Source organism: Abramis brama (assembly GCF_963993115.1).
Source record: "Abramis brama genome assembly, chromosome: 10".
In the NCBI taxonomy this organism is placed as follows: domain Eukaryota; kingdom Metazoa; phylum Chordata; class Actinopteri; order Cypriniformes; family Leuciscidae; genus Abramis; species Abramis brama.
Window position 1 is genome coordinate 14,299,632 of NC_139972.1, and position 144,179 is coordinate 14,443,810.

At 40.6% G+C, this 144,179-nt stretch overlaps 6 protein-coding genes across 6 annotated transcripts; 2 read left to right on the forward strand and 4 right to left on the reverse strand.

Annotated features, from left to right (window-relative positions):
• Positions 1-7,217: 7,217 nt before the first annotated feature.
• On the reverse strand, positions 7,218-30,663 carry numbl (NUMB like endocytic adaptor protein). Its single transcript, XM_084127094.1, has 9 exons — positions 30,289-30,663; positions 21,632-21,782; positions 19,610-19,684; positions 17,419-17,493; positions 13,845-13,985; positions 12,374-12,578; positions 12,024-12,290; positions 10,375-10,551; positions 7,218-8,147 (listed from the first exon to the last, which is right to left on the reverse strand). The coding sequence occupies exons 1-9, from the start codon at positions 30,327-30,329 to the stop codon at positions 7,345-7,347; spliced, it is 1,935 nt and encodes a 644-aa protein (XP_083983220.1). The 5' UTR covers positions 30,330-30,663; the 3' UTR covers positions 7,218-7,344.
• Positions 30,664-54,934: 24,271 nt separating this feature from the next.
• coq8b (coenzyme Q8B) lies at positions 54,935-63,870 on the reverse strand. Its single transcript, XM_084127095.1, has 15 exons — positions 62,857-63,870; positions 62,073-62,251; positions 61,652-61,981; positions 61,106-61,172; positions 60,675-60,746; positions 60,471-60,590; positions 60,130-60,215; positions 58,899-59,039; positions 58,715-58,796; positions 58,515-58,608; positions 58,226-58,367; positions 57,949-58,056; positions 56,543-56,608; positions 56,194-56,280; positions 54,935-56,029 (listed from the first exon to the last, which is right to left on the reverse strand). Coding segments are annotated over exons 1-15 (1,872 nt in total). The 5' UTR covers positions 62,858-63,870; the 3' UTR covers positions 54,935-55,732.
• Positions 63,871-64,931: 1,061 nt separating this feature from the next.
• Positions 64,932-75,639, forward strand: fbxo46 (F-box protein 46). The gene is made up of 2 exons (XM_084127093.1): positions 64,932-65,333; positions 72,620-75,639. Exon 2 carries the CDS (start codon positions 72,737-72,739, stop codon positions 74,738-74,740), a length of 2,004 nt encoding a protein of 667 aa, XP_083983219.1. The 5' UTR covers positions 64,932-65,333; positions 72,620-72,736; the 3' UTR covers positions 74,741-75,639.
• A 923-nt stretch (positions 75,640-76,562) lies between these two features.
• slc5a2 (solute carrier family 5 member 2) lies at positions 76,563-83,151 on the reverse strand. Its single transcript, XM_084126889.1, has 14 exons — positions 83,122-83,151; positions 82,865-82,969; positions 82,721-82,780; positions 82,509-82,613; positions 82,288-82,393; positions 81,962-82,042; positions 80,640-80,869; positions 80,420-80,555; positions 80,218-80,325; positions 79,938-80,088; positions 78,577-78,745; positions 78,256-78,471; positions 77,587-77,722; positions 76,563-76,903 (listed from the first exon to the last, which is right to left on the reverse strand). The coding sequence occupies exons 1-14, from the start codon at positions 83,134-83,136 to the stop codon at positions 76,689-76,691; spliced, it is 1,833 nt and encodes a 610-aa protein (XP_083983015.1). The 5' UTR covers positions 83,137-83,151; the 3' UTR covers positions 76,563-76,688.
• A 1,143-nt stretch (positions 83,152-84,294) lies between these two features.
• Positions 84,295-90,931, reverse strand: LOC311090163 (kelch repeat and BTB domain-containing protein 8). Its single transcript, XM_084125307.1, has 5 exons — positions 90,464-90,931; positions 89,761-89,926; positions 88,432-88,510; positions 87,839-88,066; positions 84,295-87,753 (listed from the first exon to the last, which is right to left on the reverse strand). Exons 1-5 carry the CDS (start codon positions 90,464-90,466, stop codon positions 86,229-86,231), a joined length of 2,001 nt encoding a protein of 666 aa, XP_083981433.1. The 5' UTR covers positions 90,467-90,931; the 3' UTR covers positions 84,295-86,228.
• A 914-nt stretch (positions 90,932-91,845) lies between these two features.
• sars2 (seryl-tRNA synthetase 2, mitochondrial) lies at positions 91,846-98,972 on the forward strand. The gene is made up of 16 exons (XM_084125433.1): positions 91,846-92,166; positions 92,285-92,380; positions 92,850-92,879; positions 93,091-93,231; positions 93,979-94,033; positions 94,575-94,638; positions 94,722-94,827; positions 95,083-95,130; positions 96,022-96,130; positions 96,790-96,835; positions 96,945-97,032; positions 97,212-97,324; positions 97,640-97,733; positions 97,984-98,076; positions 98,509-98,574; positions 98,655-98,972. The coding sequence occupies exons 1-16, from the start codon at positions 91,900-91,902 to the stop codon at positions 98,778-98,780; spliced, it is 1,542 nt and encodes a 513-aa protein (XP_083981559.1). The 5' UTR covers positions 91,846-91,899; the 3' UTR covers positions 98,781-98,972.
• Positions 98,973-144,179: the final 45,207 nt, after the last annotated feature.

Here is a 144,179-nt window from a genome sequence, read left to right on the forward strand (position 1 = left end):
AGATGTTAGTGCAAGTTGCTTTCAGTTATAACAGCTCGAACATGCATTTTAGTCCGGGACTAGTTTAAGCCTTGTCTGTGAAACCGGGAGAAAGGGTATCATGTGAAGAAGGGCTACTGAAGCAAATGTGTGAAAAGGTAACTATTGGGACCATGGTATTACCATATAACTAGCCAAAAATATGGGTTTTTCAATTGCTGGTACTGGTCGAGAGCAGGGCTGATAAAATGCCAAAATATAGCGTATATGTTTTATACTTACCCCGAACTTTTGAATTGAAGTGTATCAAAATATTTAGCAGCAAACTGTTTTCAACATTGATAATAATATTAATAATAGTTTGATAATATTAAGAAAATGTAATGGCACTTATTTAAATGTACATAAAATCACTGAAATTAGCTTAAGATATATATCACACATAAATGTATACACACATTTATGTATATATAAATAAGTTTATGTGTGTGTGTGTGTGTGTATGTATGTATGTATGTATATATATATATATATATATATATATATATATATATATATATATATATATATAATTATTTATAAATAAAATAAAACAAAATTTCAATATTAGATTTAAAACAAATTAAACTAAAAAGAAACTTAAAATTATTTCAGTTAGTTGCCAAGGCAACATTTCTAACATTTTTAACGTTTTAGTTTAATACCAATATTAGGCTACTAAAACCTAAAACTGAAATAAAAATAACGCTAAATAGAAATATATAAATTAAAAAAAATGAAAACTATATATATATTTTTTTAATTATATAAATAATACTAAATGAACACCATGGTGTTCCATTTCTTTTCTTTTCTTTTTTTTTTTTTTTTTTTACAAAGTTGCACTACCACACTGTAACCAGCAGAGGGAGGCAACACCACTCCCAACAAGAGACCCACTGAGACACCCGTTCAAGATTTTAGGATTTCACTTATTCTAGGGTCTTGCACATTGTACGTTTTTATTATATTTGTAACGTAGTATATATACAAAATAATAATAATAATAATATAATACAAAAAAACTGAGTGGGGAATCAAAAGTCTGTTAAATAAAAATATGACTGAACTTGACAACAGGCCTCACTCATTGCCAAAAAACAAACAAAAAAAACCCCCCTGCAATTTCTAGTTCTGGTTCATTTAAGGACAAAAGGATCAAAAGAGCCCTGTTACCTGACTCCACTGTTTAATCCATGGGTCTTTTATAATTGATATTGTTCTTGTAAAGGAAGATAAAGATTATGCACAAAGACAAAGATCTAACATAAATACTTAATCAAATTACTTTATGAAAGTCTTGTTGCACAATAAATGATGTAATGGACTGCTTATAAAACATTTCCCATCCCATACCTTCATCAAGACAGTTAAAAAAAAAAAAAAAAAATATATATAACACCCAAATTTTAAGAAAATTCAATATAGATAGATTTTTATTTTCAGATTTAATCTTCACTGGTTTCATAATTGTAGCCCATCAGATGGTGTTACAAATATACACTATACTGTTAAAAAGTTTTGGGTCTGTAAGATTTTCAACCAAAAAAAACAAAAAACATTTTTAATGTTTTATGACCTCATGAAACCACTTTAGCACTTGATTTTTAAATATATTGGGGAAACGGGGGCTATATAGTGATTTCACTTTAGTGAATTTTTCAGTGATTTTTTATTTTTTTTTGGCCAAGTTATTTAGTACATTCCACCATTTACATAGACTATTCAGTAGTATTTTGTTTGAAATCAACATAGAAAACTACTCCTAGGAAGACACACATTTATATGCCATTGAGGTCCACTGCTCTATTTGAGTCAGAATCATTACACATTTCACTGTGAGCTTTATCAGTCTCTTAAAATACATCATTTGCATGGACAGCTTATAGTCCACTGCAGGACGCCGTCATGCACTTTGTGTTTATCTCGTCCTGCAGACGCACATGCTCGGACCATGAGCTCCAGCCAGTCAGAAAAATGAGCAGCACATGCCAGTTCAACAGAAAGAATTATTGTAATTCCTTAATCCCCATTTCACACATTACTATTTCAACTGGAACCGCCCTGATAGGCTGTTTTATTTATTTTTTGCTTGAAACTTAATCTGGGCTATTGTTTTATTTGAATTCACAAATAGCCAGCTTATATAATGAAACACAAAACCTGCTGTGGATGCATCAGTGTAGAATATTGTATAGCCTACTCACCAGTGTCCTCTCTTATACTGGAAGCCTTTGCCAGTTTAATTTATATCCGGGGGCCCAGTGTTTTTCTGCTTACTGTGGCTCTTTTTGGATGATTATTAATGGCTGTTTTGCTTCCGTATCCATGGCAACTGATCCTGCACTGTCCTGTTTTCCCCCTCATCCATACAGTCACTCTGTGGGTGCAGGACAATAAGAGGAGAGTCGCCACCGCGGAAAGCATTCTCTCATTTTCTCACGCTTCCCCGGGGAAGACACGGCGCCTTGCTTGGGTCCATTTAACAATTCGGATTCTCAGCTTCTACTGTAACACAAAGAAGGCACTAATAACCGGTTCTGCCAGTTTGTGTGGTTGATGGTCTGTGACTTTTTAATTTCAAAAAGTCCATTCATAAATCTTTTCAAGGGGCTCTATTAGATTGTTATGAACAAGAGGGACCATACAGTATAGTGAACTAATGGAACGGCACATCAACAATATTCCGTTTTGTTTCATAGCCCCGGACCATACCGAAGACATTAATGTGGTGATGGAGATTAATTTGATTTATTTCTATAGAAAATGTCTATAGAAAATATTTTTTTTTTTTTTTTTTATGTCATTAAACTGAAAATAAAGTAATTAATAATAAGCATAAAGCAAATTAAAATTATAATTAATGTAAGTATGTATACATCATGGTATGCATAAATACTAAAATTAACATCACTGCATCATATATATATACACTCACCTAAAGGATTATTAGGAACACCTGTTCAATTTCTCATTAATGCAATTATCTAATCAACCAATCACATGGCAGTTGCTTCAATGCATTTAGGGGTGTGGTCCTGGTCAAGACAATCTCCTGAACTCCAAACTGAATGTCAGAATGGGAAAGAAAGGTGATTTAAGCAATTTTGAGCGTGGCATGGTTGTTGGTGCCAGACGGGCCGGTCTGAGTATTTCACAATCTGCTCAGTTACTGGGATTTTCACGCACAACCATTTCTAGGGTTTACAAAGAATGGTGTGAAAAGGGAAAAACATCCAGTATGCGGCAGTCCTGTGGGCGAAAATGCCTTGTTGATGCTAGAGGTCAGAGGAGAATAGGCCGACTGATTCAAGCTGATAGAAGAGCAACTTTGACTGAAATAACCACTCGTTACAACCGAGGTATGCAGCAAAGCATTTGTGAAGCCACAACACGCACAACCTTGAGGCGGATGGGCTACAACAGCAGAAGACCCCACCGGGTACCACTCATCTCCACTACAAATAGGAAAAAGAGGCTACAATTTGCACAAGCTCACCAAAACTGGACAGTTGAAGACTGGAAAAATGTTGCCTGGTCTGATGAGTCTCAATTTCTGTTGAGTCATTCAGATGGTAGAGTCAGAATTTGGCATAAACAGAATGAGAACATGGATCCATCATGCCTTGTTACCACTGTGCAGGCTGGTGGTGGTGGTGTAATGGTGTGGGGGATGTTTTCTTGGCACACTTTAGGCCCCTTAGTGCCAACTGGGCATTGTTTAAATGCCACGGCCTACCTGAGCATTGTTTCTTCTGACCATGTCCATCCCTTTATGACCACCATGTACCCATCCTCTGATGGCTACTTCCAGCAGGATAATGCACCATGTCACAAAGCTCGAATCATTTCAAATTGGTTTCTTGAACATGACAATGAGTTCACTGTACTAAAATGGCCCCCACAGTCACCAGATCTCAACCCAATAGAGCATCTTTGGGATGTGGTGGAACGGGAGCTTCGTGCCCTGGATGTGCATCCCACAAATCTCCATCAACTGCAAGATGCTATCCTATCAATATGGGCCAACATTTCTAAAGAATGATTTCAGCACCTTGTTGAATCAATGCCACGTAGAATTAAGGCAGTTCTGAAGGCGAAAGGGGGTCAAACACAGTATTAGTATGGTGTTCCTAATAATCCTTTAGGTTAGTGTGTGTGTATATATATATATATATATATATATATATATATATATATATATATATATATATATATATATATAATTTATATACATATATACATACACACATAGAATTTGTGTGTGTGGGTGCATGTATGTATGTATGTATAATTTCTATATGTGTGTGTACATATATATACACACATACACATGTACATACACAATTTATTCATAATTTTCATCTTCGTATGTATGTATGATGTACACGAATTAAGCCACCAACAAAAGAACCATTGTTTATATTATATTATTTATTTATCTTTTATACAATGTAATTACAATAGAAATATGTAGGTTTAAATACAAAATTCTGTAAATAAAGAATAAAAATAAACTCCACTGGTTTGTTATCACTACACTTAAGTTTACAATCAACTTTATGAGGTAATTTAGTTCCCTGGTTTTGAAAAAACCTAGATTTTGTCAAGGGGGAGAGAGTGGACAAAAAGACCAGGGCAATTGAGTAGAATTAATTCATCCATTTAACGCCATACAACATATCGCTTGGCCGAATTACAAATGCATTGTCTTTGGAAAGAGAACAATTTTTAGATTCATTGTCCCACACAATAGACCTGCTTGACCCTGTAATAAACAACTGATAAGAAAACCGGGAGGTCAATTTAAAACACATTACGGTCAAAATGGCCTTTTCGAAACAGGAGTTAAAAACATTGTGCCTGCCTTGAATGTCCACTGCTATTCCGTCTCCACAGGAAGAGTGTGTGGAGTTCACTTCATCGAGCACAGTGTGCAGTCTGACTTTGATCATCTAGCTTTGAACCTTGCAGGCTCAACACACTCCAGAAAGATCATTCAACATCTTATTCGTTCACTCTGATGAAAATAAATATACAAACATTGAGCATTTCTAAAGAGGTCATTTGATACTTTTTAATGTTTTCCCGTTCCTTTAGTGCGTAACATGTATGAGATCAGCAAAGTTACAAAGCCTCCTACAAAATGATTTATCGAATCGACCTCAATCGAATTCCAGATATTACTTCCTTGAATGTCTGTGTCACGATGTGGCATATTACCATAACGCCTGTCCACAAAGGCATACGCAAAGAAAGAAAGAAAGGCTTCAGTGAATTCTAGTGTTGTTATCATGTCGTGGAGACGCTGTGTGTTTGGATGCGAAAACAAATTCCCTTTGTTAGGCCAACAGAAAACAGATGAAATTAGGAATAAGTGGTTAAGATTTATTTATAACACACTTCCTGCACAATAAACCCTAAAGTTAGCTTGTGTACAGCGTGTTTTACGGAGGACAGCTTCTTGAACCCGGGAGAGCTCAATGCACAAAATAAATTAGAAGTATACACTTTATTTTATGCTCTCACTTCAAGGCATAAAGTTGTTACAGTGAAGATGACTAATTAAACCGTCATGACATTTTATCTGAAAAGTAAGTTGTACAAAATAATAACGTACCACTGTGAAACGTTCTGCTCAAGTCATGCTTGCTATATTGGTTATGTTCTATCTGCTCGATCAACCACATTTCCAGAATCTTACTCGTGCTCGAACTGATACTATAATACCGATGACATTAATAAATGTGTGTTTACAAGCCTTGGAAGCTGAAGCTCGCTGTTATGGTAAAGGGTGTTACATTTCTGACACATGCTTGAGGGTTTTAGCCAATCACAACGCACCATGTCAACTAGCCAATCAGATCGCTCTGAAATTTCAGAAGGAGGGGCTTTGTTGACCAGACAGACTGGGAATAGAGGTACTGCAATAATTTACAAAATGTGAAAAATAATGTGTTTTTTGAACATTACACCCAATAAACAAAATAAACTTTTAAAATAGCATCATATGACCTCTTTAAATGATAAATGTGCCTAAACGCACAATGTTGGAGAAAATATGAACCTCATGAATGAGAAGGATTTGATTTTAGAATAACTGCATGAGATCCTTTTGTGTAGAATGCTTGACATTATTCACCTGCAATTAAAGACAATTATTCCCTTTCTTAGACCAGTGAGAGTGAAACAGTGGTGATAAGAAACGAAAGCCAAGACTAATATGCATATTCAATGTTCTAACATACTGTAATATGGGATATTTTAAACATGCATGAACGGGACCATTTGACTCTGCCCCTTTAAGAGTCTGTGTAGTCGTTCCATTGCTTGCATAAACGAACACTATAACCTCCCTCTTCAACCCTTTTTAATATTTTCTAATACAGTTGCTCTTCACAACCACCCATTCTAACCCATTTTGTAATTTTAATGCCCTAGAATGGTCACAAAGTTTTTGAAATACATTCTTAGTAACTGAGAAGCCCCATGAACCCTATTTAAGGTAATGTTATTGTCGACTTAAAACATATTATAAAAAAATAAAACTATAACCCTCAGAAAAGTTTTTCCAGAAAAGGTTCCATGTCAATAAAGAAAGGTCAAGGTTATTACACTGGCATTTTGGTCAAGTTTTTCATTGCATTATGGGTGTCAATAGTTTAGTCAGGGTTGGAATGTGCCTGTTGGTGGAACTTTTCGTATCCACTTGGTTCAGAGCTGATGCTTCAATGGTCACGACTGATTCATTTTAAATGAATGAAACTAAACGGCCACAGAAGGGGCAATAAATAAAAGTAAACTGAAAGCATGCTATTTACATCACAAAGTAAACTCACTGTTCAACAAGATACTGTAGCTCAAATTATTTTTAAATCTATCATTTGGTGACTCAGTTTTCAAGTAGCCAATTTATTCCACTTGTAATTTTTCACCCTGTTCAATAAAAATAAATAAGGGAAACCCAAGAATAATTAAAATCTGATTTAAAATAACCATTATAATCAAATAAAAACAATAAATAGATTCTGACCATCCCCTAATTTCAGCATTTCCTTTAGGTAAAAGGGTCATTACTGGTGAAAGTAATGTGCAGGTTTCTCTTTTAAGCTGTCCCGTAAGTGCCGAACCATTGTGACTGTCTTTCCGTTTCTCCAAATCTTGAGTCTGACTCTCAAAATGACACAAAATGCAACCGGATGATCTTTTACAACAACCAATGCCCTCAAACAGACCAGGAGCGTAAGAAAACCCTTTCGGAGACCAAAAAAAGGGGAAGGGGAATTGGTTATGAAACAGTTCCAAACTTTCAGAGTCTCCTTACAATTATAGTTCAATCTCAAAAGTCTTTTGTAAGTCATTCGAAAAAGGGTTTTGCGCCTTCGGTTGCGATTTGGATTCCAGAGCAGCCCACTTTGCCTCAAAATGCTCTGCTTCCTGGGAACTGCCTGTGGGATTCGGATTCAGACTCTCCATCGGCCAACTAGTACCGCTTTTTATGGTACTACCGTTTTGAGTAACACTGGTGGTCACGGCCGTTGATTGGAAGGAGTTGTGCGGGTGGCCGTTGACGGTTGGAGGAGAGGCGAATGTGGTGGTTGGGAAACCTCCGGGAAGGGTGGGGAAAGCTGAATGTTGGCCACCACCAAGCGTACCTGTCTTAGGCCCCATCCCGATTCCCATCGCTGCTCCGCCCCCTGTATTGGCTGCAGAGCAGAATGCATTAGCTACCATTTGTGACGGAGTGATGCCCACCACGGGCACACTGGCATTGGGATAGGTCATGCTGTTGGCCAGAGTGGGCATATATGCCTGCATAGGTACAAAAGCCGGTTGAAGAGGCTGTTGGGCGAACATGCCAACAGGTGCGGGAGTGACGTCAAAGGCCATTGGGAATGGCTGCATTGAGGTGGGGAGGGAACCAGGCGCGATGGGAATGGTGGGCATGGGTGGAGGTTGCTGAGAGGGTGGTGGCGGAAGAGTAGGTGGAGTCTGCTGCTGGGCTTTCACCGCTTTAGCCACCTCTTCCAGCCAGCGCTCTGCTTCAGATGGGGTCCGTTTGTGGCCGCCCTGAGGCACGGGAGGAGGAGACTGGACAGCAGGCTCTGTTTGAACCCATGAGCTTGTAGCTGGGGAACAACGGGAAAGGTAAGAACGTTAAAATATGCCTGTACTATTCAAGTCAAGTCACCTTTATATAGCATTTTAAACTATCCAGATTGTTTTAACCTGTTAACAGTAAGCCCCCTTTTTTAGCATACTGTAGATGTGAAAATGTATTATGCAAACTTAAAGGGATACTCCACTTTTTTTGGAAATAGGCTCATTTTACAACTCCCCCAGAGTTAAACAGTTGAGTTTTACCGTTTTCGAATCCATTCAGCCGAACTCGGGGTCTGGCAGTACCACGTTTAGCATAGCTTAGCATAGATCATTGAATCGGACAGGACCATTAGCATCTCTCTCAAAAAAATGACCAAAGAGTTTCGATATTTTTCCTATTTAAAACTTGACTCTTCTGTAGTTACATTGTGTACTAAGACCGACGGAAAATGTAAAGTTGCGATTTTCTAGGCTGATATGGCTAGGAACTATACTCTCATTCCTGCGTAATAATCAAGAAACTTTGCTGCCGTACCATGAGTCCAGCAGGCGTAATGATATGACGCAGCGCCTGAGAAATAGTCCCCAGCTCGGTAACTTCCAACGTGACCGGGACTAAGTTTGTCTAACCTATTGGACCTATTTTCAGGCGCTGCGTCATATCATTATGCCTGCTGGACTCATGGTACGGCAGCAAAGTTTCTTGATTCTAGAATCTGTTGGCGTCTGTCGGAGCTTGATTTCGCGGATTGAACATCCTAGATTGTCTGAGATGTGACATGCTGTAATCTGATGACTGTCGGATTCTGTCAATGCAGTGTGAATTGGCCTTTAATGCTTGTAATTCATGAATGTTTTGGAATAAAGACCTACGGTTAGAAGACACTCAGCGAGTAATTGCTCAAGTAAAAGCACTTGAAAAAAAATTAAGTGTAAAAAAATTATGTTTACTGTAAAGCGAATGTAATGCACTTAACATTATATTTTATACAAAATGTATATTATTTTACAGAATAACTTAGACTCTAAAGCTGTTAGAATCAAAGCCATATGTCCAGCCGCCAAGTGTTCCAAATTTGAAGTTGATATCACAAAAATGTAGGTTCCTGTGAGATTGTTTAGGTGCTATACCAAGAAAAAGCAAATGGGTGACACCCATCCCATTGAATTTTTTGATGAATTCTCCAGTCACAAAACCGACAAAACTTCTATCGCAAAACAGTGGCCAAATATATAACATTGAGTCTCAGACCTTTTCAACGATATGTGATTTGTCAAGATTAGAAAAAGTTTTGATTACAAAATAGTGGAGTACATTTTGTAAAATTTGAAACATGAGACCGCCCATTGGGGGAGGAGCCCCTGCTTTCATGGTTACAGAATGTCCAGTTTTAAAATGGTTTCCACAGAATGAATTTTGAGTGTTTAAGCTTTTGAATGATACCTAATTTTTGATGATTACTAAAACATGTGATGGGGATAAAAGTGAATAAATATAGAGCGCACTTAGGGCCTGATTTATTAAACGGGAGTGGAAAGTTCTGCGCGTGATCTACGCAAATTAAAGAACACAGATAAAGCCGGATCATTTCCATAATGACCAACGCAATCTACCAAGAGCAAATTAGCGTCTGGTTTTTGACCGTCTGGTTTTTGACCGTCTGGTTTTTTTTGGGGCCGTAAATAATGGCGCAAATACCATTAAATCATCTAGCGCAAACCTTAGTAAATCACCTTGTATGATTCATTTAAATACTCTCCTCCCATAAATTTTGTATCTGAAAGGGAAACTCCAACAAATGCATATGCAATGAGCTCAGCCGCAAAAATAGCCCTGTCTAAGCTTTTTCTGCGCTAATTTTTCACTGCATGTCTAAATCCTGACAGTCATTTTTTAACGCCAAAAGAGGGTTTGGACTGGTGCAAGCTGTTAGTAATTCTAGCCTCTAGTGTCCCGCTACCAGGACACTGACAGTTAAGCAGCTTCACAGTAATTAACAGGAAAATAACAGAAACACAGAAATATGAGACGAACTCAGTGTTGATTCAGTTCAGTTCAAAAACAGTTTAAAGTTAATCAATTCTAAAATTTGTTTAATTCAGCTATTCAGCTCTACAAAAGACAATAGAGTCATCATCCAGCTCAATAGAGTCAGAGTAGTCAGATCGATAATATTACTGAATATCAAGTATCTTTTAAAGCCCTGTTCGCAATATATCTATATGTTTGTGTTGGGTTATGCAGTCTGTTACCTTGCAGTGGAGCAGGTGGAGGGGGAATGGCAGGTGGAGCGCTGCAAACTGGCAAGCAGTTGCTGATAGCTTTGGCACACAGGTCCTCAGATGGTTTGGTGAAAGAGTTGTTGATTTGGCTGCACAGAGCATTTATGCTGTCTGCCTCTCCTGCCAAAGACAGATCCATCTCTGGAACTAACACAAACCAATAGGGAAGCTCAATCACACTTGTGTGGCTCATATTGGTGGGCCATGCATGCAGTTTATGGGATTTTGCTAGTTACAATAACCTGGATCTATGATATAAGATACTGTTTTGAATTAAATTAATATTTTTATCCAGCAAGGATGCATTATACTGATCAAAAGTGACAGTTAAGACATTTATGATGTTACAAAAGATTTATATTTCAAATAAAGGCTGTTCTTTTGAACTTTCTATTCATCAAAGAATCCTGAAAAAGTTTTTAAGAGGTTTCCACAAAAATATTAAGCAGCAGGTTTTTTAACATTGATAATGATAATAAGAAGAAATTGAGCACCAAATCAGCATATTGAAATGCTAAAATATATATAAAGAAATTATATAAATAATATAAAAATCATGTGACAATTAAGACTGGAGTAATGATGCTAAAAATTCGACTTTGTATCACAGGAATAAATATATTAAATAGAAAACAGTTATTAAATTGTAACAACATTTCACAATATTACTATTTGTACTGATTTGAATCAAATAAATACAGCCTTGATAAAACCTCTTTCAAAAACATTTAAAAAAGAATCTTACCAACTTTTATTTATACGTATAGATTTATAATATGTGATATGATAATGCTTGAATTCTCAAATTGTTGAATAAATTCATTTGTGGTTTTTAAAACTATTAAATGTAATTTGTAGTGTGTTATAATGCTATTTTTAATACAGTATAGTAGAGAATTTTAATATCAACCATATATCGGTTATCAGTCCTAGCCTGACAATAATTATCAGATTATCAGGATCACACAGAATTTTAAAATAGGATCTCTAATTTAAAAAACAAATAGCCTAAATCAACAATGCAGTTAAAAAACGTTTTAATGGTCTGCTTTGCATTACAGTCCTCCTCATATCAAATTTGCTTGCACAACTACAAAGCAACATTTTTATGAAGAAAAACAACATACAATATGATGTCCTCAAACTTCCTACATATTTATTATTTTTATATTTATTATTCATGGATAAACCCTATCTTATATGGCATTGTTAAAAACATGACCCATAATTCCCCTTTTAGAATTTAGTCTAGGGGATTAAGCTAGAGAACAGAAACAGTAGCATAATTCTGTGCAAAACATGTTATCTATAGAGCACTACATAAAAAAGGACCAATGGAAGGATCCCTCATATAGATAACAGATCTAGGTAAATGCAGCAGTTTATGGTCTAGAATACACGCTCAAATTAATTTATGGGTACAATCAATGGAAATCGAGTTTTCTAAGATGGTCCTTTATACATATTTGTATGCAGGCTCTGCATTAGATACATTTTAAATGCCAAAGTCCACTAGTTGATGATACAGACTGCACAAAGTTAAGGCGGTAAACATTACTGGGTCAACATTACGGTTCCATTACACTTGAGTTGAGCTTGAGTACACAAAAAGAACTCACCTGGGTTCTTGGTCTGGAAGTCCGTCTTGCGCTGAAGGGTTGATGGGAGATCATTCAAGCGTAGGGAGAGCTGCCGTTTGAAAGGTGAGTTCTTCTGGCTAAGTTGAGGGAAGCCTCGGAAGGAGCCCTGCCGCACCAGCTGCTCGATAGGAGCGTGTCGGCGCGGGATGGCGTGAGGCCCGCCTGGCTCCGCCCTCTCCCCAGGTGAAGCCGCTCCTTCTGGAGGAGAAGCATTTCCAGGTGGCATTGCAGAAGTATAACACGCTTCTGCAGAGAGGGAGATTCACTAATCAGAATCATTTGTACAAAGAAAGCCTTTGGTGTTTGAGAGTTATGGAAACGAGACTGACCTTTCTTTTTGTCCTGCAGCTGTTTCATGATGTCCTCCCGGTCACTTTGCTGTCCAGCAGAGGAGATGCGGAAGGAGCCTTCCCTCACGAACGAGGTCCGGCTTGCATCGAAGGAAGCCGTGACCCCGCACTCCTTCTCTCTGCGTTGCTTCCGCTCAAGGCAAGCAGCAAAGGCGCATCCAACTGCATGACTCAAACGTTCACCCTAAAGTTGCATTAGCATTGTGGAAACACCAAACAATATTTAGAATTAGCTTTTTTGTCTTGTTCAAGAAAAAACTTGAGAAGCTAAGATAAATTTAAGATAAAAACATATTATATATAATATTAAAAATAATGTTTAATAAAACATAATACAAATACATACTTTAAAGATATTTAAAACTTCTGACAGTATATCTTAAATTAAGCAATTTTTTTCACACAAGTCTTATAATAATAATGAAAATGTTGTGGATGATGCTACATCACGGGGTAACACTTTAGTTTAGGGTCCAATTCTCACTATTAATTAGTTGCTTATTAGCATGCATAGTAAAGTGAGCCGAGCCGAGTCATACCACACAGTGGAAAAGTCCCTTTACTAGGATATTGGCTGATTATTATTACTTATAAAGCACATATTAATGCCTTATTCTGCATGATATTCTACATCCCTTAATCCTACCCAATACCTAAACTTAACAACTACCTATAAATAAGCAGTAATTAGGAATTTATTGAGGCAAAAATCATAGTTAATAGTTGGTTAATAGTGAGAATTGGACCCTGATCTAAAGTGTGACCCATCACAGCAACACTGTACACTTAAATATTTTGAAAAGCTAAGACCAATTTAAGATAAATATATATTATATATAATAATAATACTTTTTTTTAATTAAAAAACAATACAAATATATATTTAAAGATATTTAATACTTCTGACAGTATATAAGATGTGTGATACTATATCTTAAATTAAGCTTATTTTTTCCAATATTTGTAGATTTATGCTTGAAACAAGAAAAAAACTATTAGCCAATGAGGTAAAGAAAAAATAAACTTAATTCAAGAAATGAAGATATGCTTTATAAGTATGTAACTTTGTATCATGTTTTAAAGGTTGTTTAAACTTTTTAACTTTGAAATGAATGTACTGATTGGGAAAACTATATTTTACAGAGTATCTAAAATACTAACTAACTAGGTTAGTCTGTGTTCACATATCCAGTTCTGTTATTGTTTTTTATGGGGTGGACAGAAACGTGATATGGTCACAAAAGTTTGTTTTTGTCTAGAATAGTATTGGGATCCTAATCAAAACTCCATTCCATTCTAATCCTTAATGTGTTTTTCTCTGTGCCCCAAGTGCAGATAACAGTCTCTAAGCGGTTATTCCGCTTGAGATAACACTGCCATAATCCCTATCTTAATCCCACTTTGCAGGGAACAGAGGCTGAAAAATTAATCCCCGCTGGGTTCTCCTCACCGAGTCCTTCAAGGCCATGAAGCAGTGGCACATCCAGCGGCGAGTCGTTCCATCACGGCAGATGTAGGAGAATGCCTTATCGTAATTACGGTCAGGTGCGCAGAAAGACACTTTCTCAATGGTCTGGTCAACAATGAGGTCCTACAGAGAAAATAAGAAAGGGACAGATTGGGACAGGAGTATTTTGAAAGTGCCTAGTTCCATTTCATCTATATTTATTCAAAAATGTATTATTGTATTGGGTTTCATATTATTACTGTACATATTATAATTATACAGACAATGGGTCTTATTCATTTTTCATGAAAGTGATAGTTCTTTCAAAATATTAGAACCACGCGTAAATAGTGTGTAAAACATTCAAACATTTTGTGTTCTTTTAGGCAAACTGATGACATTGATAACACTATAATAATTGTTCATGAGTTTGTTTGCCACCATAGATCTTTAACTATTGAGGTTAAACGTATTTGGCTTGCTGTCCGCAGGAGAGGCTCAAGGAAGCGGCTTCAACTCAAGCTCTGAAATACCTCCAGGGACTACTACTGCTTGGAAAATATTTTTGGAAGGGTGCTTGTCGTATTTTTCTGGCCACCGAAAGTTGAAAAAAGTTCAACTTTGGGTAAAACACAGTGCTCGTCACTTCACTTTCTACCCAGCTGTCCAATCACAGTGGAGGAGGGGTGGGACAAATACCACACCAACAAAATGTCACATACTTGAACAATGACAAAACAACAATGGAGGAGAAGTATTGTTGTTATTGGTATTATTGCATTTTAATGTTCAATAATTGTTGATAAATCAAACTATCTGCAAAATCATATACTAGTAACACATTACTTCCTCGGATATTCCGTATCATAGCAACCAAAACGGCTAAAAAAACGGAACACTATGTAACTTTTTTTGTTCAAAATGTACAAAATCGTACATATGTCACTCGCCCGTGCGTGTTTAGTCATATCCGTAAATAGAGAAAAGTTGCTCCGGCTAGAAAGGTCGACATGGATCCGCTAAATTTCGAACCCGTTTTTATTACTCAACAGGCGAGTGAGGTATTTTATTCAACAGATAAATTGCTATTTGCAGGTCTCTAACAAAGTTCATTGTAAAGCATTATCTATTGTGAAGGGTCGTTTAATTATGGGTTGTTGTAGCGCTGTGCTGGAATTTGTTTTCAAGAAAGTACCATGTCAGAGCCAAAGCACAACCAAAACAATGTTCTTCCACAAAATGCATGCAGTTTTGTTTTTAAACTGCTAAAAGTTACATAGTGTACCCTTAACTATAAAATCTGAGGTTTACCAAGCGTTTGTAAATCCAGAGGAGAGTTTTTAGGAAGGTCCAATTCCTTGAAACTTTTTTTGTGGGGCATAATGCAAAAAGTGGTATAACTGTACTGAGATAGTGATAAAGTGATTTCAGTTTTAAAATATTATTTGAATTAATGTATCCAAAAGATTGGTCTTCTTTATTTATTCTTATTTGTCCATGACCCTACCACATTGTACCGTTTTAGTCCTTTTGATTGTTCTAACATGACTAAAGCTTTTTGTGTAGCCTGGACCTCCCACTGTAACAGTGGCTAGTGTTTCCTTGTTAGGGGGCCACACTAAATACATAATGCATGAGCTGAACAGTGTAGAAGTGGTAGGTGAGGGGTCAGTGAAGCAGAGGAGGACTGGGTTGAGGTGAGGGGCCCATTCACTGTTAGCCAATTACTGACCGAAGGGGCCCTGGTCAGATTTCTAAAAGCTTCATCATGGATGAATGTGTCCTGGGGGGATAACGGGGGTTTACAGTGGACGGGAAGAACTTTATGGATTCATGAATGCTGACTCATCTCAGTTGTCAGGAATAAGACTGTCTGGTCTTTACTAACAAAAACAAGTCTGGTCTTGTAATCAATAACCCTTTTACTATAATGAAAATTGACAAGTCAAGTAGGGCTGCTAATCATAATTGTTTTGGTCAATATTGTAATCACGGCTATTTAAATGATCAGGACTGGGAGATATGTCCAAGATCTTATGCATATTTTTTTTTCACAATAGTGATATATATTAAGTATATTTTTCTGGAAATAGGGTTGTTATGATATAAAAAAATGTAGATACCAAATGTAAGTTAAAAAAAAGTCCTCAAACATTCATTGAAGACAAGTCAGAAATACAATAAAAAACTAATTACAAACAATATGACAAATACAATAAAAAAGATGATTCTTAAAGATTCTTGTTCAAGCTATAAAAGTTATTTAGTCATGAACAGTGAGTGACCTCCTCTTTATCTTTTGTAGTTCTATCAACAGTAATGACAGACGGCAGTAGGTATATTAGGCTACTGTCACTTTAAGACCTAACACATGGATCCAATATACTGACACACATCTGACCTTTTAGTAACACACCCGAAGTCCAAGGTATACTTCGCTTGTTCGTGTTTCGCTCCGTCTCGAAGCGCACACACTGAAACTCACCTGGGGAAGAGTTTGAGTTTTCTTTCGCAGCTTAAGGCCTGTTCACACCAAGAACGACAACAATGAAGATAACCATATTGATAACTATATTAGCATCCACATCTATGCACGATAAAGTTCTGTTTATTATAAGCATGTGCTGCAGTAATGTCGTCTGCCACTGTATTCTGATTGGCTGTCAATCTTATTATCGTTCATCAGCTGGAAAAAATCATTTTGAAAGTGATTCCAACGATATCGTTCCTCTGCCGTTAACGCTATTGTTCTTGGTGTGAACGGGCCTTTAATATGCTCTTAATATCTCTTTAATATCAAGCATGTCCTGCAGTAGACTGCATTTTACGGCAGTCACAATGATTAGACTGATTTGGACATAAAGTTTGGGCTTTTAAAGAGGGGCAAAAGTGATGTAAAGGAATGTAATGCGCTTTATCTCAATTATAATGTTTCACTATTGTTGGAAGGCAAATTTGAAAGAAGAAATTCGATTAATCGCACAGCCCTGAAGTAAGGTTTAGCATGATAAAGGAGAAGAGGGACAGGACACACAGGTGGCGTGAGACCGCGGCAGGAAGGATTAGGTGGCAGTGCTGACTCATATGCATATGGGAGGATTACTAGAAGGGCATAATGAATGGACGTTTGAGTCTGGAGCCCTTACGAGAAACAAAAAAGAAAGCTTTGTGGCCTTCCGCCTTCAACTATGTGAGCTGAAAACTCATTATGTGAGGCCTTTGACCTTTTCTGGTTAACTTTCCGGGTTTTGTGTGAGGGAAGGATGTTACATTAATCCTCCAACTTTCAAAAGAAAAACCCAACCGTGAGAGACACGGGAACCCTTGGCCTCAAAAGTCATCTTGTGTCTGAGGCAGTCTAAGTGATGTCTCATGAAGCCGGATGGTCATGTGACGGGTCTTTTGGAGGTCTGCCAGGTTCCTCTTACTGCATGTTTTGTGTTTCCTACAGACCTACTCTCTCGCTGATAGAGTCAGCTAATTGATGGCTTGGGAGCTTTTCGGGGATGAAAGACTTTTTTGACCCTTGATTAATCACTTTCAATGGAAGCACAACAAAATTTCTATGCACACATACCTTAGTTTTATCGTCCACTACTCTCAGGCCATCAGCAGACACCCAAAGCACAGCCTTGACAGTTTTTTTCCCACTCTGAAAAGAAATATTGAAACAACATCAGCCTTTTGACACAACTGGATATTAGCACTACTGCAGAGGTTTTGATTTGCTGTGCATCAAGCATTCTAGCACAATCATTTTTGTCCATGATATATTTCCATGACAGTTTTAGCTTTTATCAGCTCAATATTTCCTACAGTGCATTAGAGAGCTGCCTGACAACATGCTGACCTGTGATACATGCGAGTTCCAGGAACAAGCCCCATTAAGGCCAGAGAAAACTTGGCAAATAAGAACATTTATTTAATATTATTATGCAATAAAAAAATTAAAAGTCTTTACTATGTCAAAAAAATCCTTTTGAACTTTCTATTCTTATCAAAGAATCATGAAAAAATTAAGTAAAAATATTTAGCAGCTCAACCATTTTCAAAATTTATAATAATAAGAAATGTTTATTCAGCACCAAATCAGCATATTAGAATGATCCAAGGAATAAATTACAATTTAAAATATATGAAAATAGAAAACAGATATTTTAAACTGTAATACTATTTCACAATATTACTATTTTTACTGTATTTTTTATCAAATAAATGCAACCTTGTAGAGCAGAAGAGACTTCTTTTAAAAGCATTAAAGACCCCAAACTTTTGAACAGTATTACGTGTGTGTGTGTGTGTGTGCCTTTGTATATTAGTTACTCGCACTGTGATCTTCCTATTTGGGGGGTCCTTGGCCCTGAGGTACATTCTTTAGGCCAAACTATTAGCATCGCATGTAGACTGAAAGCACACATCTAGTGCGCAATTAGGACAGGTTCAGTAGACTGCAAGAGCAACTCTCTAGGTTTTGGAACAGGGTTTAAATTTTTCATTGAATCTGTTGTGAGCAGATGTCTGTTTGAGAGAGTGAAGGATAGGACACAGTGAAATGCATTTAATCTGGAAAAACTGAAGGAATAAGTAAATGTGAAGAATGCAGCTAAATCAAGAAGAACTGAGGGAATCCAAATGTTGTTACAAGCAGCGCAAAAGTCACTGTCCAGCAGAACACTGAGGAAATGACACTGGCTGCAGGTAGAGAGAAGAGACCGGAAAAATAAGGAACAAGCACAGGCACAGAGCAGAATGAGATAAAGGCTTTGGGGGTTTTGGGAAGAAGAGAAAATAAATGAAGTGACTGTGTAGACAGACACAGCTGGAACTACCAACATGGGGATGAAAGAGCAGAGCGTATATGAACAGATGGAGTGGCCCCAAAGACAAGGACCACACACAGTCAGTGTCATACAAACTTTAAAAATTAAACAATTGTTTTACAAACAAAAATACATTATAAATACATAAAACGGTATTACAGTTCTGTTCTGACAATTCAGTAATGAGATTTGCAGAGTCAGGATACGGCTACTGACAGAGCAGCAATACTGAAGACAATAGCCATTGACAGAGCAGCTCCGATCTATAAAGATTGATTTTTAAAATAAATGTGACTCTGTTACTGTGAGGACTGGGCATTTAATGTACTGAGAGTCTATAAAAAGCATTTTGAACACAATGTGGAAATTTCAATTACTTTTCAAAATTAATTGACATTAGCTTTTTACTTGGTGAGCAAATGGCCTAGACATGATCTAGCAAAAACTGTTCCAAAAAGTGGGGAATAATAATAATAATAATAAACATATATATTGTTTGTTTTGTGCTGGTTACGCATTATTCAATTTGACCTACAGAAACACTGGCCACTTTATATAGAATTTGTACACTTTTCGATCAGTTAATTTCAGACTATTTCATTGATTTTTATTAATAGATATATTCACAATAGAAATGTATATTACTCAACAAAAATAATTTTTACAGTTTCCATAAATTTAATACATTTGTATTTGGATTGTAATTTCCTGATATTTTCACCTTACCTCAATAAAATAATAATAAATAATAATATAATATAATATAATATAATATAATATAATATAATATAATATAATATAATATAATATAATATAATATAATATAATACTCACATTTTTCCTATTCTGGCTGACTGTACATTTGAGCTTCTTTGGCTGCCAGTTTGCTTTTTATAGCAAGTGTATATTGTTTTATTCTGTGAGAATGGAAAGCATTACTCTACTCACCAGTTTCAGTTTTTTCACTGCATCTTCGCACACATGCATCCCTCTGGACTCCTCTACCTCCACCAGACCAAGGTACTGCGGAAAGAAGAGAGAGAGAGAGAGAGAGAGAGAGAGAGAGAGAGAGAGAGAGAGAGAGAGAGAGAGAGAGAGAGAGAGAGAGAGAGAGAGAGAGAGAATGATGACATTTTTCTTCCACAACCCCATTAATTCTCTAAATGACATGACATGCATTGTGAAAATAAAATCACTGCTCTGACATTTTTGGTGAGGTTATGTGAGAAAAACAGACAGGAACACAAATTTACTCAACCTCTTCAGGGAAAACTAGTCCTGTACAAACAGGGCTAGTGTAGATTTCAATGAGGAACCCGTTGAAAGGATATATTTGCAGAGGATATATTTGTGGAACTCTGAAGCGAGACACTTTGTCCAGCCTAAACCAATCAAAATCTCCTCACACGGGCACAATTAATAGTCATCTAGCCAGGGTTATGTGATTATGGTGGCCATGAGGACAGAGGCCATTACAGGATTACATCTCAGTCTCACAGAGATGCCTGATGCCTCAGGATGGAGAGTAAAATTAGGCTGAATTTAATTATACAAGATCCACTGCAATATATCCTCCACTTTACTTAATGATAGTCTTTAGTCTTGAAAAAGCATCTTTGCATTTCAAAAATAGGATTGTCAAATGCCTTTAATCAAAATAATTACATAATATTCTGATTAATGAATTACATTAATCACATATATCAGTACTTTGTGAGAAGTAGCCATATGAATATAAAAAATGGATTTACTTATTTGTTTTACTTTAATAGCAATACCAGCCACATTCTGGAATTCATATAGAGGTTAAATCTGTTATATCTCACAATAGATTTTCACACTGAAATAGGGTTGTGAATTTTCATTAAAATATTCACATAATTACACATTTAATGGATTTTACATGAATGAATGGTATATACTCTACTTCTTAACATCCTATTCAAGCCATGAACTTGGTGTTATTGTGTGGGGCTTTGATTGGTCGCCCTTTAAGTTCAAGTCTGTTTTTGTTCAAAGCTCTAGCCTTTGGCCCTCAGCCAAACACTGTTAGGGTGTTGCTGACTTTCAAACATTTAAAAAGTCAATCTATATCTGGACTTTCCTATTATACCTGTTTTCTTTTGCCCTCTTGCCCTAGTATTGCTTTGAATATCAGCGCCTTAGCGCGACATTTATTTCATTTGAAGTCTAAGCCATTATTAGAGTGTTAATGCTTAAATAACCAAGTCTGGAACATCATAAACTACACTACAGACATTTATGTTGGCAGAGCCTGGGTTAGATTGAATTCAAATGAAACTGACACTATTTACTTTCTTTATAAACATTCCTAGTCTTATTGTGCACTCTTAAAAAAAGCTTCAATGGGGTTAAATATAGAACCCTAGAGTTACATTTTAAAGAACATTTTATGCCAAAAGGGTTTTTATATAAGGAGAAATGTTTTAAGTGATTGCATAATACTTTCATGTTTGACAGGTTATTTAATTTTTTCTAGAGATAAAGTATGTTTAAGAAGTGCTCACTTCATCAAATTTAATAAAAATGAAAATAAAAAGAAATAAAAACAAAATTAAACAATTAAACTAAATCCATAAAATGATCCCATGATGGGAACCCCCCTAAAAGGTTCTATATATAAAGCGCTTGACAGAACCAACAGTTAATGTATTAACTAACATGAACTAACCACAAGCAATACATGTGTAACTGTATTTGTTTATCTTTGTTAACGTTAGTTAATAAAAACACAGCTGTTTATTGTTTGCTCATGTTACTTCACAGTGCATTAACTAATGTTAACAAATGCAATTTTTGATTTTAATAATGCATTAGTAAATGTTGAAATTAAAATTAACAAAGATTAATAAATGCTGTCGAAGTGCAGTTCATTATTAGCACGTTAACTAATGAAACCTTATTGTAAAGTAACAAAGACTTAAAAAGCCAGTTGACTTCTCAACTTACCCGGACAGGAAAGTTGCATTTGCCCTTCCGTACAGCCTCTTCATCTGCTTGCCATTGGTGTGGCCGGCTGGCTTCAGGCACGTAGGTGGGCTTCTTCCTGCGCAGGCTCTGACGCAGCTTATTCATCTCCACGCTCTCAAACTCTCTGTTGCTGAGGACAAGAAAGAAGACGCGTTAGCAGGAGCACAAAATCTTACTTCACCTGAGCTTCCAACTGTGAAGTCAGGACACACACTGGCTGGGTGTCAACTGAATGTTGACATATCATACAGACGGCAATGTTTCCAGTCATGCTGGATAGGCAGGATGTGATTACTCTGATTTGGATCTCAAAAAAAAAAAATGCCACCAACATTATTTTCAGATTTCTTGGTATTTTTCACTGAATGAAAATAACCACAGTCTATTGGATTAAACAGAAATTGCAGAGAATGTGTTCAACTCTGTCTTAAAAAACAATTACTTTGCTCTCAAGAGGCCTATTTATGTAACATAATTAGGTCATTCATTCTACCCTTAATTTGCATTGGTAATTTCAAATTCTGATGCACAACACAACAAAGCCAGGCCGCTCTGAAGAATGCAAATATTTGAAGCTGTTTAGTCCAAGTTATGCATGCACATCATAAAAATTCCATTGAAGAGAATTTACAGTAATACGCATACTAAAACATCAAACACTTAGATGGACAGTTCAGTGAAACAAAAGAGAAGATATTTTGAAAATTTTTACAAAAAGGTAAATGGGGACTGAGACTGTTAAAACATTTTTTTTTTTAAAATGTTATGCGCTTTTACTCATTTCAGTTCAGTTTCGAAGTCAAAATTGGTTTACTTTCTGAAATGTATATTTTATTTTATTTTTAATTAATAAAATGGTTATTATCTAATAGTTATATAGGTATTAATTTTGCCAAATATCTTTTCCACAAAAGAAAATAAATCATACGGGTTTGTAATGACATTAGGCTGAATCAATAGTTTAAAAAAAATTGCTTTAATATCCCTCTTACATTTCAACTTTTACATACTAAAATCTCATACTATAAAATTAATTATTATTACCATCTTTTCACACGGTTCGGCATATCTTCTCCTTTAAAAGCTGTGCACTTCCCACAAACTGTTGTACTGCGTTCTTCAATGTGAACCACACGCCACACAACCACTTTTGCTTTTATAGCATCACGTCAGAGGCCAAAAGCTCACATTTCCCAAAGCCATGACATGTTACGGGTAACAGGTGGCAGACATGGACTGGCGGAAGTACCACTATGTACGCCTGGCCCGAATCCTAAATACCACGTAACACACCCACATATTCAAAGGAACACATGATTGTATATGAGTGTGTTTTTTTTTAATAGCCCTGGCATCTAAGTCTCTGGAGGCTTGACTCAGCTCTGGCACGCGCCTGTTGCTGAGCTTTACAGATCGGTTAGGGGTCAGACACAGGATACGCGGGACTGGCACCTGCCGCTCGTCCGGGTAGTGAAGCGGGAATGGGCAGCTGAATCAACCACATGGCATTTTTAATGAGGCAGCAGGACATTACAGTAACATCAGTACATTCCCAACAGGAGGGTCTAGATGTTTGGCGGTTCTTGATCAAGATCAGTCAATGCTTTTGCAGGAAGAAAAAAATGGTGCTTCCGAGATTCTGCTATACTTTTGGGATTGATCTAATGGCTGAAAGGCTGCCAAACAGCAGAGAGGGAGGAGAAGACATTCGCAGACAGAGAACAGGCCAAAAGCCAATGAGAGAAAGAGAAGAGACTTTATAAGGAGAAGAAAGAAGGAGCTTGAGATGTAGAAGGGGAGGGAGACAAGTGGTAAACACACTCATTGAATCTTAATGAGGTCAGAGTTTTAAAGTGTGTCGCTCACACTGTGGAGCCAGTCACAAACGTCCTGACTGGTGCAGCATTTTGTTGATTACAAATTTGATCTAAATGTAATAATACAGAAAATGACAATGCACAATTAAAAAGTTAATATCATGAATCTCTAGTCGGAGTGTGCATGATTGACTGTTTACATTTGAATAATAACTACTTAAAACAACTTGAGCAATGAATTTGCTGAAATGAAAATTCATTTCAATTTCTTAATGTTTATGTGAATATGTAACATTTAAATAAAAAACTGTTTACTAACATAGTAGTTTCTGCAATGGCATCGCGAAATTCCACTAGATTTGGTATCGCCTACTAATATGTTGGTGTCCTGACACTCGTTAACACATACAGCAAAGAAAACAATTTGTTCTTGAGAGTTTCTTATGAGACCCGCTAGGGAAATTTCCAAAACATGCATGTGAAAGTCACACAACAGCCATAAGAGCTATCCAGGCCATTCCATGGAAATGATTTCATCACCAAATGAAAACCAGCTGGAGCAACATGGGTAGAGTGAACCAAGACTAAACCAAAACAACACTCAAGACTTCATACACAAAACATTTGGCAGAACACTTCTCTTCATGTGTATGTCTGATGGACCGACCATCTACCGCATCAGATCCAAGCAAATATCTTGGCTACTATGTATAAAGATTATACATTTATATTACGAATAATCTTGGCTTCTCTGTGAAGCATATTAACTGATTTATTTAAAAAAATCATAACATGCTCATAGCAAAATCCCACTGAAATACTTTTAAAGTAAACAATAAGAACATTTTTAAAAGGTATGACTTCAGAAGACTTGGAATTCACTGCATGAGTTGAATGGACCACTTTAATACTATATTTATTATGCTTTCGTGCCCTTTTCTGAAACTTGAAGGAGAATGAGAATAATGCATGGATTCTCATTTCTGGGTGAGCTATTCCTTTAAGGTAATGGGTTGAAAGAAAGAAACGGTGTGGGAGGGAAAATGAAAGAGAGAAAAAACAGCGCAGTGAAGGGGCTAAAACCTCACTTAGGACGCTTCGGTGAGCATACGGGCCGTAGCATCACGTGTAACTAACAAATCAAAAAGGGCTCCTATAGCAAGAGGCTCAAAATCTACAAAAGACCATCCTAAGCTCCCCTGCGGCATCTCAAGACTGTAGAGATACTGATGAGGCAAAGGCTGCAGTATGACTCTCACTACAGTGTGGAGGCGGGGGAGCAGATATAGCTTTTGTCTCATTATTGCAAAAAATCAATGCTCTCAGCGCAAGGAATCAGACCGCAGCAGCTGCCTGCGCTCATTTTAGAGACACCGTGGGTGGACAGTGTAATGGAGGCTTTTTGGGTGCTTTTGAAAAAGGGAGTAATTGTAGCATGACACTTACGGTCTCTTACGGTAGGCTGTGCTCAGGCCTCTTCAATGGCATTGAGAAGATCGGGTGGAAAATAGTCACTGGAAAATTCTGTAATTGTTTTATTCTATCCTCATTATTTACTTGGCCTTTTATTGTTTCAAACATCTGTGAAATATAAAAAGAAATTTTGAAGAATATTACTGCTGCTCAATGAAAATGAATGGTGATCAGGGACTGTCAAGCTCCATAAAGGTCATCTTATGATGCTTTTTTTATTTTTGCAGTTTGAAAGCCCCTGATCACAATATGCTTTCATTATATGGAAAACAGAAGCTCAGATATTCCTCAAAATATATCTTATTTTGTGTTCAATGGAACAAAAAAGGTCATACATGTTTGGACTGACATGAAATTTCGGTGAATTATAATAAGTTCCGTTATCATGAGACAAGCAGGGCAAAGCAATTATGGATGCCCCGATATAAATATTTGGACCAATACAATAAATCTATAATTATTTTCATTATTATGTCCGATAACTTATAAGTAGTTAACTTTTATACTAATTTGTCTAAATAAATTAACAATAATACAATGAAAAAAATTAATAATGTAAATGTGAATTTAGGTGTCACAACATTATAACATACTGTACAAATGAAACTGAATATTACATTACTGAATATTAAATTATTAAAAAATAAACTAGTTATTATTAAATTAGCGTTTTAAAAGTTACATGTAAAATAAGAGGAAATAATGCAAAATTAAATATCTATTTTTTACCGATACAATAAAAAAACTTCAAATATCGACTGATAACCGATATGTTGTCGATATATCATGCATCTCTAAATTCGATATGAGTTCAAAGGTCTGGGGTCAGTCTTTTTTTTTTTTATATATATACTTTTTATTCAGCTAAAACAGATTAATTTGATCAAAAGTGGCATTTATAATGTCCATTTCAATTCTTTTGAACTTTCTGTTCATCAAAGAGTCCTAAAAAATATTTATATCCCGTTTTCCACACACAAAAAAAAAAAAGATTTAGCAGCACAACTGTTTTCAACATTGATAACAATAAGACAAGTTTCTTGAGCAGCAAATCAGCATATTAGAATGATTTCTGAAGGATCATGTGACACTGAAGACTGGAGTAATGATGCTGAAAATTCAGCTTTGATCACAGCAATAAATTACATTTTTAAAATATATTAATATAGAAAAGTTATTTTGTAATATTTCACAATATTTACTGTATTTAACACTGTAGTGTTAAAAAAGTTATGTCATATTCCATCAAATAAGAGGCCACAGTCCAACATGAGTTGTACACATATTTCTGGAGTACATACAGAGCTGCATACAAGTGACCCAGTTTTAGACCTTATAAACCCCGTTTGCAAATATTATCTGACCCACAGAGCAAAGGCGACTTGTTTCTCTGGCCATCTGTCACAGCTCGTCTAAAGAATCCACACCATAACACACCTGCTCAGATTGAGGCTACACTCACACACATAAACATGACACCCACCCACACACACCCACATACGTCAGATCCAGACGTGAGTAATCGTGTTTGCAGATGACAGGGGAAAAGGGGTCAGACCAAATGTTTATCCCAAAAGGAACAGGCCTGTGCTAATATCATCAATACCGAAAGACACTGACACAGTGACCATTTCACACTCACAGCCAGTGTGAATATGTGGGTCATTCAGGTTTGCAGTACATGCTGTCGATTCAATCACGTAGGAGTTTTCGATCAGAATTCACTGACATAAGCTGATGAATGTTCGTAGCACACAAACTAAACCAATGTCCTAGTAAAACAATCCTCCTACAAAATGTATGTCTGTGTGCAAGTCGCTTTAAAGAGTTAGACAGCCGTGGGCTGTAATGCAGTGAGACATCTGATTCAGAGACTGCCATCAAGACGAGTCTTATGCGCTCGATTGACAGACACTCTGCCTAACCAACAAGGGCATCTGAGGCTTTTCCCAAACCAAATTTTCCCTCAATCCACCACAGGCCGAAATCAAGCTCAACTTAAGAGGCATGATTATTATTTGCCAAGGATATTTCCCTTGCTCTGCTGTTTATTTTAGGGATATGTAGCTTCTTATTAGCAGTGGTTATGAAAAGACATTCAACTCTCCTTTGGATATAAATCAACCTTACTTAGAGTTGAAACAATGAAAAACAATGAAACAGAAGTAGCGACAGATTTTCCTCCAGGTTATTCTTCAGCACATCCAAGTGTAGCAGATTATCGAAAAAGAAAAAAATGTAGGACGTGGAGCATCGGTTGTTGGTTAGATTTAGAGATGTGGGCATTGCATTCAAAAATTGAGCAAGCTTGCAGGGGTGGGGTTTATGCGGAATAAAGTACAAAGTATACTTTAGTTTTTATGCATGTGAGTCGAAAAAGAAACTGAAGAGACAGAACAACAACACTAAACTACTGGACAAACATTCATCTTTCTAGTGCGAGTATGTTCATGCACGCTATCACATAGTTAACTTTGAAAGGATATGCTTTCAACTCTAAGCAAATGCCTGTGTTCACATCCAAACTGAGGTATACTTTGGGCTTAAAAGATTGGAGAAATCCAGCAGAAAATGGAGTTATGCAACAACAACAAAATTACAAGGTCAAAACTAATTTAATCAAATGAAACATGCATTGCTGAATTAAAACTTGTGTCATTTTTCATTGAACAAAAACATTCAAAATTGATTAGATAAACAAATGAGGAGATTATCATAAGGCCTCCTACTTCCCTTTGAAGTAGGACACTTTCCGGTTCATCTTCATCCACCTTGGTCTTCCTCAACACCCCATATGTGCCCACTTGACGTCCGTAAATATTTTTTAATTGGAAACATTTTATCGCACTCCCTAGGCTCTCCCCAGGCCTACTGACCTTGACTACAGAAAGAGGCATTATTCACAAGCTTCTTCTCACAGCATTTGTAGATTAAACTTGAAACATGAGAGACAAAAAAGAGATAAAAGAGGCAATATATCTGAGTCTTCTACCAAGAGTGAGGGAAGGAGGGGCCTGTGAACGGTTGTTATCAGAGGCTTTGCATGTGAATACCTCACATCTCCATACTTAAGTCAAACCCTAACATGTATGTGACCTCCTTGAAACCTTCAGTTCATCCCCTTACATTCTTCAACAGCTAACATTCTCTAGAAGCGATTCCTTTGTCTTCCTCCTCTAATCCCTCTGTCAAAAGCATCATATATTGAGTAACAATAATGGTAGAGTGTCTGTTTTAAATACATTCAATAAAAAAAGATTAATATAGTTAAGTAAGAAAATCTCTACGTAACTCATGCAAGATTAACTAAATGAATCATATAAGCAGTGGTATTGATTGAATACACATAGGAAAATAATATTTCTCTTACATGTCTTGCTTATCTAAATGTGATATAATGTGTAGTTTTCCTTGCTGTGTTGACTGTGAAAAACAGGTTTTATTTTAGGTAGGCTATTTTAAAAACTAAATAAATGAAACACAAGCTTTTACTGAATGTGCAGACTGGGCAGACTGCAGGGAAAGAATGGCTAAAGGTCTTCTTGAGTCTTGACTTGAATTATTGATTTTGTTTATTTTTGGGTGAAGGGCAGGACATTGAAAATAGCTCTGAGGTTCCTCTTTCAACAAAATGTCAACCAAGTACATAGTCTCTCATAGATTTTTCAACATAGAGTGGGTAGATTGACATCCAGGAGGTTTCAAGAGCTGAGACTTGAACTGTCTAGACAAGCATGTGTGATGTTCTTGAAGAATAACTCAACCTTGAGATAAAATTGAACACCTTGGTTTTCCAAAGCTTTTCTGACCATTTTGAATGTTCATAAAATATATTTTTGTCAAACAAAGATCTGCATAGCGTCAGTTATCAGCTCAATCTAGCTTTAGTCCAGCTGATCCATCATCTAAATAAACTTGGACTAGGGATTAGTCACGATGGTCGACTCAATCAATTAATGAAATTCAGTGGGCAACTGGGATGTGTTCCTGGGTCCATGTTGTTTGTTCTGAAGCAACATTCCCATCAACCAATCAGATTGTAGGGTTAGGCTTAGGGAAGGGCCTGGGACTTCCTTACAATTTAAGGGTTGGTTAATTAGTTGGGGTTAGGGTCATAAATACACCCATAGGGAAAAATAAATTAACCTAAAGGAAAACTGTAAAATAATGAGATTATTTTTCTTACTCCATAAGAAATATACATATTTTATCTTAAAAATAAATGTTAAATTAAAAAACCCACACAATTCAAGATATTCTCTGTAAACTAATCCTAATAATGCACATAAACCAATTTGCTTCTGAGGTAAATATGTTTTGTCTGAATCATTTTTAGATATTTTTACTTGATTTTTTTTTAAGTGTCGAACACGTGTTTTTTCCAAGACAAACAAAAGATCATATCAAAATTCTAAGAAAATCGCTAATGGGTAAGAAAAATAGGTAACGCTTTATTTTATGGTCCAATTCTCACTATTAACTAGTTGCTCATTAGCATTACTATAATATTGGCTGTTTATTAGTACTTATAAAGCACATAGTAATGCCTTATTCTGCATGACCATATTCTACATCCCCTAATTACCCAATACCTGAATTTAACAACTACCTATTAACTAACTATTAATAAGCAGTAATTAGGAGTTTATTGAGGGAAAAGTCATAGTTAATAGTTAGTTAATAGTGAGAATTGGACCCTAATCTAAAGTAATCTAATCTAAACATATATTCTCTGAAAACAAGTCTTACTAGTTTTGTTATATGTTTTAATCTGGGGGAAAGTTGGGATTTTTTTCTTAGTGAAAATTATGATTCCTCATACACAATTGTAGTGACCTATTTTGCCTTCTGCATATCATGCATGTAACCATGGCCCTTTAAGGCCACCAGTAAGAGAAACTGATAGGTAGAGACATGAGAATCCTCTCAGTCCACTGCGTTCTCTGTAATGAAGCCCTTCCAGGAGAGGAACATCAGACATGATCAGTCTTTAATTTGTTTTCTGATCAACCAGCCTACAATGCATTTGATAACCGCAGAGAGCCACAACAACAAATAAATCGAATAATAAACAGACAGATAAGTATCAGCTGATCTATTCAGTTGGTATATCAATTTATCTATTAATCTGAGCCATATGGAGGCTCATGCAGTTACTTCCTGTAAGAGTATTAGCCAAACACAAGCCTCCAGAATAAGCTTGGTTACTAATCTGTAAGATGCACTGGTTCTAGGACCTATGTATTTATTTTAATAAACACAAATTTCACGGCACGAAACAAAACATCCATTACCCTATTCCCGTGAGGCTAATTCTTCATCTTTAAATAGAAAAAAAAAACTCACCTCCCCTCTTCCGTCTCATCCATGTCACTGCTGAAACTCATTTTAGACAGATAGCAGAAGACCAAAGCCAGGTGAAGTATCAAAATCGAACCACCGATGGTTTCGCAGTCAAAACTGACGTTTGATATAAAGCTTGAGGCAAAATGCTGTTGAATATTCAGTACTGGGATCCAAGAGAAGGAGGAAACCACACCTCCCCTTCAGAGATTAACTTGGAGAAGGCGACAATAACACATGTGCTCAGTCTCATCACCATATGTGTCCTCGCCTACAGAAACACACGCGGACGCAGGGAGACATGCGAATTTGCCAGGATGTGCTGAGCTGCAGCCTCTGAGGAACAAATCAACTTTTTGTCTTTCCACAACATAGACTGCGAGGGGAGGATGGAGAGTGAAAGATAGAGAGACAGGGAGGGGAGGGGGAGAGAAACAGAGGAGGAGCGCGGGCGGAGGTGATTAGACTGGAGATGGTGATGACACACTTTCAGTCGCCCATCTGCAGTGCCAGTTGTCTGTGTCGTTGTGTTTGTACTCTTGCTGTGTTCCTAAGCTGCACTCAGCTCTTTAGGCATAATTTCTACTCATAGAATAGCTAATGTAAAAAAGACAGTTTTGTTATTCTGATAGATTAGTTATTGAGGATAGAGCGCATGCTTCCTGTAAGCCTATTAATGCTGTAGTTATGAAGAATGACCTCAGTGCACTGTACTTGCGTAACAAAATGCCTTTCAAAATTTAAAGACATACTGCCTTTTTATTTGTATTTTTAGATTGCTTTTTTATTTCTAAGGAAAGACATTTCCTTGACATTTATAATGAATTTCGAAATATTTTTTAAATAATCTTTTTATTATTTGTTATTTTTTGAGGAACCCCTTTGAACTAAAATATGCACTTTAAGAAGTTAATATCAATGATTTTATATAATGATTTAATAAATGATTAGCTTTTTTCAACTCACAAACTCCCTGCAGTTTCCTCACAACCCCCCTTTTTTTTTAAAACCCTGAGGGTTTATTCCATATTCCATGTTTATCTATCTATTATTTCTTCTGTTTACATGTGCATGAAAGGAACCACAAAAAAAAGTAAATTGTAGGTCATGCTTAAAGGTGCAGTGTGTAATTTCTGCAATGTTAGTGGAACAAACCGAAATTGTTTTCAAACAGGTTTCCCAAAAACTGTCACATTGTTTAGGTATACAGTAAGTCCCGCCTCAAACTCACACCATTGGTTGAGCCAATTAATCTGTGTTTACTTTCAAACCTTACTTATTGTTGTCTCTGCACAATAAACTGGGATATAGAAAGTATTTTGAAAGTGTTTGCCCTTCTTTTTGTTGTACATGTGATAAACTTTTTTTTTTTTTTTTAATCTGGAAATTATGAAATCGCTCAATATGTCACTTGAACGCACATTATTAGGACTAACAAACTTATCTGTGATAATTTCACAGGACTTGAAGGCAGTATAACTGTCCCTTCAGCTGTCTTGTGCTGACTGTATAAAATCATCACTTATCTTTCAAATCATGTCGCTGCACCGGGAGTCTCTTGGCCGGTCCGACTGGTGGAGCTTCCCTCTGGTGCTGAATTGATCACGCTCTGTTGACTGAACTTGTCCTAAATTCTCATGACCCAAATGAGGGTCCACCAGCAGGACTGGATCAATGTATTCACATGGACATTTAACCAGACTAATCATGTCTAGCATTTTGTATAGTTGTTTTACCCAGAGGAAATAAACAGAGGAGTCTTGAGCTCGAAAGAAAAGTCTTGCAAAAGTATTTTGGTCCTAAAACAATTCTTAATTAATTACAAATTTTGTCACACAGTTTAATTCACAGCACTTCATTCGCCAAATGGAACCTCTTTGGGTTAGCAAACTCTCCAATTTAGATGGATTGACACATAAATACATATTTCTATGCTATCTGTTAGTTGAGATGTATGTATATCCAATCCTCTCTGATATGAAATTATAAATGCTATACAGGAGGACCTCATATGAATATAAACAGGCCTCCTGGCAAACATGCTTTCCGTTGCCAGTCTGTTAAACAAGAGTCAATCAATGTGTCCTCCTCTCTCTCTAGGGTCAGAGAAAGCGAGGTCAGATTTATGTAGTTTGACTGTATGAGCCGCATCCTAGAGAATGACAGTCACAATGATTCAGTGGCACATTGCCCTCTACCTGCACTGAGCAGCAACAGGACAAAGGCCTGCGTATCTTTCCTGAGCCGTCAGAGGGTACATGATGTAAACGAATCTGTCAGTAGGCTACAGCTGCATATATACCACGGCACAAGAGATCCACATTAAACAATCACTCAGTTAGAGTAAATTAATTCATTGTAATTTGTAATTTTATTTGAGAACGTCGTTATCAATGAATTGCAATTTTATTTCTTACAATACTGCAATATTACAATCTATTTTTACAATCAAAACTGACCCAATTTAATTTTTTAACACACATTCCTGGTCATATTGTACAAAAAATATCACCTCACACTATTCCAAAGAGGAAGATAATCTGTATGTGTAAACTTTCAACGCATTCTCATCCTAGGGCGTCATATACTGACGCTTTTGAAATTTCTTCAATATCCGACGCAAAGGGCACCCTTTAAAGCACTCAATGAATCAATATGAGACGCCGGTTATGGGTAGGTTTAGGTCTGGGGTAGGTTTAGGGTTAGACCGCTAGGAGGCGCCTCCTAGACTCATATTTATCTGCGTCTCATATTGACGCCTAAGGGTGCCCTGTGCGTCGGATATTGAAGAAATTTCAAAAGCGTCAGTATATGACGCCTTGGGATGAGAACGGGCTGAAACTTTTATCAAAATGTAATAATAAAATGTGACAAACTATAATCTTAGCCAAGACTACATTGAACATTAAATGGTTAGTTCACCCAAAAACTTAAATAATGTCATAAATTACTCACACTCATGCCATTCCAAAAGCTATAAGACTTTCAATCATCTTCGAAATACAAATTAAGATTTTTTTAATAAAACCTGAGACTTCTGTCCATCCATTGAAAGTCTATTCAGCCAAACATTTAATGCTTTAAAAAGTTCATAAAGAGATCTTAAAGTAATCCATATGAATCGAGCAGTTTAAACCATATCTTCTGAAGAGACATGATCACTTTTTACAGATTCTCGCATGTCAAGCAAATATGTTTGACCTTCCATTTACCATATTTGATGTGCACTACGTATATGTGCTGATCAATGTTTATATGTGAACAGAGCTTGACATTGACACCCACCGAACGGCCATTTCTCCATACATATCGATACTGATATCTGAAATGTTTCCAATACTCATTTTCCACAGAATAGAAATAAAGTACATAATTGTAGAAATGTTTCCAATACTCATTTTCCACAGAATAGAAATAAAGTACATAATTGTACCTTTAGGGGTACAATGGCTTGTCACTGGGGCTGTACCCTCAAGGGTACAATATTGTACCTTAACCTTTAAAAGAAACGGTACATGTACCTTTTAATGCTTTTTGACCCAATAATAAGCCCTATGGGGTACGTTAGTGTAGATTGTAGTACCTTGGGGGACAGAAATGGACTCCTACTGTACCCCTATTTCTGACAGTGCATGATACCAGCTGCGCTTGCTCACTCTCTCATCTCACCGACAGCGAGTTGACACACAAACCTGCCTCCTCTCACTCGCTCGTTTAATTTACTCCAGATGAATATTGTTGGTGTTACGGCTTGAATTTTGCCGTGGTATTGCGCATAATTTTACTCATTCCCGCAGATTTTGTGCTCACACCCAAAGCGCATGCATATAAAGCAGCCTCTTAGTACTAAACTGAGCTCTTTTTCGCTGCTTATTGCGTTTAAACAGTCAAATACACACAACATAATGTCAAAATGCCGGTCTTGGCAAGTATTCACATAAACACAGTCAGTTATGTTTTAAGTAAATATAAACAGTTGAGAAAGAAAATGCATGTGCAACAGTATAATGGATCCGTGCGTCAGGTCTTAAAGTGACAGCAGCATAATTTTCCTGCTGCCACATTTTCACACGCTTTCACCATGGTATGGATGTCAAAATTGTGGCCAGTGAAAATGCTGAGTGGCTGAAAATGAAATCGGTTAAGTGATTTTGTCTCTCAGAAACCTTGGATTTGGAAAGAAACGAGGGTGAGTAAATGATAGAATTAAAATTTTTAAGTAAATGAGTGCATGTAACCAGCAGCTTACTTCCAAAACTCCCAACAGAGGGCGCGGACTATGACTTCCCTCAGCTGCCCTGCATTCAGTCCCATCACCATGGAGGGGAGCCCCAGGCTCATGTGAACACACTGGCCCAGTCTGCTTGTTCTCAAAGCCTCAAGGTATAAAAAGCAGCCCATCTGACGCAGAAGCACTGATATCAAGCAGACGAGAGCCTCCGGCGAGGCCCAAAGAGGCGCAGAGACCAGTAGCGATGCCACTTCCTTGTTTGTTCTCTCTAACTCCACTGCATTTGATTACTAAATCTTAGTCTCAAACAACTCATTACCCCTAATGTGTTTTCTCCCTGCCCTCTCCTCTTTCTCTCTCTGCCTGTTTTCCTCCCTCGTTCTAATTTTCGCTACAGGCATGATTGCAGTCCCTGTTTGATCTGACAAGAGACCCAGAGAGCAATCACACCCAGAGGTCCGTCACGCTAAGAATCCTCACTGTTCGTCATACCTCACTCCAATCTACATCAACACCCCCCAATCACCACCTCCTTCGACTGCATGGCAACCAGCTCCCATGGCAACCACTCCTACAAGGGTTGTATGGGGTGAGTACCAAAGCCTGATGGAAGGAAGAGGCTATGGGAGAAATGAAGCATGGAAATGATGTGCTACTGCAAACACATTTTGACTAATTGTTGTCTTGACACTACTTCCTGGCACATGGTGGGGAAAATTCACAGTTTAACTACGCATAAGTGTCAGGAGAAAGTTTAACATAATGCTAATATTTATGCAAAGAATCAAGTGTTTTTGAAAAATAGCATTCACTGGTTTTCATTGGCCGAGAGCAGGGTGTTCGATGGCAACCAATATGAATATTATAGCAAATGAGACACAAAATTGTGTAAATTATTAGAAAACTTGCTAATAAATAAATGAATAAATAAATAATTGTGGAACATTTGAATGGGAATTTCTGTGCTTCTTTTACTTTGTTTGTTCTGGTTACTTAATAAAGTTGATAGTTTCAAATCAATATTAATTATAATTTGTAACCCAATTTACTTACATAATGTGACATATTTCAAAGTGAAACAAGATATTTAACAAGAAAAAAGGTATGGCACAACTTTATCCACTGGTAATTGATTGGATCATAAAAAGTAGCAATTACAAAAAGAATGGAGCCAATGTAAATGCAAATTTACTAAAAACAGTTCTTAAATAGTTATTTAATTTGTTAACATTATTCAATAGTCCATTGTGGCCAAAGTGATGACAGTGAAAAAGAAACGTCACTTCAGAGGAGGAGCGGGTCATCACTTTTATTATAGTGAGTAATAGTTACACTCAAGTTACACTTTATTTTAAGGTGACAGTTACATTGTACTTACTCAAATAAGTACTGAGTAATATTAATTAACTACATGCACTTACTATAGGGTTTGTTACTTGTAATTACGCATAATTTACTGTTACTACTATAGTAAGTACATGTAGTAATGTATAATCATACTTTTTGTATTGGAACAAAACGGAATAGAGAGCTAGCACTTCTGTTAAATGTCCAAGCAGGCATGTTTAATCAACCGATAATCTCAAAATGGCTAAATACCACACGATTAACCTGTTTTATGTATAAATCTATCAATAGGTCAGAGTTAATGTCAACAGTGCTCACTGACATGCTAATGCTTTCACTCAATTCTCCCCCACAAAGTCTACATTTCCATGAAAATGTAATTAAATGCCGTTGGGTGCACAGTTCACAGTACACCCAAGACAGAAAATAAATAGACCACAGTGGGAAAGCACAAAAAAAGCCAGTGACTGACAAATGTCAGCATGTCAGGACCTCCAACTACGTCCAAGTCCATATATTGGATAAACACAAAAACTGTTTTTAAATTTATTACCCACAATTATTAGACTGCAGGCGAATGGTGCGATGACTCAAGTATGTTTTATGGAGGTTTCCACCACACTGGTAAGAGTGAGTCAGGAAAAGTGAGTGGAAAGGAGAACAGACCCACAGATGGCCCACAGCAGGGCTGGGACATGCCACATGGTTCCTTCTTGACAGCTAGTGGCATCCAACACAGGGAGCAGAAGTGGACAACTTTGTTATGCTAATGGCGTGGGACAGCTGCCTGTGGTCATGGGGCGAACTTAGGACGTCACTGCATGAGTGGAACTAATAAAAAAATGCTAATAAACCTATCATCACAGACGACACTGGTTCCTATCCATGCCATTAAATGACAAAGGTTGTCATATAATTTTAGGGATGCACAATATATCGGAACCATAATCGTATAGTTTTACTATCTCTTTATGAACTTTTTGAAGCATCAAAGTGGTAGTTGTGTAGCTGTCAATGGAGGGACAGAAAGCTCTCAGATTTCATCAAAAAGATCTTCATTTGTGTTCCAAAGATGAGCAAAAGTCTTCCGGGTTTGGAACAACACGAGGGAGAGTAATTAATGACAGAATTTGCATTATTGGGTGAACTATCCTTTTAAAGAAAGTTTGGAGTTTCCTACTCATTCTTGCTTTGTTTTCAGAGACTTGACATCTGCATGCTGCCGTTCTATTTAAGAAAGAAAACAAAGGCATGCACTTGTCTGACCCTGTTGTGATACGCAACCAAGAGTTTTTTAAATGAAGAGAAGTAGATACCATTATGCTATCAGGCCATGCTACAAAACATTATCTCAAAATCAACCACCTAAATTGAAAATATTCCATGTTTGAAAACCTTCGATGTCCTTCAATACTCCAGAATAGCAGACGGCTGTTATTTGTGGACTACATTGATTGTGCTTTAGTAGTGCCTTGGCTATAGTCTGGACACTTCACCCAGTGCATTGGATGACCTTCGCTAGGCAGATACAGTGTATTGATTCAAACTAAAAGGCAAGAAGAGCAAAGCAGACAGAATGAAGTTAGCGCTCCATGCTAGACTGAAACAACTGTTATCTCCACCTCTCAACCAGTCAGTGAAAGTCATTTAAGCCATGGAAGCGCACCTTTCCATTAATGTTTTGTCTGGTTGTTAGAAAACAAAGCCTTGCGAGAGAAAGGACAAAAACTCTGTCTCTGTCTTGACAAAAACTCATTCAACCCAGGCTGAGATGCTTCCTGAAAATTTTCCCCACTTGATAAAAATCATGAATAGTGGTCAATTTCTATTAGAGCAGAGGAATATAATGTATTACTGTATTACTTTTTTTTTTTTTTATTAGAATTTGATGAGAAATTAGTTATTTAGTTACATATTAGCTATGTTTACATGCACCCAAATAATCAATTGATGTCTCAATCAATCCAAATGAAAAGCCTTTATGTAAACACCTCATTCGATCCGACTGAGTTCGATCTGAATGAAATTCAAATCAAATAATCCGATCAATAGGAATAATTAAGCATATAAACACTTGAATTGCACACGCTCATTTCCTCAATTTTAAATTTAGATTACCTTAGATTGCCATAAGCAAACACTCACTTTGGGTGTGTTCAGACCAAAGAAAAGAAGAAAAATTTAGTCCTGGTTCGCTTAGCATTCACATTGGCATTTTAACACCGAACCTAAAGGCATAGGGATATGTTCACAACCTGATAGTTCAGCTTTTATTACGTATATTTCGTGACGGAACTTACCGAACATCCAAAACAATGCTGTGTGCTGTGATATCTGCGCTCGTCTTATGTGCGTAGCCTGCATATAATGGTATTTTGAAGGGCTGAGAACTCGTGAAGAGCTTATAAAATGTGTAAAGGAGTCAAAATAGCAGCAGGAATCCCTCCGTCACACACACTCAAACGAAGATCTGCTTCGAGGAGACGTGGTTCTGATGTCTGAACAGAACTGTGATGTTCAACATCGCGTCTATGACGAGAAAAAACAAGTATGCTTGAGCATTCTGTCCTTCGTGGGTCGCATCTTGTGACATCATATCCCGTTTATGGTTAGTTTTCGTGTCTTTGTTCTGTGTTGCATTCATGTTTCATTCGAACCGCACCAGAGTCCGTTTGGAAGCAGAACGAGACCCATCTTTTCAGCGTTCTCAGTCCACTTGTTTGGTGCGTAGCAGTGTTTGGATGGCAGCATTCACACTTATTCAAATGAACCGCACTAACAGAGCAACCACACCAGGGTTCGTTTTAATCGAACCAAACATGCCAAGTGTGAACACACCCTTAAAGTTAATCTTCAAAAATCACTAGTCACGATGATCAATTTAACAGTTATCAGGCATAGCATGACATTATGAGCTTATTGGCCAGAATTTCAGTGTCAGAAGTTCAATATTTCAAGAGACAAATGTGAGATTTTAGTACTATGTGAGATCTTCAATATGAGATCCGACAAATTCAGTCTGGACTCTTCTAGATCTAGGTTTTTGAAAACTTTACCTAAGAGACAGACCAAAAAAAACAAAAAAACTGAGGAAGATATAAAAGGTGTGGCTTAACAATGGCTAGGATTTGAAGAGGCTGGACGGGTGTGCATACAGAGCTTAAAAGCACGGATCACAGATGGTCACCGCGTCTCATCTTTCAGCGGGCCCCAGCAAATAATTTGCAGAGGTATGCTGTGCGGCCTTTGTCAGCACGTGCGTCTGTCAAACACTAGCGTGTGTCAGGAACAATGGCTGGACTACAAAGAGACACAGCCCGGCCTCCCCGCCACCAACACAATTGCTGTGAATTGCTAGGCACGCGCAACTTGGAACAAAAGGGAATGGGACTGGTACTGGGTGGCATCAAGCCGACACAAGGCCCACCCTCAAGGTATCTGGCCAAAAAGCTTCAGCATCAGCATTCTGTCAGACCCCGTTCTGTCAGCCTTAAAAAAAAAGCGATTTTCTTTAATACTATGCAAATCACTGTTCTGTTAAATTCAGTGTGCATTTAATATTGCATTAAATTGATCAACAGTGACAGTAAAGACATTTATATACACTCCAAAATATTTCTATTTCAAATAAATGCTGTTATTAAATTGAGCTGCTTGATTAATATTGAGCAGCCCAACTGTTTTCAACACTAATAGTGATAAGAAATGTTTCTTTAGCAGCAAATCCATATATGTGACACTGAAGACTGGAGTAATGATGCTGTAAATTCAGCTTTGTCATCACAGGAATAAATTACAGTTTAAAGTATTCAAATAGAAAATTGTTCTTTTAAATTGTGATAATATTTCACAATATTACTGTTTTTACCATATTTTTTATCAAATAAATGCAGCCTTGGTGAGGATAAGAGACTTCTTTCAAAAAAGGTTCAGCATCAACATTCTGTCAAACCCTTAGAAGTTGTGCTCACAGTTTTGCAAAAGCGTGTATGCGTACGAGTCGTGAATGCATATGGAAGCGGGGTTAATTCAGTGGAAGGGAGGTCACACCAAAAGAAAGGAACATAAAAAGATCCTAACAGCTGGGACAGATCTACAGGGATACAATGGAGTCGGAGTGGGGGAGGGAGAGTGGCAGAAGAGAAATGGGACAAGGAAAAAAAAGATGGGTAGACGGGCCACCTTTCTAGAAGCCTGACAGGGGTCCTTTGTTACGGCAGCTGGTTGCAGGAAGGTCAGACCAGCTGTGCTTCCACTGACCCCCTCCCCCCGTCCCGCTCCGCTCCCTGACCAAACACAGCCAGCTGTATGAGGGAGGAGTTAGGGGGTTTCAGTGAGTTTGGGGGAGGGTGTCCACAGAGTGTCCAAATCTTAGGACCCTTACATGGCTCACTTCTAAGTGATCTGCTGCTTCTCACTGTGGGATGATTAAGTGCTTTCAAAATGGTTTACAAATGGATCCAGTGCCTCACATTAAATGGCTCTGGACCCCAAAGCATTCAGACTCTAAAGTAGAGGTAGATAGTGACAAACCAATAGAGATCATTTTGAGATTATCTGCATTGCCAACAGTGTCCGACTGCCTGAATAACAAAGGTGGTCAGTCTGGCTAGTATTTCAAAACAGCCTTGTCAAATGGATGGTACACTTTTTTGAGCAATATGTAAATTTACTGTTCTTTAAAGGATCATGTGACACTGGAGACTGGAGTAATGGCTAAAATTCAGCTTCACCATCACAGGAATATTACATTTTGAAATATTAAAATATATATATTTTTTTTTTATTGTAATAATACTTTGATATTACTGCTTTTACTATAGTTTTGATCAAAGTGATCAAATAAATGCAGCCTTGGTGAGCATAAGAGACTTCTTTCAAAAACATTAAAATAATGTTTTAGTGAATCTTCCTAAACTTTGCAAAAAAAATTACATTTAACAAATTATTTTTATAAATTATTTTCAAATTATTTTTAGTGTTTTTAAAGATCAACTTTACGTCAGTGTTAAATGACGGCAAAGGTAATCTAAACGTAAAAATAGAGCAAAGGACAATTTCAATATCCAATATTGCCTTTTAAATATCCATCAATATGATTGGTATCAATAAACAACGATGAGCCAAAACATTATGTCCACCTGCCAAATATACTGTTATACAGTGTCGACCCACCAAGAAATGGACTCTGCAAGACCCCTGAATGTGTCCTCTCGTATCCGTATTTGGCACCAAGACATTAGCAGCAGATCATTCAAGTCCTGTAGGTTACGAGATGAAGCCGGAGTGGATTGAACTTGTTGGTCAAGCACATCCCACAGATGCTAAATTGGATTGAGATCTGGGGAATTTGGAGGCCAGAGCAACACTTTAAAGTCTTCTTCGTGTTCCTCAAGCCATTCCTGTACAATGTGTGCAGTGTGCATTATCCTGCTGAAAGGTCCACTTCCACCAGGGAACACCGTTGTCATGAAGTGCTGTACTTGGTCTGCAACAATGTTTAGGTAGGTGATGTGTCAAAGTTACGTCCACAAGATTGGCAGGATCCAGGGTTGCTCCGCAGAACATTGCCCAGTGCATCACACTCCTTCCACCGGCTTGTCGTCGCCCCACAGTGCATTCTGGTGCCATCACTTCGCCAGGTAAACGGCACACATGTACACGGCCGTCCAAGTAATGTAAAAGAAAACGGGACTTGTCGGACCAGACAACCTTCTTCCACTTCTCTAGGGTCCAGTTGCAACGCTCACGTGCCCATTGTTGGAGCTTTCTATGGCGGACTGGGGTCATCACTCTGATTGGTCAGCGGCTATGTAGCCCCATACAGAGAGTGCAATACACTGTGTGTTGCGATGCATTTCTCCCATAACCATCATTAAAATTTTGTGAAACTTGTGCCACAGTAGATCTTCTTTTGGCTCGGATGAGACGAGAAAGCCTCCGTTCCCCTCGTGCATCGATGAGCCTTGGGCGCCCAACACCCTGTTGCTGGTTTGTGGTTTGTCTTTCCTGGGATCACTGTTGGTAGATTCTCACCACTACTGACCAGGAGCAACCCACAAGCCTTGCTGTTTCATACGCTGAGATACTCTGACTCAGTCGCCTTGCCATATCAATTTGGCCCTTCTCAAAGTCGCTCAGATCTTTATTCTTGCCCATTTCTCTTGCATCCAACGTGTTGATTAGAAGAACTGGTCTTTTCTTACCATCTTATCGACCCAGATCTTAATATGTGGCCTAGTTAGGTGATGATCAACAATATTCACTTAATCGCTTTACCTGTGACTGGTCATAATGTTTTGGCTCATTAGTGTATATTGTATACTATCAATCAATACCAATAAATCCAAAGAAATCTCCATTGGTCTCACTAGTGGAGAAATCTCCACTAGTCAGACAGACTCTGACACAGTCTGAATTCTAAAATAAAACAAAGAATTCACAAAACACTTCTATGAGAGAGAACACATTTGCTGTGTAAAAGTGTCATATGCTATGCATTGCCCCCCTTCTGAGACCATCTGCCTTAAATCCATAATGCATGTCACTGTATTACCTAAATGATTTTTTTATTTTAGCATTAAAAGCTGTTAAAACATTTACAAAGTGAAACTATTGATCCCAGCATCTATCCAGCCTGCTCGTAAACCTCTATGTTATGTTCACTGCTCGCAAAGGCTTTGCTCTATTGATAGACACATCTCACTTAACCATTTAAAGTCTGCAGAGGTCCTCTTATGGTCTATAAGAATCCTATAATGGAAGCTAAAGTGGCAATCCACAGAGCAGGAAGACACTGCGGTCCTGTAAAACGGCGGAGAACCATGGACAGGAATATCCACTATATTTTTCAAAAAGAGTTCCAGTAGAGCTCTTATTACACTACATCATATTTCCAGACAGCCTGCAGGCACCTTTCACAGTGGATGTATTTGCAAGTGAAGTCTGCACTGTAGATTGCTAATGAGGACTTGAGCTTGAGGTACACCTATGATATGAACAAACTGAATAAAGACCCTATTAAGAATATTTATATTTTAGACTCTGAATTTGAGGTCTGTCTATTTTTCTTTGAAACTGTTAACTGAAAGTTACTCAAGAATCTTCACTTGTTACTAAAAAGGAAGCTCAAAACTCACAAAATGCATCAAGAAAAAATTTCTTATATTCCATCAAAAAGAAAATTTGAATCACTGAAAACTTCCAATGGTTCATTTATATATCAAATATTAAAATTTATATATGATGATTTTAAAATAATTTGCGAGGACAACCAAAAATAGATACTATAGGGATTGGAATTTCAAGTACTTTTGCAGTAGAGTACTTTAAAACATAAAAAAAAGTTTTAATAAATTAATAAACCTCAACAGATTAGGTTAGATTCCACAACTATATTAAAAATATATGCACAAACCATAGACTGTAAAAAAATATATGGAACGTCGCACCTCCGCTCTCTTCCATTGTAGAAAAGTGAAGCTGCCAATGTCCCAATATGGCGCTGACATCTGATTCGGGACCCGAGTCTGCGCAGTAGTGAGCATGAAGTGGAGTATCAAGGCTCCGCACACACTCCCACAGAGTCGTTTAGTACAGTTTACTGCAGAACAACTCATGTCAGTGTGAAATAAACAGTTATCGAAATGTAGAAATTAAAATTAAAGCACCAATCTCCTCCCGAAAAAAGTCAGTTGGTGCCTCAGTGACTACTTTGCTCAGCTGTCAATCACAGTGGTCAAACATGACGTCAATTTTTATAGCATCAAATATAACTAACTAAAACCAAATTTATTTAAAAATAACGAACACTTGCATTTACATCAGCGTGATAAAAACTACATAAAATGACAAATACCATCTTTGGAAAAAAATTTATTAATTTAATTGTTTAGTTTGTCTCACGTCCCATTAAATTACATGGAGAGGGCGGGGTTTATGACCTATACTTTGACAAACCACCTGGGGGCGTTCGAGACACTTTGGCTTCACTTTTCAGGACTTGTGCGGCACGCTTGGCACAAACACACCAAAAAATAAAAATAAAGTTAAGACTACATAATGGTGAAATTTTTCATTTGCCCTCACCCTGGCATCTACACAGAAAAAAGTAAACTGCTAGCATACAGGCTAACGAAAGCGAAAAATCCAATTTAGAGGCCATATAATTCTTTTCAATTTAATTCTTTTTTCTGAAATATCTCATAACAAACAAAAAAACATATGAAAGATCTGGTAAAGGTCAACATCATAAACTCTTAGGGACATACAAAGTTTCGTTGTTACCAAGTTAAGTTAACAACATGCTTCAAATATTCTTTCCAACTTAAATTATTCCCACTCATCTTGGCTAGACTTGCCATTGAAGAACTGGCTCAGTTTTCTATCATCTGTCTTTTCCAATGCATGGGTGTGGTGTGTTTTGTTGTGCAGCATGCAAAGCAAATCAGTTTGTAAATTCTGAATACCCTGCTGAAAAGAAAACAGCTAAAACACTAGACTTCATTAATGCCTATTGTTTTTTTTTTTTAAAGAGCTTGTGACATGTGCTTCTTGCTTTTCTAGCTAGCAGGCTAACATTAGCTGTGGTTTATGGCCAGGTATGGCCTGGCAACACAGAAAGCACAGGTTTCTTGGTTGGGGTGAAAGTCAAGTAATCAGATCTATTGTCATATCTGGTGTCAAACTCAAGATGGAGTGATGGATATTAGGGCTAAATGATTAAATTGATATAAAACAGCAAGCTATTATTATTATATACTTTGCCTTAAATCCTTGATTTAGTCTATTTTACAGTGAAATAATATTTACTAGTAGTAGTAATAATAAAAATTGTGCAGCCCTACACAGCAAACCTGGAGCTTTTTTTTATTTTATAAAATAAATAATAGATTTTAATTGCATTCACAATTTTAATCAGAAAAGCTAGTAAAAAAAAAAACTAAATGGTGAAAAAAAGGTCAGGACATGCACTTTGTCACAGCACCCCAACAATCCAGCTTCTTTTCACAATACTGAACACAAGTTTTACTCATAAAAACCTCTTTATACACTACAGAAAAATGAGAAAACATATTTCATATATTTCTAAGCTCCGTAATAAGTGCACTGCACATCTTGTTCAGAAAATTCTTTGTGGAATTGAATCCGTTCATTTTCTAGCCTCACTCAAACTGAAGAAAAAGTGAAAGTGAGTGAAACCACTACACCATTATTGAGCAGATGCTGCAATAATAGATGATATGGCCTCCGCACAAGACGTATTGATCGAGGGCAGGAGGCTAAACATAAAACGTGATAGACAGATGAGACTTTAAGCAAACCATGGAAGAAATTACGGAATCCAACCTTCTCTGATTGTGCCATGTTTCAATTGCATAATAAATAGCATTTTTCTCTTTTTTTTATTTTGTAATGTAGATGTTCTAGAATTTTGGGACATTCAGGTCTTCACAGTAGGGTTGGGCGGTATTACGGTAATATCGTATACCGCGGGGTCTTAAAATAGCAACGGTATCAGTTTCAATACCGTCATTACCGGCACTTATATATAATATATAAATATAATTTATTTAATGCCTAAAAATGCTTATGTGTGGTGGTACTGACGAGGCAATTTGTAAATTGTGCAATAAAAAGGTGACCGCGACAGATGGAAACACCTCTAACCTAATGTCGCATCTCCGAAACAACCACCCACTCACTGCTGCGAGGATGCATTTTGCCCTGAGTTCATTAAATATGCGCATTAGTTCATATTTGTTAAAATATTATAATATTATTTTTTTCATCTATGTTGATAATGAAAAGTGAACAGCACGAGTAAGATGGGATGCATCGGGAGTCAGAAATTTTGACCACTTAATTAAGTTTCGTTTTGTAAAAGGCCTTTCTTTAAAGTGAATTTCGTTTTGTATAAATTGTATCTTAATTTTAATAAATTTTTCATCAACCAATTGCCTGGATTTAATAAATAAGAATCTAGCAGACAATAATGACATGATCATGCGCTGGCTCGCCGCGGTCACTTGCATTGAAATCTCATCATAAATTAACCGAAACTCAGTGTATGCCTCACAGACATGACAGATAGGCCTATATCTAAATAAAGCTTTAAATTTCATTAAACGAAACAATTCAAAACGAAAAGAAATAGGCCACTTGCTGATTATTTAATCCATGATGTGCATTTCTCTCTATGCGCGTTCATACGGAGATGGCGATCATCAAATTCACTAAACGAAATTATTCAAAACGAAAAGAAATAGGCTAGCCTACTCTCTGATTATGTAATCCATGATGTGCATTTCTCTCTATCGTTCACTATGGAGATCGTCAATTTCTTTAAACGAAACAATTCAAAACGAAAAGAAAAAGGCTAGCCTATACCTTCTGATTATGTAATCCATGATTTGCATTTCTCTCTATATATGCGCGTTCACTAGGAGATGGCGATCGTCAACTTAATCTTTGCAGCAGACGCTGACAGAAAATTTGTATTAATAAAAATCAATGGACGCGTGTCACCGGATTTACAAATGCACTTCTTGCTTGTTGCACGCACACATTTCAAAATAATGAGATATTATGTTGAAAAAAATTATTAATAATAATAAAGCACCTGCGTTAAAAAAATATTTGGCGCCGCCATATTATAACGGCCCACGTATTAAAAATAGTCAAGTCTAAATCGGGCTCGGGCTCATAATTACATTTAATGCTGTCAGCCGGGCTCGACACAACGTGCATGGGTTGGGCTTGATTTTTTGGTGTAGGCACAAGCCAACAGTTTGGTGATGCTGTCTGAGCCTTATGTCATAATTTTTAATTAGTCACGGTAATACCGTATACCCCGGTAAAATAGGGAGGAGGTTTGATCAAAATTTGGATACCGCCCAAGCCTACTTCACAGCTATACAGTCGCACTGTCTGACTCTGACTATAAAATTCTTCCCCAAGAAGTGTACATGTTCTGTGTTTACATAGAATCTAACTTTCCATAAATTCCTTCCTTCCACTTTAAGTCAACTATTTGTGGAAATGGTATAGGTGACACATGCAAGGATAATAAAATCAGTCAAAAAGAAAAAAGCGACAACAAATACAACTTGACCTCAACATCCGTCTCGTATGAACAGATCACGTGGTCAGACGAGACAGATCTCCATTTACTACTGTACACCATGACCACTTGAGTCAGATTTCATCAAAGGGAGGGTCTCTGATGCCATTGATAATGTGTAATACGTCAAACACTCAGCATTACTGTAAGCATCCCTGTTCCATGGACCACCATTCTCATTTTTATTTTCATATTTGGCCTAAAATACACAGTAAAATGTAAAAGTGACTGGGCATTTGTTTGTTTCCTCCAACTCTTCCTCCTCCACCTCATTCCAGCGGGATCCTCGGTTACAGATGAGAGGATCTGCAACATCTGTTCAACAGCTGAAGACTTCTGGCAGATGTTTGGAAAGGAGAGGATTGGAAACAGGGGAATGTCAGGATAGGCAAAGATGGAAAAGCTTCCACACCCTCCATCATTTGTCTATGTTAGCATTTGGCATGAGTCACAGTAATTACACAGGGCTGGAGCGGCACAAACCACGCCTCCTTTACCCCAGTCACAGCCATGTGATACTTTTAACCTTTCAGACGAGTATTTGTGGAAGTATCTTGGCAATCAAGGTGCATGACGTCTTTTGCTGTGATCTTGGTATATTAAAGCTGCCGTGTGTATTTTTTGATACTAAAGCACTCAATGCACATAGACATCTATAAGAATCTAAGTAGATATATTTCCACTTTGTAATAAATCATGAAAAATATGTTATTCACGAGTTCACACTCCTCCCATGCTGATTGAATAGATCATCTGAACGTGTTCCTTCTGAACTTTGTTTAAAAAAAACATATGTTTTTAAAATATATTTATTTACTCCCCAAAATTAGAGATGGTCAAATTAAACACTCCTTTAAACATTTAGCAAGATAACTTATTAGTTAAGCAGTGCTAACTGGTTTTCTTAGTGGTAAATAAAAACTAAAACTTTCTACTAAAGGCCCCCTCTACTAAATTTAATTCAATGCATTATTTGTAATTTGTAATTATTTATGCTGCTAAGCAAAACAAAACTGATAATCTTCCAAAAACTCCAATGTTCAATCAAATCAATTTATCCTCTCAGTCCCTCGTTCACATCTTAAAACTAAAGGTGACTGGGCATTTTCTTTTGACCCATTTCTAAAAAAAAGTTTTAATGGATGTATGTCCCTGGTTTAAGTACGTTATGGAAACATTATTTTTGAAGTTCCATTTGGTGCCATAAATGGTGCAAAAAATTGCACACTGCTGCCTTAATGGAATGAAATGACATCACATAAATCAGGGGGTTTTTTTACATTCAGATATAAATTTGATTGTCTAAGACTTGCATTATGAAACACAGCACAGTTAACAGCATGAATCTGTACTGTAGGGTGTGAAATTTGCTTTGCTTTTGCTTCTGGGTGTTGTGGATAGAATTAAAGGCTAACAGCAATGCATCTGCAAAAAAATCAAGCAGTTCCCTGCTGTTTCTGGCATTCGGATGTGGATGCTAAAAATAACAAAGGCATCAGACAGGAGATGCTACTTCATATTTTAAGAGTGCCTCATCACTGCAATCAGTGTGGAATTTCATTTCATTTTGTAATTGCGGTGTCCCTGACTTTGAAGTTGTGCCCACACAGGGGAGCTCTCTCAGTCACAAACAGAGAAACGCCACTACTTTTATCCATCTCCTGTTTCTCTATCCCTGTTGCTCTCGCTCTCTCACTCGCTTTCTCTTACGTAAGCACAGAGACTTGCTGCGGATGCTTTACAAGAGTACAAGACTATGAGAACACAGAGCATGAGCTCTTGTAGAGCATCCGCAGTGGTTCTGTTTATGGCTGAAGCAAGCTGCTCTATTCTTACGGTGTTCAGTTTCATCTCCTTCCTTCACGCAAGTCTGTAACCCAGTCTGTAACCACTGACTGAGATTCCCATCGTCATTTACTCATCATTTAGAAAACAGTATAAAGAAGAACAATTACTCAATTCTCCACAAATGAATAGTGATGAAGGTGCCATAGTGGTTAATGTCAACATGAAACCTACTCTGAAATGTGATCAACTCTCTGAGTCTCTACCTTTGATTTTGAGATGTTACTTCAGGTCCCACAAAAAAACTTTTGCAATCAACAACTTTATGTTAAGTAATGATGAACCGAAATTAATTTTTTACTGAAACACCGAAACCAAAATTAAAGTTTTCATTTTGCCGAAAATTTAAATGATTAATTGAATATAAAAATGTATTTAAGTTGTATAAAAACGTTTGTATTGCACATATCTGTTAAGCCACATTAAAGAGCCCCAAAACAACATTTACTGTTAACTGAAGTGTAATTCAGTTCAAATGTTCAATCAAATCAATTTCTCCTCTCAGTCCCTCGTTCACATCTTAAAACTAAAGGTGACCGGGCATTTTCTGTGGCTGCTCTATAGGCTCTGGAATAGTCTTCCCTTTCCCATAAGATCTTCCCCTTCTGTTTCTATGTGTTAATCCTCTTTAAAGACTTATTGTTTTTATTTATGTTTTAGTTCAGTTTAAGGGTGTATAATTTTCATTTATCCAATTGTTTTTTTAGATGTTTTATTATGTTTTAAGGATGTTCCTTATTTGTTGTACAGCACTTTGGTTTCAACATCTGTTGTTTTTAAATGTCCTTTATAAATTAATAAACTAAACTAAACTATTGGGTTTAAGCTTACAAAAATAACTAATGTAAAAAATAAAAAACAAAAACCTTTAAAGCGGTTCAAATGTTGACTTATATGCTAAAATGTGATAATATATAGTTTATAGGCTACTCTTTATTATATACAGAAATGGACCATGGTGAACTGAACAGTGTCAGTGTATGCGCACACTGTAGGGTTGCAGCCACTGGGCTATAATAAAATTCATATCTAGCCTATGTGAAGTGGTTGTGTATGATTTGGCAATATGGGACAGCCTATATATATTCACTGGTCAAAATCGGGCCGACTCCCCGAATTTTTTAAACATGTTGAAAAATTATGGAGAGGTTGTGAGGTGCTCATAATGTATTCGGCTCGGCCGCGACCATAGGAGCATCAATGATCTCCACGTGAATCACACTGTGTGCCTGGCTTTAGTGTTTGGTGTGCTGTCTTGGCAATACACACACTATAGGAACAAAACTGTTAAATCTATGATTTTTTTGTGGTCTCTCACATTTTAAAAATCTAAAAGATTTAAAAATCTTTTAGTGTGGGCCAACCTTTAGTGAACTTACACTCACCTAAAGGATTATTAGGAACACCTGTTCAATTTCTCATTAATGCAATTATCTAATCAACCAATCACATGGCAGTTGCTTCAATGCATTTAGGGGTGTGGTCCTGGTCAAGACAATCTCCTGAACTCCAAACTGAATGTCAGAATGGGAAAGAAAGGTGATTTAAGCAATTTTGAGCGTGGCATGGTTGTTGGTGCCAGACGGGCCGGTCTGAGTATTTCACAATCTGCTCAGTTACTGGGATTTTCACGCACAACCATTTCTAGGGTTTACAAAGAATGGTGTGAAAAGGGAAAAACATCCAGTATGCGGCAGTCCTGTGGGCGAAAATGCCTTGTTGATGCTAGAGGTCAGAGAAGAATGGGCCGACTGATTCAAGCTGATAGAAGAGCAACTTTGACTGAAATAACCACTCGTTACAACCGAGGTATGCAGCAAAGCATTTGTGAAGCCACAACACGCACAACCTTGAGGCGGATGGGCTACAACAGCAGAAGACCCCACCGGGTACCACTCATCTCCACTACAAATAGGAAAAAGAGGCTACAATTTGCACGAGCTCACCAAAACTGGACAGTTGAAGACTGGAAAAATGTTGCCTGGTCTGATGAGTCTCGATTTCTGTTGAGACATTCAGATGGTAGAGTCAGAATTTGGCGTAAACAGAATGAGAACATGGATCCATCATGCCTTGTTACCACTGTGCAGGCTGGTGGTGGTGGTGTAATGGTGTGGGGGATGTTTTCTTGGCACACTTTAGGCCCCTTAGTGCCCCTGGGCATTGTTTAAATGCCACGGCCTACCTGAGCATTGTTTCTGACCATGTCCATCCCTTTATGACCACCATGTACCCATCCTCTGATGGCTACTTCCAGCAGGATAATGCACCATGTCACAAAGCTCGAATCATTTCAAATTGGTTTCTTGAACATGACAATGAGTTCACTGTACTAAAATGGCCCCCACAGTCACCAGATCTCAACCCAATAGAGCATCTTTGGGATGTGGTGGAACGGGAGCTTCGTGCCCTGGATGTGCATCCCACAAATCTCCATCAACTGCAAGATGCTATCCTATCAATATGGGCCAACATTTCTAAAGAATGCTTTCAGCACCTTGTTGAATCAATGCCACGTAGAATTAAGGCAGTTCTGAAGGCGAAAGGGGGTCAAACACAGTATTAGTATGGTGTTCCTAATAATCCTTTAGGTGAGTGTATCTAAATATTGAAATGATCTAACTGCAAGTCTAGATCTACAGTACGTGTTACACTCTTTAATTCAATAGGAACACTTTGATCCTAAACAGATTCCTTTGCAGAATCCTGACACATTGCCAAGCATCACTAAATTACCCATTATGAGCACTCAGAAGGTAAAGTCTGGTATCACTACCAGTTGAGATCTCACTGTAAAGTCCATTTAAGTGCAGACATACATAATTTAAAAGTCATGTACTAGTGGATGTGTTATGATATTCTTAACGCAGAGAAAAATGTAAGGTCTAAAAGCAAGCGCTCAAACGCATGCATGACGTGTAAAGATCGACCTTAGAAATTGAGCTAAACTACTTTGATTTTCACAGCTGAGTGCCATGCACACTTTGATGTGATTACTTTGAATGACTCCAGGACTTTCCACACAAATGCAGAGGAAACTGGGAGTCATTTTTTCCAAAGTTATGCCAGCTAAGTTTTTCTTTTTTCCTGGCAAACGATTTCTACATTCATATAGCTACATAAGTAACTCTCATTGCAAATCAAATCCTAATAAATGAATAGTCACACACACACTCACACATACATATATATATATATATATATATATACATATATATATATATATATATATATACATATATATATATATATATATACATATATATATATATATATATATACATATATATATATATATATATATATATATATATATAGTGGTGGAGCCAGTACAAATACTGAACTAAAGATCTTGGAGCAAAGCACAAGCTTGCTGCCACTTGTGGTACCATGTGGACCAGAAGATGATCATTTCATTTGATACATTATGAAGGCCTGGTGATGAGATAAGCCACAATCCTTTGTCAAATTATGAGACATGACAATAAATAAACCAAATCACAAAGACACAAATCCCTCGACACAATTCACCCATTGCAATTGAAGAATGGCTCACCAAAAACGGAAATGGCTTTTTCAAGCAACTGCTCTCTGTATGGCGCAGAATTGTAGTCCATTGTTTTAGAAGTCACACCCTTATTATTACAAAGGAAATGACATCCTTCTCCAGTGCCACGGCTTAGCTGGCAGCCGTCTGATTGCCCTTTGCCCTTATGCTATTGTAGTTTCAGCTGCTGTGTCCTCTTGTTCATCCATCTGGATAACAATGGGGCGCAGACTTACACCACAGACACGCGGAACAGACGGTACCCACTCAGGACAGTTAAAAAAACCATTCAGCTGTTATGGACATGCAGTCCAATAGTCAGTGTGACGAGCAGCAAAGAAAAGTTGCTTACAGGGTACTTACAGTTTTTGTGTGAAGTACTTTCACACCAGCCCAAGAAGACTGTACACTAGGGGAATTAATAGAAAATAGCCTACAATGATTCATATTCTTGAACAAGATTTCTTAAAATAGCCCATATAGGCTTGCATTTTGGGTTTAGCAGCGCAATACAACCAAAAATTCAGGTGTATTTTAAGACTGAATTAGTATTTTATTTTACTAAATAAATGTATTAAGAAATAAGTTGACTATATTAGAATATATAAAGTATATGTAAAGGTCAGATAATGTAAAAAGCTCCAACAACCAGAATAAAAATAATAATTAAATACTACCTTAATTTAAGTAAAATCAAACTGGGATCAAAGACACAACCGGCAATACCGATGAAAAGAATCGAGCTGAACTTCTGAACACATGAGAAGAAATGCCAGAAATTACTGTAGCAAGTTAAATGGATGATAAAAATTATGTAAAATTGATGTAACACTGACGTCTTATGATATAACGTAGTGTGGTCAAACCACACCAGACATAAAAGATTTAAAGGGATATTTCACCAAAATGAAAATTCAGTAATCATTCTATTATGTCATTCTTCTGTGAATATATTCTAAAATATGTTTGTTTGTTTGTTTGTTTTTTTCCTCCATTAAAGCCAGAAAACTCCAATGTGGTTTTGACCTTACTGACTTGGATCGCATAGGCAAAAACAGTTCAAAACTGTTCAAAATATTTTCTTTTGTGTTCCACAGAATAACTACTTTCAAATACTTTAGTCTATACATAATTTTGATTTGCCAGCATAGGCTTGCCAATCAATTCAATTATTACTACTACATCAACTAAGAACATTATATAAAGATAATTTATTATTTGTGTATTTAATTATTCTATGCTGATTATTATGTTGCTGATAGTGATAGTCTATATAAAGCATCTGTACACTGCAGTCCTGTACTCATATTTCATTGAGGGCTCTGACAAACTCCTCACAGTGTAAGGCCTAACCATTATTGATCAAAAACAGTCATCTAATTATTGATGAGGATGGCTATGCGTTTCTAATAAAGGCATAATATCACTCTCAGGAGAGACACCTTAAGTGTTACATAATTTTACACTGGATCATGCTATTATCATCTATCATATAGGTTGTGTTTTATGATGCTGTGTGTTCAGAAACATCTGGACTCAGTCGCACTTACATTCTTGTGTATCCAGAAAAGGAAGTCTTGATGTTATTTTTTTAACCCCATCATACCTTAAAACTCTAAGGGAATAACTCCATTATTTATATCTTCACGGTTTATCATAGATGGATCTGATGAAACAGATATTAGCAGACATGCAATCCCAAACCACTTCAGCTGTATTATATGATATCCTAAAACTATAAATAATGCATGTTAAATGAGAGCACAGATTGCCATTGGGACTTACCGAATAGAAGGATACTACAATGAGTGTCCGTGCCGCCTTTTGTGTAATCCAGAGGAAATATGGGGAAATTTTTTTTTAAAGATTATTCTACATCAGAATTCCTCGCGAAACCGACGCTCTATTAGATGCACGTGGCCTGAGGCGCTTCGAGTGGTCGTAAATTTTAAACACGGTCGTGAGAAATGGACGGATTTTTGATAATCTCTGCGTTTGTTATTCAGTGAACAGCAGTCACTGGCGCATAGACTGCGCTCCTCCCGCGGCTCCACCCGCTAGCCCCGCCCAATCGACGAGCCCATTGGCGCACACGGGCGTTTATGCAAATTTTATCTTCCCGCTGATGTTCAAGAGTCTGAATGGGACCATACAAGTATCCAGACGGCAGGCATAAAACACCGTCATCTAGAGGCCAAACCACATTTTTCTGAACGTTACCGTTTCTGTATTTTCAAAAAGTTTTTTTTTTTTTTTACTGAGCGATTGTTCATAGTTACTGATTTTATAATTTTAGAACTAACAACAAAATAATTATTTGTTGAAAAATAAATAAATAAAAATATTAAAGCAATACTTACCTTTACTATATATATATATATATATATATATATATATATATATATATATATATATATATATTAGAATTGATAATAAATACATGTAATACTATTACAATTGTGTGTGTGTGTGTATATATATAATTATATATATATATATAAATCAGATCAAACAGATCAAAACATAAAGCTCTGGGAAATTCTAGAATATTACCATATTCATGTACCATTGTATTTACATTTATTCCAAGGATTTCCAAAGAATACTATTGGTACTACCATAGAACATGTGGAAAACATGGATCATATTTAGTGATTTAATAAATAAATGGATAAATAAATAAATAAATAATCAGAAAATATGCCGAATATCTGGGTGTGACCTCAGATTTATAATTTGTTCACCTTTAAAGTAATGGATAATTATCATATTTATGTATCATAGTATTTACCTCCGTTTTCACAATATACTGTATGTTAGTGGTCTTAATTCAGTGTTCTTAAAACTATCACAAAGACAGTGTAATATTTACTAAACCACTATTTACTAATATTTACTATCTGCTACACCAGTTATGTCCCATACTTTTAATGATGAGAAGAGAAATACACACATTGACTTTTCTTACTTGGTATAATTTGAAACATGATGTTGCAAATCAAACCGTGCAGTCAAATTCTTCTGTTAGATTTATATCATTCACAAGAATTCTGATTTGTAATTCACTCCACTGGAGTAAAATCGTTATATTCATTGCTTACAGTGTCATAACTTTAAAAGCTTGGCAATGATCATAACAAGGACCTTGTTAACTAATTCTAAGAATATCTACCTTTGCATTCAGTTTTTTTTTTTTTTTCAATCAAAGAAAATAAAAAGGGAAAAAAACATACTGACACAACTGAACTTTCTATGTTTACATATAAATAAACATCTGTGTGTCATGATGATCTTGAAGTTCTTGATGATCTTGAAGTTCTTGAGTGATTAAATGGTCACATATAACCCTCAAAACCTAAACCTGCATGCATCTTTCCTGTCGTTGAAGTTTGTAGGCATTGTAAATATCAAGGAACATATTTCGGCAGGAAATGTGGGCCTTTAGCTTGGAACAGATGAGGAATGAGCCAGCCATTTTGCGGTGCAGAGAGTAAGTCTCCTCTGGAGGAGGAGTGAGACGGTGTCGAAGCATGACAGGGATCAGGCTCTGGATGCGCTGTGTGGTACTCTGAGTGCCAAAGTCAAACACTTCCGTAGAAGCAAACGCTTCACCAAGGATCATCACTGCCTCCACGTGTGCGTCCTTGAAAGCCTGAAGAGAAAAAGACCATTGTTAAAGAGGACAGTCTAGAAACAATAGAGAAATTTAAATCTTTAAATCTAGGGGGAAGTAAAGGAAAAAGTGGATAGAAAATATGCAAGACAGTAAAACTATTGGGCATGAGTTTTATAAACCAACCATATAAAGCCACAAACCTTGGCTTCGAAACCGGTAAGGAACTTCAGGTCTTTAGATTTCTGCAGAACAGTTGCCCTGTCTCCGATTGACGCTGCATGAACCACCTTGAACGACAATCATACACACTTTAAGAAAGATACATAAAAGGGAGCAATGGCAGTAATGATGTTCTTTTTAACATTTACCAGTATTATTTTATAATAATTCACATATTTATTAGGTTACTGTATGTGTCTATGATGACAAAAATAGAGATTCCTATTAATAACAAAAATCTCAAGCTCACTTCTTATGCAAAGCCCCTTTACATCCCATTCCAGTCCTACCCACTAAGGTGTTGTGTAAAAATATTCCCAAAATCTGTACCTCAATGTAATCATCTGTGAATGACTCTGGGTAATCTCGACAGGCTCCAAAGTCCAACAGAAATATCTGTTATGATGAAGAACAAATTAACAAATCAAAGTCTTACATGCTGTTTCAATGGGGAGAAGTGCAAAGGTCTAACAGCACCCTGAACACAAACAGACATGCAATTAAGAAATTATGGAAGTTAAAATATACAATATTACAATATATACAATTTTGAAATATAATCACATTTTTAAATAACTGTTTTCTATTAATATCATTTTAATATAATATTATTATAATTTAATAGCAGTATTTTAAAATGTAATATATTCCTGTGATGGCAAAGCTGAATTTTCAGCATCATTACTCCAGTCTTCAGTGTCACATGACCCTTCAGAAATTATTTTCTGACCAAGAAACACTTATTATTATTCTCAATGTTGAAAACAGTCATGCTGAGCAAACCTTGATAATAGAAAGAATTATAATCGTCTTTACTGTCACTTTTGATCAATTTAATGCAAACTTGAGCATAAAAGTATTAATTTCTTAAAAAAATAAAAAACACTGTACTGACCCCAAACTTTTGAAAGAGAGGGTCTATAGATTATGTGATCTTGACGTGATTTCTAAAAAGTGATCAAGACCTTCAGAGCTGATTGGACTGAAGAACACATGCACACACATTAATAGTTTTGAGTAATACAGAATGTGTGTGTGTGTTTGTGTGTGTTCATGACTTCAACCTGAATGCACACAGACTCATGGGGACTCGTGTCACAGTGGGGACCTAAACTGAGGTCCCCATGGGTAAACAAGCTTATAAATCATACAGAATGAGTTTTTTTGGAAATGTAAAAATGCAGAAAGTTTTGTGTGATGGGTAGGGTTAATGTAAGGAGATAGAATATACAGTTTGTACAGTATAAAAACCATTAAATCTATGGAGAGTCCCCACAAAGATAGTAAACCAGACGTGTGTGTGTGTGTGTGTGTGTGTGTGTGTGTGTGTGTGAGTTTGTTTTCATGACAACTGAGGACATTTTTATGATAACACACCTGCAAATGAGGACACTCGGGAAAATAGGTGATATATGAGGACATTTTGGGTGTCCTCATTTTTCAAATGGCTTTAAAAACATACTAAGCAGTGTTTTTTTTTTATGCAAAAATGCAGAATGTTTCCTGTGATGGGTAGGTTTAGGGATAGGGGCAGTGTAAGGGGATAGAATATACAGTTTGTACAGTATAAAAACCATTACGCCTATGGAATGTCCTCACAAATCACATAAACATGGCTGTGTGTGTGTGTGTGTGTGTGTAAGATGATTAAATGGGTTAATGTGAAACTGTAGATGAGCAAATACATCTGAATTTACATACACACCTCTGTCGTCAGTACCTTAGTGGTTGCTCACCTTGTTCTGTTCACTATTGTAGAAGAAGTTGGACCAATTGGGGTCTGTCTGCATGAAGCGGAACTCAAACAGCTCTCTCAAACACAACTGCAGGATGTTAAAACTTATCTACCGAATAAAGGTGAGCGAGAATTATTTTCTGAAAGTTCATTTTCACAGTGAAATAAAATAGGATATCATTAGATAAACAGTATCAATATTGCCAAATCAGGAGAAATACTAGTGTAGGTTATTCACACAACTCTTAGGCAATGTCTGTTCTCTGTTTAAAACTCACCTCATTTCTAGTCTCCTGATTCAAATCAACACAGCTGTCCAGTGGAACTCCATTAACCAGTTCCATGGTGATCACACGACGACCCGACAGCTCATCAAAGACCTCAGGGACCACGAATACTGGATCTCCTTCAAGCAAATTCCTGTGAGAGTCAAGAAAAATAGTCAATAATGTGAAATAATAGTCAAAAACATTACCGACCCCAAACTTTTGAACGGTAGTGTTGTTGTGGTTCATTCAAACGGTACACAATCCAGATATTTATTATAACTGAATATTTATCACATACCTGAATCGCTTTGCACACTCTGCCTCTCTCTTGTAGTCACACTCCCATGCCAACTCCCTCTGAAGAACCTCGAGACTACTGTCAGCAAACAGACCTGTTCAAATAAATCAACAGCTACTGACATCCAACACAATGTGTATGACTCAATGTACCCAATTTTTGAACTTAATATAAAAATGAAAACAATTGCCAGTGCTCACCATCAGGCAGCACAACACTCATCTTCAGAACAGACATAAGATTGTTGATGTCACTATGAATGCTCTCAGCGACGCCAGGGTACTATATGAGGAAAAAAAGAAAAGTTTGTTTACACAAAACATCAATATATGTTGCAAACCATTAGACTGCTGAAACCAGAACATGAAAAATTCTGTCTAATACCTGTATCTTCATTGCAATTTCCCTGCCGTCAAGCAAAACTCCATGATGCACTTGACCAATGGAGGCAGCAGCAAAGGGTTTTTCCTCGAATGATGAGAGTTTCTCCCTCCATCCAGACCCTAAGTCTTCCTCAAGCACTTTCTGCACATGGGGTTTCAACATAGTTGGTGAGATATCACAAAGTGAACATAACAACATCTGAAAAACGTCAGTTAGAAGAAACTAGAAGCAACACTAACAACTGCCATCAGTGTCATATAATGCGTTTTTGTCCTCCTGGGAAGTCACTTTTGTCAAAGCAAGATGGCATTGCACCTTTTCTTAATTACCTACACAAAAATACAGCAAGGTTTTTAAACTCTACTTCTAGAAAATGAAGAACAAAGAATGTGCATCAGATGTGTTTTGCTTTTTAATGGTTTTAATTTATGAAGCTACTGTATACTTTATCATTGCTATATTACAATGCTATCATATTTTGTGCAGGGAATTAGCTTATTTTGTAGTAGATAAAAAAGCCTGGCAATGCCACTGCTAAATACCTATAAATATTGTGGTAAACCACCATGTTTTTCCACTGACAAACCCCAAACTCATACAGATCGAGGCTTAATAAAAATCCTGAGCTTCGCACTCATATTTACCACTATGTGATGGCATTCATGTGCGTTCAACTCATAAATGTGAACCAGCCTTGTAGCCCATCTACGAAAGAGCATTGTTATGGTTAACGAAAACTAAGACTATTAAAAATTGTTTTTGTTAATTGAAATAAATCTAAAATAAAGATGAGAAACTTTTACAAAATTAGAAATGTTACATTGGCAACTGACTGAAACAAATAAGTTTAAATTGATGTACTAAAATGACTCAAATTGAAAGTGAAATAAAAAATGAATTAAAGCTAAATAAAAAAACTACAAAAGCAAAAAAAAAAATATGAATAAATAATATAATAGTAGCATATAAATAATAACACTGCTATGGAAATTTCTATCTTTATTTCAAGGTAGTGTCTTAACAGTATTTTTGATGAATATTAAAACAGCTTGTTAGTAAAAAAGAGTCTTTCCAGCATGGTGCTCATTAACCCAATTATTTCAAGACATCAAGGCAGTTTTTAATGTTGTGTGGTTAATATTTTATAAGATCATCATCATCAAAACCCCCCAAAAACAGAAGAATATTTTCATAACACTGCATCAATGAAGTAGTAACCACTGTAACTCACATGCATTTGCCAGGCTGGCATGAAGTCTGCACTCTGTCGAACCCTCTCAAATATTTTCTGCAGTTGTGGGCTAATGAAGCTATTATCTATTGAGGACATAAACATTTTTAAACATCACGGAGGAAAATTTCCTAACACCACAAAAGTATCTACGTCTTTTTGTGCCTTTGGAATGCTTTAAATAATATTTTGTGAAAAGCAACAAAGGACAGAAAACATCTGGAAGAGTTTCAAGCTCTAAAATGGGGCTCTTGAAATGGGAATATTTAGCGTTCATCATTTATATGAACAACTGAAGGCACTTGGTCCCAAAGTATTCACAATAAAATTAAACTACATACCCTGAATGCTTAGCATCTGTCCAATCTTGAGGGCCGCTCCTCTAACCTTACACAGTGTGTTCACTATTCTCTCTGCATTGGCCTCTGACAGGAGGGGAGAGTCTAAAAGAGCCCCCATCTCTGAAAGTGAAAGACACCAGAAGAAATTGGACTAATATGCCCAATAACAGTTTTAGAAACAAGGCAAGGGGTACCACACACTACCTGAGCGTTTTCCTCCAAAAGACTGTTTTGCAACCTCAGCAATGGCTCCAAAGCCTAGACCAACCACTAATCCTACAAAAGAAAGCAGCAGGATTATTATGAATAGGCCAATTAATGCATTATTAAGGTGTGACCACATTTATCAATAGTGTAGCGATGTAAGAAGCCAAGTAGCTTTCTGTTGGTCAACACGGCAAATCTACACAACCAATTTAACCCCGTTGCGAAATCCACTTGGGGAAACCTTTCACTTTCACACAAAATTTCCACTGAACTGAATTTTACCCGCAAAAAAAAAAAAAACTATATATATATATACAATTATAACAATATTATAACAATGGAAATTGAAAGTAATACAGCAAATAGAGTTTTTTTGTGTGTGTATTATACAGTCTGCAGTGCAAATAAGAAAACTGAAAATCACTGACCCCCAAAATTGGCAAGGCGACTGATCCGCGTGGCAGGTACCTTCCGCTCTCTGGCTCGCTCGCTAAGCTGCAAAGCATCAAAATCATACTGCTCAATAAAGTCTACAAATGAGCAGCACATGCTGAAAAAGAAAACTGTCAATAGACACTTTTCATACTAAACAATATACTACAAATACATTCCAAAATGCCATCAGAGAAGCTTTAATTTTAATTTTATGTGATTTTGTAATTTTTGTTAGTTTTTTATATTCCTATTTAAGTTTAATTCATTTTTATTTCAGTTGTAATTTATTTAATTTTAATTAATAATTTTTTATTTTTTTATTTTATTTAAGTGCTTCAACTTAGATGCGAATACATTTCTAATTTCTAATATTTATGTTTTATTTGAGCTTAATTTCAATTGTTTTAAATGTTTTAATAGTTTAACAGTCTAATAGTTTTAGTTTTAGTTAACAAAAATACATTTTCAACATATATTAATTGTAAATCACAAGACAAGTTTTCAGCATATATTTCCAATGTTAACATTTAAAACCTCACCTTTTGCCGTACAGGCTTGGAAATATTCTGCTTTGCCTCCCGCGCCTTTTTAATGTCTTCAGGGCTTAACCTGGCCACCACAGAATCGTGGACAAACCTAGTGTGGTGATGAGACATTGATACGTGCAGAAATCGAGTGTTTTGACCAGGCCAACCAGTTCCTTTGACCGTGCCAGTAGGTGCAGCAAAAGGCGTCTCTGACGTTTCACCCCTTCCATCTTTGCTGGAAATGTCTGGGGGCATTTCAGAGCCGACTGCCCACTTTGCTGCTTCATCCGGGTCCATCTCCTCCCACTTCTCAATGTCAGGAAACTCGTCAGTCTTGGGAGTCTGAAAATGTCCATTTAAAAATAATTTCTCTTACTATGTTCATTCATATCTATAAATGGGCAGAGAGATAAATCTTTATGAGTTCACTAACCACGCTTCCTCCCATTACAGTGCCCATCACACCCTCGACCGCCTCTGTTGCAGCTTTGACCCCTGCACCAAAGGTCGAGTTACATGCCATCAGTCGGAGTTGTTCGCCCTGAATGTTGGCGAAGGCAGCACCCACCTTGCTGGCCCCCCTCAACACCTGCAGCACTTCTGCCAACATCACTGAAAATCACAGGTGCAGATGAACCTTCAAACATCATATCATTACTGAAAAGTTCAGAGCAGGCAGTTCTTTTAGTATTATTTATATACTATTATAGTTTATTAATTAGTTTTCAGTTTTCAATGTTGATGTGTCTTTGTCATTTTAATTCTTTTTTTTATTTATTTTTTTTATTCCGTTTTAGATTTGATCTATTTCCAGTTAGTTATTTAGTGCTTCAACTTAATCTTATTTCAGTTAGTTGCTTTGGCAACATTTCTCATTTTAATTTAGTTTAAGTTTTTATGTTAATGTTAATATTTTGTAATATTATTATATTATGTAATTAATATTTTATTCGAATCATATAATATTATGTTATATCATACAATTTCACTTGCTTGTCATTGTGAAACGCATGCATTTACAATTTAGCATTTGCAAATGTGCAATTAGGCTTTATGTAAAGTTAAGGAACATTACAGTGCATTTATCCCATGTACAAATTCATTGAGATGGGCATTAATAATACTATTGAATATTTCAGTATTAAAAATGTATCCGATCAAGGAGCATTTAATAAATAAGTACAGAGGTGTAGTTTTCTAACAACAATAATACTCACTCGTGTTGAGATTGGTATCCTTCTCAGCGTCTGTGAGAAGTGTCCTTTCTACTGCGCACACCTCTGTCTGTTTTGCAACTACTACCGGACACGGAAAGACTCTGGTGATTGACAACTGACATAGCCAATCAAATTTGCAGATATCAAAAGGGGGTTGGTTTTGCTGCTGACAACCAATCACGAGTGGAAAGCAAACACGTTTAACATAGTAACCATAGTATCAGTTTTGACATACACGTTTTGGGCCAATAGAATTTGGTGACCAATGATCCGGCGGAGGATAACGCCGTATACTGGCCAGTGTGAGAAGTGCAGTTACAAACGACGCTGTCGCGGATTTTGATTGAGTGAAGCGCAACTAGCGGAGCTAAGTGACTTTCATTTGACTTTCCGGAGGAATTAATAACATATTATCAGAAAACTGCAGAGTATGTGTGTGATTCTCCAATAGAATATTATTAAATGTTCCTGAAATTTGTAAAACCTAAACACATCCACACTAAATAAATCGAAGATTATTTTTAAAATGTTGTTTAACGTTACGTAAATGCACCGTTCATGTTAGCCTATCTATTTTAATAAAATGATGGCATTATCGCTTACCACCCCTGAAACCATGTGTCTTTTAAGGTACATTATGTCCTGAAAGAAGGAACTTTTCATAACTCATAAAAATAGAGTAACTCTTTTATAAAGTTTATGTCACTAAGTTTTGTCATCACCATCAAATATTTATGAAAACATTAAAAAATTCAGGCAAAAAAATAAAAAAATAAATCAACGTTGATAAAGGCCATGATTTTGTACTTCACTTAGAAGGTTCTCATTTATGACTGTTACAGGACAAAAAAAAGAACATTAAAGTAGGGTTTGTACTGTAATAGGCTAACTGTAGTCAATAACAGTCTAATCTAAAAGTTTTGTACAAAATGTGTGCTGTTTTACTGTAGCTTAAATATTAAAATCACCCTGATGATTTATCTGTGCACACCATTATTTTTTCTAATTAACCTTGTAAACTTTAAATAAAATAACTTCCCCTCCCTCATGCAGCATCTTCTCTTCTCTTCTCTTCTCTTCTCTTCTCTTCTCTTCTCTTCTCTTCTCTTCTTTGATGACGTTTACTGGCTAAATTTTTTCATGTTCAAGAAGTCGTTTCACTTCGATATATGTCACAACAGGGAAAAAAACAATGATTGCAGCATCCGTTTCACACCGACAACAGCTGTGAATATCTTCCTGTACTTGCACAACCTGCATTTATTTTCCATAGTACAATCTCTGGTATGGTCTTATTTGCATTTCTTGCATTATTTATCAGTTATTCTCATTGAGAATTACCTGAAAGAACTGTTTCCTCTAAAAGGACGTCTCTCACTACACACTAAAGCTATTATAAGATAGCTGAATGCATTGTCTTTTTACCATTCTCAGTCCTAAAGATATGTGTTTAGTTTTTTAAGCACCTTCAAGTTCACCCCGTGCTCTCATACTGATCATATCTGACTGTGATATGGCAGCATATTTAGACAATTAGGAAACAATAAGGAACGTTTTCTTATAGTCTACAACTGTGCCCCACTAAACATAAAAACACAATACATTTGCACTCTTCAGTATCCCTGTAGTCCTCATATTGTACATAATGATACATAATCCCATACAGATCATTCACCCCTGTACTATACTGTGTGGTGCCCGTACTCTGATGCACATTGCTTCTTATCCTTCTCTCACTATCTGTGTTCATTTGATATTTTATTTACTGGTATTTCAATATTTGAGAATTGTTGTCTTTCTTATTTATGTTTGTCCAGTGGCAGTGGCAGCCAAAGACCAATTGTAAAAGTACAGTAACAGAACAAAAACAAACAGAGTCTGCAATTGCGGTATATGTTTCTGCTCAGACTGGACTTTTATGTGAAATGTGGTGAAAGTGAAAGATGCTGATTGTTATGATGAGATGAGTAAAAGAAGAATTTTCCTCTTTGTGGGTGTAGTGATAGAGGGGGAGTCTGAACATCCATATATGGGCATGCCATCAACTTTCTCTCCCCATTGGCTACAAGCGTTTTGCAGCTGCTTGTCAACAAAATGGCCTTCCTCAATTGCTTTTCGAGGACCTACTAACTATTTCTGTTTTGGTGAAATAGTATCGAAACTCTGGTTAAACAATAGAGACGACCATTTTTTTTTAGACACAGTATTTACCAAAACATTACTGTGTTCAAAACAGACATATACAGTTGATAAAGCCAGATGAATATTGGGATTTTTGCTTCATTTTCGAGTTAGCTTGCAAATGCTAACAGTCTACCTGCAAACCCTCATCGACCTCAGCTTACATTTCTGTTTGTTTTTAAAAGCACAGAGAAAAATTTGAATGACTGTTGGTTTAAATCGACAATATAGCCATTTTTGGTTATAAAAGTAAAGCTGTCGGAGCGAAATCGGCGGAGATTTGGTCTCAGAAGAAGGTAAGCAGAGACATAATTCTAGCAGAGCTGCTACTGTTTTAGCTTGGCTTATTATTTATTGTTGATGGTGACATCAAGTGGAAATGTTTCAAAACGTTCAAGGCTGTCAAAAATGTAAACATTTGATTCTACAGAGTCGCTGAACTTCCACTACGTAATACTAAAATAAGCCAAGTTAGGAAAGTATAATAGAAAAGTTAGCAAGCTGAGGTTTGCACTTCATGAAGACAGCTTAGCTAAACATATGCTAATTACACACTGGCGCAGATAAATAACACCGTCAGTAATACACATTCCCTTTAGTGGAGAAAATACTAGTGTTAGTTATACTGCTACCGATTATTTCGGTTGACATGATTGTTAATTGAAACTGAATTGGAGAGGTTCGGTCATTTTCAGATGTTTTAAAGCTTGCTAATAGTTTGCAATTGCCAGTTAGCTGCTAGTCAGTTTGATTAGCTTTAACTGCCTCAAGTAAAATTATCCCAAACGCATTGTCTTTATTTCGACTACTTACTATTTTGAGTTCAGAGTGTTTATTGAAATTAAAAGCACTGAAGATGCCAAGCGATTATCTTCAGACAAGACATGGATTAACTTGAGTAGGCCTAGTGAACAGGAGGAGAGCTGGGAATGCAATACATGACAACATAATATACAAATCATTTGTGAGTACCGTAGGATTAAATATGAAATCACTTATATTATCTTTCTGTTTGGACTGAGATCTTTGCGAGGTTAATCATCACCAATGCGAATATTTGCTGTCTTTTTGTTATTTGCTTTTGGTGAACGGTTGATATGGTTCAATCAATTTTTAGTGGTTTAAATTAATCCGACCGTTTTCTAAGATTTTCCCAGAGTAGACCGAAAAATGTATGGTCATTAACATTAAACGGATAAAGAACGATTTCACTCTATAAGGTACAATTGGCATTTAGAAAATAAGATACAAATCACTCCTGATCACTCCTGAGTTAATCATCTCGTCGACTGACTTGTTTAACAAGTCTTTTAACATTTTGTTTGTCCTGATTACCTGGAAGCATGCTGGAGTCATCAAATCTTTCTGTCCCCCCTTTTTCTTTTCTTTTTCTAACAATAATGAGATTATTTCTCAATGAAAATGAACTAATTACATTTTCACCAGTTTAACTAAATTCCCACTTTCTTGATTTTATTTATTCATGAAGGTTTTTTTTTATTTTTTTTTATAAAGAGTTTGTCCGAGCAATGGAGATTAGATGAGATAGTGTATTGATCTGAACCATGACTTTTATTTATTTATTTAGTTGGCGCCATTTGCTCAGTTTCTAAAGAATAGCAACCAACAAGACTATTAGGTGGTACTAGTTAGATTTCAAAACAAGTTTGCATAAATATAATGACATGTATTTAATTATTATTGTCATGCCAGATATAAAAATTAAACTCTTTTTGAACAGTACACATTAAACTATTCTGTTGTATTCTTAAAAACTACACTGTTCAATATTTATCCTTGTTTAGCAAACCTGTTTTCTCATTTGGGTCAATGACATGAGGTGCATATTTTTGTGTCCAATTGCATTATTTCCTTTTAAAATAATTTAATAAATTAATGGCATGTATCACTTTATTCTAGAAAACCTATTTAGTTTGGATTAATTATAAGTAGGCTACATTCAAATAATTAATATTATTTTATGTTTTGGGATCTTAACCCCCCCAAAATATCAGATGCCGGCTAACCATCAGCAGACTAAGAAACAGACTTAGAAAACTATAAGCTGATGTTTTAATTATGAGAAATTCAAAATAATGTATAAGTTAAAAATGTTTTACACTTTCAATTATTTTCATGATCATTTTAAAAGCCACTATAAAGAAAAATAGGTAATACGATATATAACGATAATGAACATGCAGAATATTGTTATCGTGGGGACTTCAAAATATCGCAAATAATTATTACGAATTAAGATTTTTAGAATGAAATTTAAGAATACTTTTCCCATTAATTGTTTAAAATGCACAACACCGCTGTATCAAAGAGGAATGTGCACACTTTGATGTAAACAAGCCCAACACGCATGAGCAGCGCATGGCGGAACAAGTGAAGGAGATGCACTGAATGAAAATGCTCATTCACTCTCTGACAGCAGATGGCGCTGATGGAACAGCAGACATGCAGCAGTTAACCTGGTAACACCATAAACAAAGCATCTGCGCTACTTTCTGTTTCTGAACAGTGTATAATAACGACACACAAATCCTATTTTTTCCAGACAAGCGACTGACCGATTTACTTGTAATATATGAAATCGATGTCACATTTTCAATCGTGATGGTATTCAGGAAAACAGCACTCCTGGTTGTGTGATGTTTCTTAAATGTATTATATGTTATAAATATAAAAACATTTTGAATTGAGTTTCTTTGTGTGTACTGCGCTCATTTGTTTCGATTTCTTCTCGAGAGACTGCGTGAGCCTCAACAGCGCAATCTTGCAGGGCTCTGGACTGCCACCATTTTTTGAGAATGTGCTAGTTAAAATTTGAGGTGCTTGCATTTGGGACTGATCTAATCTGCAACGTATTATCGACTACTGCAAATCGGCTACTCTCCAGTAATTAGTCCTGTTGGAGTTTTTCCCTCTGTTGCACCTCACTTTGAAATCGCTAATTCGAAAGCGAACGTAAAATTCGCACAGCCGCATGGGCATTCATAAGTTGAGCTTCCATAGGAATCAACTGAAAATGCTCAAATTTATTTTGTTATTCACGTTTTAGTCAGGCTACTTGTCCATAAAATTCTCTTTCACTTGCCCCTTCAAAAAATCTTTCTCTCCTCAGCTCTTTACATTTTGTGTGCTAGTTATCTCCCTGTCATGTGACAGCGGTGCGCAGTGAAAGGGAGTGATTTGACGGCTAATAAACTAACCTAAATCTAATCTGCTTTAAAGTTAACAGTGTAAAGTTGAAGTCTAATTGGTTTTGTGATGGAACGGTGGACTGATCAGCTCACAGCAGGCACATACTGTGCAGTAATTAGCAAACGTTTTGTAGAGAAACATTTATTTTTGCACTCGCACAAATGCTCCCAAATATATTTTGAGGTCGCACAGATACAATTTCGGGAGTACATGCGACCAAAAGGGTCGGAATTTCGAGCCTTGTAATGGGCTATTTATTTTCAAACTTAAACATATTTACATTTTAATCTGGACTACAACATGCCCTAGAGATATTGTTTGAAAATGTTTTGATTCTTTATTCGGTCACACTTTGCATTAAGGCTCCATTAGTTAACATCATTTAATTAATTAGTTTTAAAAACATATGACAATGAAATATACTTCTAAAGTATTTATTAATCTTAAACATTTCAACATTTAATAACACTATTAAAATCATATTATTTAACTGACTAACATGAACTAACAGTTGTATTTTTCTTCTGTAGGCTAACTTCCGTAACAAATGTAGCCATTGCTCATTGTAATGTTAGTTAATGCTTTAACTAATGTTAACTAATGAGACCTTATTGTAAAGTGATGCCAATTGTTCTCTATCATTCTTTTGCACTTTAATCTGTTATACATTTATACATTTTTGTGTATTGCTAATGTTCAATTATTTTTGTTATAAGAAAAAAGTTATAGTATGACAACACTTTTTTTTTTTTTTGCAACTTATTTCAATATCGTGATAATACTGTATACTGTAATAAAAGCTTCAGCAATTATCACAACATGAAAATTTGATGCCGTCAAATGCCTAGTTAGGACACATTTGATGGTATGGGTAGGGTTAAGGTAGCCTGGCTCCGCCCTCCTGCGTACTTCCGCTCAATTTTATTTCCCTTCAGTACTACGTCTGGGATTGTGGTGTATTCTTTGGTTTTCTCCGGACAAATTTTTGGCGGCCCAATCAGCGAACAGGGAGTGGCTGAGAACGATGACGTTGATGTCGTGCGTTAGTTTGAGTTGTAGGGTTATGTCACGACCAAAGGTTAGCGATTGGTTATGGCAGATCCAGAGTGACTCTGGGCAGATCCAATAGTTTTAAACTTCAACAGAGTACCCACCTACAAGGAAGTTAACGCTTGTCAATGGAGAGAGGCCAGACTCTCTGTTCAAATGAAATGTACGAGAGTCTGGTAGAACCAGGCTAGGGTTAAGGGGTAAGGGAAGAGTCAACAGTGTAATTATAGGCTAGATGTTATATGCAGGCCTTTCTTTATGAGTAAAATGTAAAACATGTATATGTACACAATAAGTGCATTGTAACAAATTATTAAAGGCACAATATGTATTTTTTTTTTGCTTTAAAAATATAAAAAATCACTATATCTATGTTATATATTTTTTAAAGTTGTGTATTTACATTATCCCGACAGTTCCAATTAACTTCTAAATCCAGAGAAATTAATATTTTAATTCGAAGACACGGACCGTGTCTTTATTTCCGTTATGTCGCAGTCAATGGCGTCATATCCGCGCTGTCCCTGGTTTCCGCTCGTGCTGCCATGGTAACCAGAGCTATGAACCAGAGCCCTCTGATAGTAACCAAGACGACAGACGTGGACCACTGTAGTTCGCAATGTCTATCTGTACGCTGTTGTTGTTTCGTTCAAACATTATGGACCATGGCAAGCAGACTTTGGATAAAAAAGGAGAACTAAAACGAGAATCAATATCAGCGCGGTGTTTTCGAGATGCCGAGAGCTCCCATAGACAGTATATAAACGAGAGCTCCACGTCCGAGACTTCGACCGCTCCTACATGTACTTTATTAAACCGGTGAGCACATTTACATAAAACGAATCAATGTTATATAGTTCAACAATGATAAAATGTCAGAATATGATCTGTATGTTATTCTAATGTTGATCTAGCTTAACGTTACTGCTAACGTTAGTCTCATACAGACAAACTAACACATAAGTTACATTTCAACACATTCAAATGCAGTTTAGTGTGCTAGAGTAATGTTAGACCAAGTGAAACAGCGCTGCGTTACCTCACAAGTTTAATTTGTCTAATAAACCGACCTGTGAGTAGTGATTCTGCGTGTAGTTCGGTAGAATGAAATGTCCATATTCCTTTTATATCCGCGGGACTCGCGTCGCGTTTGGAGCGGTTTGGAGCTGATAGCTGTCTCTTAGCAATCCCGAACTGCTTCATATCATAGTCATGACAAAATCATCGATGTATTCAGTCATCCATAAACATTATTAGATCGGTCGGCTTGACGTTGACGACAAGATCCATAATTCTTAGCAAATGTTGCGTCATCAAACTACGCCTTTGTTATTGTAAATAGGTTAGCGACCCCTAGTGGAGAAAAAATCCCATACTGTACGTTTAATTTAAATGTTAATACATGATGGTAGTTAACTGTATTTGTAGTTGAAGACTATATAAAGTAGGACTGAGAACTCTCCATGACACAGGGAGCACATTAAAAAATGATCCGGCTGAAAGAGAAACATATCTTTTGCAAAAAGAAAGGGTGACGAATCTTTAGTAGTTATTATATAGCCTAGTGTTCAATTAAAGTTGCTATGCATTTAATGTTTTAAACATTTTGATGAATGCATTTTTGATATTTTATTTTAAAATTCTCAGCTGACTTGATTATCAAGCTGATGATTATTTTTGTATCAATATAAAAAATACTTAGTTGTTATTCAATCACAATTTATTACAGTGTATCTAACCTTATCTATTGCACTGTAGCCTGTTCCAGTTCCTACGTTCTGAATGCGATGTCGTGTTTTATTCTGTTTTTGATCAATTTACTACTTTTATTTCAATAGAGCCTTTTGACTAAAACACTTTTATATGTACTTGAAATGTAATCAAAATAAAATAAATAAATAAATAAAAAGTCCAGTATTCAGCATTTTTCCTGTCATTATTAATGTGTCAGGTCAGGTGGCACAACTGATATTCATTTGGTGGTACAACCATATAAATTCTGGATTTAAACCAACAAATAATTGGTCAAAGTGAACAAATGGCTGAAAATGGTTGATTGTGAATAGTTATTGTATTGAATGCATTTACTGGTATACTTTTTGATATCAATCAGTCTTTTAAACTTGCAAAATGCAATTGAAACTTGTTTTGTTCCTGACTGGAAAATATGTATTACATCAATTTTACAACTTTTTTGAAGTTTTGTTTGTCATTGACCCATATTCATTCATAGCAGGCATGTAGTGTCATCTTTCATAATATGCAATATAAAAATGCTTTTGAAATGCATTGTGGACTAAAAATAGCAGCTTGAAAGATTTTCAGAAGGCTATACCCATTAACATTGTGATTTTCAAGGTCTTTTAAAATGTTGCATACAGTATGGTTAGAAACAAGGCTTCTCATTCTATATCCAGTTATATGTGTCACAATATTATTTTAGTTTATTAAAGAGACTAGCAAAGCAATGTTTAATTTTAACAGACCTATAGTATAACACTTAAGATTGTCCTCCTCTACTATAGCATTCTCTCTCCTGGCAAAGGATTTTTGTTGTATGTCTTGTTCAGAATGTATAAGCTCTTCTGCTAATTAATGGCCACAGAAAAGAATGAGTTTTGTACAGAGCCACCCAGAATGAAAAGACTGACCTACACTGATTATGTAATTGTGTACCACGTGTTGGAATGCAATGGGATCGGAAAGATCCAGTTTAATAAAAGGTTTTAGCCTAAGTGTTAAACAACTACATTTAACAAAAGGAATTAGACTTGACTCAATATTGAAAGCAAAATTCCTGATTCCTGAATTTTCACTCTTTATTGATTGGAATTTTTCAGTTCTCCAAGTATAGCTTCCTTCTAGTAGAGATTACAGATACACCAGCAGCAACACCAGTACTGTTCCTGTAAGCAGGAATGATTAATCAATTTAGTTGACTAATAAAATCCACTGACATTTGTATCAGTGATTAAGTTAATAGAATTGATTGTAGTCTGTCAGCCCAGCCCAGTCTTATTAACAGGCTGGTTGTAAAAAGCTGTGACACTGAAACTTTACATAAAGTAAACCACAATAAAGACAACATGTACTCAACGGGATCCTCGATTCTCAACATAGTGGCTTAAATAAGATGTCTGATATCAGATTTAGCTCCTCAATACAATATTCATCATATATAATGTAGCCTTTTTTTTTAGGCAAGTTGGTGTTCACATTCATTTCAGATGATTCACTACTCTATTGTTGTAATTCTGATTAAGACATTTTAACAGTTTTACATGAATTGAGTGAAACTAAGTCTTGCCTCTTTTTCTCTTAGTCCTCAGATGGAGTAATCTGTCCAGCTGGAACATGCAGACCTGAAAAGTGAAGATGAGTGGTGAAATGCAAAGTAGCTGCCCAGTATAGAGGCAGGTATGCTCCCCATGGGCTCATAATGAACCGTGACACCTTTTCCCACATCCGGCTGTGGTGCCCACGCCCCTTTGGCACCTACTCCCAGAATAAGCCGTACAGCAATGGTACAATTCGTAATGGAACAACTACCACCCACTGCAAGGCTGACGATTCGGGGCTTACAACATTAGAGACCCATGTAGTCGGTGAGGAGCAAGATGAGGATGTTGGCACTGAAAACACCCCACCAGCTGCTTCATCTACCCTTCTGGTTCCACCACTACCTGCACCACCCTCTCCGAATTCTCAGATGGAGGATGGCAGGGTACTGCTTGATACCTGGTATGTCATCAAACCAGGCAACACCAAGGAGAAAATTGCCTTCTTTGTAGCTCACCAGTGTAATGGTGCTGGAATTCCCAGGCCTAGTGCCATGAAAGTCAAGGGAAACTGGGCTACCGATTGTACCAAGGCCAAGCGGCGTCGTCGCTGTTCCTCTTATGACCCTCCCACTAGAGCTCAAAATGTTACCGTTGATGTACCCACAGAATCCAACTTGGGGGAGGATGGTGTTGGAGTTAGTGAGACAGATCTGCTCTCTGTGGCCGAAATGGTTGCCCTTGTAGAACAGCGTACAGCCTTGGCACTTCAAGGTATGGTAGCGCAAGGACAAACTAGTCCTTATACAGTCCATCAGAAACCTGTTGTAATCCTCTCAGAACCCCCTTCATCTGCACCAACTTCTCAAAGTGACTTTGATTTGCTGCAGCAACAGCAGGAATCCCGACGGGTTGCTCAGGCTGTTGCACAGTTTGAATCTCGGCAGCAGAATCTTGACAGTACAACTTTGCGGCCTGAACTTAATGGTTCAGGAATAGACAGCATTCACACTGGTGAGTCTATGGGTGGTGCTCCAAGCCATGGACGAGGGGAAGTACGGATTGCTTTTCGAGTGTCCAGTTTGGACCCTCGCACCCAGTCTGAGCCTGTTGGCCGCCCCAAATGCATGTTTATGAGTTGTGGAGTCGGAGGGGGGCAAGCAGGAGCTAGAGGCAAAGAAAAGATCACTTGTGACCTCTACCAACTGGTTAGTCCCTCATCTCGAGATCCAGGTGCCCTCCTTGCTGGCTCACCAAAGGCCGATCCACTTGGGGAAGGTATCAACGACAGGCCTCCCTCCACAACGTCAGATCCTAACCAGGACTCTGCCTCAGGAGAGAAGGCAGCGGTGACTCGAGAGCGGGTGACCGGCTTCCACGTTGAGGTTGTGGTCACGGGTGCAGTAGACCAATGTGTCTTCTATGGGAAGGACAGCACTGAGAATGTTCAAGAAGAGACTGTATGTTTTGCTATGACTAATGGGGCTAATTCAACTGAATCCTCAGAGGATCCACCTCCTGGCCAGCTGTTCTTTCTGCAGTCACCATCTACTGAAGATGAGAGTTGTTCAACAGTAAACAGTGGGATGCTGTCTTTAGACTGTGCAAACAATAATGGGCAAGTGGGGTCTACTGTCGAGAGGCCAGACTCCCCACTGACAACTGTGGATGATTGTTCTGATCCTCCGTTGTGCCGCCTCTACCGACATGTCTCCCATGACTTCCTTGAGATTCGCTTTCAGATCCAGCGCCTTCTGGAACCACGGCAATACATGCTTTTGCTTCCGGACCACATTATGGTCAATATTTTCAGCTACCTGCCCACCCATTCGCTAGCAGCACTCAAATGCACCTGCCATGATTTCAAGACCCTGATCGAGACCTACGGCGTGCGTGCTACAGACTCTCGCTGGAACCAGGACCCGTTGTACCGTGATGACCCTTGCAAGCAGTGCAAGCGGCAGTATGAGCGGGGAGATGTATCGCTCTGCCGCTGGCACCCTAAACCTTACCACCATGACTTGCCTTATGGACGTTCCTACTGGATGTGTTGTCGGCGCACAGATAAGGACACACCTGGCTGTCGAGTTGGGCTACATGATAACAACTGGGTACAGCCATGCGAGCTGGTTCAGGCCCGCACCAAAAGAGACGATGGGAGGTAAAGGATTGAGTCAGGGTTATCCTTTCTCTCCCTGCTTTTGCTCTACTGAAACCTCATGCCACTGTACTATTTATGGTTGCGCTCGCCTCTCCTATCTTATCTTGTTAACCTTGCTATCATTGTCAGTATCAGTTCTTATCAGTGCACCATACTTAATTCTCGGTCCCTACATTAGCAGACCAATGTTTTGAAATTTGAAAACCAATGCTGGTTAAATGAGTTGTCTGCTGCATGGGACTAGTCTTCACATGTACTTTAATTGGTTAGAAATTCTCACGGCTTGGCAATCTTCCAAGACAAGCTCTGATTCTGACCCCAACCTTATAAAAAAATCTGCAGGCTAGACAAAGGACTGCGAGTATAATGTCAGAGGTTGTTGTCAAGTTTAATTTGCTGTCACTTTGGTCAAAAGCGTGCAGAATGATGTCACTTTACAAATCCAAATCCCTGATGTCACTTTGTAATCAACAGTTTGACTGCTTGTTAGATTTTTCTGTTTTGTGTGAATGTGAGTGAATAATATTTTTTTTGTTGTTGTTGGACTTCATTTTTCCCCTCCTTCAAATTGATTTATGAAATCAGTCTTTATTTCTTGACCAAACCTTTCCTCTTACCTATCTCTTTGCCTGCCAGGCTGTCTCTGTGCTTGTTGGCAAAGGAAGCTTTTGCCAAAGCAGTAATTAGCTTCATGTGGCTGAAAGAACAACAAAGAACAGGACAACTCAACCTGATTCTAGCCTTAACCCTGTTCGTTCTGCTCATTCCACCAGTCTGTGAAATCTTACAAACAAAAAACATTGATGCTGATCCCTCTGGTTTGGGAGACCGTTCTAGGTTTCACCGTCAATCTGCTATTGGGAATTTTTGCCTCTAAAATGAATAAAAGATATTTAAAACTGGTGTCTGTGATATCATGTGTTTTCTTGGTACTTCAACAGTGAAATATTTGTTTTGTTTGTAAATAATCAATTTATTTAAATTATTTTTTTTGTTACTTTTTTGTTTTCTGCAATGTACATGGTTTTTATTTGTTTTGGATATGGTCTTAAAGGGATAGTTCACCCAAAAATTTTAATTCTGTCATTTATTAACCCTCAAATTGTTCCAAACCTGTACAAGTTTCTTTCTTCTGTTAAACACAAAACAAGATATTTTGAAGAATGGTGGTAACCAGACATTTTCTATTGAAGTCAATGGCCACCGTCAACTGTCTGGTTACCAACATTCTTCAAAATATATTTTGTGTTCAACAGAAAGAAACTCATACAGGTTTGGAACAACTTGAGGGTGAGTAAATGATGACCATTTTCATTTCTGGGTGAACTATCCCTTTAATAAAAGGTGCACTTTGAAACTTTTTGCTCTCTATTGCCATCTGTGGTTAAAATATAAAATTGTTACTTGGGAAGGCGCTCTGTTGTGCTTTGGTACTAGCCTACTTATTGGAATTGTTCATTTTTACTTAATATCTTCCATAGTACATCTTTTATGTGTATATAGGAACTTATTAAAAAAGAAAAAAGTTGTTCTATTAACTTTGAAAAAAATCAAAGCTTTTTATTTATTTCAGTGACACTTAAACATGAGGTATCTTGTCTGACAGTGTCAGCATTATTGTTCTCTCTTTTTTTAACTAAACAATTTATTCAATTATTTTATTGCATTTTCAGTGATCATTTAAAGTACTGTTTTCACACATTGTATCAGGTAGATGTTAGTCATTAACAGATTCTGTAGACATGTGAAAATTTAAAGATTTAAATCAGTGTTTCCCAACCTTGGTCCTGGAGTACACTTATCAGTACACACTTAGATGTCTTCCTTATCTGGCACTTATTTCAGGTATCTCTAGTAACAAACTGATGAGCTGAATCATTTGTATTTGATTAGGGAGACTCTAAGACCAGGGTAGGAAAACACTGATTTGTCTTATGGTCAGTATTTTCCCCTCATGCATAGTAACCCCAACAAAAAACAGCCACAGTCATCATTATTAGTGCATTAGCATTGACTATATACTTCCAAAGTGGGTCTTCACTTATGTCAGGTAATTGTTTTGATGCTTCTGCCACTTCCTCCTCTGTAGGCTCTGGAGCCTGAGCATCACTTATGCCACAAACCCAGCCAATAATCTTCATCATTATGGATCGGTCACCATGTTCAACTATGGCAGAGAGTAAAGATATTTTATATATATACATATATACATACACACCATACCAGGGGTATCCAATCCTGCTTTTGGCCAAAGTTTTGCTCCATCCTTCCCCAACACATTTGACTGGAAGGCTGTGTCCAAAATCACATACTAGTAGGTACTTATTTTGAATAAGTAATTACTTCGTGACCTTTTAAAAAAAGTATGTTTGATATAGTAAGAGTGTGTGTGTATGTAATCTAGTTTTACTACATTCGCCATTCTGTCATTATCATGTGACTTAACAGAGTCAGTTGTGTCACTTCAATGCCATTCACAAATCCTCTTCAGTTGCCTCATGGGATAGTAAAGTGTTCATCGAATGCACACTTAAGAATCTCGCCGGAAATAGTAGGTTATCCGAGTACTGTGAATTCGGACATACCTCTTTTGTCAGTCACATTCTGTTTTTCACCTATACTATATACAGTAGTAGGGATGTATGCGATTTCGAATGCAACCGAAGACCGTGATTAGATTTTTCAGGTGTGTTTAATTAGGATTGAAGCTGAACTCTGATAACTCTGATAAAGCCTGATAATGGCCCTCCAGGAGCAGGATTGGACACCCCTGACCAACACGCATTAAAAATATACATTTTATCTACAAATGTTAATTTCTCTAAAATAAATGATGCAACGTCATCTTACTTTGATTCTCATCAGTTACGACCTTTTCCTTTTCATCTGCCCCTCTTCGTGCATTCCTTCCTCGTTCCTCCTCTTCCCAGTCCAGATCGACCCTTTCTTCTTTAGAATAGCGCAAGGTAAAGACAAGGCGATGGAGCTTGGCAAAGAGAGCAAGGTAAATGTTATGAATACGAAGTCATTTTAAACAGTTTCAGCAGTTGATAAAACTACTTGGGTTAGAAATCTTTCATAATCCCCTTTAAGGATTAGTTCACTTCAAAATGAAAATTCTGTCATCATTTACTCACCCACAAGTTGTTTCAGACCTGTATGAATTTATTTCTTCTGCTGAACAGAAAAGAAGATATTTTGAAGAATGTCTGTAACCAAACAGTTGATGAGCCCCATTGACTTCCATAGTAGGAAAAAAAATACTATGGAAGTCAATGGGGTCCATCAACTGTCTGTTTGCTGACATTCTTCAGAATATTTTCTTTTGTGTTCAGCAGAAGAAATAAATTCATACAGGTTTGAAACAACTTGAGGGTGACTAAATGATAACAGAATTTTCATTTTGAAGTGAACTATTCCTTTAAGGAGAAACTCATTTGACACTATTACACAGCACAAATAATTAAACATTACAGCACAATCAATCCATTCAATAATTACACAGCTTCATTAACTTACATGTTTGTCCTCTATGGGTGGGGTGTTGTAGCTTACAAACAGCACTAGAATAGTGGTGCAGAAGAAGAGCAGCACTGCAAAGTAAAGGTAATGAACTCCACATATAAGTTTTGGGCAGTTGGATGGATAGATGCAGTTTCCAGAGCCATATGCAAACTCGGGTACCATGCGACACAGACCGATAACCAGTCCTCCCATCAGGCCCCAGAAAGCTCCCTAAGGAACAAAAGGTGAGGATGCAAGCTTTTGGTAAATTTGTGTTGCAGGCAGAGATGATGTTATATTTAATGAAGACTAAATATGTACAAAGCAGACACTTACTGACTCATTGACTCTCTTCACAAAAACGGCAAGGAAGAAGACCGCTGCAATAGGTGGAGCTAAGTAACTAGTCACAGATTGAATATAATCAAATAGCTGACCACTCTGGGCTGCCTGGACAACTGGGATCCAGCAAATGCTAATGGCGACAATGCAGAGTACCCACACCCTGTTACAGAAGTTGATACATGTGTTCAGTCCATGAAAATCGTAGAAAGAAATGTTATATGCTGGACATTAAGGTTAAACTGAAAGTACAATTAATATTTATAGTAATTAAGGTAACATTACAATAAGGTTTCATTTATTAGTTAACTACATTAGTTAACATGAACTAATAATGAACTGCATTTCTACAGCATTTATTAATCTTAATGCTAATTTCAACATTAACTAATACATTATTAAAATCAAAAGTTGTATTTGTTAACATTAGTTAATGCACTGTGAAGTAACATGACCAAACAATGAACAGTTATACTTTTATTAGCTAAGGTTAACAAAGATGAATAAATACTGTAACATAATGTATTGCTCATTGTTAATGTTAGTTAATGAGACCTTGTTGTAAAGTGTTAATTAATTATTTGAATTAATAATTTAATATTTGTCCTGTCCTTCTTAGAAGTTCCCACATTTGTTGGAATTTAGGAGTAGGGTTGGAAATGATCAAGAATTGATCTTATTTTAGTAGGTTCCATTTAAAAAGAAAAACAAGAGATAGCTAACCCAATCTCACGAGAGAACGTTTCTTTTTTTTTATGCTTTGGCGAATTGGTGGCAAATTCTTTGGAAAATTTGGAGAGAAAAAAGTAAGCGTGAAAGTCCAACCTTAAACCCAACTGTCAATGAGGTATAAGCAGAAGCAGAATTTGCCACAAATTCACCTAAAGGAAAGTTATGAATTGCCAATGAGAGTGTTGAGGAGATAACAAAGATATAGCAAAGTTGCTTGATGCAATTGATGTAAAAAAAAAATTACAATTATTTTCTGAACATTTTTTCTTCACAATTTTTCAAAATGACTATTAATTATATTGTTAAAGACTAGGAATTGGAACAAGTCCTGCTGAGGAACTATTGGTAATGATGTAATTCGCTCTATAAGTATAATTTTAAAACAGTGTATATTTTGACACTCTAAAAAATGCTGGGTTGTTTCAACCCAACTTTGGGTCAAATATGGACAAACCCAGTCATTGGGTTAAATTTTTAAATTACATTTTTAACCCAAATTTGGGGTTTGTCCATATTTGACCCAAAATTGGGTTAAAACAACCCAGCATTTTTACACAGGCAGATCTTGGCTGTGAATAAGTCATTAATTAGTGTGATTTAACATAAAGTGAATGGCTCCAAACCTTCCAACAACCATAAGCTCTTTATCTCTAGCTTGAGGCCGGATACGAGTCCAAATGTCCATGGTGAACAAGGTGCTGCTGCTGTTGAAGATAGATGCTAGTGAGCTCATGAGAGCTGCTAACATAACTGCCAGCATTAAACCTCTGAGACCTGTTTAGGGATTGATTACATAGAAATAGGATTGAGAGCAAAAATGTATTGTAACCCAAACAACTTAATTTTTGTAAAGGTATAAGGATAATAATTAAAAACCACAGAAAAATAAATTTGGTTAATCACCTGTTGGCATTACAGAAACCACTAGTTTGGGGTAGGCAATGTTGGAGCAGCCAACCTCTGTGCCACACACTTCCTTACAGATGCTTGGCTCCACACAACCTACTTCATCTGAAAATTGATTTTATTATTGATATTCTCTGAGCAAAATTGTAATTATAAAGACATGTGGTATTAAATATGTTCATACTATTAAAATACATACCAGGGTAAAGCACTCTGCTGACCATGCCTGGAAACACCATGAGAAACATAGGGAGCAGTTTCAGGTAACCACACAATATACATCCTGCCTTCACATGCGTCAGACTGCGGGCAGCCAAACAGCGCTGCACAATTACCTGCAGAATACAATATGTAATGTGAAGAAATTGAGCAAAGAAGGCAGAGTTATATATTTATAATTATTTAAACACTGTCCTCACCTGATCAGTGCACCAGTACCAGCTACCAATAATTGCGATGCCAAATAACACACCCGGCCATGGCAGGTCCCCAGTCGTGGGATCCCTAAGCAAGTGAAAGGCATCCTCTCGTGGAGTGTAACAATGTTCAGAAATATTATATTTCAGAGGGTATAGGGAAATCCTCTGAGATGGTAAAGATAAACTATACTTCTCCAATAAAGCATTGTAACCTCCGACTTCATAGAAGGCTGTTGACATGTAGGAGACAACACAAAGGTCAGTTTATAACATAGCTTTACTGATATAAGTAAAGTATTTTTTTATTTTTTTACATTTGCGAATGTCTGAGGTAGGACTACATTATGATTTTGAAACACAAAATCTGACCACAATTATTTTATTTATTTTTTAATCTCCGGGTGTGTTGTAACAATTGTGTTTAAGCGTGAAAAGAATATTTAACAACATATTTCACTTTTAAAAAGTTGTCTAAACCGTGCTACTTCAATTTCTTTAAATCCTAAAACACAACTTTTGATTCAAAATATGGATAAAACACACAGAAAAATCAACACAGAAAATTCCTTCATATTAACACTGTACATTGGGCTGTGATTTTATGGACTTTTCTTGGATTGTTTTTACATTTAAGTCAAATCAAGTCAAGTAACCTTTATTTATATAGTGCTTTTTACAATACAGATTATTTCCAAGCAGCTTTACAGTGATAACAGGAAAATAATGAAACAAAGTTTGTTTCGGCTGGACAGAAGAAAATAGTGTCATAGTCCAGCTTAAGTATGTTCAGTGATGGTTCATTTTTGTTGTAATAAAGTTATTACTTTAGTTCATTTATCTATACAGCCGCTCTGGAGAAAACAGTGATGTCATCGTCCAGCTCAGTTCAGTTCTCATATAATGGTGTCAATGCAGGCAGATCAATAATATTGCTGAATATTAAATGTCCCCAACTAAGAAAGCCAAAAGCCAAAGGCGACATTTAATCATTTAGAAGATGTTTAATCCAAAGCGACTTACAAATGAGGAGAACATTAGAAGCAATCAATCAAACCAACAGTAGGGCTACCACAGTATATACGTAGCAAGGTTTTTAAAAGAAAGAAAGAAAAAAACAAAAAAACATTGGGTGGGGGCAGGGGGATTGTGTTGGTTAGGGGTGGAATGGTGCTTAAACTTAGTTGATGTTTAACTCAGAAAAAAACAACCATCAAGAAGTGCATGTGCTGTCTTTCTTCAGGAATATGACATTGACTAATATGTAAAGCGTCATCAAGTAATAAGGATGAATGGATTTTGAACTCCATGCAGTTGGTACTTACAGAATCCCATGAGGACGAAGGCTCCAGCAATGATAACAAAGGTCTGGACAGTATCTGTATACATCAGCGCAGCCAGTCCTCCTACAGAGGCATTGCATGTCATTTGCGGGCCTCAACAAATGGACGGAGCTCAATAGATAATTTGTTCCTAAAATGCTATTCAGTATCAACATTAGTATAGTGTCGTTACATTAGTGTCGCTGTACCAACACCAAGGTCATGGGTTTGATTCCCAGGCAATGCACGAACTGATAAAATGTAGTCTTTGATTACTTGGGATGTAAGTGTCTGCTAATGAAATGAGATGGATCAGTAGCCGATTTTACCTGTGATAGTATAGAGTGCTGTTATGCAGAGCAGAGCAATCACTGCAACATAGATATTCCAGCCAAGAGCCTGCTGTATAAAAACCGCTCCTGAGAACATGTCAACCTACGTTCATGCAGCGAGGAGGAGAAATTGATGAGTTGGTGCCCCTTTGTGGGAAAACAGCTCATTATGATTCTACATCGTTTTTTCTATTGTCTGGATATGACTTTATACTTACAGAAATCTTTGTGAAGATGTAAAGGAAAAGTGAAATGACAGAGAGATACAAGCTAATTCTAGACCCTCCAAATCTTTTCTTGAGGTACTGTGGCATTGTAATCACCTTTTGAAAAAAAAAAAGAAGTGAAAGTATATTAAGTCTCTTTCACTTACATTATTCAAATAAACACTTGTCATCTAAAATACCCTTGCTATGCAAAACGAACATACCCCTGCGGTCAAATAAATAGGGACGAACACCCAGCCCAACAGCAAAACAATAAATAATGCCTGTAAAAACAAATTATTGGAATTACAATCTAATCCAAATTACACCAATGATAATATTCTTATTTATTAAAATGTCCAGCTTACGTTCCATTCAAACCCCCCAACAGCTATTCCACTTGCAGCTGCTGTTCCTGCAAGGCCAACAAAATGACCACTGCCAATGTTGCTCGCAAAAAGAGACGTTCCCACCTTTGTGTGTGATGTGAGCGGAAATAAATACACGGAAAAAGTAAACAAGCTTTAAAATAAGCATTGAAATCTTTACATTATTTAGTAAACTTTTTTTAATTTAAGTTTTTAACTAAACATTTAATTTGAATAAAGTTAGTAGGCATACTCACAGGCCACCACACCATGGTCCGACCTGCAAGAAAGTAGCCGCCTACTGTGCCACGATTAGTCCTAAATGTAGACTACGATGAAAAAAGAGGGATTTTTATTTACTTATTTTTATTTTAAATAAATTTAAAATGTAATTCTACAAATTTTAACAGATATATCAATTAGCAGCTATTTTGGCACTTTAAAACACACACAAACAAACTTTTCACCTACCCAAATTCCTACTGCAATAACCACCAAAAAGTAGCCAATGATCACGCTGATGTCAGCTGGATTGTTGATGGTTGCGAATTTCGCTGTAGTGTTTTCCATTTTTGAAGGCAGACAGACACGATGCTAATTTCATTTATGAGATGACAGGATATGAAACAAACACCACGGATGAAGCACTTGAGGAGAATTTTATTCATACAGGATTTGAGGGTAAAATCCATGATCTTTGCCCACATTGCAAAAGGGCTGATGAAGGAATATTAACAACAATAATTAACTTATTACTAGCCACTCAGAAGGGACTTTAACAGCTTTAAGTATTAAATGTTAATCAAACTTACATCTTAGCTTACTGTATGCTGTGGTACTTTCTCTTGAAAACAAAACAACGTAGTAGGCCTACTTAAATTATTGTTAAATTACGAGAAAACATTAGAAGAGAACAAATTCCTTGTTAGTGTAAAACATTTAAGAGTATTATGTTCATTAACTACATGTATTTACTATAGGATTAGATTAGGGTTTGGTTTAGTGTTTTTACTATGATTTACTGTTGTTACTATAGTAAATACATGTAACAAAGACAATGAAATAGTTACCATTTTTCTTTTACATAAGCAGAAAAACATTTTCTTCCATTCATTTTCTTAATTTCCCTTATATAGCTTGTTTGAAACACACATTTGTGTTTGACACCAATGTTTAAAACCTAAAGTAATGTTTAGTATTAATGGTTTCAAAAATACATCACTGATTAGAATAGTCACTGGTCTGTGAGTTCCCCAGCAATACAGTTCTCGCCTTATTTGGAAATCACTAAAAGAGGAGGGGAAAAAAACTATTTTATGGTCTGGTTAATAATCCTGCACTTTGGTGTGTGTGACAGTATCACTACTTTACTGGTTTTACATGCTACAACAATTCACCTATATTTACAAGACAAGCCACACAAAAAAACGTATGTTCAATTTATTTTAATGAAAACCAGAGCACAGACTTTCCATTCAAATAACGTTCAATATTTGACAATTCTAGGTCTTTAAAACAAACAGACCTGTTTGACATCAGATGTAAATACAGAGTCCTTTTTGTCTCTGAGAAAATGTTACTGTAAGATGAAATTACAATAACTTAAAGATTAAAAGAACAATGAAATCATACAAAAAGCATTCATTTGGTTTCTATTGCGATTCTATGTTTAAAACATGTCAGATGAGATGACCAGCTAAACCCAAAAAGATGCCATTAAAGCACTACTGATACGTTTACTGATCCACTTCATTGAGGGCAAGCTGAACAGTGCGTTACAACGATGTGCAGAAAATCATCAATCACTGTCTCAAACTCAAACCTCCAAAGATGTTGTAGTGGACACTACAAAAATCACATATGATACTGAAAGACTGTAACATAGACTGTGTTAATGTTAAGACTCATGTTGTGTTGCATTATTATTCAATGTTAGTTCAGTCGTGTGAGATTTAAAACAGCGATTATCATCTGGGTTCTGGGTTTCAATCTCAGTTATGATTGTATGTATTGTACGTAAAATGAAATAATGCAAAAACAATTTGCAAATCAAAAGAAATGTCAAAAGAAAAAAAATGGGGGAAGCCACTCCTTTATGAAATTTAATAAATTACCTTAGAATGCAGATAAAATGCTCTTAAAAACATTGTTTGCTAGCGATCACTTGCCAGATAAAATTTCAGAATAACCAGAGCAACATTTTTTACCTAAGAAATGCATTCAGTCACATGACTTTATCTCTTTCTCCGCCATTGACTGAATTTTCTGTCTATCCGTGTTTTCACTGTCATATGGTAGGGGGATATTATTACATATCCTCTGAAAGAGTACAAAATCTCTGGCTCAAAACACAGGCAAAGCAGCAGAAACAAGCCATAGCATATGTAAGCAGATGCATATGTAAAATAACGGCATCAACATTAAACAACATTTAAATCAAAATTTTTGCTATAAAAAGCAGAGGGTCTGTTCATTCGTTGAATATATTGCATGTTCAGATATTCATTCAACAAAACATTCTGGGGTCCAAGAAAGTTTTCCAAAAATTATAAAAAAAAGCTGGTGGGCAACTTTTTTCAAATACAATGGCGGGGAAAGAGTTAAAGTCTTTCAAATGCACATCAAACAATTTAATCTGTAAATGTATTTCAATCATAGTTTATACGTATGTTTTCGGGGGGGGAATCATCCATCTCAAGAACATTATGGATATTTTATTCGCATAGTGGTTTTTGCATTCAGTATTTTTAATGCAAATTTTGGGATACTACATAAACATGCTGGTTGATAGAAACCCAGAAAAAAATCATGATGTTGCTTAATATCGGTTTAATATAAGTGTAATTTGTCAACACTGTCATTAAAAATAAATTTAAATGACAGATTTTAAAGTTTCTTAGACTGTTTAAAAGAGAACCCATATTAAAGATCTATGACTTTACAGTAGTATCAACTGCTGTAAGGGTAGCAATCTTGATGTTCTAATGCATGTAAAACTATACTCATCCTCACAGGAATGGCTTTAAGCAAAAAAATTCAAATAAACTTCAATGACTTTTTATTCATTGAGTCAAGCATCTTTACAACCGGCTTTTTTTGCTGCAATTCAAACATTTAATTATTCTCCAAGATTGCCGTTTCTAAGATAAAATTTTAGCATCCGGAAAAAAAATTAAGAGCAAAAAATTCTGAAATCATATCCTAATATTATGCATTTTCTGTCAGTACTTCGTAAACGAAAACTTGCGTTCAGCTTGCAAAAATGAAAAAAATAATTTCAAAACATCTAGACATCAACTAAGAGTAAAGATGTAAAAATAGGTGCATAAACTTGTCCGAAATGCCGATTTGTCTCTTTGAAAAATCACACTTCCTGATTCGCCCTGTTGATCCGCATGACTCTGCATGACCGGGTCGGCCGTTTCTCCTTCCCCCGTTTCTGTTGAGCAGTCCGAAGACGTGCTAAAATGTGTTTTTTGGGGAACTTTAGGGTAGTACACCCAAACTGGCTAACTCCTCCTGTATCCCCTGGCAATTTCTCCCGTCTTTGGACCCAGCTTCTCCAGCCAGGTTTCCAGCAGTAGACGCTATCATAAAATCTTGATCCGTTCTCACCACCCAAAACATATATCCTGCGTTTCCATCTAGCCACACCACCGGCAGCAATGCGCCTCGGCAGACCTGGAAAAACCACCGGACTAGGGGCACGGTCACTACCGCCACCCCCTCGCTCTACTCCAACCGGGACCTCCCGCTCCACTCCAGATCCTCGTCCCTCTCGGAAGAACAACACGCGTCCTGTGGCATCAAGTGGTTCGGCCTGGGTGTAGTTGCCATCGATGAACTTGGCGGCATCGCGCAAGTAACCACCAACGGCACAAACACCGCCACGTACTGCTACTCCTCCAGCCAGGCAGGTGGCGCCAGAGTCTAGGGCGACACGGCTCCAGGTCCTTGTAACTGTGTGGTAGATAAGCACGCCAGCATGCACCACAGCCCTGCTCTGCTCCAGTGTAGTACCACCAAGCAAGTAGAGCCGACAGCGAAGGGCAGCGCAAGCAAAAGAACGCAACGGCAATGGCAAACGAGGTCCTGATGCCCAGGTCAGCGCATTAAGGTCAAATCTTTCGCATGTGTCTAGAAATGCTGTTCGGTTACAGCCACCGAGAGCGTATAAGAAACCTCCACAGCCGAGAAGACCCAACATCGCACGTGGTTCAGCCATCAATGGGCGTGTAATCCAGCGGTTTACCACAACATCGTACTCATGCAGTGATGATGAGACCTGGCCACTTCGCAGGATGCCGCCTGCCACAAACAGTCGACCTCCAACAGCGATGCAGCCCGGGCAAAGCAACGAGCCCAAGGCTGCCAGCTTCTCCCACTTCCCTGTACGAGGGTCAAAGCAATCCACCGTGAAGTCCCTGTCCTGTAGAGAATCGTCCTCCCTCGGCTTGAGATCTACACAGACTATTTTCTTCTCAAACATGCCTTCTCGAGGCCTCAGCGGTCCTCCCATGCCCTCGGTAATGGCTCGAGGCCCAAGTTCTTTGTTCATTCGGACGTTCTCTTCAGGGCCCAAAAGGCCGGGACGTAAATGGCGTAACAAACTGGGCATGTGAACGTAACGATCTGCGGGCTGGTATTCTGCCCAGCGCCTTGCTGCATCGTAAACTTCGGTCTCAGTCTCCACACCCAATCGATCAGATTCCAACAAGCTGCCAAGAGTTCCTGGGTCCAACAGCAGGAAATCTCGCTGCCGAGACACTCGAGGGAAATGCTGACCCACCAACCTCAAAGAAGCCCGAAGAAGCAGCTGGTCATGATGTGAGCGAGCCAGAGAGTACATGCCCAGGCAATTCTCCACAGACAGGTGTTCAAAAAGAAACCTAACAAACAGGAAGATACAAATGTGAGCATCAGCAAGACAAGATACAAGGTAGAACGATCACAAAAAGATAGCATAAATAATACCTAGAGCAAAGGTCCTGCAAGGGCATCACTTGAAGACGATTGGCCGCTACAAACAAATCCTCTGCTGTGTCGAGACTAAGACCTGCTTCTCCTGTATAAACAAAGTGGATAACTGTCTCCATAACAAAGGGTGTCACCTCCTCCAGTCGGATCTCAGTAAGACGTGACTCTACGAGAGGGCTGGTAAACATGGCACGGAAATACGGACTGACTGCTGCTAAAAGAACTCTGAAAAAAGAGAGAAAAAAAAAAAGTGTTCACATAACAAAACAATTTTATATGTACACTACCATTTCAAAGTTTGTGGCTGATATGATTATTATTTTTTTTTATATATACACTCACCAAGGCTGCATTTATTTCATGAAAAATTCTGTATAATTTTTGTTTAATATATTTTTAAATACAATTCATTCCTGTGATGTGGTAGTGTATAATTTCAGCATACAAAATGTGCCATACAATTTCATGTGTAGTAAGATACAATAGATTGTATGCCTTTTAAAAAATCATTGTAGTTGTGAAAATAAAACCTTTTTATGTACAAGACAATCAGAAAAATAACCTTCAAAGCAGAAAAACATAAAACCAACCTGTGACACATGAACTTTTTTCCTTCCACCAAAAGAGTGACATCACACAACTGCTGAGCATCAAGTAACTGCTTTAACCCTGAATGAGTTGACAGAGGGAAACAAGGCAGATAAAAAGGTGGCTAAATTAATCAAATTCATATTGTCCCCATAATGGTCTCAACACTTCCACATGTAATGAATATGGTGAAATTTAGTTTTGCTGTTTTTGAAGAATGGAGGAGTTTCTTTTTTACTCATGACATGGCTGGATCTTTAGGGTCCAAAGTTCTGCAACCACTAGTCAAAATACTTCTATTTTTCATTATTTAATTTAATAATAATATCTGATTATTATTAATTTTTTTTAATTGTTTTGCATTACAAATTTACATTATTTGGATAGTGACCCAGAAGTAGTGCACACTCATAAATATTCCTTCATTTTACGTTATAGCTTTCCCTTGATGTACATTTTTCACAAGCCTTAAACCCTTAAACTTTTGCCCCGGTTTACACCTGGTATTAAGATGCGTTTTGGTCATTCAGATCACAAGTAGAAGAGGAATACATTCCTGTTTACACCTAGTGTTTTAATCAGTCTCTTTTGTCCACTTCTGTCCTGATTTCTTCGAGGGGAGGGTCTATGCATGGGTAAATGTATGGACTTTTTCATATCTTTCGATCTAATGGATAAAAAATAAACTCTCGCAATTTACATATTAAAACAGCAGGAGAAAACCGAAACAGCAGCTTTTGTTTCTGCTCTGACACCCGCAAGATGACACCAAACGCAGAATTAGAATTCAGGAATGGTGAGAGAACATTGTGCTTGGTATCTTTTTAGTCTTCAAACCAAACTTGGGTCTCCAGGCGACAAAGTTTAAATCCCATCTGGCTAGCGCTTCCCATAATGTTTACGGTCAGTATGCGGAGAGTAGGTGGTCTTTTGTGGCTGTTTGAACACAATCAACAACATGAGCGTTTAAACAATGAAAGCAATCCGGTCTTTTATGTTTTCGACTAAGTGGTCGTAAGTGGACAAGCTCAAAACGTTTTAGACCCCATTTACACCTGTATTTAGCGTCATCCACGTGTGATTAGATCGACCAAAACACATGTTAATACCAGGTGTAAAAAGGGCCTTTGTTGGGGTCAATGCATATCCGGTGCTGTTGTGATGTAGGACATATGTGTAAAGGGCAATAAAACAGGAGGAAGATAGACTGAAGCATGTCTGCTATGCAGACTCTTTTGAGATATTTAAAATTAAATAAGAAATTACATTATAGAATCCATAAATATATAATTATCTAAACAATCCATGTTTAAAAACAACCAATATCTCACCCTGAGTTACATATTCCCCCAAAGGAGTCGAGTAGTCATCAGGAAAATCCTCTTCCTCCGAGTCACTATCTGAGAGAGGTTCTCCACCACCTCTATCTGCATCCTTCCAAGGCTGTGGTCGCCAGGTAATAGTACCACCTCTGAGTGTACTACCTCTGACACTCATCTGTGACAGGGATTTAATGTAAAAATACATTGTTTACTCGTTAGATGCTCTTATTCTGACAGTATAATACTTGTGATTACATTTAATGCACATTGATGACAGATCTGATTGGTGACAGTGTGCCAGTTTCTAGGCCTGAACTGGGAAGATATTTACAGTGAGTGTTCCCTAATTTCTAGAATTGAAAAATTTGATATTAGAGTTGAGCACAACTACTGGTATAAATACATAAACATGTTCACCAATAGAAACTTAAAAAAATGTTAAGACTGTAATTGTGTTAATTTTCATGACTTTAATTATAAAATTATCTGTCATTTTCTTCGTCAAAACATTTCCCAAAACTATCTATAGATGATCTCTGTTTGGTGAATATTAGCAATGGGATTGACTGACCTGATTCTTCACGCACCATAAGTAAATAAATCAGAATATTGCAATGCAAACTGACGCGAACAAATACAACAGCGAGCATAAAACACTCGTCTATAAAAAATATATATATATAAAAAACATGTATATTTTCTCAAATATTACCATGAGAGGTGAAGGTTTCTATCAGAGAGCGAGTTGACCCTAGCAATAATAGCTCTAGGTAACGGACAGTCTCTTAATTCTTGGTGCGTCTTGAGTTCGATTTTGTGTATCAAGGCTATCAGGGTGCCACAATGGTACAGACGGCCTGACACCCTTCGGCCTGTTCACAACGCCTTGACCTTCCTGGGTAGTTTCAGCGCAAATTGTTCGGCTCATTACGGTGTGTTGCACATCCTTAGCATTTCAGCTCAGAAATATACACGCGCGCCTGATATATCCACCTTGACGACCACGGCTCCATGTAGTAGATTATTAGTGGCTGTAATCCGGATTGGCCGTAGGCACCGTAGTCACAGGGAAAATGGATGATTGTTTGACTAGTAATATCTATTGCAACTATTTCTCACAGCTGCAAGCATTGCGCCATGATTAGAGACGAAGCAAGCGGATTCTGTCACTTGCCGGAACAACATACTAAACTTCCGCTTTAGTAATAAATAGGCCAATTTACCGGATGTGACGGATATTTACTTCCGTTTCAGCGCGAATCGAGTCTTAAGTGTCTCAAAGCGAAAGAAAAGGGGGAGATAATCACATAAAGATCAGAATAAATGTGCATAAATATATCAAATAAATATTTTGTAAATTCCACATATTTTTTAAGTCTTTACAGCGTTCTTAGTCGGAGAGTCTATAATACTGTTTACATCCAGTCTTACTTCAGTCAACAAAATAATAAAATTGAGGTTCTGATTAGTAAACCTACATTTATGAAAATTTGGTAAAAAGTATCAATAAATTAATTAAATAAAATATTAAGGATAATCAGTGAAACCAAAGAGTACATTCTGCTTTACTGGTTCCTTGGGGTCTTTTCTCAAAAATACGTTGTTTATGGACTTATTTGGATAAATAACTTTTTGGTTAATAACATCTTTATTCTGGGAAAATGTGTATACATTTTATATATTAGTATATATATATTCTCTTTTCTTAAGTCCAGTTCATTCCAGACAGACAAACGCCAACAAACAAGTTGGCCATTGTATTTTGAATTTAATGAAAACTAACTGTCATTTTCACACTGCCCCAACAAACGCTGATTGAACATGTTCAGTTTGTCGGGTGAAAACAAACCCCGAACAGCTCCGACAGTAAAAGCTTGCAAGAATATTTACTATGGTTTTCATAGTAAAAGTCCCTACAAACTAACTATAATTTTCACTAAAATTATATAAGCACTACAAAATACATAAAACTACAGCAAAAGTTTCAAAGTGAAATAAGCTTTCCGATTTATTTATAACAATAATAACAATAGACTAAAATAATAATAATTATTTGAAAAAAGTATCACTGTCATCGCATTTCCAATTGAATTTACACGAAATGACTCTTCTCGGCTTCCGTACTGTTAAACTGTCAACCCGTTAACCATGGCGTCCTCTGTAAGGGCAGCTACACGGTGTTGCTCTTTTTATCTGCTTACGTCTTCGAGACTAAATGTCAGCAGTGGATTTAGATGGTCCTGCCGACCTTGCTCCTCTCGACCGGTCAGGAGCAGCCTCTATGAGCATGTACGGGAAGGGTACAGTCACAAACCCGAGCTGGACATGCAGCGTGTGTGCGATGAGACAGATGCGGTGACAGCGGAGGTGCACAATCGGAAAGGAGATCTGCAGGCAGCTGATGTCGGAGTTATAGTAAGACACAGCATGCTTTAAAACAATACTGCTGCACTGACATTAGTTAAACTGAGATTTTCAGATAATGCATGTGAAAACGTTACTGGAACACCTGTGTGGTACAATGTGTGTCTAGGTCTCAGTCTGGAAGAAACTACAGAAGGTGCAAAAAGAAATATCAGATTTGGAAAAGAGAAAGCATGTGATCAGTGGCAAAGTCCGCGCTCTTGTAGTAAGTGTCCATATACATTTACATAATAAAAGTTTCAATATGAAGTGTGGGTACTTTACATTGGACAGTTGACGTTTCCTGCAGTGTGCTGTTATTCATCTAAAATTGCATAACCGTTAAGCTAAAAGATCAATGGTGGGGGGAAATGACAACAAATATTTATTATTTACAGTGCTTAGTTATAATATATATACTGCTTTATACTTATAATTGCTTTATACTTATTTTAAATAAACAGTTTACCCAAAAATGGTTGGTGAAGGTAAATTTGAAAGAAGAATAATTCTGGCTATTTTCTCTTTGAATAGTCAATTGAATAGTTAATAGTCGGTAGAAATAATTCACTGTATTCCTTAACATAATGACATAACATCTTGATGTTAAAAAAAGTTAATGTTGATATTATTTGTGATTTATTTCTGGATGAAAATTTGGTTCAGTCCATTTTTCCCACCCTTTTCCCTTTCAGGATGAACATGACAAATCCACTTTGTCTACTGTAAGTTACAGCTTTTTTTGATTTGCGTAACACTCTAAACTTTAGTTTGAAGAATTAAATATGGGCTTTTTAATTAATAAAAGCATGAAAGCTTTTTAAAATTGAAAGCTGCTGTATTTTAGTGATTTTTCTGCTTCCTTTGCGATATGTAGTATACATAATATGCATTGGAATATTTGTATGACATTCTTTCCCTTCTTTGTACTTACAGCTTGTGGAGTACAACAGTGCGAGAGAAGAAGGTAGAGCACTCAGGGAGAAACTTAGTCAGTTGTATCTGCAAGAGAGCGAGCTGGAGAAAGAACATTACTGCCGCGCTCTACGACTGCCCAACAGAACACATCCAAGTGTGGTAAGGGACAACTCACCTTTCATAATAATTATAATAATAATTAAAAAAGTTAAATATAAAAGGAAATATTATGTATTATTTAAAAAAAAAAAAGTAATCCTAAAAATAGTAAAAATGTTAAACCAGTCATATTAACTGCTATTAAGTTATGAAACAATTTATTACTAAATGTTAAATGAACCAAATCCAAGTATCAGATTTGCACCTAATCAAATAACAGTATACAAAAACATACACATCATCATAATGGATTATTTTAATGATTCTGTAATAACTGAAAAATCAGGAAAGCTGGGTAGGCAATTTGGGAGAGGCTAGCTATAGCAAGCTAGCTTCGAAAGCGCAAGATCCCACCCTCCCTTCAGAGCGCTTTCCAAAGCCATGCTTCCTTCAAAACACATGAGCGAGCACAGCCAGAGCGGCTCATTTCAGCGCTGATAGTGTTGCCATAGATGGGCATAAATGAACAGCTCCGAGTATAACATCAAGGGTTGGCATCTCTTAATTACTGTAATAACAACATGGCGTGAACGCAGCATAAGCTCGTTGTTTTGGTTCAGGAGGAACTGTAAAAGGTTGTTGTTGTACATTTTGTTTAATATTTAGACGACTTCTATTATTGATTGCTATCAGGATGTGAAGAGAGTTTCACCCAGTATGACAAGAAGTGTTTATGAATAGCATTGGCTACCCTTGCTTTGACAGGAATGTTTTTTGTTTTTTTTGTTTTTTTGTCTTTTCTCTTAGCCCATCGGAGATGAGAGCCAGGCAAGAGTGGTTGAATTGGTTGGTCAGAGACGAGGTAAATTTATTTGAATAAAGCCATAAACCATAATATCCATTTCTTGAAATCGGTTTGGTCAAAAATATAATTTGGAGTATGATTTGAAGCAGCAGCCATGGGTTTCCTTGACCTTGAGGTTTGACTTTGTGTTACATTTCTTGCAGCAATTTACAGTAAATGTCTAGCAATGAGATCAGTGTTTGAAATGTGTAATTGATTTATTTTATGCATATACCTGTTATGTCAACTAGCTTTATCAGGGAGGCAGTACTGAATATAAACAACATGCTTTTTTATTGTCTTCTTTAAAAAAAAAAAAAAAAAACTCAACATCTTGCATATTCTGCCAGGGATAATATGAGCAGAACTGTATTGTATTATGTTGCTGATATTTTTAAATAACTTTTTGCTCCTTGGATCTGCTGCTTGCAGTTTTGATCAATACATGGTGTGACTGATTTGAAATATTTCCTAACCTGGTCAAATGTTTTGTAAATGCTAGGAAATGTTGCACAAAAAAGTATTGTAATTTTACTGTTGTGTCATGTGTCCACCATAGAATTTGATTTCAAACCAAAAGGCCACCTGGAAATTGGAGAGGGTCTTGACATCATAAGACAGAGGTTAGATGTTTTCTCTATCATGTTTTAATTTTAGTCAATTATTTATTTTTATTTGTTTTTCATTTGCATCTCTTTCCTCTTAGACGGCTTGCCCATGTGTCAGGGCACAGATCATACTACTTGAGAGGGGCAGGGGCCAGACTTCAGTTTGCCTTGCAAAATTTTACTATGGATCTTCTTCAGAAATTGGTTAGTATGTTTTTATCTATTTCTGTTATTTAGAATAATGTCTCCACCCATGAATGGTACATTATAAAACCAGGAACTTATTATATATATATATATATATATATATATATATATATATATATATATATAAAAAAAGTAAACAAAATCAATTTTGATTTCATATCGACTTATCTATGTCAACATTAATGTTTCGGTTTCTTTTTTGGAGGTTGAGTACACTTAAAACTCTGTTTTGATTTTTTTAACATTTTACAGGGCTTTATTCCCATGGTTGTTCCTGACATGTTAAAATCAGTGGTTTTTGTGAGTATCGCTTTGTTCTAATCTTACGGTATAATGATATCTAACAACATTTGTATTACATTGTGGTTGCCAAAATTCTGCATTCCTTTACTGAGATATCTCTGTTTTTATTTTGTTTTAAACTATTCCTGAATTTTGAAGAGCTTTCATAACTATAAATGTATGAACATAGGCTTTTTAAAATGAAAACAATCTTTGTCCATACTGGCGTTTCCACTGCAATCCAGAAAAGATCTCCGTCCACACTACACGGCCGAAAGCGGCACATTAGCCCTTAGCCAATTGTTGCTGATTGCTCTAATAATAGCTTTCCTCTTGCGCATATAGGCATCTGCAATACAAAATGCTGAGTTTAACTACACAGTGGCTGCTAAAAAGGACAACAAAGTCAGCAAAGCTTGCAGTTCCATCTCTTTGTTTTTGTTTACACGGTCGTCATGGCTGGTCTGTTACAGAGCCGTTGAGAGAGACGAGTGAATGTGGGCAGCCAAGCTTCGTTTTCAAAAGTCTCTGTTTTGGTCCGTCTACTACACTGACACGCATCCCAGAGCTTTGAAACTAAATGGGCCCTGCAGTGTTTCCAAAAGTCTGTTTTCTAGGGTCGAAAACTCCGGAGTAGTGGACGCCAGGTGTAACCATAGCAAAAGTTTTGCGTTTTAAATCGAAAACACACTATTGTAAACAGGGCCTTAATTAGATCTTCATAATCATATACTACTATGACTAATGGCTTTAGAAATATAATCTAAAATCATTTACCCTGAATACTTTAGATGCAGCTGTGTATTAAGATTCTTAATAGAAATATAATGTAGTGACAACTGTAGTAACCTATAAAGAATCCCCATGAATCTCCATGATATTTGTGCTGTTTTTGCATCTGTTGTTCAGGAAGGTTGTGGGATGCAGCCTCATGCTCATAAATCACAGGTGTACTCTCTGGACCCGTCACGCTTTCCTGACCTTAATCTTGCTGGAACAGGGGAAGTAGGAGTGGCAGGTGATAAAAGCATGAACTTCTGTGATATGATAATTAATCTTATAATATATGATAATTCAAAGATAATTAAAAATGTGAATTATAAGATTTATTATAAATTAAAACAAAAGTAAAGTAGTTTGGAATAATTAAGATTTTTTAAATATTTTTGAAAGAAATGTCTTATGGTCACCTAGACTGCATTTATTTTCACAAAAATACAGTAAAAACAGTAATGTTATGAAATATTATTACAAAATGAAATAAAACTTTTCTATTTGAATTTTTTTTTTTTGTGTGATGGCAAAGCTGAATATTCAGAAACCATTACTGCAGTCTTCATTGTCTCATGATACTTCATAAATCATTCTGTGATGTTGGTTGAACTTTCTATTCATTCAAGGAATTGTGAAAAATTGCATCATGATTTCCACAAAAATATTGAGCAGAAAAAACTGTATCAAATGTTGATGATAATAAGAACCATTATTAACAAGTGAGCAACAATTAAAAACTCTTAATTATTCCTAACTTTTGACCGGTATTTTATTTTAAGTTATTACTATTAATAAAATTATACTAAAATATAGACCAGTAGTCACCAAATGTTAGTTTAGCAATTTTTTATTAGTATCCACGAATACTTCACAATGAATTGATGATGACCTATATTGTACTAGGATATTTCATGGATCATGCTGTAAATTTGAAGGATTTACCTGTCAGGTAAAAAAGTCCCTGATTTACCTATTGATTGATTGTCTGAATGCTACATTCAGTTTTTCTTTGATTGATGCAAGCATAAAGTGTCATTTGTATTGCTTTTATGTTCTAGGACCATCTGTAGTAGCACATGTTATCGAGCAGAAACAGATACTGGAAGAGAGACCTGGGGGCTCTACAGAGTTCACCATTTTAACAAGGTAATCAGAAAACAGAAGTGGTAGCATGGAAATGAAAGAAACAGAAAAGTTAAGATCCTTGATGTCAAGATTAATGTAATTGCAGTACTATGAACCTGTTCTGTTTGAACTATAAACTGTTGTATGAACTATGATCTGTTGTTACCTTTAGGGTGTTTACTTTGTTTACTTTTATGCAGATTGAAATGTTCGGTGTGACTTCGAATGAGACGGGAGAGGAGAGTTCCCAATTGCTGGATGAATTTGTCATGTTACAGAAGGAGATTTTCTCTTCCCTAAAGCTTCATTACAGGTTTTGTCTAAAATCTAACCAGTGTTTACACACACTAAGATTAAGCATAGTTAGTTCATTCATGTTTTGATTTAGAAAATGTGACATTCTTATTATTTTGAAAATGGTATGGTGTTAAAACCTGAAAAGCATTTATTTTAAGTATTTATTTGGCTAACAGTGGTTCTTAAAGTTTGTTCACACTAAGAAGTAAATATTTGTTACGAGTTTTCACTTGCTGTCAGTGGTCATTGAATACTAGGAAGATGTGTAGATATGAAACCAGTAGATGGGTAATTGCTAATAAAATAGTAATAGCAATTCTTTCCCTCACAGAGTCTTGGATATGCCCACTCAAGAATTGGGGCCTCCTGCCTTCCGAAAGTATGATATTGAGGCATGGATGCCAGGACGTGGCAGCTTTGGAGAGGTTGGAACTTTATTTTAAAATGAAGAGTTAATATGAAGTGTAATTAATCATTAGATTAATGCATAAAAAAAAAAAAAGAGAACCATCAACAAGAATACTAATCGGCATCTTTAGAATTTTTTGTACATGTTTTTTTATGTATAAGAATTTGCTATTTGAATTTGTTTCTGCTTTTGCTAGTCAAAAAGAGGAATACATTTCTACTTTTGCATCCTTTTGTTGAATATCAACTTACTTAGTCCTTTATCAGATTTCCAGTGCCTCAAACTGCACAGACTACCAGAGCCGACGTCTTAACATTCTCTATGAGGGAAATGATGGAAACCCTAAGTATGCGCATACAGTAAGATGCTATTTATAATACTATCTTAATAACAGTATGGTGAGCCATGGCTGCAATATGTCCATTCTATTTGTTGTGCTGTAAAAAAATAAAATAAATTACGGAAGCCCTGAACCGCAAAGTAAAAAAAAAAAAAAAAAATTAAATTAAAGTCATAATATTTTGAGAATAAAGTAAAAATTACGAGAATAAAGTCTTCCATAGAAGTTCTTATTTATTGATTTTTTTTGTACAGAAATGCGCTCGTGAAGTCGAACTGCTTCTGACATGGATCTAAATATAATAGTAGCTTTTTGCTTTTATCTGGGATTTCAAAAAAAGGAAATTCTACAGCTGCTAATCTACCAACATGGCATTTTTTTTAGTTGCGGTTCAGAGCTTCCGTAAAAAATAGCTGCAGCAGTCAATAACACTTTATTTTTCATATTTTAGGTAAATGCTACAGCTTGTGCTATTCCACGTACCATCATTGCCATTTTGGAGACACACCAAACCAAGGTAGAAACTAAACTAACGATTATTTTTCAACAGATATTCATTGTATTATTAATTGTGTCTCTCTGTTTGTCTTCTGTTAGGAAGGGACGGTTCAGATTCCTGAAGTCTTGCAGCACTATCTTGGCTTGGATGTGATAGAAAAACCTAAATACACTCCTATTAAATATATGGGACCAAACCAACCCAAGCGACATACCTCAAAATAACTTCTTAATAGTATATCAGACTTCAGTGAAGTACTATTTTTACTGTATTCTCCACAGTGAAGGCAATGTATATAGGTGTTTGTCTTATTGTCTCAAACCTCTCATTTCCAAAAACAACATTTATGTGGCCTATCCAAATTTTCAATAAAATGCCATCAGCGACATCTCAAATTGCTATGGCTTTGTTCACTAGTTGTACACTGGGCTGTGTACATTTTTTCCACCAGATAAAGTTTTGCCAAATCAAAACAACTTGTTACAAATAATCTAACTGAATTTTCTCAATTCCTCAGCAAACCAGATAGCTTAGACCTTCAATAAAAAAAAGTTTTTTGCTGGTTGAACAAATTACTTAAAATGAGATAAAGCAACACAAGTCCTATACATTTTGTCATAACTTAATTTCTTTTTGTTCAGTTTCCTTTAAATAAATGTAAAAATTCGAACCCACGACCTGAAAAGTTCAGGGTTTGTGGTATTACTGATTGTGCCACTCAGTTGATGCTGGTTTACCAGGCTGCCAAGGAGAGCCTTTAGCATGAGAATGAGCACACAAGAGCATTACTTAATATTTTAATCAGATTAGCATGCTAAGATAACTTAATGCTAATGTGGTTTATGGTTAACCTGATAGCTGAAGAGCCACATTAGAATGGCAACTGGTTAGATGCTAACCAATTAGCATGCTAAGCTAACTGGCATAAGACAAAAACACAGGCAAGGTCAAATTCTGTGACATATTTCTCAGGAACAGTTGCGAATATAAAAAATATGTTCAGTCATTTCTGTGCAGCTCAGTCCAAAGATTATCTGATCAGATTTTGGACAAAATTTGTAGGAAGAGTAGCGAAAAAACAGTTTTTCTTTTGCTTTAATATGGCAGACAGGCACATATAAGGAAAATGACAAATGAGATATCGTTGGAATCGCCATAGACCAAGGAACGTAATGACAAAAAACAAAACAAATTTTTATCTTTTTTCAAAAGTTGTGTTTTTGCAAAAAATCCTTTTATCTCTGGAACACTAGGAGTCGCTGTGTTCAAACTTCTCAGGTACCTTCAGGACATCCCGATAATGATATCTACCAAATTGTGTGCTGATATGTCAAATCGTTTAAAAGATATTGCAATTTATGACAAAATTCTACATGGCAGCCTGATGGTTCATCCGATCCTTACACAAGGAATCCATAGACACCATGATCATGATTGAAATAGCCATTTTTAAGATCTCATGACCTGTAGGTGGCGCTGTATCCAAATTTGGCATGGACCCTTAGATTATGGTTCCGATGAAGTGTACCAATTTTTGTTTTGATTGATCAAACTTTGGTCGAGATACAGCCTCTGAACCAATTTTGGGTCGACCTCGTTAAGTTCACGACATCATAACTTTTGTTTTTTCATTTCTGTGCATCTCAGTCCAAAGATCATCTGATCAGATTCTGGACAAAATTGGACAAATTTTGAAGGAGTAGTGAAAAAATTAATGCTGTACTTTTCAAAATGGTCGCTACTCTAATGGGTGGAGTCTTAATGTAAGATGTTGAATGTGATCAGCATGAAGAATGAACGCCCCTTTCATCTGATTGGTCAAAACGCTCCGCCTTCAGTAAGCTAGCTTTTCTTTCTGTCAGGCAGAATAAGAGTCAGTAGGGGTGCGGCACTGACAAATGCACTTTAATAAAATAATGTCTGAAACCACCACTCACTGTTAACTACGCACAATATTTGAAGCAGAAATATGTTGCTGGTCACGTAATTCATGCTGCTGCGACTTGCAAGCGACCCCAATAATGTGAGCCACAGTATATGACAGATTATTTTAGCATGATGTATTTCCCATTGATAAATACAGTGCAAATAGTTCCTCTTTGGATAAAAGGGAAGTGGAAATAAAAATAAATAATTGCCTGAACTGTACCATGATAATATGTCCGTAACATTTACCACTCGTCTTTTATTTACATCAAAAGGCAGGTAGGCGTGTGTGACATATAGGCTAGCCTAAATCATTTTGAAAATTGAATAGAAAGTTTATATTTATGAATGTAAGCATGTGTAGCCTACTCAGTTCACATGAAAAGTAAGAGACCGAAAAAAGCTATAGAATCAGTGAACGTACATTAATACTGACAAAATTACCATGTTTGGGATTAATTAAATAAAATCATGTTGGTTGAAGAGCAGGGCATACCTTTTGTGTTTTTGTTTTCCAGGGGATAAACAGAATCTTGATATGTTTATATATAGGGCTATACAGCCATCTAGTGGTTACACGATGGCATTGCAGGTGATAAATGGTGCATAATTTAGAAATAATCTTAAAATACGTTAAAAGGAAAAAAATATTATTGTAACTCATTTTAGTAAAATAATAATAATAATTATGGAATCCTCCCGATCAGTAGACATGAAATTATGCATGCAGTAGTGCAGATACTAGGCCTACATTCAGCAGCATCACGATTACAAACTGATATGGCCTGATGAGCAGGATACATGCACTGTGAATACACATAAATTTTCTTTCTTAACACACCAGCTCGAAATTCAGTATGGACTCATATAGTCAGCCTAATGGCACAGCCTATTAAGCAATCATGATTTATTTATTTATTTATTTAGCATGTAGGTCTATGTGTGCATTAAAAGTACCATTTCGGCAACGAGAACGTTTGAGCCAAATGAAAATAAAGATGTGTTCTGGTGACTGGCGTGTTTATTGAACCAATCAGATAAGAGTAAATTGAGAGTCAGCGAGAAGCTCATTCGATTGGCTACATGAAGAAGGTGGACCCGCCCTCCTCTTCGCGCTTGCAAAATGCAATGAGTGAGAGAATCGTGCCAAAACTGTAAGCGCAGGTAAAAGAAGCAACTGTACACATCGGGTTATTTCGGGAACTTTTTGCCTCATGTAGCCTACACAACAATTCATTTAGACATTTGCAACAGTTTTTTTTTTGTTTTTTTTTACACAAACGCAATTAATTACGCAATTAATCTATTTTGCAGTTCCTCAGTTGTTTTCGTTTGCAAATTGCTGTTCACAGGCCTGCAGTGCTTTTTGCAATATTTTAGCGAAAAAAAATTGTCAGTTTCAGTTTGTTGTACAGGTGAGGTGGCATTACCTGGAGAGGCTTCTTGATTTTTCCGCCTTGACCTTCATCCTCGCCCATGTGAGAAGTTCATCAAAGCGCCTGAGGAGCCTGTTTGTACAAGGAGCCGTTTGAAAGATGCTTGTCACATCGTCCATGTAGCTCCTCAGGGGTGGTAACCTCACGCCCGATGGTAATTTGATACCTCCAACTACCTGCCCCTATGAGGATTACCTCGAAAGCCATCACAAACAGGATGGGGGAGATGGCGCATCCCATCGCAATTCCACGTTCTAACTGCTGCCATCCTGTCGTGTAGCCCTCCAGCGTGAAACACGTGCAGGTTGCTGAAGTATCTGGCGATGATGTTCTTTACACAACCCAGGACATGGAACAACTCCAAGGCGAAGTCAATCAACCTGGATTCCAGCTTTTTGGCAGCCTGTACCGATGTACCCATTTGCCATGAGAAAGTTGGTCATTCTCTTTGCCAGAACAGAGAAGAAAACCTTTCCCTCTACATTCAACAAGGCAACGCAGAAAAGCACGGAAAAATGAAAGTCAGATGAATACAGATCCTTTTTATTTTGTGTTAGCATGAAGCTGCAGTTTCACAATACGTGAATTACACTTACAAATAACAGTAAAATGCTGCAAATATTTTTATCTTACACTTGAAAGGCTATTTTCACCTTTACAAACCTTCTCTTTCGCATGCAAATTTAATTTACGCTTGCAATCTTATGTACACTTTCACAAATCTTACCCTGCGCATGCGATTCTTCGTCATATTACGTCATATTACCTTCATATTTGTCCCCCCTATCAGCGGGCGTGACTGCTAGTGTAGTAACAATTAACTTCCTACTTGCACTGAGTTAGCTGCAGAAAGTCTTTTAGAAATATGGCATAAATAAATATATCAAACACTGAAGTAACTGCCATTTAGTCAAAATCACAGACTTGAATATAATTCAGATATAACTGATAATTGCTGATATAACTAAAGAACTTTGAAGTTTGACTAAAATATGCCTCAAAATTTACATCAAAAGATGCAAAACATGCCCAATAACCATCCAGTGAGGTATGGGAGTAACTGTCTTGAATAATGTGGATGCAAGACTTGAACAAATGTTCATATATATGTATATCATCACAGAGTTGGCCTCAGGCAACAAAAAGCTTTTGAGGCCTCTTGTTCTCAACATATTCATTTAAAAAATGTCAATCAAGTCAAAAGGCTTCAAATCATGACCAAGAGCCATCCAGTTAGGTATTAGGTATACCAATCTGTGGTGCAATGGATAGCATCTATAATAAAATACCAAAAGTGACAACTCCGGACAGATTTGAACACACAACTTTTGAATGGTCTAGAAGTCCAATGCGCTATCCATTGCGCCACAGAGCCCACGTGATTGCCTGTCCGGGACACGTGGCGGTTTTTCATCTGGGCATCTGCACATCCAACACTGTAATGCTGTACACTTGCGGGCAGAGAAGACAGGTCCTCGAGCCTCTGCACAGTTGAAACCCGATTCAAAGTTCTGAGGCCCTCTGTCCAAGAACAGTCCCGGAGAGCAAAGCCAACGGAGTAGAGGCACCGCTGGGATTCGAACCCAGGATCTCCTGTTTACAAGACAGGCGCTTTGACCAGCTAAGCCACGGCGCCTTGCTGCCGAGACGTATTAGCTTGGGACACTATCCTTCAACAACAGCTCTGGGATGGTTTGCAAATGGAAGCAACTGCAAAGGAAGACCTCGGTTTCACCATTTGTGGTCAGTTCTCAGAAAAGCAAGCGACTGCAAGGGTTCACAGCCTTGCGACCCACACGGATATCGTCAAAGGCACTGCTGGGATTCGAACCCAGGATCTCCTGTTTACTAGACAGGCGCTTTAACCAACTAAGCCACGGCGCCTACCTCCGCACTCTCCTGCAACCCAGAGGCGACCCAGAGGATCAAAACATAGAGAAAAGATGCAAATCGTGGACCAGGCGCTGGATAGCATAAAATAGTTTGTTGACAACTGCATGGGGGGTGGCCAGCTAGCCTCTGTGTTTGTTGGCCAGCTGTGTTCAGCAGGACTCCCAGACCCCCCGTCACACATGTTTATGGAGCTCCATTCACAAGGGCTGCAAAGACCATCTAAGCTACGGGAAGAGAAAGGAAGTCTGGCACTTCTCTGTGGTGACGGCCGGTCCTTGTGTGCAAGAGCCAAGAGGTTTCCGTAAGCAAATGTGGTAGTAAACCAAAGAGAAATGTTGAAGCCTTTTGACTACATTGACATTATTTAAATGAACACGTTGAGAACAAGAGGCCTCAAAAGCTTTCTGTAACCTGAGGGCAACACTGTGCAGTATGGGGTTGACAAGACGGCAAAAATCACGACTCTGGTGGGACTCGAACCCACAACCTTTGAATGGCCTCATTTTGCAATCTAGAAGTCCAATGCGCTATCCATTGCGCTATCCATTGCGCCACAGAGCCCACGTGATTGCCTGTCCGGGACACGTGGCGGTTTTTCATCTGGGCATCTGCACATCCAACACTGTAATGCTGTACACTCTGCGGGCAGAAAAGACAGGTCCTCGAGCCTCTGCACAGTTGAAACCCGATTCAAAGTTCTGAGGCCCTCTGTCCAAGAACAGTCCCGGAGAGCAAAGCCAACGGAGTAGAGGCACCGCTGGGATTCGAACCCAGGATCTCCTGTTTACAAGACAGGCGCTTTGACCAGCTAAGCCACGGCGCCTTGCTGCCGAGACGTATTAGCTTGGGACACTATCCTTCAACAACAGCTCTGGGATGGTTTGCAAATGGAAGCAACTGCAAAGGAAGACCTCGGTTTCACCATTTGTGGTCAGTTCTCAGAAAAGCAAGCGACTGCAAGGGTTCACAGCCTTGCGACCCACACGGATATCGTCAAAGGCACCGCTGGGATTCGAACCCAGGATCTCCTGTTTACTAGACAGGCGCTTTAACCAACTAAGCCACGGCGCCTACCTCCGCACTCTGTTGCCAGAAAGGCGACCCAGAGGATCAAAACATAGAGAAAAGATGCAAATCGTGGACCAGGCGCTGGATAGCATAAAATAGTTTGTTGACAACTGCATGGGGGGTGGCCAGCTAGCCTCTGTGTTTGTTGGCCAGCTGTGTTCAGCAGGACTCCCAGACCCCCCGTCACACATGTTTATGGAGCTCCATTCACAAGGGCTGCAAAGACCATCTAAGCTACGGGAAGAGAAAGGAAGTCTGGCACTTCTCTGTGGTGACGGCCGGTCCTTGTGTGCAAGAGCCAAGAGGTTTCCGTAAGCAAATGTGGTAGTAAACCAAAGAGAAATGTTGAAGCCTTTTGACTACATTGACATTATTTAAATGAACACGTTGAGAACAAGAGGCCTCAAAAGCTTTCTGTAACCTGAGGGCAACACTGTGCAGTATGGGGTTGACAAGACGGCAAAAATCACAACTCTGGTGGGACTCGAACCCACAACCTTTGAATGGCCTCATTTTGCAATCTAGAAGTCCAATGCGCTATCCATTGCGCCACAGAGCCCACGTGATTGCCTGTCCGGGACACGTGGCGGTTTTTCATCTGGGCATCTGCACATCCAACACTGTAATGCTGTACACTCTGCGGGCAGAAAAGACAGGTCCTCGAGCCTCTGCACAGTTGAAACCCGATTCAAAGTTCTGAGGCCCTCTGGACAAGAACAGTCCCGGAGAGCAAAGCCAACGGAGTAGAGGCACCGCTGGGATTCAAACCCAGGATCTCCTGTTTACAAGACAGGCGCTTTGACCAGCTAAGCCACGGCGCCTTGCTGCCGAGACGTATTAGCTTGGGACACTATCCTTCAACAACAGCTCTGGGATGGTTTGCAAATGGAAGCAACTGCAAAGGAAGACCTCGGTTTCACCATTTGTGGTCAGTTCTCAGAAAAGCAAGCGACTGCAAGGGTTCACAGCCTTGCGACCCACACGGATATCGTCAAAGGCACCGCTGGGATTCGAACCCAGGATCTCCTGTTTACTAGACAGGCGCTTTAACCAACTAAGCCACGGCGCCTACCTCCGCACTCTGCTGCCAGAAAGGCGACCCAGAGGATCAAAACATAGAGAAAAGATGCAAATCGTGGACCAGGCGCTGGATAGCATAAAATAGTTTGTTGACAACTGCATGGGGGGTGGCCAGCTAGCCTCTGTGTTTGTTGGCCAGCTGTGTTCAGCAGGACTCCCAGACCCCCCGTCACACATGTTTATGGAGCTCCATTCACAAGGGCTGCAAAGACCATCTAAGCTACGGGAAGAGAAAGGAAGTCTGGCACTTCTCTGTGGTGACGGCCGGTCCTTGTGTGCAAGAGCCAAGAGGTTTCCGTAAGCAAATGTGGTAGTAAACCAAAGAGAAATGTTGAAGCCTTTTGACTACATTGACATTATTTAAATGAACACGTTGAGAACAAGAGGCCTCAAAAGCTTTCTGTAACCTGAGGGCAACACTGTGCAGTATGGGGTTGACAAGACGGCAAAAATCACGACTCTGGTGGGACTCGAACCCACAACCTTTGAATGGCCTCATTTTGCAATCTAGAAGTCCAATGCGCTATCCATTGCGCCACAGAGCCCACGTGATTGCCTGTCCGGGACACATGGCAGTTTTTCATCTGGGCATCTGCACATCCAACACTGTAATGCTGTACACTCTGCGGGCAGAGAAGACAGGTCCTCGAGCCTCTGCACAGTTGAAACCCGATTCAAAGTTCTGAGGCCCTCTGTCCAAGAACGGTCCCGGAGAGCAAAGCCAACGGAGTAGAGGCACCGCTGGGATTCAAACCCAGACAGGCGCTTTGCCTGGCACTTTGCCTGACAGGCGCTTTGTTTACAAGACAGGCGCTTTGACCAGCTAAGCCACGGCGCCTTGCAGCCGAGACGTATTAGCTTGGGACACTATCCTTCAACAACAGCTCTGGGATGGTTTGCAAATGGAAGCAACTGCAAAGGAAGACCTCGGTTTCACCATTTGTGGTCAGTTCTCAGAAAAGCAAGCGACTGCAAGGGTTCACAGCCTTGCGAGACACACGGATATCGTCAAAGGCACCGCTGGGATTCGAACCCAGGATCTCCTGTTTACAAGACAGGCGCTTTGACCAGCTAAGCCACGGCGCCTTGCTGCCGGGACGTATTAGCTTGGGACACTATCCTTCAACAACAGCTCTGGGATGGTTTGCAAATGGAAGCAACTGCAAAGGAAGACCTCGGTTTCACCATTTGTGGTCAGTTCTCAGAAAAGCAAGTGTTCACAGCCTTGCGACCCACACGGATATCGTCAAAGGCACCGCTGGGATTCGAACCCAGGATCTCCTGTTTACTAGACAGGCGCTTTAACCAACTAAGCCACGGCACCTACCTCCGCACTCTGCTGCCAGAAAGGCGACCCAGAGGATCAAAACATAGAGAAAAGATGCAAATCGTGGACCAGGCACTGGATAGCATAAAATAGTTTGTTGACAACTGCATGGGGGGTGGCCAGCTAGCCTCTGTGTTTGTTGGCCAGCTGTGTTCAGCAGGACTCCCAGACCCCCCGTCACACATGTTTATGGAGCTCCATTCACAAGGGCTGCAAAGACCATCTAAGCTACGGGAAGAGAAAGGAAGTCTGGCACTTCTCTGTGGTGACGGCCGGTCCTTGTGTGCAAGAGCCAAGAGGTTTCCGTAAGCAAATGTGGTAGTAAACCAAAGAGAAATGTTGAAGCCTTTTGACTACATTGACATTATTTAAATGAACACGTTGAGAACAAGAGGCCTCAAAAGCTTTCTGTAACCTGAGGGCAACACTGTGCAGTATGGGGTTGACAAGACGGCAAAAATCACGACTCTGGTGGGACTCGAACCCACAACCTTTGAATGGCCTCATTTTGCAATCTAGAAGTCCAGTGCGCTATCCATTGCGCCACAGAGCCCACGTGATTGCCTGTCCGGGACACATGGCAGTTTTTCATCTGGGCATCTGCACATCCAACACTGTAATGCTGTACACTCTGCGGGCAGAGAAGACAGGTCCTCGAGCCTCTGCACAGTTCTGAGGCCCTCTGTCCAAGAACGGTCCCGGAGAGCAAAGCCAACGGAGTAGAGGCACCGCTGGGATTCGAACCCAGGATCTCCTGTTTACAAGACAGGCGCTTTGACCAGCTAAGCCACGGCGCCTTGCTGCCGGGACGTATTAGCTTGGGACACTATCCTTCAACAACAGCTCTGGGATGGTTTGCAAATGGAAGCAACTGCAAAGGAAGACCTCGGTTTCACCATTTGTGGTCAGTTCTCAGAAAAGCAAGCGACTGCAAGGGTTCACAGCCTTGCGACCCACACGGATATCGTCAAAGGCACCGCTGGGATTCGAACCCAGGATCTCCTGTTTACTAGACAGGCGCTTTAACCAACTAAGCCACGGCGCCTACCTCCGCACTCTGCTGCCAGAAAGGCGACCCAGAGGATCAAAACATAGAGAAAAGATGCAAATCGTGGACCAGGCGCTGGATAGCATAAAATAGTTTGTTGACAACTGCATGGGGGGTGGCCAGCTAGCCTCTGTGTTTGTTGGCCAGCTGTGTTCAGCAGGACTCCCAGACCCCCCGTCACACATGTTTATGGAGCTCCATTCACAAGGGCTGCAAAGACCATCTAAGCTACGGGAAGAGAAAGGAAGTCTGGCACTTCTCTGTGGTGACGGCCGGTCCTTGTGTGCAAGAGCCAAGAGGTTTCCGTAAGCAAATGTGGTAGTAAACCAAAGAGAAATGTTGAAGCCTTTTGACTACATTGACATTATTTAAATGAACACGTTGAGAACAAGAGGCCTCAAAAGCTTTCTGTAACCTGAGGGCAACACTGTGCAGTATGGGGTTGACAAGACGGCAAAAATCACGACTCTGGTGGGACTCGAACCCACAACCTTTGAATGGCCTCATTTTGCAATCTAGAAGTCCAATGCGCTATCCATTGCGCCACAGAGCCCACGTGATTGCCTGTCCGGGACACATGGCAGTTTTTCATCTGGGCATCTGCACATCCAACACTGTAATGCTGTACACTCTGCGGGCAGAGAAGACAGGTCCTCGAGCCTCTGCACAGTTGAAACCCGATTCAAAGTTCTGAGGCCCTCTGTCCAAGAACGGTCCCGGAGAGCAAAGCCAACGGAGTAGAGGCACCGCTGGGATTCAAACCCAGGATCTCCTGTTTACAAGACAGGCGCTTTGACCAGCTAAGCCACGGCGCCTTGCTGCCGAGACGTATTAGCTTGGGACACTATCCTTCAACAACAGCTCTGGGATGGTTTGCAAATGGAAGCAACTGCAAAGGAAGACCTCGGTTTCACCATTTGTGGTCAGTTCTCAGAAAAGCAAGCGACTGCAAGGGTTCACAGCCTTGCGAGACACACGGATATCGTCAAAGGCACCGCTGGGATTCGAACCCAGGATCTCCTGTTTACAAGACAGGCGCTTTGACCAGCTAAGCCACGGCGCCTTGCTGCCGGGACGTATTAGCTTGGGACACTATCCTTCAACAACAGCTCTGGGATGGTTTGCAAATGGAAGCAACTGCAAAGGAAGACCTCGGTTTCACCATTTGTGGTCAGTTCTCAGAAAAGCAAGTGTTCACAGCCTTGCGACCCACACGGATATCGTCAAAGGCACCGCTGGGATTCGAACCCAGGATCTCCTGTTTACTAGACAGGCGCTTTAACCAACTAAGCCACGGCACCTACCTCCGCACTCTGCTGCCAGAAAGGCGACCCAGAGGATCAAAACATAGAGAAAAGATGCAAATCGTGGACCAGGCACTGGATAGCATAAAATAGTTTGTTGACAACTGCATGGGGGGTGGCCAGCTAGCCTCTGTGTTTGTTGGCCAGCTGTGTTCAGCAGGACTCCCAGACCCCCCGTCACACATGTTTATGGAGCTCCATTCACAAGGGCTGCAAAGACCATCTAAGCTACGGGAAGAGAAAGGAAGTCTGGCACTTCTCTGTGGTGACGGCCGGTCCTTGTGTGCAAGAGCCAAGAGGTTTCCGTAAGCAAATGTGGTAGTAAACCAAAGAGAAATGTTGAAGCCTTTTGACTACATTGACATTATTTAAATGAACACGTTGAGAACAAGAGGCCTCAAAAGCTTTCTGTAACCTGAGGGCAACACTGTGCAGTATGGGGTTGACAAGACGGCAAAAATCACGACTCTGGTGGGACTCGAACCCACAACCTTTGAATGGCCTCATTTTGCAATCTAGAAGTCCAGTGCGCTATCCATTGCGCCACAGAGCCCACGTGATTGCCTGTCCGGGACACATGGCAGTTTTTCATCTGGGCATCTGCACATCCAACACTGTAATGCTGTACACTCTGCGGACAGAGAAGACAGGTCCTCGAGCCTCTGCACAGTTCTGAGGCCCTCTGTCCAAGAACGGTCCCGGAGAGCAAAGCCAACGGAGTAGAAGCACCGCTGGGATTCGAACCCAGGATCTCCTGTTTACAAGACAGGCGCTTTGACCAGCTAAGCCACGGCGCCTTGCTGCCGGGACGTATTAGCTTGGGACACTATCCTTCAACAACAGCTCTGGGATGGTTTGCAAATGGAAGCAACTGCAAAGGAAGACCTCGGTTTCACCATTTGTGGTCAGTTCTCAGAAAAGCAAGCGACTGCAAGGGTTCACAGCCTTGCGACCCACACGGATATCGTCAAAGGCACCGCTGGGATTCGAACCCAGGATCTCCTGTTTACTAGACAGGCGCTTTAACCAACTAAGTCACGGCACCTACCTCCGCACTTTGCTGCCAGAAAGGCGACCCAGAGGATCAAAACATAGAGAAAAGATGCAAATCGTGGACCAGGCACTGGATAGCATAAAATAGTTTGTTGACAACTGCATGGGGGGTGGCCAGCTAGCCTCTGTGTTTGTTGGCCAGCTGTGTTCAGCAGGACTCCCAGACCCCCCGTCACACATGTTTATGGAGCTCCATTCACAAGGGCTGCAAAGACCATCTAAGCTACGGGAAGAGAAAGGAAGTCTGGCACTTCTCTGTGGTGACGGCCGGTCCTTGTGTGCAAGAGCCAAGAGGTTTCCGTAAGCAAATGTGGTAGTAAACCAAAGAGAAATGTTGAAGCCTTTTGACTACATTGACATTATTTAAATGAACACGTTGAGAACAAGAGGCCTCAAAAGCTTTCTGTAACCTGAGGGCAACACTGTGCAGTATGGGGTTGACAAGACGGCAAAAATCACGACTCTGGTGGGACTCGAACCCACAACCTTTGAATGGCCTCATTTTGCAATCTAGAAGTCCAATGCGCTATCCATTGCGCCACAGAGCCCACGTGATTGCCTGTCCGGGACAAGTGGCGGTTTTTCATCTGGGCATCTGCACATCCAACACTGTAATGCTGTACACTCTGCGGGCAGAAAAGACAGGTCCTCGAGCCTCTGCACAGTTGAAACCCGATTCAAAGTTCTGAGGCCCTCTGTCCAAGAACAGTCCCGGAGAGCAAAGCCAACGGAGTAGAGGCACCGCTGGGATTCGAACCCAGGATCTCCTGTTTACAAGACAGGCGCTTTGACCAGCTAAGCCACGGCGCCTTGCTGCCGAGACGTATTAGCTTGGGACACTATCCTTCAACAACAGCTCTGGGATGGTTTGCAAATGGAAGCAACTGCAAAGGAAGACCTCGGTTTCACCATTTGTGGTCAGTTCTCAGAAAAGCAAGCGACTGCAAGGGTTCACAGCCTTGCGACCTACACGGATATCGTCAAAGGCACCGCTGGGATTCGAACCCAGGATCTCCTGTTTACTAGACAGGCGCTTTAACCAACTAAGCCACGGCGCCTACCTCCGCACTCTCCTGCAACCCAGAGGCGACCCAGAGGATCAAAACATAGAGAAAAGATGCAAATCGTGGACCAGGCGCTGGATAGCATAAAATAGTTTGTTGACAACTGCATGGGGGGTGGCCAGCTAGCCTCTGTGTTTGTTGGCCAGCTGTGTTCAGCAGGACTCCCAGACCCCCCGTCACACATGTTTATGGAGCTCCATTCACAAGGGCTGCAAAGACCATCTAAGCTACGGGAAGAGAAAGGAAGTCTGGCACTTCTCTGTGGTGACGGCCGGTCCTTGTGTGCAAGAGCCAAGAGGTTTCCGTAAGCAAATGTGGTAGTAAACCAAAGAGAAATGTTGAAGCCTTTTGACTACATTGACATTATTTAAATGAACACGTTGAGAACAAGAGGCCTCAAAAGCTTTCTGTAACCTGAGGGCAACACTGTGCAGTATGGGGTTGACAAGACGGCAAAAATCACGACTCTGGTGGGACTCGAACCCACAACCTTTGAATGGCCTCATTTTGCAATCTAGAAGTCCAATGCGCTATCCATTGCGCCACAGAGCCCACGTGATTGCCTGTCCGGGACACGTGGCGGTTTTTCATCTGGGCATCTGCACATCCAACACTGTAATGCTGTACACTCTGCGGGCAGAAAAGACAGGTCCTCGAGCCTCTGCACAGTTGAAACCCGATTCAAAGTTCTGAGGCCCTCTGTCCAAGAACGGTCCCGGAGAGCAAAGCCAACGGAGTAGAGGCACCGCTGGGATTCGAACCCAGGATCTCCTGTTTACAAGACAGGCGCTTTGACCAGCTAAGCCACGGCGCCTTGCTGCCGAGACGTATTAGCTTGGGACACTATCCTTCAAGAACAGCTCTGGGATGGTTTGCAAATGGAAGCAACTGCAAAGGAAGACCTCGGTTTCACCATTTGTGGTCAGTTCTCAGAAAAGCAAGCGACTGCAAGGGTTCACAGCCTTGCGACCCACACGGATATCGTCAAAGGCACCGCTGGGATTCGAACCCAGGATCTCCTGTTTACTAGACAGGCGCTTTAACCAACTAAGCCACGGCGCCTACCTCCGCACTCTCCTGCAACCCAGAGGCGACCCAGAGGATCAAAACATAGAGAAAAGATGCAAATCGTGGACCAGGCGCTGGATAGCATAAAATAGTTTGTTGACAACTGCATGGGGGGTGGCCAGCTAGCCTCTGTGTTTGTTGGCCAGCTGTGTTCAGCAGGACTCCCAGACCCCCCGTCACACATGTTTATGGAGCTCCATTCACAAGGGCTGCAAAGACCATCTAAGCTACGGGAAGAGAAAGGAAGTCTGGCACTTCTCTGTGGTGACGGCCGGTCCTTGTGTGCAAGAGCCAAGAGGTTTCCGTAAGCAAATGTGGTAGTAAACCAAAGAGAAATGTTGAAGCCTTTTGACTACATTGACATTATTTAAATGAACACGTTGAGAACAAGAGGCCTCAAAAGCTTTCTGTAACCTGAGGGCAACACTGTGCAGTATGGGGTTGACAAGACGGCAAAAATCACGACTCTGGTGGGACTCGAACCCACAACCTTTGAATGGCCTCATTTTGCAATCTAGAAGTCCAATGCGCTATCCATTGCGCCACAGAGCCCACGTGATTGCCTGTCCGGGACACGTGGCGGTTTTTCATCTGGGCATCTGCACATCCAACACTGTAATGCTGTACACTCTGCGGGCAGAAAAGACAGGTCCTCGAGCCTCTGCACAGTTGAAACCCGATTCAAAGTTCTGAGGCCCTCTGTCCAAGAACGGTCCCGGAGAGCAAAGCCAACGGAGTAGAGGCACCGCTGGGATTCGAACCCAGGATCTCCTGTTTACAAGACAGGCGCTTTGACCAGCTAAGCCACGGCGCCTTGCTGCCGAGACGTATTAGCTTGGGACACTATCCTTCAAGAACAGCTCTGGGATGGTTTGCAAATGGAAGCAACTGCAAAGGAAGACCTCGGTTTCACCATTTGTGGTCAGTTCTCAGAAAAGCAAGCGACTGCAAGGGTTCACAGCCTTGCGACCCACACGGATATCGTCAAAGGCACCGCTGGGATTCGAACCCAGGATCTCCTGTTTACTAGACAGGCGCTTTAACCAACTAAGCCACGGCGCCTACCTCCGCACTCTGCTGCCAGAAAGGCGACCCAGAGGATCAAAACATAGAGAAAAGATGCAAATCGTGGACCAGGCGCTGGATAGCATAAAATAGTTTGTTGACAACTGCATGGGGGGTGGCCAGCTAGCCTCTGTGTTTGTTGGCCAGCTGTGTTCAGCAGGACTCCCAGACCCCCCGTCACACATGTTTATGGAGCTCCATTCACAAGGGCTGCAAAGACCATCTAAGCTACGGGAAGAGAAAGGAAGTCTGGCACTTCTCTGTGGTGACGGCCGGTCCTTGTGTGCAAGAGCCAAGAGGTTTCCGTAAGCAAATGTGGTAGTAAACCAAAGAGAAATGTTGAAGCCTTTTGACTACATTGACATTATTTAAATGAACACGTTGAGAACAAGAGGCCTCAAAAGCTTTCTGTAACCTGAGGGCAACACTGTGCAGTATGGGGTTGACAAGACGGCAAAAATCACGACTCTGGTGGGACTCGAACCCACAACCTTTGAATGGCCTCATTTTGCAATCTAGAAGTCCAATGCGCTATCCATTGCGCCACAGAGCCCACGTGATTGCCTGTCCGGGACACGTGGCGGTTTTTCATCTGGGCATCTGCACATCCAACACTGTAATGCTGTACACTCTGCGGGCAGAAAAGACAGGTCCTCGAGCCTCTGCACAGTTGAAACCCAATTCAAAGTTCTGAGGCCCTCTGGACAAGAACAGTCCCGGAGAGCAAAGCCAACGGAGTAGAGGCACCGCTGGGATTCGAACCCAGGATCTCCTGTTTACAAGACAGGCGCTTTGACCAGCTAAGCCACGGCGCCTTGCTGCCGAGACGTATTAGCTTGGGACACTATCCTTCAACAACAGCTCTGGGATGGTTTGCAAATGGAAGCAACTGCAAAGGAAGACCTCGGTTTCACCATTTGTGGTCAGTTCTCAGAAAAGCAAGCGACTGCAAGGGTTCACAGCCTTGCGACCCACACGGATATCGTCAAAGGCACCGCTGGGATTCGAACCCAGGATCTCCTGTTTACTAGACAGGCGCTTTACCTCCGCACTCTGCTGCCAGAAAGGCGACCCAGAGGATCAAAACATAGAGAAAAGATGCAAATCGTGGACCAGGCGCTGGATAGCATAAAATAGTTTGTTGACAACTGCATGGGGGGTGGCCAGCTATCCTCTGTGTTTGTTGGCCAGCTGTGTTCAGCAGGACTCCCAGACCCCCCGTCACACATGTTTATGGAGCTCCATTCACAAGGGCTGCAAAGACCATCTAAGCTACGGGAAGAGAAAGGAAGTCTGGCACTTCTCTGTGGTGACGGCCGGTCCTTGTGTGCAAGAGCCAAGAGGTTTCCGTAAGCAAATGTGGTAGTAAACCAAAGAGAAATGTTGAAGCCTTTTGACTACATTGACATTATTTAAATGAACACGTTGAGAACAAGAGGCCTCAAAACTTTCTGTAACCTGAGGGCAACACTGTGCAGTATGGGGTTGACAAGACAGCAAAAATCACGACTCTGGTGGGACTCGAACCCACAACCTTTGAATGGCCTCATTTTGCAATCTAGAAGTCCAATGCGCTATCCATTGCGCCACAGAGCCCACGTGATTGCCTGTCCGGGACACGTGGCGGTTTTTCATCTGGGCATCTGCACATCCAACACTGTAATGCTGTACACTCTGCGGGCAGAAAAGACAGGTCCTCGAGCCTCTGCACAGTTGAAACCCGATTCAAAGTTCTGAGGCCCTCTGTCCAAGAACAGTCCCGGAGAGCAAAGCCAACGGAGTAGAGGCACCGCTGGGATTCGAACCCAGGATCTCCTGTTTACAAGACAGGCGCTTTGACCAGCTAAGCCACGGCGCCTTGCTGCCGAGACGTATTAGCTTGGGACACTATCCTTCAACAACAGCTCTGGGATGGTTTGCAAATGGAAGCAACTGCAAAGGAAGACCTCGGTTTCACCATTTGTGGTCAGTTCTCAGAAAAGCAAGCGACTGCAAGGGTTCACAGCCTTGCGACCCACACGGATATCGTCAAAGGCACCGCTGGGATTCGAACCCAGGATCTCCTGTTTACTAGACAGGCGCTTTACCTCCGCACTCTGCTGCCAGAAAGGCGACCCAGAGGATCAAAACATAGAGAAAAGATGCAAATCGTGGACCAGGCGCTGGATAGCATAAAATAGTTTGTTGACAACTGCATGGGGGGTGGCCAGCTAGCCTCTGTGTTTGTTGGCCAGCTGTGTTCAGCAGGACTCCCAGACCCCCCGTCACACATGTTTATGGAGCTCCATTCACAAGGGCTGCAAAGACCATCTAAGCTACGGGAAGAGAAAGGAAGTCTGGCACTTCTCTGTGGTGACGGCCGGTCCTTGTGTGCAAGAGCCAAGAGGTTTCCGTAAGCAAATGTGGTAGTAAACCAAAGAGAAATGTTGAAGCCTTTTGACTACATTGACATTATTTAAATGAACACGTTGAGAACAAGAGGCCTCAAAAGCTTTCTGTAACCTGAGGGCAACACTGTGCAGTATGGGGTTGACAAGACGGCAAAAATCACGACTCTGGTGGGACTCGAACCCACAACCTTTGAATGGCCTCATTTTGCAATCTAGAAGTCCAATGCGCTATCCATTGCGCCACAGAGCCCACGTGATTGCCTGTCCGGGACACGTGGCGGTTTTTCATCTGGGCATCTGCACATCCAACACTGTAATGCTGTACACTCTGCGGGCAGAAAAGACAGGTCCTCGAGCCTCTGCACAGTTGAAACCCGATTCAAAGTTCTGAGGCCCTCTGTCCAAGAACAGTCCCGGAGAGCAAAGCCAACGGAGTAGAGGCACCGCTGGGATTCGAACCCAGGATCTCCTGTTTACAAGACAGGCGCTTTGACCAGCTAAGCCACGGCGCCTTGCTGCCGAGACGTATTAGCTTGGGACACTATCCTTCAACAACAGCTCTGGGATGGTTTGCAAATGGAAGCAACTGCAAAGGAAGACCTCGGTTTCACCATTTGTGGTCAGTTCTCAGAAAAGCAAGCGACTGCAAGGGTTCACAGCCTTGCGACCCACACGGATATCGTCAAAGGCACCGCTGGGATTCGAACCCAGGATCTCCTGTTTACTAGACAGGCGCTTTACCTCCGCACTCTGCTGCCAGAAAGGCGACCCAGAGGATCAAAACATAGAGAAAAGATGCAAATCGTGGACCAGGCACTGGATAGCATAAAATAGTTTGTTGACAACTGCATGGGGGGTGGCCAGCTAGCCTCTGTGTTTGTTGGCCAGCTGTGTTCAGCAGGACTCCCAGACCCCCCGTCACACATGTTTATGGAGCTCCATTCACAAGGGCTGCAAAGACCATCTAAGCTACGGGAAGAGAAAGGAAGTCTGGCACTTCTCTGTGGTGACGGCCGGTCCTTGTGTGCAAGAGCCAAGAGGTTTCCGTAAGCAAATGTGGTAGTAAACCAAAGAGAAATGTTGAAGCCTTTTGACTACATTGACATTATTTAAATGAACACGTTGAGAACAAGAGGCCTCAAAAGCTTTCTGTAACCTGAGGGCAACACTGTGCAGTATGGGGTTGACAAGACGGCAAAAATCACGACTCTGGTGGGACTCGAACCCACAACCTTTGAATGGCCTCATTTTGCAATCTAGAAGTCCAATGCGCTATCCATTGCGCCACAGAGCCCACGTGATTGCCTGTCCGGGACACGTGGCGGTTTTTCATCTGGGCATCTGCACATCCAACACTGTAATGCTGTACACTCTGCGGGCAGAGAAGACAGGTCCTCGAGCCTCTGCACAGTTGAAACCCGATTCAAAGTTCTGAGGCCCTCTGTCCAAGAACGGTCCCGGAGAGCAAAGCCAACGGAGTAGAGGCATCGCTGGGATTCAAACCCAGGATCTCCTGTTTACAAGACAGGCGCTTTGACCAGCTAAACCACGGCGCCTTGCTGCCGAGACGTATTAGCTTGGGACACTATCCTTCAACAACAGCTCTGGGATGGTTTGCAAATGGAAGCAACTGCAAAGGAAGACCTCGGTTTCACCATTTGTGGTCAGTTCTCAGAAAAGCAAGCGACTGCAAGGGTTCACAGCCTTGCGAGACACACGGATATCGTCAAAGGCACCGCTGGGATTCGAACCCAGGATCTCCTGTTTACTAGACAGGCGCTTTAACCAACTAAGCCACGGCGCCTACCTCCGCACTCTGCTGCCAGAAAGGCGACCCAGAGGATCAAAACATAGAGAAAAGATGCAAATCGTGGACCAGGCACTGGATAGCATAAAATAGTTTGTTGACAACTGCATGGGGGGTGGCCAGCTAGCCTCTGTGTTTGTTGGCCAGCTGTGTTCAGCAGGACTCCCAGACCCCCCGTCACACATGTTTATGGAGCTCCATTCACAAGGGCTGCAAAGACCATCTAAGCTACGGGAAGAGAAAGGAAGTCTGGCACTTCTCTGTGGTGACGGCCGGTCCTTGTGTGCAAGAGCCAAGAGGTTTCCGTAAGCAAATGTGGTAGTAAACCAAAGAGAAATGTTGAAGCCTTTTGACTACATTGACATTATTTAAATGAACACGTTGAGAACAAGAGGCCTCAAAAGCTTTCTGTAACCTGAGGGCAACACTGTGCAGTATGGGGTTGACAAGACGGCAAAAATCACGACTCTGGTGGGACTCGAACCCACAACCTTTGAATGGCCTCATTTTGCAATCTAGAAGTCCAATGCGCTATCCATTGCGCCACAGAGCCCACGTGATTGCCTGTCCGGGACACGTGGCGGTTTTTCATCTGGGCATCTGCACATCCAACACTGTAATGCTGTACACTCTGCGGGCAGAAAAGACAGGTCCTCGAGCCTCTGCACAGTTGAAACCCGATTCACAGTTCTGAGGCCCTCTGTCCAAGAACGGTCCCGGAGAGCAAAGCCAACGGAGTAGAGGCACCGCTGGGATTCGAACCCAGGATCTCCTGTTTACAAGACAGGCGCTTTGACCAGCTAAGCCACGGCGCCTTGCTGCCGGGACGTATTAGCTTGGGACACTATCCTTCAACAACAGCTCTGGGATGGTTTGCAAATGGAAGCAACTGCAAAGGAAGACCTCGGTTTCACCATTTGTGGTCAGTTCTCAGAAAAGCAAGCGACTGCAAGGGTTCACAGCCTTGCGACCCACACGGATATCGTCAAAGGCACCGCTGGGATTCGAACCCAGGATCTCCTGTTTACTAGACAGGCGCTTTAACCAACTAAGCCACGGCACCTACCTCCGCACTTTGCTGCCAGAAAGGCGACCCAGAGGATCAAAACATAGAGAAAAGATGCAAATCGTGGACCAGGCACTGGATAGCATAAAATAGTTTGTTGACAACTGCATGGGGGGTGGCCAGCTAGCCTCTGTGTTTGTTGGCCAGCTGTGTTCAGCAGGACTCCCAGACCCCCCGTCACACATGTTTATGGAGCTCCATTCACAAGGGCTGCAAAGACCATCTAAGCTACGGGAAGAGAAAGGAAGTCTGGCACTTCTCTGTGGTGACGGCCGGTCCTTGTGTGCAAGAGCCAAGAGGTTTCCGTAAGCAAATGTGGTAGTAAACCAAAGAGAAATGTTGAAGCCTTTTGACTACATTGACATTATTTAAATGAACACGTTGAGAACAAGAGGCCTCAAAAGCTTTCTGTAACCTGAGGGCAACACTGTGCAGTATGGGGTTGACAAGACGGCAAAAATCACGACTCTGGTGGGACTCGAACCCACAACCTTTGAATGGCCTCATTTTGCAATCTAGAAGTCCAATGCGCTATCCATTGCGCCACAGAGCCCACGTGATTGCCTGTCCGGGACACGTGGCGGTTTTTCATCTGGGCATCTGCACATCCAACACTGTAATGCTGTACACTCTGCGGGCAGAGAAGACAGGTCCTCGAGCCTCTGCACAGTTGAAACCCGATTCAAAGTTCTGAGGCCCTCTGTCCAAGAACGGTCCCGGAGAGCAAAGCCAACGGAGTAGAGGCATCGCTGGGATTCAAACCCAGGATCTCCTGTTTACAAGACAGGCGCTTTGACCAGCTAAGCCACGGCGCCTTGCTGCCGAGACGTATTAGCTTGGGACACTATCCTTCAACAACAGCTCTGGGATGGTTTGCAAATGGAAGCAACTGCAAAGGAAGACCTCGGTTTCACCATTTGTGGTCAGTTCTCAGAAAAGCAAGCGACTGCAAGGGTTCACAGCCTTGCGAGACACACGGATATCGTCAAAGGCACCGCTGGGATTCGAACCCAGGATCTCCTGTTTACTAGACAGGCGCTTTAACCAACTAAGCCACGGCGCCTACCTCCGCACTCTGCTGCCAGAAAGGCGACCCAGAGGATCAAAACATAGAGAAAAGATGCAAATCGTGGACCAGGCACTGGATAGCATAAAATAGTTTGTTGACAACTGCATGGGGGGTGGCCAGCTAGCCTCTGTGTTTGTTGGCCAGCTGTGTTCAGCAGGACTCCCAGACCCCCCGTCACACATGTTTATGGAGCTCCATTCACAAGGGCTGCAAAGACCATCTAAGCTACGGGAAGAGAAAGGAAGTCTGGCACTTCTCTGTGGTGACGGCCGGTCCTTGTGTGCAAGAGCCAAGAGGTTTCCGTAAGCAAATGTGGTAGTAAACCAAAGAGAAATGTTGAAGCCTTTTGACTACATTGACATTATTTAAATGAACACGTTGAGAACAAGAGGCCTCAAAAGCTTTCTGTAACCTGAGGGCAACACTGTGCAGTATGGGGTTGACAAGACGGCAAAAATCACGACTCTGGTGGGACTCGAACCCACAACCTTTGAATGGCCTCATTTTGCAATCTAGAAGTCCAATGCGCTATCCATTGCGCCACAGAGCCCACGTGATTGCCTGTCCGGGACACGTGGCGGTTTTTCATCTGGGCATCTGCACATCCAACACTGTAATGCTGTACACTCTGCGGGCAGAAAAGACAGGTCCTCGAGCCTCTGCACAGTTGAAACCCGATTCACAGTTCTGAGGCCCTCTGTCCAAGAACGGTCCCGGAGAGCAAAGCCAACGGAGTAGAGGCACCGCTGGGATTCGAACCCAGGATCTCCTGTTTACAAGACAGGCGCTTTGACCAGCTAAGCCACGGCGCCTTGCTGCCGGGACGTATTAGCTTGGGACACTATCCTTCAACAACAGCTCTGGGATGGTTTGCAAATGGAAGCAACTGCAAAGGAAGACCTCGGTTTCACCATTTGTGGTCAGTTCTCAGAAAAGCAAGCGACTGCAAGGGTTCACAGCCTTGCGACCCACACGGATATCGTCAAAGGCACCGCTGGGATTCGAACCCAGGATCTCCTGTTTACTAGACAGGCGCTTTAACCAACTAAGCCACGGCGCCTACCTCCGCACTCTGCTGCCAGAAAGGCGACCCAGAGGATCAAAACATAGAGAAAAGATGCAAATCGTGGACCAGGCACTGGATAGCATAAAATAGTTTGTTGACAACTGCATGGGGGGTGGCCAGCTAGCCTCTGTGTTTGTTGGCCAGCTGTGTTCAGCAGGACTCCCAGACCCCCCGTCACACATGTTTATGGAGCTCCATTCACAAGGGCTGCAAAGACCATCTAAGCTACGGGAAGAGAAAGGAAGTCTGGCACTTCTCTGTGGTGACGGCCGGTCCTTGTGTGCAAGAGCCAAGAGGTTTCCGTAAGCAAATGTGGTAGTAAACCAAAGAGAAATGTTGAAGCCTTTTGACTACATTGACATTATTTAAATGAACACGTTGAGAACAAGAGGCCTCAAAAGCTTTCTGTAACCTGAGGGCAACACTGTGCAGTATGGGGTTGACAAGACGGCAAAAATCACGACTCTGGTGGGACTCGAACCCACAACCTTTGAATGGCCTCATTTTGCAATCTAGAAGTCCAATGCGCTATCCATTGCGCCACAGAGCCCACGTGATTGCCTGTCCGGGACACGTGGCGGTTTTTCATCTGGGCATCTGCACATCCAACACTGTAATGCTGTACACTCTGCGGGCAGAAAAGACAGGTCCTCGAGCCTCTGCACAGTTGAAACCCGATTCACAGTTCTGAGGCCCTCTGTCCAAGAACAGTCCCGGAGAGCAAAGCCAACGGAGTAGAGGCACCGCTGGGATTCGAACCCAGGATCTCCTGTTTACAAGACAGGCGCTTTGACCAGCTAAGCCACGGCGCCTTGCTGCCGGGACGTATTAGCTTGGGACACTATCCTTCAACAACAGCTCTGGGATGGTTTGCAAATGGAAGCAACTGCAAAGGAAGACCTCGGTTTCACCATTTGTGGTCAGTTCTCAGAAAAGCAAGCGACTGCAAGGGTTCACAGCCTTGCGACCCACACGGATATCGTCAAAGGCACCGCTGGGATTCGAACCCAGGATCTCCTGTTTACTAGACAGGCGCTTTAACCAACTAAGCCACGGCACCTACCTCCGCACTTTGCTGCCAGAAAGGCGACCCAGAGGATCAAAACATAGAGAAAAGATGCAAATCGTGGACCAGGCACTGGATAGCATAAAATAGTTTGTTGACAACTGCATGGGGGGTGGCCAGCTAGCCTCTGTGTTTGTTGGCCAGCTGTGTTCAGCAGGACTCCCAGACCCCCCGTCACACATGTTTATGGAGCTCCATTCACAAGGGCTGCAAAGACCATCTAAGCTACGGGAAGAGAAAGGAAGTCTGGCACTTCTCTGTGGTGACGGCCGGTCCTTGTGTGCAAGAGCCAAGAGGTTTCCGTAAGCAAATGTGGTAGTAAACCAAAGAGAAATGTTGAAGCCTTTTGACTACATTGACATTATTTAAATGAACACGTTGAGAACAAGAGGCCTCAAAAGCTTTCTGTAACCTGAGGGCAACACTGTGCAGTATGGGGTTGACAAGACGGCAAAAATCACGACTCTGGTGGGACTCGAACCCACAACCTTTGAATGGCCTCATTTTGCAATCTAGAAGTCCAATGCGCTATCCATTGCGCCACAGAGCCCACGTGATTGCCTGTCCGGGACACGTGGCGGTTTTTCATCTGGGCATCTGCACATCCAACACTGTAATGCTGTACACTCTGCGGGCAGAAAAGACAGGTCCTCGAGCCTCTGCACAGTTGAAACCCGATTCACAGTTCTGAGGCCCTCTGTTCAAGAACGGTCCCGGAGAGCAAAGCCAACGGAGTAGAGGCACCGCTGGGATTCGAACCCAGGATCTCCTGTTTACAAGACAGGCGCTTTGACCAGCTAAGCCACGGCGCCTTGCTGCCGGGACGTATTAGCTTGGGACACTATCCTTCAACAACAGCTCTGGGATGGTTTGCAAATGGAAGCAACTGCAAAGGAAGACCTCGGTTTCACCATTTGTGGTCAGTTCTCAGAAAAGCAAGCGACTGCAAGGGTTCACAGCCTTGCGACCCACACGGATATCGTCAAAGGCACCGCTGGGATTCGAACCCAGGATCTCCTGTTTACTAGACAGGCGCTTTAACCAACTAAGCCACGGCACCTACCTCCGCACTTTGCTGCCAGAAAGGCGACCCAGAGGATCAAAACATAGAGAAAAGATGCAAATCGTGGACCAGGCACTGGATAGCATAAAATAGTTTGTTGACAACTGCATGGGGGGTGGCCAGCTAGCCTCTGTGTTTGTTGGCCAGCTGTGTTCAGCAGGACTCCCAGACCCCCCGTCACACATGTTTATGGAGCTCCATTCACAAGGGCTGCAAAGACCATCTAAGCTACGGGAAGAGAAAGGAAGTCTGGCACTTCTCTGTGGTGACGGCCGGTCCTTGTGTGCAAGAGCCAAGAGGTTTCCGTAAGCAAATGTGGTAGTAAACCAAAGAGAAATGTTGAAGCCTTTTGACTACATTGACATTATTTAAATGAACACGTTGAGAACAAGAGGCCTCAAAAGCTTTCTGTAACCTGAGGGCAACACTGTGCAGTATGGGGTTGACAAGACGGCAAAAATCACGACTCTGGTGGGACTCGAACCCACAACCTTTGAATGGCCTCATTTTGCAATCTAGAAGTCCAATGCGCTATCCATTGCGCCACAGAGCCCACGTGATTGCCTGTCCGGGACACGTGGCGGTTTTTCATCTGGGCATCTGCACATCCAACACTGTAATGCTGTACACTCTGCGGGCAGAAAAGACAGGTCCTCGAGCCTCTGCACAGTTGAAACCCGATTCACAGTTCTGAGGCCCTCTGTTCAAGAACGGTCCCGGAGAGCAAAGCCAACGGAGTAGAGGCACCGCTGGGATTCGAACCCAGGATCTCCTGTTTACAAGACAGGCGCTTTGACCAGCTAAGCCACGGCGCCTTGCTGCCGGGACGTATTAGCTTGGGACACTATCCTTCAACAACAGCTCTGGGATGGTTTGCAAATGGAAGCAACTGCAAAGGAAGACCTCGGTTTCACCATTTGTGGTCAGTTCTCAGAAAAGCAAGCGACTGCAAGGGTTCACAGCCTTGCGACCCACACGGATATCGTCAAAGGCACCGCTGGGATTCGAACCCAGGATCTCCTGTTTACTAGACAGGCGCTTTAACCAACTAAGCCACGGCACCTACCTCCGCACTTTGCTGCCAGAAAGGCGACCCAGAGGATCAAAACATAGAGAAAAGATGCAAATCGTGGACCAGGCACTGGATAGCATAAAATAGTTTGTTGACAACTGCATGGGGGGTGGCCAGCTAGCCTCTGTGTTTGTTGGCCAGCTGTGTTCAGCAGGACTCCCAGACCCCCCGTCACACATGTTTATGGAGCTCCATTCACAAGGGCTGCAAAGACCATCTAAGCTACGGGAAGAGAAAGGAAGTCTGGCACTTCTCTGTGGTGACGGCCGGTCCTTGTGTGCAAGAGCCAAGAGGTTTCCGTAAGCAAATGTGGTAGTAAACCAAAGAGAAATGTTGAAGCCTTTTGACTACATTGACATTATTTAAATGAACACGTTGAGAACAAGAGGCCTCAAAAGCTTTCTGTAACCTGAGGGCAACACTGTGCAGTATGGGGTTGACAAGACGGCAAAAATCACGACTCTGGTGGGACTCGAACCCACAACCTTTGAATGGCCTCATTTTGCAATCTAGAAGTCCAATGCGCTATCCATTGCGCCACAGAGCCCACGTGATTGCCTGTCCGGGACAAGTGGCGGTTTTTCATCTGGGCATCTGCACATCCAACACTGTAATGCTGTACACTCTGCGGGCAGAAAAGACAGGTCCTCGAGCCTCTGCACAGTTGAAACCCGATTCAAAGTTCTGAGGCCCTCTGTCCAAGAACAGTCCCGGAGAGCAAAGCCAACGGAGTAGAGGCACCGCTGGGATTCGAACCCAGGATCTCCTGTTTACAAGACAGGCGCTTTGACCAGCTAAGCCACGGCGCCTTGCTGCCGAGACGTATTAGCTTGGGACACTATCCTTCAACAACAGCTCTGGGATGGTTTGCAAATGGAAGCAACTGCAAAGGAAGACCTCGGTTTCACCATTTGTGGTCAGTTCTCAGAAAAGCAAGCGACTGCAAGGGTTCACAGCCTTGCGACCTACACGGATATCGTCAAAGGCACCGCTGGGATTCGAACCCAGGATCTCCTGTTTACTAGACAGGCGCTTTACCTCCGCACTCTGCTGCCAGAAAGGCGACCCAGAGGATCAAAACATAGAGAAAAGATGCAAATCGTGGACCAGGCGCTGGATAGCATAAAATAGTTTGTTGACAACTGCATGGGGGGTGGCCAGCTAGCCTCTGTGTTTGTTGGCCAGCTGTGTTCAGCAGGACTCCCAGACCCCCCGTCACACATGTTTATGGAGCTCCATTCACAAGGGCTGCAAAGACCATCTAAGCTACGGGAAGAGAAAGGAAGTCTGGCACTTCTCTGTGGTGACGGCCGGTCCTTGTGTGCAAGAGCCAAGAGGTTTCCGTAAGCAAATGTGGTAGTAAACCAAAGAGAAATGTTGAAGCCTTTTGACTACATTGACATTATTTAAATGAACACGTTGAGAACAAGAGGCCTCAAAAGCTTTCTGTAACCTGAGGGCAACACTGTGCAGTATGGGGTTGACAAGACGGCAAAAATCACGACTCTGGTGGGACTCGAACCCACAACCTTTGAATGGCCTCATTTTGCAATCTAGAAGTCCAATGCGCTATCCATTGCGCCACAGAGCCCACCTGATTGCCTGTCCGTGGCGGTTTTTCATCTGGGCATCTGCACATCCAACACTGTAATGCTGTACACTCTGCGGGCAGAGAAGACAGGTCCTCGAGCCTCTGCACAGTTGAAACCCGATTCAAAGTTCTGAGGCCCTCTGTCCAAGAACGGTCCCGGAGAGCAAAGCCAACAGAGTAGAGGCACCGCTGGGATTCGAACCCAGGATCTCCTGTTTACAAGACAGGCGCTTTGACCAGCTAAGCCACGGCGCCTTGCTGCCGAGACGTATTAGCTTGGGACACTATCCTTCAACAACAGCTCTGGGATGGTTTGCAAATGGAAGCAACTGCAAAGGAAGACCTCGGTTTCACCATTTGTGGTCAGTTCTCAGAAAAGCAAGCGACTGCAAGGGTTCACAGCCTTGCGACCCACACGGATATCGTCAAAGGCACCGCTGGGATTCGAACCCAGGATCTCCTGTTTACTAGACAGGCGCTTTAACCAACTAAGCCACGGCGCCTACCTCCGCACTCTCCTGCGACCCAGAGGCGACCCAGAGGATCAAAACATAGAGAAAAGATGCAAATCGTGGACCAGGCGCTGGATAGCATAAAATAGTTTGTTGACAACTGCATGGGGGGTGGCCAGCTAGCCTCTGTGTTTGTTGGCAAGCTGTGTTCAGCAGGACTCCCAGACCCCCCGTCACACGTTTATGGAGCTCCATTCACAAGGGCTGCAAAGACCATCTAAGCTACGGGAAGAGAAAGGAAGTCTGGCACTTCTCTGTGGTGACGGCCGGTCCTTGTGTGCAAGAGCCAAGAGGTTTCCGTAAGCAAATGTGGTAGTAAACCAAAGAGAAATGTTGAAGCCTTTTGACTACATTGACATTATTTAAATGAACACGTTGAGAACAAGAGGCCTCAAAAGCTTTCTGTAACCTGAGGGCAACACTGTGCAGTATGGGGTTGACAAGACGGCAAAAATCACGACTCTGGTGGGACTCGAACCCACAACCTTTGAATGCTGTACACTCTGCGGGCAGAAAAGACAGGTCCTCGAGCCTCCGCACAGTTGAAACACAATTCAAAGTTCTGAGGCCCTCTGTCCAAGAACAGTCCCAGAGAGCAAAGCCAACGGAGTAGAGGCACCGCTGGGATTCGAACCCAGGATCTCCTGTTTACAAGACAGGCACTTTGACCAGCTAAGCCACGGCGCCTTGCTGCCGAGACGTATTAGCTTGGGACACTATCCTTCAACAACAGCTCTGGGATGGTTTGCAAATGGAAGCAACTGCAAAGGAAGACCTCGGTTTCACCATTTGTGGTCAGTTCTCAGAAAAGCAAGCGACTGCAAGGGTTCACAGCCTTGCGACCCACACGGATATCGTCAAAGGCACCGCTGGGATTCGAACCCAGGATCTCCTGTTTACTAGACAGGCGCTTTAACCAACTAAGCCACGGCGCCTACCTCCACACTCTGCTGCCAGAAAGGCGACCCAGAGGATCAAAACATAGAGCAAAGATGCAAAAAAGACCCCCCCTCACACATGTTTATGGAGCTCCATTCACAAGGGCTGCAAAGACCATCTAAGCTACGGGAAGAGAAAGGAAGTCTGGCACTTCTCTGTGGTGACGGCCGGTCCTTGTGTGCAAGAGCCAAGAGGTTTCCGTAAGCAAATGTGGTAGTAAACCAAAGAGAAATGTTGAAGCCTTTTGACTACATTGACATTATTTAAATGAACACGTTGAGAACAAGAGGCCTCAAAAGCTTTCTGTAACCTGAGGGCAACACTGTGCAGTATGGGGTTGACAAGACGGCAAAAATCACGACTCTGGTGGGACTCGAACCCACAACCTTTGAATGCTGTACACTCTGCGGGCAGAAAAGACAGGTCCTCGAGCCTCCGCACAGTTGAAACACAATTCAAAGTTCTGAGGCCCTCTGTCCAAGAACAGTCCCAGAGAGCAAAGCCAACGGAGTAGAGGCACCGCTGGGATTCGAACCCAGGATCTCCTGTTTACAAGACAGGCACTTTGACCAGCTAAGCCACGGCGCCTTGCTGCCGAGACGTATTAGCTTGGGACACTATCCTTCAACAACAGCTCTGGGATGGTTTGCAAATGGAAGCAACTGCAAAGGAAGACCTCGGTTTCACCATTTGTGGTCAGTTCTCAGAAAAGCAAGCGACTGCAAGGGTTCACAGCCTTGCGACCCACACGGATATCATCAAAGGCACCGCTGGGATTCGAACCCAGGATCTCCTGTTTACTAGACAGGCGCTTTAACCAACTAAGCCACGGCGCCTACCTCCACACTCTGCTGCTAGAAAGGCGACCCAGAGGATCAAAACATAGAGCAAAGATGCAAAAAAGACCCCCCCTCACACATGTTTATGGAGCTCCATTCACAAGGGCTGCAAAGACCATCTAAGCTACGGGAAGAGAAAGGAAGTCTGGCACTTCTCTGTGGTGACGGCCGGTCCTTGTGTGCAAGAGCCAAGAGGTTTCCGTAAGCAAATGTGGTAGTAAACTAAAGAGAAATGTTGAAGCCTTTTGACTACATTGACATTATTTAAATGAACACGTTGAGAACAAGAGGCCTCAAAAGCTTTCTGTAACCTGAGGGCAACACTGTGCAGTATGGAGTTGACAAGACGGCAAAAATCACGACTCTGGTGGGACTCGAACCCACAACCTTTGAATGGCCTCATTTTGCAATCTAGAAGTCCAATGCGCTATCCATTGCGCCACAGAGCCCACGTGATTGCCTGTCCGGGACACGTGGCGGTTTTTCATCTGGGCATCTGCACATCCAACACTGTAATGCTGTACACTCTGCGGGCAGAAAAGACAGGTCCTCGAGCCTCTGCACAGTTGAAACCCGATTCACAGTTCTGAGGCCCTCTGTCCAAGAACGGTCCCGGAGAGCAAAGCCAACGGAGTAGAGGCACCGCTGGGATTCGAACCCAGGATCTCCTGTTTACAAGACAGGCGCTTTGACCAGCTAAGCCACGGCGCCTTGCTGCCGGAGCGTATTAGCTTGGGACACTATCCTTCAACAACAGCTCTGGGATGGTTTGCAAATGGAAGCAACTGCAAAGGAAGACCTCGGTTTCACCATTTGTGGTCAGTTCTCAGAAAAGCAAGCGACTGCAAGGGTTCACAGCCTTGCGACCCACACGGATTTCGTCAAAGGCACCGCTGGGATTCGAACCCAGGATCTCCTGTTTACTAGACAGCAATTTAACCAACTAAGCCACGGCACCTACCTCCGCACTCTGCTGCCAGAAAGGCGACCCAGAGGATCAAAACATAGAGAAAAGATGCAAATCGTGGACCAGGCACTGGATAGCATAAAATAGTTTGTTGACAACTGCATGGGGGGTGGCCAGCTAGCCTCTGTGTTTGTTGGCCAGCTGTGTTCAGCAGGACTCCCAGACCCCCCGTCACACATGTTTATGGAGCTCCATTCACAAGGGCTGCAAAGACCATCTAAGCTACGGGAAGAGAAAGGAAGTCTGGCACTTCTCTGTGGTGACGGCCGGTCCTTGTGTGCAAGAGCCAAGAGGTTTCCGTAAGCAAATGTGGTAGTAAACCAAAGAGAAATGTTGAAGCCTTTTGACTACATTGACATTATTTAAATGAACACGTTGAGAACAAGAGGCCTCAAAAGCTTTCTGTAACCTGAGGGCAACACTGTGCAGTATGGGGTTGACAAGACGGCAAAAATCACGACTCTGGTGGGACTCGAACCCACAACCTTTGAATGGCCTCATTTTGCAATCTAGAAGTCCAATGCGCTATCCATTGCGCCACAGAGCCCACGTGATTGCCTGTCCGGGACACGTGGCGGTTTTTCATCTGGGCATCTGCACATCCAACACTGTAATGCTGTACACTCTGCGGGCAGAAAAGACAGGTCCTCGAGCCTCTGCACAGTTGAAACCCGATTCACAGTTCTGAGGCCCTCTGTCCAAGAACGGTCCCGGAGAGCAAAGCCAACGGAGTAGAGGCACCGCTGGGATTCGAACCCAGGATCTCCTGTTTACAAGACAGGCGCTTTGACCAGCTAAGCCACGGCGCCTTGCTGCCGAGACGTATTAGCTTGGGACACTATCCTTCAACAACAGCTCTGGGATGGTTTGCAAATGGAAGCAAATGCAAAGGAAGACCTCGGTTTCACCATTTGTGGTCAGTTCTCAGAAAAGCAAGCGACTGCAAGGGTTCACAGCCTTGCGAGACACACGGATATCGTCAAAGGCACCGCTGGGATTCGAACCCAGGATCTCCTGTTTACTAGACAGGCGCTTTAACCAACTAAGCCACGGCGCCTACCTCCGCACTCTGCCGCCAGAAAGGCGACCCAGAGGATCAAAACATAGAGAAAAGATGCAAATCGTGGACCAGGCACTGGATAGCATAAAATAGTTTGTTGACAACTGCATGGGGGGTGGCCAGCTAGCCTCTGTGTTTGTTGGCCAGCTGTGTTCAGCAGGACTCCCAGACCCCCCGTCACACATGTTTATGGAGCTCCATTCACAAGGGCTGCAAAGACCATCTAAGCTACGGGAAGAGAAAGGAAGTCTGGCACTTCTCTGTGGTGACGGCCGGTCCTTGTGTGCAAGAGCCAAGAGGTTTCCGTAAGCAAATGTGGTAGTAAACCAAAGAGAAATGTTGAAGCCTTTTGACTACATTGACATTATTTAAATGAACACGTTGAGAACAAGAGGCCTCAAAAGCTTTCTGTAACCTGAGGGCAACACTGTGCAGTATGGGGTTGACAAGACGGCAAAAATCACGACTCTGGTGGGACTCGAACCCACAACCTTTGAATGGCCTCATTTTGCAATCTAGAAGTCCAATGCGCTATCCATTGCGCCACAGAGCCCACGTGATTGCCTGTCCGGGACACGTGGCGGTTTTTCATCTGGGCATCTGCACATCCAACACTGTAATGCTGTACACTCTGCGGGCAGAGAAGACAGGTCCTCGAGCCTCTGCACAGTTGAAACCCGATTCAAAGTTCTGAGGCCCTCTGTCCAAGAACGGTCCCGGAGAGCAAAGCCAACAGAGTAGAGGCACCGCTGGGATTCGAACCCAGGATCTCCTGTTTACAAGACAGGCGCTTTGACCAGCTAAGCCACGGCGCCTTGCTGCCGAGACGTATTAGCTTGGGACACTATCCTTCAACAACAGCTCTGGGATGGTTTGCAAATGGAAGCAACTGCAAAGGAAGACCTCGGTTTCACCATTTGTGGTCAGTTCTCAGAAAAGCAAGCGACTGCAAGGGTTCACAGCCTTGCGACCCACACGGATATCGTCAAAGGCACCGCTGGGATTCGAACCCAGGATCTCCTGTTTACTAGACAGGCGCTTTAACCAACTAAGCCACGGCGCCTACCTCCGCACTCTCCTGCGACCCAGAGGCGACCCAGAGGATCAAAACATAGAGAAAAGATGCAAATCGTGGACCAGGCGCTGGATAGCATAAAATAGTTTGTTGACAACTGCATGGGGGGTGGCCAGCTAGCCTCTGTGTTTGTTGGCAAGCTGTGTTCAGCAGGACTCCCAGACCCCCCGTCACACGTTTATGGAGCTCCATTCACAAGGGCTGCAAAGACCATCTAAGCTACGGGAAGAGAAAGGAAGTCTGGCACTTCTCTGTGGTGACGGCCGGTCCTTGTGTGCAAGAGCCAAGAGGTTTCCGTAAGCAAATGTGGTAGTAAACCAAAGAGAAATGTTGAAGCCTTTTGACTACATTGACATTATTTAAATGAACACGTTGAGAACAAGAGGCCTCAAAAGCTTTCTGTAACCTGAGGGCAACACTGTGCAGTATGGGGTTGACAAGACGGCAAAAATCACGACTCTGGTGGGACTCGAACCCACAACCTTTGAATGCTGTACACTCTGCAGGCAGAAAAGACAGGTCCTCGAGCCTCCGCACAGTTGAAACACAATTCAAAGTTCTGAGGCCCTCTGTCCAAGAACAGTCCCAGAGAGCAAAGCCAACGGAGTAGAGGCACCGCTGGGATTCGAACCCAGGATCTCCTGTTTACAAGACAGGCACTTTGACCAGCTAAGCCACGGCGCCTTGCTGCCGAGACGTATTAGCTTGGGACACTATCCTTCAACAACAGCTCTGGGATGGTTTGCAAATGGAAGCAACTGCAAAGGAAGACCTCGGTTTCACCATTTGTGGTCAGTTCTCAGAAAAGCAAGCGACTGCAAGGGTTCACAGCCTTGCGACCCACACGGATATCGTCAAAGGCACCGCTGGGATTCGAACCCAGGATCTCCTGTTTACTAGACAGGCGCTTTAACCAACTAAGCCACGGCGCCTACCTCCACACTCTGCTGCCAGAAAGGCGACCCAGAGGATCAAAACATAGAGCAAAGATGCAAAAAAGACCCCCCCTCACACATGTTTATGGAGCTCCATTCACAAGGGCTGCAAAGACCATCTAAGCTACGGGAAGAGAAAGGAAGTCTGGCACTTCTCTGTGGTGACGGCCGGTCCTTGTGTGCAAGAGCCAAGAGGTTTCCGTAAGCAAATGTGGTAGTAAACCAAAGAGAAATGTTGAAGCCTTTTGACTACATTGACATTATTTAAAGGAACACGTTGAGAACAAGAGGCCTCAAAAGCTTTCTGTAACCTGAGGGCAACACTGTGCAGTATGGGGTTGACAAGACGGCAAAAATCACGACTCTGGTGGGACTCGAACCCACAACCTTTGAATGCTGTACACTCTGCGGGCAGAAAAGACAGGTCCTCGAGCCTCCGCACAGTTGAAACACAATTCAAAGTTCTGAGGCCCTCTGTCCAAGAACAGTCCCAGAGAGCAAAGCCAACGGAGTAGAGGCACCGCTGGGATTCGAACCCAGGATCTCCTGTTTACAAGACAGGCGCTTTGACCAGCTAAGCCACGGCGCCTTGCTGCCGAGACGTATTAGCTTGGGACACTATCCTTCAACAACAGCTCTGGGATGGTTTGCAAATGGAAGCAACTGCAAAGGAAGACCTCGGTTTCACCATTTGTGGTCAGTTCTCAGAAAAGCAAGCGACTGCAAGGGTTCACAGCCTTGCGACCCACACGGATATCATCAAAGGCACCGCTGGGATTCGAACCCAGGATCTCCTGTTTACTAGACAGGCGCTTTAACCAACTAAGCCACGGCGCCTACCTCCACACTCTGCTGCTAGAAAGGCGACCCAGAGGATCAAAACATAGAGCAAAGATGCAAAAAAGACCCCCCCTCACACATGTTTATGGAGCTCCATTCACAAGGGCTGCAAAGACCATCTAAGCTACGGGAAGAGAAAGGAAGTCTGGCACTTCTCTGTGGTGACGGCCGGTCCTTGTGTGCAAGAGCCAAGAGGTTTCCGTAAGCAAATGTGGTAGTAAACCAAAGAGAAATGTTGAAGCCTTTTGACTACATTGACATTATTTAAATGAACACGTTGAGAACAAGAGGCCTCAAAAGCTTTCTGTAACCTGAGGGCAACACTGTGCAGTATGGAGTTGACAAGACGGCAAAAATCACGACTCTGGTGGGACTCGAACCCACAACCTTTGAATGGCCTCATTTTGCAATCTAGAAGTCCAATGCGCTATCCATTGCGCCACAGAGCCCACGTGATTGCCTGTCCGGGACACGTGGCGGTTTTTCATCTGGGCATCTGCACATCCAACACTGTAATGCTGTACACTCTGCGGGCAGAAAAGACAGGTCCTCGAGCCTCTGCACAGTTGAAACCCGATTCACAGTTCTGAGGCCCTCTGTCCAAGAACGGTCCCGGAGAGCAAAGCCAACGGAGTAGAGGCACCGCTGGGATTCGAACCCAGGATCTCCTGTTTACAAGACAGGCGCTTTGACCAGCTAAGCCACGGCGCCTTGCTGCCGAGACGTATTAGCTTGGGACACTATCCTTCAACAACAGCTCTGGGATGGTTTGCAAATGGAAGCAACTGCAAAGGAAGACCTCGGTTTCACCATTTGTGGTCAGTTCTCAGAAAAGCAAGCGACTGCAAGGGTTCACAGCCTTGCGACCCACACGGATATCATCAAAGGCACCGCTGGGATTCGAACCCAGGATCTCCTGTTTACTAGACAGGCGCTTTAACCAACTAAGCCACGGCGCCTACCTCCACACTCTGCTGCTAGAAAGGCGACCCAGAGGATCAAAACATAGAGCAAAGATGCAAAAAAGACCCCCCCTCACACATGTTTATGGAGCTCCATTCACAAGGGCTGCAAAGACCATCTAAGCTACGGGAAGAGAAAGGAAGTCTGGCACTTCTCTGTGGTGACGGCCGGTCCTTGTGTGCAAGAGCCAAGAGGTTTCCGTAAGCAAATGTGGTAGTAAACCAAAGAGAAATGTTGAAGCCTTTTGACTACATTGACATTATTTAAATGAACACGTTGAGAACAAGAGGCCTCAAAAGCTTTCTGTAACCTGAGGGCAACACTGTGCAGTATGGAGTTGACAAGACGGCAAAAATCACGACTCTGGTGGGACTCGAACCCACAACCTTTGAATGGCCTCATTTTGCAATCTAGAAGTCCAATGCGCTATCCATTGCGCCACAGAGCCCACGTGATTGCCTGTCCGGGACACGTGGCGGTTTTTCATCTGGGCATCTGCACATCCAACACTGTAATGCTGTACACTCTGCGGGCAGAAAAGACAGGTCCTCGAGCCTCTGCACAGTTGAAACCCGATTCACAGTTCTGAGGCCCTCTGTCCAAGAACGGTCCCGGAGAGCAAAGCCAACGGAGTAGAGGCACCGCTGGGATTCGAACCCAGGATCTCCTGTTTACAAGACAGGCGCTTTGACCAGCTAAGCCACGGCGCCTTGCTGCCGGAGCGTATTAGCTTGGGACACTATCCTTCAACAACAGCTCTGGGATGGTTTGCAAATGGAAGCAACTGCAAAGGAAGACCTCGGTTTCACCATTTGTGGTCAGTTCTCAGAAAAGCAAGCGACTGCAAGGGTTCACAGCCTTGCGACCCACACGGATTTCGTCAAAGGCACCGCTGGGATTCGAACCCAGGATCTCCTGTTTACTAGACAGCAATTTAACCAACTAAGCCACGGCACCTACCTCCGCACTCTGCTGCCAGAAAGGCGACCCAGAGGATCAAAACATAGAGAAAAGATGCAAATCGTGGACCAGGCACTGGATAGCATAAAATAGTTTGTTGACAACTGCATGGGGGGTGGCCAGCTAGCCTCTGTGTTTGTTGGCCAGCTGTGTTCAGCAGGACTCCCAGACCCCCCGTCACACATGTTTATGGAGCTCCATTCACAAGGGCTGCAAAGACCATCTAAGCTACGGGAAGAGAAAGGAAGTCTGGCACTTCTCTGTGGTGACGGCCGGTCCTTGTGTGCAAGAGCCAAGAGGTTTCCGTAAGCAAATGTGGTAGTAAACCAAAGAGAAATGTTGAAGCCTTTTGACTACATTGACATTATTTAAATGAACACGTTGAGAACAAGAGGCCTCAAAAGCTTTCTGTAACCTGAGGGCAACACTGTGCAGTATGGGGTTGACAAGACGGCAAAAATCACGACTCTGGTGGGACTCGAACCCACAACCTTTGAATGCTGTACACTCTGCGGGCAGAAAAGACAGGTCCTCGAGCCTCCGCACAGTTGAAACACAATTCAAAGTTCTGAGGCCCTCTGTCCAAGAACAGTCCCAGAGAGCAAAGCCAACGGAGTAGAGGCACCGCTGGGATTCGAACCCAGGATCTCCTGTTTACAAGACAGGCGCTTTGACCAGCTAAGCCACGGCGCCTTGCTGCCGAGACGTATTAGCTTGGGACACTATCCTTCAACAACAGCTCTGGGATGGTTTGCAAATGGAAGCAAATGCAAAGGAAGACCTCGGTTTCACCATTTGTGGTCAGTTCTCAGAAAAGCAAGCGACTGCAAGGGTTCACAGCCTTGCGAGACACACGGATATCGTCAAAGGCACCGCTGGGATTCGAACCCAGGATCTCCTGTTTACTAGACAGGCGCTTTAACCAACTAAGCCACGGCGCCTACCTCCGCACTCTGCTGCCAGAAAGGCGACCCAGAGGATCAAAACATAGAGAAAAGATGCAAATCGTGGACCAGGCACTGGATAGCATAAAATAGTTTGTTGACAACTGCATGGGGGGTGGCCAGCTAGCCTCTGTGTTTGTTGGCCAGCTGTGTTCAGCAGGACTCCCAGACCCCCCGTCACACATGTTTATGGAGCTCCATTCACAAGGGCTGCAAAGACCATCTAAGCTACGGGAAGAGAAAGGAAGTCTGGCACTTCTCTGTGGTGACGGCCGGTCCTTGTGTGCAAGAGCCAAGAGGTTTCCGTAAGCAAATGTGGTAGTAAACCAAAGAGAAATGTTGAAGCCTTTTGACTACATTGACATTATTTAAATGAACACGTTGAGAACAAGAGGCCTCAAAAGCTTTCTGTAACCTGAGGGCAACACTGTGCAGTATGGGGTTGACAAGACGGCAAAAATCACGACTCTGGTGGGACTCGAACCCACAACCTTTGAATGCTGTACACTCTGCGGGCAGAAAAGACAGGTCCTCGAGCCTCCGCACAGTTGAAACACAATTCAAAGTTCTGAGGCCCTCTGTCCAAGAACAGTCCCAGAGAGCAAAGCCAACGGAGTAGAGGCACCGCTGGGATTCGAACCCAGGATCTCCTGTTTACAAGACAGGCGCTTTGACCAGCTAAGCCACGGCGCCTTGCTGCCGAGACGTATTAGCTTGGGACACTATCCTTCAACAACAGCTCTGGGATGGTTTGCAAATGGAAGCAACTGCAAAGGAAGACCTCGGTTTCACCATTTGTGGTCAGTTCTCAGAAAAGCAAGCGACTGCAAGGGTTCACAGCCTTGCGACCCACACGGATATCGTCAAAGGCACCGCTGGGATTCGAACCCAGGATCTCCTGTTTACTAGACAGGCGCTTTAACCAACTAAGCCACGGCGCCTACCTCCACACTCTGCTGCCAGAAAGGCGACCCAGAGGATCAAAACATAGAGCAAAGATGCAAAAAAGACCCCCCCTCACACATGTTTATGGAGCTCCATTCACAAGGGCTGCAAAGACCATCTAAGCTACGGGAAGAGAAAGGAAGTCTGGCACTTCTCTGTGGTGACGGCCGGTCCTTGTGTGCAAGAGCCAAGAGGTTTCCGTAAGCAAATGTGGTAGTAAACCAAAGAGAAATGTTGAAGCCTTTTGACTACATTGACATTATTTAAATGAACACGTTGAGAACAAGAGGCCTCAAAAGCTTTCTGTAACCTGAGGGCAACACTGTGCAGTATGGGGTTGACAAGACGGCAAAAATCACGACTCTGGTGGGACTCGAACCCACAACCTTTGAATGCTGTACACTCTGCGGGCAGAAAAGACAGGTCCTCGAGCCTCCGCACAGTTGAAACACAATTCAAAGTTCTGAGGCCCTCTGTCCAAGAACAGTCCCAGAGAGCAAAGCCAACGGAGTAGAGGCACCGCTGGGATTCGAACCCAGGATCTCCTGTTTACAAGACAGGCGCTTTGACCAGCTAAGCCACGGCGCCTTGCTGCCGAGACGTATTAGCTTGGGACACTATCCTTCAACAACAGCTCTGGGATGGTTTGCAAATGGAAGCAACTGCAAAGGAAGACCTCGGTTTCACCATTTGTGGTCAGTTCTCAGAAAAGCAAGCGACTGCAAGGGTTCACAGCCTTGCGACCCACACGGATATCATCAAAGGCACCGCTGGGATTCGAACCCAGGATCTCCTGTTTACTAGACAGGCGCTTTAACCAACTAAGCCACGGCGCCTACCTCCACACTCTGCTGCTAGAAAGGCGACCCAGAGGATCAAAACATAGAGCAAAGATGCAAAAAAGACCCCCCCTCACACATGTTTATGGAGCTCCATTCACAAGGGCTGCAAAGACCATCTAAGCTACGGGAAGAGAAAGGAAGTCTGGCACTTCTCTGTGGTGACGGCCGGTCCTTGTGTGCAAGAGCCAAGAGGTTTCCGTAAGCAAATGTGGTAGTAAACCAAAGAGAAATGTTGAAGCCTTTTGACTACATTGACATTATTTAAATGAACACGTTGAGAACAAGAGGCCTCAAAAGCTTTCTGTAACCTGAGGGCAACACTGTGCAGTATGGGGTTGACAAGACGGCAAAAATCACGACTCTGGTGGGACTCGAACCCACGACCTTAGAATGGCCTCATTTTGCAATCTAGAAGTCCAATGCGCTATCCATTGCGCCACAGAGCCCACGTGTTTGCCTGTCCGGGACACGTGGCAGTTTTTCATCTGGGCATCTGCACATCCAACACTGTAATGCTGTACACTCTGCGGGCAGAGAAGACAGGTCCTCGAGCCTCTGCACAGTTGAAACCCGATTCAAAGTTCTGAGGCCCTCTGTCCAAGAACGGTCCCGGAGAGCAAAGCCAACGGAGTAGAGGCACCGCTGGGATTCGAAACCAGGATCTCCTGTTTACAAAACAGGTGCTTTGACCAGCTAAGCCACGGAGCCTTGCTGCCGAGACGTATTAGCTTGGGACACTATCCTTCAACAACAGCTCTGGGATGGTTTGCAAATGGAAGCAACTGCAAAGGAAGACCTCGGTTTCAACATTTGTGGTCAGTTCTCAGAAAAGCAAGCGACTGCAAGGGTTCACAGCCTTGCAACCCACACGGATATCGTCAAAGGCACCGCTGGGATTCAAACCCAGGATCTCCTGTTTACTAGACAGGCGCTTTAACCAACTAAGCCACGGCACCTACCTCCGCACTCTGCTGCCAGAAAGGCGACCCAGAGGATCAAAACATAGAGAAAAGATGCAAATCGTGGACCAGGCACTGGATAGCATAAAATAGTTTGTTGACAACTGCATGGGGGGTGGCCAGCTAGCCTCTGTGTTTGTTGGCCAGCTGTGTTCAGCAGGACTCCCAGACCCCCCGTCACACATGTTTATGGAGCTCCATTCACAAGGGCTGCAAAGACCATCTAAGCTACGGGAAGAGAAAGGAAGTCTGGCACTTCTCTGTGGTGACGGCCGGTCCTTGTGTGCAAGAGCCAAGAGGTTTCCGTAAGCAAATGTGGTAGTAAACCAAAGAGAAATGTTGAAGCCTTTTGACTACATTGACATTATTTAAATGAACACATTGAGAACAAGAGGCCTCAAAAGCTTTCTGTAACCTGAGGGCAACACTGTACAGTATGGGGTTGACAAGACAGCAAAGGTCACGACTCTGGTGGGACTCAAACCCACAACCTTTGAATGGCCTCATTTTGCAATCTAGAAGTCCAATGCGCTATCCATTGCACCACAGAGCCCAAGTGATTGCCTGGCCGGGACACGTGGCGGTTTTTCATCTGGGCATCTGCACATCCAACACTGTAATGCTGTACACTCTGCGGGCAGAAAAGACAGGTCATTGAGCCTCTGCACAGACCAGGTGCAAATTGTGGACCAGGCGCTGCATAGCATAAAATTGTTTGTTGACAACTGCGTGGGGGGTGGCCAGCTAGCCTCTGTGTTTGTTGGCCAGCTGTGTTCAGCAGGACTCCCAGAACCCCCGTCACAAATGTTTATGGAGCTCCATTCACAAGGTCTGCAAAGACCATCTAAGCTACGGGAAGAGAAAGGAAGTCTGGCACTTCTCTGAGCTACAGAGACCACGTGGTTGCCTGGCCGGGCCACGTGATGGTTTTTCATCTGGGCATTTGCACATCCAATGCTGTACACTCTGCGGGCAGAAAACACAGGTCCTTGAGCCTCTGCACAATTGAAACCTGATTCAAAATTCTGAGACCCTCTGTCCAAGAATGCTCCCATAGAGCAAAACCAACGGTGGAGAGGCACTGCTGGGATTCGAACCCAGCATCCACATCCTGCACCACTATGTTTAAATAGCAAATGCATTTGCGCCCCTTTTGTGCGCCCATTTGCTTGTTGGTCTGAAAACGAGGTATGTTCAGGCACATTTTTTTTGCGTGTTGCTATTTTGAGGCAACTGAAATGGACTGCGCCATTGACTTTAGACCAGGATTTTGTTGGTGAATGGTGCAGTCTATTTCAGTTTCCTCAAAATAGCAACAATGTTTTTTTTGTTATTTAAAGAGTGCTTTAGTAATGCGCGCCTATAGGCGGGTCCTACAATCTGCTTATTACACACACAAGGACGTGCAGCAGCACAAAAACATGCCAAATATAAAAAAATAAAAGGATTACAATGTAAAAGATTAATATTGTGTACATAAAGATATGATGGAATCCGGCTTGTCCCGTAGATTACATGCTCGCGCGCTTTAACCTCGTGCACGAGCAGATCCGTTTGCGGAAAGTCACAACAGTGGTGGGACTCGAACCCACAAGCTTTAGCCGTATTTCTACTGCAAGAACTTTCACCAGGAACGAGGGAATTTGGGGTGGTACTTGGTGTGTTTCGACCGCAGGGACCATGGTCTAAATGAAGTTCCAAATAATATCTCCCCCTCAGAAAGTCCCTGCTCATGGGGTAGTACTTGTTCAAAGTTCAGGAACTTGGGCGCTGAACATGTTGATTGGTTGACTCCACGAAGCATTTTATTTCAACCACCATTTTTAAAAGTCTGTTGCGGTGCATGCAGTAAGAGTTGTTTGCTATTCTAATCAACAATGGTGGTTAAAAATTACGACCAATGGACCGACAGCGAGGTTCAGGCTTTATTAAGCTTATATGCAGAGGATGAAATCCAGTGGGAACTGGAAAGTCACGCACAGTCCTATGTCACCTGACTAATTTGCCTAATCTTTATGGTACTTTAGACCTTGATGGAAATGCAGAGAGCAACAGGTCTGGAAGAAAAAGTTCCTGGGACAGACTGTTCTGGGTTATTTCGATGGAAACGCAGCTTTAGGCTGGCCTCATTTTCTAGAAGTCCAATGTGCTATCCATTGCTCCACAGAGTCAGCCAGATTGCTTGCCTAGGTCACGTAATTCTTTTGGGCATTTGCACATCCTACCCTGTGAGGTTGCACACTCTGCGGCCAGAAAAGACAGATTCTTGAGCCTCTGCACAATTGAAACCCAATTCAATGACCGTCTACGCTACAGAAAGAGAAGTCTGTCACTACTCTGTGGTGATGGCCTGTACATGTGTGCAAGAGCCAAGAGGATTCAATAAGCAAATGTGGTAGAAAACAATGAACATTTCTGACGTCCTGTATCCAAATGATGCAAGTTAGACACTCTCATACCAAGGGGGCAGGGGGCAGGGGGCAGGGGGCAGTTTTGGCCTAATGGTTAGAGAGTCTGAATTGTAATCCGAAGATCGCAAGTGGGGGGAGTGAATGAACAGTGCTTTCTTCCACTCTCATTACACTTGAGCAAGACACCTAACCAGTTTCCATACCGGCGTGATGACTCTGATCTTCAACCATATGGAACTGGATAAATATTCTGAATGTTCCGATCCAATCTTACTTCTAACCTGTAATGCTGCCTGAAGCATACACTGTTCATTCGTTGGCCAGAGTGGCCCCCCAATTGCCCTTACGAAAAAGAAGTATACTTAAAGTTCATTTTATGAAGTATACTTCAGTAATTTTCAAGTATATTTTTAAGTATACATTATGTAGTAAGTATACTAATGTCAATATGTACTAGTAGTAAACTTGTAAGTGTACTATTTTAATACCGCTTGGGACTAAATTGGCCTACTTTTAGTATATAAAAGTATATGTTTAAGTGTACTATAAGTGTAACAGTAGTAAACTTTAAGTGCACAACTAGTTCATAATTACGTTTCTCATTTGTACTGCAAGTGAACTTATGGGTATACTAGTAGTTTACTATTTTAATACTTTTATACTTTACTTTGAAGTATACTTTGAATAATTAAACTTTTAAGTATATCTATAGTAATAATAATAATTCCTTACATTTATATAGCGCTTTTCTCTGCACTCAAAGCGCTTTACATAGAAGGGGGAATCTCCTCAACCACCACCAATGTGCAGCATCCACCTGGATGATGCGACGGCAGCCATATTGCGCCAGTACGCCCACCACACACCAGCTTACTGGTGGAGAGGAGACAGTGATGAAGCCAATCAGTATATGGGGATGATTAGGAGGCCATGATGGACAGAGGCCAAGGGGCAAATTTGGCCAGGATGCCGGGGTTACACCCCTACTCTTTTTCGAAGGACATCCTGGGATTTTTAATGACCACAGAGAGTCAGGACCTCGGTTTAACGTCTCATCCGAAGGACAGATGTAGTACATGTATAGGCCAAATATACTTGGACTTTTCTCTCAGTATAAGTCAAGTACACTTAAGTGTAATTAAGTATATTTCTGAGAAGTACATGAAGTATATTTTTGAGAAGTATATAAAATGTAGACTGAAAGTATGCTTTCTTCTTTATAGTTGAAAAGAAGTATAGTAATAGAACTCTTGAATAAACTTTTCGTAAGGGAATTATTATCGCTGTGTACAAGATCAGGTTCAGTTCCATGCTTATTTTATTTAGTCTATATTCCACTTCCTGCTCAGCTACTGTTCGGACGCCCTTGCTTACTGCTCCGCGCTTTGTTCTATCGCTTTTACATTTTATCTCCTATATTTTTATATTTTATTTCCTTTTACCACCTAATTTTAACTTCAGCAAATCAGCACAGTGCTCATACGACAAAGTTTGGATTACTACAAAAACGCAGAATTCTTTTACCCGACCAGCTTACATTCCGGGAAAGGAAAACACAACTGCCTACAAGGATAAGAGAAAATGTCTCTTCTGGTTCAAGAATCTACTTGCTGCACCAACTGCCACAGACTTTTACAAAGGATTGCAGTTCTTGAAACAAAGTTACTTACGGGACCACCAAACCAGACGGAACACACAACAGAGCTTCATCATGGACACCCTCAGCATACCGGTGAGTCCCATGAAACTAGTGCTCCTCGACAGGTAGAGAAACAAGCCGATCGACTTACAAATCGATGGCACAAACGGAGTGAGACCCAAAGGCACTCGAGACATCAGATTGTCACGAGCATCACATATTGCCGCAGTAGCATCCTCTACCCCAGATACAGCTCTGACAAGGATTGCAAACACTGGTCTCCTACCACCGCCTATACATCTTGAGAACAGATTTGAAGTACTAATGAATGTAAATGAGGAATCCCCAAACGTGATGAATGTGATCGAAAACAGACTGAATAGGCCAGTAGCTAACACTGATGCTAACTGGCGCTCAAGGTCGAGCAGACAGCGGCACTCAGCTCAGAGCGCTGCCGAGCCCAGGACTCTTGATAGTGGGGGACTCCATAATCAGAAACATTAGCGGCAGGGATACAACTACGTGCTGCCTTCCACAAGCAACAACTTCTGATATAAACAGGGAACTTCAGAACATTCTGATGAAACATAAGACTGCAAATCGACTCATCATTCATGTGGGGAAGAATGATATTCATAAAGAGCAGTCAGAACTCCTTAAGAAGGATTTCAATTAACTTTTTGAAACACTTAAAAGATTGACACGGTTGCTTGGGCTAAATACATGGCTGCAAAAAACCTGCAACATAAAAGGAGTAAACTTCATTGACAATTTCAATCTTTTCTGGAGTCAGAGACAACTTTTTCATCGGGATGGCCATCACCCAAACAAACTTGGTTCAAGAGTGTTAAAGGACAATATCTACTTCTCCCTCAATCATCCTTCTGCAGTGTGTGCCAATCCACTCAATCTGAACGGCACACGGCCACACACACCTGGACACAGTATGAATGACCACGGGACTTCACTTCAGCAGCAAAATGGACATGCGGTTGACATATCACACAAGGACAATGATAACACCACTCCGCCACAACAACCTCTGCTCACGGACTCAATCTCTGCTGAACCCTGCCCACAGAGCTCACCACAGACAGACATATTAGAACTGCTCGAAGATTCAGCACTCAAGGACGACTTCCTGGAAAACAGCCAGGGAAGCCAGGACAGCATATCACAGCCTCCGATAACACCAGAGAAACAGCCCCTTTCACCAGACACTTTTTCCCTCTCTCCAGCATCGCCACATCTGTGCTTCTCACAGAAAATAG

Coding starts and splice junctions, on each gene's coding strand:
- numbl (XM_084127094.1), bottom strand. CDS start 30,329: ATGAGTTTCAGCAGTGACATGGATGAGACGGAAGAGGGGAG. Junction 13,986..17,418: donor TAGTGGACGATAAAACTAAG/GTATGTGTGCAT, acceptor TTTTCTCTGTAG/GACCTCATTGTTGACCAGAC. Junction 12,291..12,373: donor GCTGCAGGACAAAAAGAAAG/GTCAGTCTCGTT, acceptor CCCTCTCTGCAG/AAGCGTGTTATACTTCTGCA.
- coq8b (XM_084127095.1), bottom strand. Junction 60,216..60,470: donor ACAGATGCTAAGCATTCAGG/GTATGTAGTTTA, acceptor TGTCCTCAATAG/ATAATAGCTTCATTAGCCCA. Junction 58,797..58,898: donor AAATTGCAATGAAGATACAG/GTATTAGACAGA, acceptor TTCCTCATATAG/TACCCTGGCGTCGCTGAGAG.
- fbxo46 (XM_084127093.1), top strand. CDS start 72,737: ATGAACCGTGACACCTTTTCCCACATCCGGCTGTGGTGCCCACGCCCC.
- slc5a2 (XM_084126889.1), bottom strand. Junction 80,870..81,961: donor CTTCGTCCTCATGGGATTCT/GTAAGTACCAAC, acceptor ACATGTCAACAG/CCTTCTATGAAGTCGGAGGT. Junction 80,089..80,217: donor GGTTTCTGTAATGCCAACAG/GTGATTAACCAA, acceptor ATCCCTAAACAG/GTCTCAGAGGTTTAATGCTG.
- LOC311090163 (XM_084125307.1), bottom strand. Junction 88,511..89,760: donor GGGGGAATATGTAACTCAGG/GTGAGATATTGG, acceptor CAACTCATTCAG/GGTTAAAGCAGTTACTTGAT. Junction 87,754..87,838: donor TTGCAGGACCTTTGCTCTAG/GTATTATTTATG, acceptor CCTGTTTGTTAG/GTTTCTTTTTGAACACCTGT.
- sars2 (XM_084125433.1), top strand. CDS start 91,900: ATGGCGTCCTCTGTAAGGGCAGCTACACGGTGTTGCTCTTTTTATCTG. Junction 94,034..94,574: donor ATTGGTTGGTCAGAGACGAG/GTAAATTTATTT, acceptor TGTCCACCATAG/AATTTGATTTCAAACCAAAA. Junction 94,639..94,721: donor CTTGACATCATAAGACAGAG/GTTAGATGTTTT, acceptor CTTTCCTCTTAG/ACGGCTTGCCCATGTGTCAG.